Here is a 144,179-nt window from a genome sequence, read left to right as displayed (position 1 = left end):
TTCAATCCATCCTGTTTTCCTGGGTGCCTTTGATCCCATTTTCTTTTTTCCTCCAATTTCAACCATTAATACGATTTATTTTTAGATACAAAATTATTCATTAATATTTTTGTTGTTCCTGTTTGGGAACAACGTTTCGCTCAAGGCTTAGAAAATGGCAAAACTAGATTCATGGCACGCTGGCACCTGCAGGGAGACTAGGGCAGCTTTTGCCTCAGAAAACTGCACAGAAAATGGAGTTTCCACACCTCCATGCCAGGCTCGGGGAGTGGTGGTGGGAGATGACGTTCTCCTGAGTTGAATTAAACACTACTGACCTCGTTCTGATACCTATTATATGTTTGAATATTTTTCTTTATAAAAGTGTTTTTGATTATTTGTATTTTTTAACAAAGGGTTTTTATGTACAAAAAGCTGGCACTCAATAAACTAATCCCAAGGATGTGAAATTTTTCCGCCATGGTGTCTGTCTGCTCTCTGCCACTAATGGTTATAGAAGACCATTAGAAGTGAGCCGAGCAAATGAGAAATAGTCTCTGCATTAGAGCAGGAGCCTGTCACTCTTCTGGCAACCCTGCCGAGAGCTACACATCAAAGCCACCACACTGTGCTAATAGTGTCACTTATCCCACAGCCTTTACACTGTCCCATATGCAGCTGCTATGCAGGGGCTGTGCGCACGAGGGTGAGAGGGGAGTTGACAATGTGCTAGAAGAAACCGTAGGAGATAAACTGAATGTGATTTATCACCTCCAGTCCTTGCAATGGAAAACATTTAGGAAGAGCAAATAATTGAGGCCTTTCAAAAATATGTTTCTATCGGGGGGAAAAAAAACCCTGAATTAATTAGAAACTTAAAAAGGAAGGAATAAAATAATTTTTTCAAGAAGTCTGGAGAAAATCTTCAATATGTTCATATAATTAGAAGAAAGAAATTGCACTTTAAAACAATCTCCTGAAGACTGTTTACTTTGGATTATATGCCTGAAAGAATGTTACATAAAAGCCTTCATGGTTGTTTTCGTATATGGCAGTCACAATCACAGATATCTACATTACTCAAGTTGCTGATATAATATTTCTATTAAGCTGAAAGCAGTCATCCTGTGTCTATACATTATTGCTGTCTTCCTTACCCGGCTAATATTGTTTTTGTTGTATCTGATTTTTGTCATTGTTGTTTGTACATTTAGTAATCACTGAATGGTACCAGATTGACAGGTTGGGAGGGTGAGAAGCACGCAGACAGCTCAAGGAGAGTCAGAGACATTCCCTCCCAGCGCAGCTGCGTAGCTGAAGCTATGCCTCCTGTGTGGGTTACAGAGCTCTGCAGAGGACTGGCCGGTATTTACTCTTTCTGGGCCTTGGCTGAGTACACCAGCTTTCTTCCTAGGTCAGTCTACCTGGTGGTTCTCTCAGGGCCTGAGCTAGCTGTAAATGCTTCTTCTGGAGTCCTTAAAATGATCCAAAGCATTTGGGAGAAATGGGAGGGAGAAATTTAAACGGCTGAGCTGTAGTTTGCCTTTATATTTCAAACATGCACAGAGTTGGTATAAAAGATATTTCCAACAGGGCTCCTGTTGATCTAGGAGAATAAAAACTAGGCATTTTTATGGAGGAGAAAAGTCCGTCATCAGAAGGATTAAATACAAAAGAACATCCTTACTTCTTCAAATTACCCCAAGGCCTTCTTTGCAGATGTTGGGAATTATACCTCTTATTTGGAGATCTGATCTGACAGTGTCAGCTCATTGGGATGGGACTTTTAAGAAATCATAGCAGTGGTGTCCTGAAGTTTTCATAATTGATCTGGAGGAGCCACCGAGTCCATTTTCAGTCCTTGTTTAATATTTTAACTGTAACATAGAGGATGTTTTGATTTACAGTCCGTTTTGGGGCTTTGACAACAAAAATATGAGACAAGTGCTAATCTCTTAACAAAGACCAGAAACTGTTTAAAAAGGAGAAAAAGTAAAAATTGCAAAATTTGATGAGTCTTTCTGGGTAGGCCAGGAACGCTGCGGTCTGCCACTGTGCTTCCACGTAGGACGGTATCATCGGAATGACGTGAATTTTGTCAAATTCAGATAACCTGTTCCTCTCCTCATCGTCTCACCTCAGTTAACAACCCTGCAATCTACTGCATCTGGAAACCTCAGCGTCATACTTAGACCTTCCTTTGCCTTACCCCCTCTTCCTTTGCCAAGTAGCCAAGTTCTCCCAGTTCTCCCTCTTAAGTATTTCTTCATCTTAGGTCCCTGTTCTTGTTGCAACTGTTCATATTTTGGAAGTAACTAGGCTTTTGAGACCTTTCTCTTTCTTCTTCTTGTTCCTGACCCCGTAGCATAAGTGAGACACAGAGAAGAATGTTTGTGATGACAAAGGCCTTATGTTCCACTATTTTCTGGGTGTAACTGCCTCTCAGCTGGTCTCTCCAGTTCTTTTCTGTCCACACTGCCGTAGGTCCTTTCTGAAATCACAAGGTTGATGCCTCAGAGTCTGCTACCATTTATATAAGCGCCAGTGCCTCTGGGAGAACCGCAGTCTTCATGATCAAAGCCTTCCCAATCTTCCCTCCGCAAACCCTGCCACCCTCATCTCTCCTCATCTCCCACATGCCCCCTACGCCTCAGCCACAAGTAACTTCTCACCACTCTCTGAATATGCCACTCTTTCAAACTCTTGTTTTTCCCCATATGCTGTTTCTTTTCCTGGAGTGCCCTTCCCTCCTTTCTCTACGCGGGAAACTCCCACTCACGCTGTAAGACCCAGCTCAAATGCCATCTCTCGTCTGAAAACTTCCTCACTCCTGGAAAGAAGAACTCCCATTCGGGGTTCCATTGCCCTTTGATGAATACCTTGTTTAAGATAATTATAGTTACTACCACCCCCAGGCCTAGGAAAGAGTGAGCCTGATTTAAAGGTCTCCGACCCTCCTTCATTTGTGGGAGATCCATGTGGTCAAAGGGATGTGCTATCCAAAGTCCTAACCTCCCCCTCTGAAGTTATTCTCTGAATATATGGTGCCATAAAGCTCTACTAATAGCCCAAGTCTTAGCCCTCGAACTACTGAAAGTCTTTTCTTTGGGTCTTTGCATCTGAAAACAGCCCATGCTGATGATGTGAGCACCACTAGATCAGAGGTATGGAGGGAGTGTTGTTGGAACTTGGTTTCTGGGTTTGTTTTCAGCCTAGTCAAGTGAACCGTTTATTTGAGCACTATCTTAATGAGACAAATGCTTCAAATGCAAATTGGAGCTTTGTTAGAAATGTTTTTTATCATGCTGTATTTCAGGGACCTACTCTTTGTTTGGAAGGCATTGGAAATCACCACCTATACTTCAAACTCCTACAAGCCAGGCCAGGCTCTTCACCCCTGGGTGCATCCCCTTCAGGTTACAGCTAAGACACCCTAGAGAAATTGTGCACAGGCATATTTTCAGTTAGGACATCTCCTTCATAGAGGAAAGAGAAGCTAGCTTCTAGAATTGTGGCTGATGGGACTGGGTAGGGAAAGCCTTTTCTCTGTTCCTTTACAGTATCTACTAGGTTCTGATGGGGTAAAATCCATTTTAGACAAGGGTTGATTTATTAATCTCTAAATGCTGGCCATTCTGGCTTCACTGCTAAGCTTGTCTTTGCCAAGCAGCAACTTTCTATGGAGAAAAATGAGAGACAGAGAGAAGGATGGAAAGCATATTCTAAGGACAGCCCAGGGTTACCATAGAACACATATTCCATTGGGGTGTCCACATACATGTTCTCTGTTGCTGCTGCTAAGTCACTTCAGTCATGTCCAACTCTGTGCGACCCCTGAGACGGCAGCCCACCAGGCTCCCCCGTCCCTGGGATTCTCCAGGCCAGAACACTGGAGTGGGTTGCCATTTCCTTCTCCAATGCATGAAAGTGAAAAGTGAAAGTGAAGTCGCTCAGTCGTGTCTGACTCTAAGCAACCCCATAGACCGCAGGCCACCAGGCTCCTCCGTCCATGGGATTTTCCAGGCAAGAGTACTGGAGTGGGGTGCCATTGCCTTCTCCAGGCCCCTCAAAATAAAAGACAGAGCTGAGGGCTGGGCAGTGAAAGAAGAGAGGAGAGCTACAGGTCTGCAGCCGGAAGGCAGCTTCTTTGATGACATTAGTTTTCAGCCTGGAATTTTGAGTAATCCAGGGATTCTAAACTTCAACCTGATAGTCTCTGTTGTTAAGAAGGTATATTTGCCAAGGTAGAAAAACAATTTTTTTATTCAACTGTTTGTAGCTTAACTTAATTTTTTTTTGAATATTTAGACATCTGGTATGCAGGCCTCCATTATACCCTTGCGCAGGTCCAATAAGTCTTAGGAATGGGCCTTATTATAACGTAATTATTTTTTTACTTCCTAATTTTCTTAACTAAGCTGTGAGTTCAGGGAGGGTTAGGATTCTCTTTTGCTTTATTTTACCTTTATTTTTTAAATTAATTTTTGCAAGAATATAGTTGATTTACAGTGTTGAATTAGTGTCTGCTGTACAGCAAAGTTAGTCACTTCTGTTGCTGTTCATTGTTCAGTCATTCAGTTGTGTCCAACTCTTTGTGACCCCATGGCCTGTAGTACGCCAGGCTTTCCTGTCCTTCATTATTTCCTGGAGTTTGTTCAGACCCATGTCCATTGAGTCGATGATGCCTTCTAATCATCTCATCCTCTATTGCCCCCTTCTTCTCCTGCCCTATATCTTTCCCAGCATCAGCGTCTTTTCCAATGAGTCTAGTCTTCGCATCCTTGGATGCAAAGTATTGGAGCTTAAACTTCAGCATCAGTTCTTCCAATGAATTTTCAGGGTTGATTTCCTTTAGGATTGACTTGTTTGACCTCCTTGCTGTCCAAGGGAGTCTCAAGAGTCTTCTCCAACACCACAATTCAAAAGCATCAATTCTTTGGTGCTCAGCTTTTTTTATGGTCCAACTCTCACGTGACTACTGGAAAAGCCATAACTTTGACTATACAGACTTTTGTACACTCTTTTTAAAATTCTGTTCCCATATAGGTCATTACGGAGTAGTTCCTGTATTATCAGTAGGTTCTTGTTAGTTACCTGTTTTATGTATAGTTATGTGCATATGTCAATCCCAATTTCGCAGTTCACCTCTCCCCTACCTCACTCTTAGTAACTGTAAATTTGTTTTCTACATCTGTGACTCTTATTTCTGTTTTGTAAATAAGATCTTTTGTATCATTTTTTAGATGTCCACGTATAAGCAATATCATCCAATATTTATCTTTCTCTGACTTAACTTGACTCAGTATGACAATCTCTGGTTCCATCCATGTCACTGCAAATAACATTATTTCATTCTTTTTTATAACTGAATTATATTCTATTGTATATATGTACCACATCTTCTTATCCGTTCCTCTGATGGTTGGCATTTAAGTTGCTTCAATATCCTGGTTATTATTAATAGTGCTCGGTGAACATTGAGGTACTTATATCTTTTTGAATTATGGTTTTCTCTGGATATATGCTTAGGGGTGGGAATTCTGGATCATGTGGTAACTCTGTTTTTAATTTTTTAAAGATTCTCTGTCCTGCTGTCCATAGTGGCTCTACCAACTTACATTTCTACCAACAGTGTAGGAAGGTTCCCTTTGCTCCACAGCTTCTCCACAATTTATTGTTTGTAGATTTTTTTTTTGATAATAGTCATTTTGACTGGTGTGAGATGTTACTTCATTGTAGTTTTGATTTGCATATCTCTAATAATTAGTGATATCAAACACCTTTTCATGTGCCTCCTAGCCATCAGTATGTCTTGTTTGTAGAAATATCTGTTTAGATCTTTTGCCCATTTTTTTTTTTTTTTGATTGGCTTGTTGGTGTTTTTGATATTGAGCTGCATGAGCTCTTTGTATATGTGGGAGATTAATCCCTTGTCAGCTACAACATTTGCAAATAGTTTCTCCCATTCTATGGATTTTATTCTCATTTTGTTTATGGTTTCATTTGCTAAGAAAAAGCTTTTAAGTTTAATTAGGTCTCATTTTTTAAATTTTGTTTTTATTTTTACTTGTCTAGGTGGTGGACCAAAAAAAGATCTTGGTGCTATTTTTGTCATAGACTGTTCTGTCTGTTTTCCTGTAGAAGTTATATAGTATTCAGTTTTATTTTTAGGTCTTTAATCCATTTTGAATTTATTTGCATATACGGTATGAGAGACTATTCTAATTAAATTCTTTTACATGTAGCTGTCCACTTTTCACACCCCCACTTACTGAAGAAACTATTTTTCTCCACTGTGTATTCTTGCCACCTTTGTCATAGATTAGTTGAACAGAGATGCATGGGTTAATGTTTGGATTTTGTAACCAAACTGGAAAATAAGTAAAACTGTAACTGTTTGCAGATAAAATAATACTGTACCTACAAAATTCCTAAAGATGTTACCAGAAAACTATGAGAGCTCATCAGTGAATTTGGTAAAGTTGCAGGATAAAAAATTAATATAAAAAATCTGTTCCATTTCTAAACACTGGCAATGAATATAATACAGAGAAATTAAGGAAATAATCCCATTTACTATTGCATCAAAAAGAACAAAATACTTAGAAATAAACCTACCTAAGGAGTCAAAAGACCTATACTCATAAAACTGTAAGATACTGATGAAAGAAATCAAAGATGACACAGATGGAGGGATATACCATGTTCTTGGGTTGGAAGAATCAATACTGTCAAAATGACTATATTATCCAATTACTATAGATTCAATACAACCTCTGACAAATTACCAATAGCATTTTTCACAGAACTAGAACAAAATATTTTACAATTTTTATGGAAATACATAAGACCCTGAGTAGCTAACACAATCTTGGGAATAAAAAAATGGACCTATAAGAATCAGGCTCTCTGACTCCAGACTATACTTCAAAACTATAGTAACCAAAACAGTAAGGTGCCTATGTGCTCAGTTGTGTCTGACTCTTTGTGACCCAATGGACTGTAGCCCGCCAGGCTTCTCTGTCCATGGGATTTTCCAGGTACGAATACTGGAATGGGTTGCATTTTCCTTCACCAAAACAGTAAGGTACTGACACAAAAACAGAAATATAGTTTTTCTTAATCTTTTTTATTTCAATAGTTCAGCAACTTGCTTTAAATGTATTTGTTGATATAAAAATTATATTCCTAATACTTGGTTTGTGAAGGCAGGAACATGTGTAACATACTTCAAAGAAGAGTATAAAAATTGGTGAAAGCAAAAGAAAAATCAAATTCTGTCTGGCTGAGAAGCAGATTCATTAGCTTTATGTAATCAGTCCCTAACAGTATTAAAAAATGGCAACAAGGCAAGGATGCTTTAGAACTCCTCTCCCTCCCAGAGATATACCAGATATCTAGCTATACACAGGGAAAATCCCTCTGAGAGAAATTCAGAGACTAGCTGAGTGATGGCTACACATTGAACAAATGAGAAAATACCTTCCCTAAAACAGAGGGTATTGCAGGACAGCTGCAATACATTCTTGGCACACACCCCACCCCTATCATAGTGCCATATGATTGAGAGGGAACCCCCAACTCCCAGATTGTCCCTGAGGAGTGAAGCATTTGGACTGCATTATTTAGTGCTTCAGCTTTTAAGACCCCACTCTGTTTAGGCTTCCAAATACCTATTTCTGAAACCTAAGAGGGCTTTCCTCTACAAGAAACATGGGACTATAGTAAGCAGAGAAACAGTTTTTAATAGTTACATAAGCACTCCCCCACAACCACAACTTCCAGTGCTCAGGGCAGAGGGAGCAGGCAATAATGCCCATCTCCCAGTCTTTCCAAGAAGGGGTTTGAAGACATCATTTAAAGCTGGCGTCTGAAGGTCTACCTTCTAATTTGTGTCTAGAGGCTAGCTTTGATGCTCCTCAGAGACCAGGGCAACCAGTGGACACTTCCCCTGCCTTCTCCCTCTGGTTCACTTCAACAGTAAAACCAAACCACCATTACGAGGTTGTCCACACATCTAGAATACCAACTTTTGTGGCTGCCACCAGGGTATAGGTCCCTAAATCACCTGATAGCCAATGTGACTTGCATTCATGAGTCCCACAGGACTAGAGTGAAAAAGAAACAGTTTTTAACTGGGAAGAGGAATTCTCTCTACCTTTGCCCACCCCCTACATCTGTACACCTGGGATCAGCGGAGAGGAGCTGGCAAAAACTCCTATCTCCCAGTTTCTCTCTGGAAGGTGCTTCACAATATACTTGCCCAGCTTCAGTCTGAGAGTTTGGCTTCTAATCAGCCTGCGTATGTGTTAGCTGAGATCCTCCCTTTTGTGACACTGATGGCTCTTGACATACCCTCACCTACCTAACAATTTAAAATAGACTGTTGCAGCTATATGATAGTATAGGTATGCTTCATGGTAACCATGAAGTAGAAGCCTATATATATGCACAAAGGATAAAGAGAAGGAATCTAAGTATACTACTGTGTGAAATCGTTAGATCACAAAGGAAAAGAGCAGGAGAGGAAAAAGGGAACAAAGGCAGTATAAGACAACCAAAAACAGTGAATGAAATGGCACTAGTAAGACTACACTTTTCAATGATTACTTCAAATGTAAAAGGACTAAATTCTCCAACCAAAAGACACCAAGTGGCTGAATGGATTAAAAAACCCACAAGACCCAACTATATGTCTATAAGAAAATCACTTTAGGTTTAAAGATATGCATAGAATGAAAGTGACAGGATGGAAAAAGGTATTCCATACAAATGGAAATGAAAAGAAGGCATGGGTAGCTATTTGTATAACAGACAAAATAGACTTTAAGCTAAAGACTGTAACAAGAGATAGAGAAGGTCATTATATAATGACAAAGTGGTCAATTCATCAAGAAGATATAAACATTGTAAGTATTTATGCACCCAGCTTCAGAGCACTTAAATATTTAAAGCAAATATTAACAGATCTGAAGTGAGAAATAGACTTGAAAGACAAAAGAAAAGATCAGTAAATTAAGAGCTTTTTTTTTTTTTTAAAGATAAGCATAATTGACAAAACTTTAGCTAAGCTAGTCAAGATCCAAAGAGAGAAGAATAAAATCAGAAATGAAAGAGGAAATATTACAACCAATACCACAGAAATTCAAAAGATTATGAGACTACCCTGAATGATTATATATCACCAAAACTAGACAAACTAGAAGAAATGGATAAGTTCCTGGAACCCTAAACCTAACAAGACTGAACCATGAATAAAGAGAAAATCTGAAGAGACCATTTATTAATAATGATATTGAATCAGTAATTGAAAACCTCCCAACAAATTCCAGGACCAGGTGGCTTCATTAGTGAATTCTACCACACATTTAAGGAATCTTTCTTAAACTCTTTCAAAAAATAAAAGAGTAGGAGTTACTTTTGTATTCATTTTATGAGGCCAGCATAACTCTGAGACAAAAACCAGATAAATATACTAAAAGAAAAGAAAACCAAGGCCATTATCCTTGATGAATGTGGATGCAGAGTTTCTGAACATAATATGCAAACTAAATTCAACAATACTTTAGAAAGATCATACACCATGATCAAGTATTCCAGAAATGCAAGGATGATTCAATATATGGAAACAATCAATGTAATATACCATTTTGAAAAAATGAAAAACAAAAATCATATGGTTGTCTCAATAGATGTAGAAAAAATATTTGACAAGATTCAACATTATTTCAATGACCTGGGTGTAGAGGAAATGTACTTCAACATAATAAAGGCCATATATCAGAATCCAACAAGTAACATCATACTCACCAGTGAAAAGCTAAACTTCTTTTAAGATCAGGAACAAGACAAGGATGTCCATCCATTCTTGCCACATTTATTCAGCATAGTACTGGAAGTGCTAGCCAGAGGCAAGAAAAATAAATAAAAGGCATTCAGATCAGAAAGGACTAAATAAAACTGTCTCTGTTTGCCAATAACATGATATTATGTGTAAAAAAATCCCTAAGGGCTCTATCATAAGACTGCTAGAACTAAAAATGAATTCAATAAAGTTTCAGGGTACAAAATCAATACATGGAAATCAGTAAGTTTGTATGTATCAAAAACAAATTGTCAGAGAAATTAAGAAAGTAATCTCATTTGCATTAACATAAAAATAATAAAATAATTAGTAATCAATTTAACCAAGGAAATTGCTTTTGTTGCCTTTGCTTTAGTATTATTTGAAAAAATTCGCTGCCAAGACCAATGTCAAGGAATTCACTTCCCATGTTATTTTACAGAAGTTCTTGGTTATATGTCCTGTGTTACCATCTTCAATCCATTTTGAGTTATTTTTGTATATGGTGTAGGACAAAATTTTTTGTGCTTGACACTAAAGCATAGGCAACAAAAATAAAAATAAATAAGATTTCATCAAATGCAAAAGTTTCTACATAGAAAAGAAAACCAGCAAAATGAAAAAGCAATCTATGGAATGGGAGAAAATATTTGCAAACCACACATCTGCTACAAGGTTGATATCCAATATGTATAAGGAACTCATACAACTCAATAGCAAAACTAACAAATACACAGTCAAAAAGTGGGCAAAGGACCTGAATAGATATATTTCCAAAGAAGACATGCAGATGACCAATAGATACATGAAACATTTCTCCACATCATTACTTATCAGGAAAATGCAAATCAAAACCACAATAAATGCCTCCTCACACCTGTTAGGAGGTCTGTTATAAAAAATGCAAGATATAAAAATGCTGTTGAGAATGTGGAGAGGAGAGAACACTTGTACACTGTTGGGGGAAATATAAACTGGTATAGCCACAGAAAAACGATATGGAGGTTCTTTAAGAAGCTAAAAATGAAACAATAGTATGATCCAGCAATCGTCCTTCTGCATATATATACAAAGGAAATGAAATCACTATCTCAAAGAGATATGTGTACCCAACATGTTCATTGCAGCATTATTCATAATAGCCAAGGCAACCTAAGTGTCCTTCATTGATGGCCAAAGAAGTTGTGATATAAATATATATGTATATCCATATCCATATACACACAGTGGAGTATTATTCAACTATAAAAAATAAGGCCTTAGTCCTCACAAAGTCAGCTTCAGCAAAGAATCTGAAACTGATATTAATAGTAGCTTTATTTATTTGCTTATTCACTCATTTTTATCCTTTTATAACACATTTGTATTTGACTAAGGTTCAAACTACAGAAATTCCATCCCAGAAGAGGAATTTAGACAATTTCCAATGTGAGCTGCAGAAGTTAAAGTAATGAAGACAAGCAAAGAAACTAGTTTAAGACATAGGTGAATCTGTGACATCTTGGTATCCCAAGGCTTAAATGGCTTACTATATTGCCCAAGAGCTTCCCAGGTGGCTTGGTGGTAAAAGAATCCACCTGCAATACAGGAGATGTGGGTTCGATTCCTGGGTTGGGAAGATTCCCCTGGAGTAGGAAATGGCAACCCACTCCAGTATTCTTGCCTGGGAAGTCCCATGGACAAAAGAACCTGAATGTCTACAGTCCTGCAAAGAGTCAGACACACTGAGTGAATGAACATATATGCATGCATATTGCCCAAGGAGAAGGTATGCTATGTATACCAGACCATCCTGTTATCTTTAATGTTACATGGTCATTCACAAGCAAAGAGTCTTAGGAGTATGAAGTTTCAACATATTATATCTTTGAGAAAGAAATGATATTTCAAATTATTTTAAATGTTAGTAGTCACACATAGGGATCAAAGCAATTAAAAGTTGTAATATTTCACCTTCATTGTACAATGTGCAATGCCAGTAATAAGTCTTTAAGGAATTTTGTCAATAAATGTGAGAAAAAATTCTTCTACTTACTAGATACCTAAAAGCTAAAGAAAAGAATGAAAGGCATATTTTATTGGTATGAGATTGAAGAGAGAAGTAAAAAAAATCTTATTCATTTCTTAAATCTGTTTCCTCAAATGTATTTACAAATAAACTTTCCTATCTCTATAATTTTAGAGTCAACATAATTCAAACTTTGATGATTGAGGATATCATGGTATTCAAAATTACCACTGAGAATATGAAATTATCCTGATCAAGGGGAGGAGCTATATTTGCAGCAGGGCTAAGAGGTTGAATGGACTGATTATTGACACAGAAGCATACCTGGAAATTATGTGCAGATATCATTTGGTTTTATCATTATTTGCCCCTTTCTTATAAAAAATAGAATGCTGAGGCATGAAGATGGCTTATAATTATAGGTGCTAATTAATAGTCAAATACTTGAGAAACTGATACGCACATGTATATATCTATGTATGTATATATTTCTTTCATACAGCACCTAGCTTGGTGTTCTATATATAATACACAAGCAAACTGTTGTTTCCTGAAAGATCTGTGTTGTTCCATCAATGTGAACTCAATTCTCGTCACAAAGGTGCTAAAAGCCTCAAATCTTGATGATTCCCAGTGTCCAAAGCAAATTCATTTTAATAATCCCTGCTTTTGACAAGCTTTTTGAAAAACAACTAGCCCGCCTTTAGACCTGGGTTCAAATTTTAGTTCTGCTGCTAAGTCGCTTCAGTCGTGTCCAACTCTGTGTGACCCCATAGACGGCAGCCCACCAGGCTCCCCCATCCCTGGGATTCTCCAGGCAAGAACACTGGAGTGGGCTGCCATTGCCTTCTCCAATGCATGAAAGTAAAAAGTGAAAGTGAAGTCGCTCAGTCGTGTCCGACTCTTAGTGACCCCATGGACTGTAGCCCACCAGGCTCCTCCATCCATGGGATTTTCCGGGCAAGAGTACTGGAGTGGGGTGCCATTGCCTTCTCCGAAGTTTTTTTTTTTTTTTAGAATCTTAGTTCTACTATTTACTCATTTGTGGCCTTGGATATGTTCCTGAAATCCACTGAATCTCAATGCTCTCTCATCTATAAAATGGGGTGAATAGTATCCTGAGGACTAACTTAATAAAATAGCATGTGTGAAATGACTGAAATAGTGTATCTCCTGGAGATGTTTAACTGCTGTTAACTTATTTCTCCCTTTTTTTCTTCCATTGAGAAGGCTGAAAGCATCATGGCCCTTATTCATGATACACCATAGCAAGTTTAAGGCAATAAAGCATTCAAGGAGCATAGGATTTGTGTCAGAGCTAATTGCATTGCATTTATTTTTATTCTCACTCTTTAAATCATGTATTGATCTTGCATTATCAGAGAAAAACCATGTCATTCATAATTTCTTAAAGTTATCATAAAAACTTTTTTTTTCTTTTTTAAGCTATATCAGGGTGAGTGAGTGAGTCTCTCAGTTGTGTCTGACTCTTTGCAACCCCAAGAGTTCTCCAGGCCAGAATACTGGAGTGGGTAGCCGTTCCCTTCTCCAGGGGATCTTCCCAACCCAGGGATTGGACCCAGGTCTCCCACATTGCAGGCAGATTCTTTACCAGCTGAGCCACCAGGGAAGCCCATATTGGGGTACACTTGACAAATCAAATTGTAATATATTTCAGGGATACAACATGATGATGTGGTATACATTTACATTGTATAAGGATTACCACCATCAAATTAATTAATCGCCTCCTATATTTACCTTTTTTAAAAATGAGAACACAAGTTCTACTCTATCAGTGAATCTCAATTATACAATATAGTATTATCAGCTATACTCACTATATGATACATTAGATCCTCAGACCTTACTCATAACTGAAAGTTGTACCAGTTTCTTTTTATTTCCTTGACTCTCCAGCTCTGGCATCTACCATTCTACTCTGGTTTCTACTTTTTTTTTTTTTTTAATTCACATATAAGTGATATCAAGCAGTATTTCTCTCTCTCTCTCTTTTTTTTGGTTAGGCTTATTTCACTTAGCATTATACCCTCCATTTTCATTCATGTAATTGCAAAAAAGCAGGATTTCCTTTTTTTGTTTTAACAGAATTAATCTTGTTGGTGAAATAAAATATCATGAAGTCAGACTCAGAGAGAAGGGAGAAAATTCTAGGGGAAGTGGAGTCACAGAAAGGATAGTTTGTGGATTATTTGAGACTTATCTCACTAATTATTCAATTTTTCAAAAGCTTTGACCTATTTCATGTATAAAAATTTGGCAAATATATACCATTTCTTTAGGGGGGAAGGGGTATTTTCTGGATGGGAAAAGACTCAAGCATCAGCCTCCTGGATTAGGACACTTATCCTTTACTAAATCCAATGTCTCTGTACCTAATTTCTATTGCTCCTTTACCAGAAACATATGGAATCCTTTGACATTTATTTCTGTCTTGGATCTAGAAGGGAATATGTTGAAGGGAAAAAGTACAAAATGGAGTCCTTGTATTGTCGTCATCTCCAAGTTTCTTCTCAAATTCCTTTTGCTCCCTTCCCCCTTGTCTTTTTAAACAGAATTTGTAAAGAGCCTTTCAGTCTCTCTCATGCCTTCTTTTTCTCTCAAAGAAACAAAAGCCCTCAAAGGCTTCTGGGTTTAAGTTCTTTTAACAGATGGCCTTTCTCATCTGATAGATCATCAGCATTGCGTGTGCACTCAGTCGTGTCCAACTCTCTGAGACCCCGTGGACTGTAGCCCACCAGGCTCCTCTGTCCACGGGATCTTTCAGGCAAGAGTACTGGAGTGGGCTGCTATTTTCTCCTCCAAGGGATCTTCCCGACCCAGGGATCAAACCTACATCTCCTGCGTTGGCAGGCAGATTCTTTACCACTGAGCCACCCGGGGATAAATCATTGAACAATGTATCAAATGAATGTGTCTTAGTTTGGTCTGTTATCACAAAATACCATAGACTGAATGGCTTCAACAACAGACATTGGTCATTTATATTTCACAGTTCTGGATCTGAGATGTCCAAGATAAAGGTGAGTAGATCTTGTTTAGATTCTCTTCCTGACATGCAGATAGTCGCCTTCTCATTTTATCCTCACGGGGTGGTGAGAGGAAGCTCTGGTATCTCTTTCTCATAAGAGCATTAATGCCATTATGAAGGCTCAACCCTCATGACCTCTTTTAAACCCAGTTATCTTCCAAAGGTCCCATCACCTACCATCATCATGTTAGAGGTGAGGGCCTCAACATATTAATTTGGCGGGGGGGAGGGGGCGCTGGGGGTGGGTGGGGGCGGGGGGGCGGCTGGGGGTGGGTGGGGCGGGGGCGGCTGGGGTGGGTGGGGGCGGGGGCGGCTGGGGTGGGTGGGGCGGGGGGCGGCTGGGGGTGGGTGGGGGCGGGGGGGCGGGGAACACCATCATTTATCTGTAACAGAACGTAAGTCCTGAATTCTTTTGGTCATGAAGTCAGTTATATCCTGAGAAATGTCTCATTTTACATTACTCTTGCTATTATTATTAGGACATCTTTGTTTTCCAAGTGTTGCACTATATGGACTTCCTCTTTTCTTTTTTCTGCTCTCAGCATCCAGGGGTTATTTTGAGTACTTACAGAATAATACTGCTCTACAAATTTTGTTTTTACTTCATTTTCCTAGCCCTTTTCATTTTTACTTTTCAAAATCTTTTCTTCCCATTTTGCCTTTTCTTTTCTATTTTTACCTGAAAGCTATTTTACATTTGGGACAGTTGTCAGTCTTGACAAGTATTCGGCTTAATACAGTGTTACTAAAGCATATTGAGTCATGGATATGGATTTATTATCCAAGGATATATTTCAAATCTTCTTTGAATTTTTAATATCAAATGTAACATCTCAAATAGATTTTAGAAATCATCGGTTCAATATGAGGACAGTTCAAGATGAGGACACTGAAACAGAGAAATAAAATGATTTTCTAGTCAACATATACCAGTACTGGCTTTGTTTTACTGGTTCCAGGGCAATACTCTGCCTAATCATTCATCATATCTGACTTTTTGCAACCCCATGGTCTGCACCACGTCAGACCTCCCTGTCCATCACCAACTCCCGGAGTTTACTCAGATTCATGTCCATCGAGTCAGTGATGCCATCCAACCATCTCATCCTCTGTCATCCCCTTCTCCTCCCACCTTCAATCGTTCCCATCATCAGGGTCTTTTCAAATGAGTCAGCTCTTCGCATCAGGTGGCCAAAGTATTGGAGTTTCAGCTTCAGCATCAGTCCTTCCAGTGAATATTCAAGACTGATATCCTTCAGAATGGACTGGTTGGATCTCCTTGCAGTCCAAGGTACTCTCCAGAGTCTTCTCCAATACCACAGTTCAAAAGCATCAATTCTTCGGCACTCAGCTTTCTTTATAGTCCAATAGTATTTATAGTCCATCAGTATTTTGTTTCTGTAAAACTTTTTTTTTTTCTTCCAAAGTTGGAAGCTCCCACTTCTGTTAGGAAGCCCTGAATTAAGTCTGAGGTTTAGGTGCAGTTCTGCCTGGGTAGATCAGGTTGGATTGAACTACATTAGTGATGAAAATTAGTACTTGTGTGTGTGCCTTGAACTTAAAGTAAGTCAAGGCTAATGGAAATCATCCAGTGGACCAAAAAGCAATTTAGCATTCCTTTCTGTTTTTGCTTTGGTTTTAAAAAGAATCTGTGTAAGTGAGGAATTCTGAGTTTCATTTCAGAAATGCATGCTTAGGACATCTTGGTACAGCAATGGTTTAGAACCTAATAGATTTTATAGAGTGCTTATGCATACGGCTATCTCTCCAGTGGTAGGAGATGAATGGAAAAGTTGCTTGATTAATACCTTTTTTCCTTTCCTTTATTGCTGACCGGATTTTCTCCCTCACCCCTCACGTTAACCTCACTCTGTATGTATTGGCCTTCTTGCAGGCCTTCCCCTCTCTGGAACACGGTTCCCCTGCAAGGTCGCAGGTCTGTACTCTCACTTTTTTAGGTGTCCAAAAGTCACTTCCTGAAAGAAGTCTTTGCTCTCTAAAGCAGCACACCAACACTAATTTATTCCTTCCAGCTTTATGTTTTATTCCATAGCATTTTCACTACCAAGTTTTAATATATTGGTTTGTTCATTTGTTTTTATCTGTCTTTCCAGTAAATTTATATGTTCCATGAGAATGGGGACTTTGCTTGTTCTCCGCTGGTGTCCAGGGCCCAGAACAGTGCTTTTACTAAGCCAGCCTGCCAGAAGACATTGTTTACACAGATGAATGATTTCATGTGTTTGTATGATCCAGTTCACCTTCATAAAGCACCTGCCACCCGTGAGGACATGTGCCTTTAAGCAGTGTGAGGTTTAAGTTGAGATATCCATTCTTTTTCCAAAACTTCTTTTTCTTTCAAAGAAGTTGAATCTGAAGAATTTTGTAACTTTGGATTCAGTTTTTTACTATCAAATTAAAGCTAAAAATGCTGCCAGGAAGGAGGGAAAGCCAGATTGGAGGGGGAGGAGGCGAGAGGTAGAAGAAGGGGAAGCAGAGAGTAGGGGGAGGAGAGAGCTGAAAGATCCAGGAAACCTGAGGAGAGGCAACAAAAACCAATTAAAGTTAATGAACTACAGCTAAGCTTTTTATTTTAGCTGTCCCCCCCTCCCCTACAGTATACCAGCCTAAACTTGGAACTATTTTTCTTGGAGAGACACTTTTAAAAAGTAGATTATTTCCTCCCTACCCCCATGCTCAGGAAAAAAAAAAAAAAAAAACTAATATGACGCTTTAATCAACCAAGGCATGAGGCTGTGTTGTGTGAAGTCAGTGGATTTGCCCCTTGGCCTTCAGCCTTGGTTCTACCACCCACTGAATCCTGGCAAAATCCCAGGATGTCACGAATCTTGTTCTCCTCTGTCTTCACATAAGCGGAAAGAAAGTCAGCCCTACCGAGTAGTTATCTGGAGACAGGAGGCGGAGGTCCAATTGTAGTATCTAATATTAGAAATAGAGACGCCTCCAATGGTTTTTGGCAGACTGAGCCTCGAAAGAGTGGCTCTGGCTCTCCCACTCGAACATCTTAAATAGTTTATATATCTGTTTGATTAATTTGGCTGGAAACCTGATTGCAGTTAATGTATTAGGTATAAAAGTTTAGAGGAAGATTTTCATCTTGATTATACCCATTCTCTAGAATAACTTATTCCATCAAGCCGGCCGTGTTTAACTGATGAGTGCTAATAATAATGTGTCATGTCTACTGGGTGTTCTTTATTATCCACAGCCCCTCCTCCTCCCACTGAATATGAATGAAGTACACTTCACTAACATTTTCTGTTCATTCAACATTTTGGTCAGATATCACATTAAAATTTATGGTTCCATTCTAAAACACAAAAAGTGGTATAAACTAATCTGTGTGACTTCAGAAGTCATTTAGACTCGGAGCTTCTAACCCTCAGGCTTCTCAAGTATGCTTTCAGATGCTCTGGTTTACACAATAATCTATTCTTCAATCTATTGCCTGCACCTCAGACTTGAAATAACGTTTTTTTCTATTTCTCAGCTTTCGTTTCATCTGCTTATTCCTTTTTGGGTTCCTAAATGGTAATAAGCTTGTCTTCTTTCATAGAAGTTAAGAATCGTAGAAATAAGAGTGGCTTTACTGAGTATCTGGCTAACTCATGCTAACTCAGTCTCCATGTCACCCCAGTTTCCTCTCCTCCATACTCAAAAATCCTGAGGTGCTCACTGCTGCTTGAGGTGGCCCACCCTGTGATGGTAAAATCTAATGATTAGAAAGGTAATTCTTGTGTTGACTGAGCCATATATATTGGAACCTCTATTCATTTTAGGTGATCAATTTTGGTCATTTGCTCAGTTTTGCTTATTTGGTCATTCATTCATTTACTCACTCATTTATTCCTGTACTCAATAATTGGTGGCTCATTTGGTAAAGAATCCACCTGCAATGCAGGAGACCCGATTTTGATCCCTGGGTCAGGAAGATCTCCTGAAGGAGGAAATAGAAACACACTCCAGTATTCTTACCTGGGAAATTGCATGGACAGAGGAGTCTGGTGGGCTACAGTCCTTGGGGTCGCAAGAGTGGGACAAGGCTTAAGAGAGTAAACCACCACCATAGAGGCAGTCTTAGCTCAGGGCCCTGTAGCACCACATTAGTCTATTCTGGTACACACTCTTTTTTTATGGTTGAAAGAGGAAAACAACATTTGTAAATATAAATATCCTCCCTTCTAATTTTGCTGACAATATAATTTTAAATTCTATTTCTGGTCACTGTCTTCTTGAAAAGTCTTGTCAGTATCACTCTTAAGTGTGAATTCAAATTTTAGGGGTGTTTTATACATTTAAAAATCAGTAGAATTGTTATCCCACATTTGAACACGTAATTTCCCTTAATATTGCTTTTTTCTTTATATATATTTAGTGTTGGTTATTATTTGCATATTATCTGAAAGCCTTTTTGTTTTTTGAAATAGAGTTGTAGTACAATTAAGTCAGGAATCTTCCATCTTGTGTTTGGATTTGTATGTGTGTGTATGAGAGAGAGAAAGATTGACTTATCTTTTTATTTTTATATTTTTCCCATGTAAGATTTATCTATTAAAGATTTATTCTTTATATTTTACTACCTATCTAAAGAGTGTTTGCAAACAATGTAAACAAGGTGAACATTCTACTTACCAATAGAATAAATATAGTACAGACAACAAAAAAGAATGATAATGTCTAATGAACATATAAAAATTCAGCCCCAACTTGTAATAAAAATGCAAATTAAAATCTCAATAAAATTTTATCCATCAAATTGCCAAATGTCAGTTGGTTTGTTTTCAAATTTTAATTTAATACTCATGGTAAGGAAAATACACACATTCATTTATTACTTGTTTGGGTATAAATAGTTACAATCTTTGCAGAAGCCAATTGGAAACTATTGAGAAAGAGTTATCATCATATGATCCAGGAAATGTTACATGGGAAATAAATGAGAAATGGGATTAATGATTTATGCACAAAAATGTTCAGTGTTATTTATGACAACAAAATTTGAAATTAGACTTTCAACAATAGGGAAGTAGTTAAATGCCTCATAATAGCACTAATGAAACATTGCACAGTTATTTACTGCTATTTAAAAATATTTAATGGCATAAAAATGCTTTCATTGTAATTTTAAGTGAAAAAATATTCAATTATATGTAGATTATAACTTGCATGAGTTAAAAAGTTACTGTCTTTTATTTATAGTTGATTTTCTGCAGTATCAGGGCTTCCCTGGTAGCTGAGCTGGAGAAGGGATAGCCTACCCACTCCAGTATTCTTATGCTTGCCTGGCGGCTCAGACAGTAAAGGATTTACCTGCACTGCGGGAGACCTGGGTTCAGTCCCTGGGTTGGGAAGATTCCCTGGAGAAAGAGAATGGCTACCCACTCCAGCATTCTGGCCTGGAGAACTTCATGGACTGTAGCGTGCTGGGGTCACAAAGAGTCGGACACAGCTGACTTTCACTTTCCCCAGTGCCTAGGTTAGTGCCAGGCATTGGCAAACATGCTGTTTGCTAAATGAAGTAATAAATGAATATGCAGTGTATTTCCACTTAAAAGTACACATACATATACACACAATTAAGAAGAAGAATCAGTATACTAGCAATATCAGTCTCTGTGTGTTGGCCATTATAATACATTTTACTTTTATGTTTTCACTAATTTCCAAATTATGCATCTTAAAATCTGATGAAATTTACTGAACTAATAGCCTTGTTATGTCAAACAGTAATTCCAACTTGTGGAAATGTTCTTCATTTCTGCTTCTGTAGTTTGATTCTGAAGCCATGCCCAATAAATTTGGCAATATTTGCCTTTCAAGCATGGAGTCCTTTATAGTATGAAGTTATTCTTTCCAGTTTGAACACCATTTGAAACAATGATCTGAGTGATTTTAAACCCACTTCCTACCAACTGTATTAGAAAGTGGGATCAGCCCATATCCTTCTATTCTGTTCATGATGATTTGTTGTTGTAAAATGTTACCAGTGATTTCCTGGTAGCAAAATTCGTCGTGATTTGCCACTGACATGCATGTCTACTGAGTTTCTCAGAAAAAGGAAGTGAAGTTAGTTTGACTTGGTTTGATCTTAGTGATCCTTGCAGTGATTATCTCTTTTCTTTAAATTGTCATGGCCCAATATTTTAAAATCTGTTCAAGAATTCTGTCTATAATGTCAAAGTTAACTTTCTCTTCTAAGATTTGCATTTTTGAAGATGAGTAAAATATCTGTCTCCTGAGTAGCACTTGAATACCTTTTCCTGACTCTAGTCTTGTCAATTTGGCCAAGGATAGATTGAGTCTCATATCTGTAATTGTTGACTAAATTGCTTTTCCCAGATAACTTGACAGATGCCTTTTAATTTGCCATGATGTTTATCTGTTAGATTTAGATGTTTAAATACATTTAAAATGGCAGTGTGCTTTCTTACTATCTTTGCATTCTTCATTTTCTAATTCAATACTTATTTTGAATTTCCAGATAGATCATGCACCCTGATAGAGAGGATTAAGGCCTCTTTGTTCTTATTTTCTATGGAACTTGGTAATACCATTGTCTCCTGAGATTATTCTTTAACCCCCACAGATGAATTTTCTGTACCATCTTCTACATTTCCACCAAATTGAAAGGATATGCTTTCTTGTAACTTTCTATTATAAAATAATTTAAAATTGCAAAAATGTGGAAAAACAAGTAGTACAAATATTTAACCTTTATCTAGCTTCCCTGGGTAGTCAGAGAAATTTTGAGAAGGCTTCCCCGTCCTCTACCCCTCACCCTACCATCCCCCTACCCCCACCCCATCTTAAACTGAGAGTATGTACAGGTGTGCTGCCCCTTTACATCTAAATGCTTTCATGTGTTTTTATGGAAAAAATTTCTTATATAACCAGAGCATAGTTATATACATCAAGAAATTGGCATTGATACTGATGTTCAGGACAGGCTATCACACGATATATATATTATCTATCTATCTATCTATATATAAACATATAAAATATATAAATATATAAATATATATATATATATATATTTGGCTTCCCAGGTGGTGCTAGTGGTAAAGAACCCACTTGCCAATGCAGGAGATGTAAGAAACAGAGAAGCAGTTTCCATCCCTGGGTCAGGAATATCCCCTGGAGGAAGTCATGGCAACCCACTCCAGAATTCTTGCATGGAGAATCCCATGGACAGAAGAGCCTGGTGGGCTGTAGTCCATGGGGTTGTAAAGAGTTGGACATGACTGAAGCAATGGAACCTTGGCATACTGAATATCTTAAACTGAAGCAACTGGGGAAGGAGCAGAAGCAGAAAGATCACTCTGAATGCCTCTGCTTCCTTTGGCCCTTCTTCCCGAAAAGGAGATAAATCTCCTGTGAAAGGTTCCCCATGTATCCTGGCAAGAGAGAAGACAGTTTTATCACCAAAGAGTTAATAAATCTTGTTAAACTAAGTATTATCTTCTTAGTTAATTCTTCATTTGCTACCCTAGCACAAAATCCCTTGCATTATCTATTTGTCAAAAATTTATTATTTGTCTAAAAGCTTCAAAAGCTTCCTGCTCTGGTAATTTCTTCAGGTCTCATTCTTTTGAGAAGGCTCCCATATACATGTAAAAATTCAATAAAATCCATAAGCTTTTCATCTGTTAATCTGTCTTTATCAGTGTATTTTAAGACCCAACCAAGGATTCTATGAGGATTGGGGAAAATTTTTTTCTCTTCCACAGCATAATATAATATTATAATAAAAAGTATATATAAGTAATAGTGAAGAACATGTTCCAAATATTTTCATTTTTTCTAGTAATATTGTTTATAGCAAAATATCATTTTGTCTGGTCCAGGATTGAATGTTGCATTTAACTGCCATTTCTTTAGTCACCCCTTTTCTGGAGTAGTTTACAGTATTCCTTTGTCTTTTATGACCTTGGCATTTTGGAAGTATGCAGACTAGTTATTTTGTAGCATGTGTCTCCATTTTGGTTTGTCTGACAGTTCTTCATGATTAGAGGCAGGTTATGTATTGTAGTAAAAATAGGGCAGAAGTGACGTGTCCTCAGGAGATACATGATGTCCGTTTGTACCATTATCAGTGAATTAGCTTTGATCGTTTGGTTAAGGTGGTGTCTGCCAGGTTTCTCTCATAAAGTTACTCTTTCCCCCTTCATAATTAATAAGTTTCTTGTGGAGATATGCTTTGAGATTTTGTAAATATCCTATCTCATCAAATATTCACCCTCTAGCTTGAGTATCCATTGAAGATTTGTGCCTGAATCAAATATTAGTGATTATTTCCACATAGTGAATTTCTAATTCCATCTACTTTTCTACACTCATTAGCTGGCATTTTTATGTAAAGATGGGTTTTTTCATTTCCTCCTTTTAATTATTTATTTACTGATTTATATTAGACTGGTCGCATAAATTCTTTATTATTTATTTTGATGCATAGTTTGTGCCAGTTTGGCCAATAGGAACTTGTTCAAACTGGTGGGTTTTTTTGGTGTATTATTTTGATATGTCCTTTTATGGAGGGGCACTAATTTCTTTATTTCTAGATTCAAAGATATTCCAAGAACTTTTTATCTTTTTTCATCCCTAACCCTGGTTAGCAGCCAATTTTCCAAGAATCTCTGTTCCTTTTAGTGTAGAATAATGTTTAGAAATCAAAGTATGGTTGCTAGGTGTGGTCTTTCTACTGGAGTATTACCGCTTAGAGGTTGTTTCAGAAGACACATGCACCACATACATTAACACATATATACCTGTGCAAACAAAGCTATGTTTATTTCATTATCTGTTATCTGTCCATCCATCCATATTGATACTTTTAGTTGAAATGCAACAGCAGAGTTCCTTCCTTTAGGTATGTGTTGTAATTCTCCCCTCAGACATTGAGAAATCTGGCTGACTATATCTTGATATTCAGAGAAGGCCTGCTTTTCTACTTAAAAAACCTGATAAGGATTTCAGTTACCAATTAAATCATTGGAAACACGGAAAAATAAATGGTAAATTGTAGACAATTATGGTGAATTCTGAATCTTCATATTTCTTCACTTTCTATGAATATATTGTCTCTCTAACCCCTGGTCATACTCTTCATTCATGGAGTTTTAAACATTCACACACTTGGGTTATCTTGAAGATAATCTTCAGATGGTGATCTTTACCACTGAGGGTCTTTGCCTATTGAATTGCTGGTTTGAGTCATTGCACTATTGTGTTGCAAACTCAGAAGTGATGTACCATGGACAGGCCAGTGGAAGCAGTTCAGCTCAGTCACAAGTCACAAGGGGAGGAATGTCTGTAGAGTATTTAAAAACAACAATAAAACCAAATAAAATCAGTGTGATTTATATTATAACCAAATTAAAGCATTTTTAGTGATAAAATACTCTTCCCTACTGGAATGGATGTTCCTCTCTTGTCCCACTGGTATTTCACTCAAGGTTGGTCAAAATAGTTCAACTGATACTGCATGACATTGTCATTATGTTCTATGTGCTTACAAAATAATGTTTCATATTTAAGCTTCCTAGTAGAGTTTGCTTTTTTCCCGAATTGATCAGATTTAAGGTAGTCAATAAATTGATACGATTACTGTTTCTCAAATGTGAATGATGAATAGATCTTTTTCAAAAGAAAAAGCAGTTCTCATAGCTCATTTGGAGGTACATCCTGGAACCCTAGTTTGAAGAAGAATGACTTAAGAAAAAGTGAAGTGAAAGTGAAAATCACTCAGTCGTGTCCGACTCTTTGGACCCTATGGACTGTACAGGGGGCCAGTTCCCCAGGCCAAGAATACTGGAGTGCATAGCCTTTCCCTTCTCCAGGGGATCTTCCCATCCCAGGGATCTAACTGGGGTCTCCTGCATTGCAGGTGGATTCTTTACCAACTGAGCTATCAGAGAAGCCCTATGACTTAAGAAATACATGTTTAATCCCTGAAAACAGAGTATTTATTCACTTGTAAATTGTCACTTCAAATAAGCTTCTTTATAATTGATGGGGTATTTTTTTAAGTTTGTCATCAAAATGACAAATATTATACAAAAAAATATTTTTGCAGACCTTCTAATTCTCTAGAATACACTCTGAGATCCCAGTTTGAGAAATCCCAGGCTAGACTTGTAAATTGTTCTCCTGTGTCATTCAAAGAAACATCTCACACATATTTTTTTTTTAAGATGCTATTGGATCTGAGAACATCTGCAACAATCAGAAACATGTTTTCCCTAGCATTTTGCTTTAATCCTTCTATAGATATCAGACATTCTCACAAATTCTGTGATACATTAGTTTTACGAACAAACACTATTTATGCTGATGTCTTGAGTAGTGTCAATGTGGACTGAAAACTTTGTTAACATCCTTAAATTCTTCTTTTGAAATTATGAAGAGCCCATAAAAAGATACTGGGTCATGATGTAAATCATGCTACAATAAGTGACTGTGATTATTAAAGTTTCAGAAAATATACACTCAGTTCAGGATAAGAAGCAGGTCCATCTCACTTTAGAAAAGCCCTATGTGAAAAATATCTAGAATCTACTTTCCAGATAGGAAACAAAAAGGAAAGACTGAAGATTTCTTACTTCCTATACTGTAAATTGGAGAATATTTTTAAAAAAATGATTGCCTGGCTTCCTACAAATTTAAGCTTTATTTCTTCTTTATGCTTTTATGAATATAAAATTGTCTGAGACTTTGGCCAACTGATGCGAAGAGCTAACTCATTTGAAAAGACCCTGATGTTGGGAAAGATTGAAGGTGGGAGGAGAAGGGGACGACAGAGGATGAGATGGTTGGATGGCATCGCCGATTCAATGGATGTGAATTTGAATAATCTCTGGGAGTTGGTGATGGACAGGGAGGCCTGGTGTACTGCAGTCCGTGGGGTTGCAAACAGTTGGACACGACTGAGCGACTGAACTGAACTGAGACCATTTGGGACACTTGATTGTTTTCTCTTTCAACAGTAGCAAAAATAAATGAGTATTCTGTTTATCCGTAAAATCATCAACCAGGACTTTGAGAATTTATTTAATTTGATTTTGGTCAGAGATAGAGCTTCATTTGAATATCTATTTTAAATCCTTTCTAAGACAGCATTTTTGAATGTTACTTCATTAAAAAATTTTAGAGCTTAAAACATGTTCGGATGCCAGTGGATAGTGTTAAACAAAGTATCTGTATTAATTCTGATCAACTCTGTCTTAGTAACAGCATACGTGTTTTACTACCTGAGATCTAGGTTCTCACCAAGTTGTATTAAATAGCATTGTGAAGTGAACTTATTCAACCTCTTTCACACTCAATTTAATCTTACAAAATGAAAACATGAGTACCTTCACAGTTACTATCATGATAATATTGAGAGATCAAGTGCGATTAATGCATTTGAAAGTACTTTGTAACTGATGAAGCACTATATAAATGTATTATTTAAATTATCACAAAATATTTTGTTATTGTTCGGCTGCTAAGTTATGTCTGACTCTTTGCAACCCCGTGGACTACGGTACACCAGGCTTCTGTGTCCTTCACTGTCTCCCGGAGTTTTCTCATGTTCTTTGAGTCGGTGATGCAAAATATTTTGTAGCTTTGTTTATATTTGAATTCATTCCATCCTACAAATGATTATCTAGAACAGTGTTTCTAAAACTTGAATGTGCATCAGAATCACCTGGAGGGCTTGTGAAAAGTTTGCTGAGTGTCCTCTTGGAGTTTCTCTGATTTGTTAGAGCTGAGGTGGGGCCTGAGAATTGGCATTTCCAACATGTTCCCAGGAGATGCTGCAATTGCTGGTCCAGAAACCACACTTTAAGAAAACCAATGACCTAAAATTCTAGCTGTGTTTTTCCATGTAGGAAACGTGTGTTTCCCACAGGTATAGCAAATACCTAACAAATAATGCCATTAAAATATTGAAAATAAATAAAAACAAATAAATAAATTTACCACTTTGAATACTTTTATTCTGCTTTCCTCCTCAAGTTTTATCTCCATTTCCAGTAAAAATAATAGCTTCATTGAATCAGACTCAGAAGTGGTAATAGTTTATGATAATTTCAGCAGGTTTAGTGTTGTAATTCTTAGTTCTGATCATGATACCTGTCTCAGTCGAGCAGATTCCATGGCTCAAAGTGCCTCAATAGCTACTGCCATCTGAACACAGTAGTGAGTCTGTAAATATGTACTTTATATCCTTTATGGGTATGTGGATTTTAGTCTTTTCCTAAAAAGTATTTTTTGAATTAAGTTGTTTCAGAATATTTTACCTTTTTGTATTTTGGGGAGGTCATACACATTTTAATAAATCTTTGAAAAAATTATGGTAAATCTGTCTGAAAATAAACTTATACATGAAAATTTTGATCACAAAGGAAAATGACATATACTTGAGACTATGCATGAAGAAGAGATCTATTTAGGTTATGTAAGTTTCACCGACCTTAAAATTAATTTAAATAAACTCTATTTTCCATAAAATGATCCTAATTGTACTGAGAACAAAATGACTTGTATAGTGACTTTTGTTTAAGTTTTCTATTTAAAAACCAGATTCTAAGATCAAGGCTGTAAGGAAGTTGGCTAAACTGAATGATTTCTTTTTTCATTTTTGTATGTATTGTTTTACCAGGGACAGATTCCTTCTTAAATTAGACTAGTTCTTTTCATACAGTGTCTTCAGGAAGTACAGTTGGACCAAATGGCAAGAAATATCAGCCAGAGAGTTTATGCATGTTGAAATGTATGGCTGAAAGAAAAGTACATCTTGGTTATTTTTGTGGCTCTGAAGGAAAATATCCCTTCCGGTTCTCTACCCTTAGCATGAATCATCAAAGAGAGCTGGAAAAAGTAATGGTCGGAAATATTACAAACGTTCAGAGTAAGTGATTGTCTCTTGAAGGTTATATCAAGTTTGTCGGGCACTTCCAGAGTGCATGACCACCTCATGCAAACATTGTGTGAAACACTTGGAACCTAAAAAACATATTTTTTTAAACAAAGACTGGAGGGATTTAGTTTTGACCTTATTTCAGGAATTGTATTTCTTAGACAAGAGGCCTGGGTTGTTGTAATTTGGGCAATAAAGAAATCCAGCTTTGTTTCTGAGAAATCTCAGACTGCAAAGATTAGATTTTGGAAATCCATTTTTGATAAACCATTTTTGAAGCTATCAAAAAGTACAGTAACTGTAGTACTTTAGGGAGTAGTCACTATACAACAGCAATACATTGTAATTTGAGTTGCAAAATTGTGAAATCCATTCTTCAAAGAAGATTATCCCTCCCCGCTAATTTATGAAATAGAAATTTAATTATTATTGGTCCAAGCCCATAATATCTCTAGATTTCTCCTGCTGATAACTACCCCTTATTCCAAGGCACTCAACTCCATTAAGGTCTGTAGGTGAAATTCAAGAAATGTATTGAAACCCAGGAGAATGAGCCATATTTAGAATGCCAAGCAGAATTACACAAAAGGTACAAACCAAAGAATCCCTGCAGAGTTACAGAGGAGGAGAATCTGGCCTGTGGCTCAGGTTAGAAAGCAGAAAATGAAACAGAAAAATAAATATCATCTGCTGTGCGATAATGAAGAGAGAAGTTATGTAATGGCAGCTGAACGCTGTTTTTATTGTTCTCACTTAGACATTAGGTCCAAGATTCTCAATCTGTTCTTGAATATTTTTCAGAATCAGGTAATAAGTAGGACTTGTGACCCCCTGTTAACTAAATGGCAAGATTTAACAGACATCAATCTTTCCTGGCGGATTCTTGTTTGAATAGAAAAATCTGACGTGAAGTTAAGTTTGACTTAATTGCTTTACATGGCTTTGCAAAACATTTGTAGTATCTCCAGGCACTTATCTGATGCTTAAGTATCTTTAGTTTTTCTTTTCCACAAAGAAATGGTTCTCTTCTACATGTGTGATTAGATATTACATCTTATGACATATCATTTGAAATCTCACAGTTTGAGCATATGTCTGCTATTCCCCTTCTTGGAGTCCCTTTCTTTTCCAAGTAATTTCTTTTTTAGTTTGGATTAAATGCACTATTGCCTAGTTGATAAACCAAATGACTTCTAAAGGCATCTTTCTTGATTACTACATAAAGATGGATAAAGGAAAATGATTTATGCATTTGTATTCTGCTTTTAATGACAGATGTCAAAGGCCCATTTTTTTGTTTTGTTTTTGTTTTTGCTTCCCTCTCCCTGTACTAATGATGATGGCCATCAACTTTCTGTACTTAGAATTAACCTTCAGGGAAATTCATTAGGGGATCAGGGCACCCATTTCCGAGGCCCTATTGATTAAATCACAACCTAATTGGTTTAGGACTTAAGTTCAATTACTTGATAGGTAAAATTTGGTTTAACTCCTTCATGGTGTTTTATATTTATCATCGAGTAGCTGCTTAAGAAAAACAAAGTTCAAAAGTTGGTATTTAAATACCTCAACTGTCAGTAGGTCATTTTGCCATGTGGGTCATAAATATTCTAAACATCTATTACATCAAATGTAAATGGGCTTCATTATGTCTATTCTGAACTGACTCTGTAATTTCCATTTCTATCTATACTAAATTGGGTTGATATATACACCTCTGTTCTTCTTCTCATTTAAATTAAATCCCCTAATCACAAAACTTAAAATTAGGCCTGTCCTATTTTTGATTTTAAATGTCAGATTCTTGGGAAGACACTGACCTAATGGGCCAGTTAGTAATCAATCAATCAATACATGTTTGTTCTTAATTTTATTGTGTCAGTTTAGTTCAGAACGTTAGAACTTCTCCACTTCTTTGAGGATCCCGAACCTTTGCAGGGTGTTCTGTATTGATCTGTGCTTTGTTCACCTTCTGTGGCGTTTGAGAGGGGCCACCAAGTAGCAATTCTTTTGCAATCTTTCAGCTGTGGTAAGAACGGAATAGGTGTTCACCAACTACGGTTCTCCTGATAATAATTCTCAGAGGGTGGGGCTCATCTTTCGAGGTTTTCTCAGATCCTGCCAATCATTGTCAGAAGCTTTTAAATAGAAACACTTTTCAACACTTCAGAAGCTCTTGAAAAAGACATACATTTTTCTTTTGTTGTCTCTTTAGGTTTCTCTCTGCTAATGACTACTGCCAAGATGTATAAATGGAATGGTTTAGCTAAGAGAAGAGTCTCTCTGAGGTTTGAAAAGTTTCTTGCCCCATGACAATTTTTCTCTCATTTTGTGATTGAGTAGGGACAGAAAATCCAAGATAGGCAAGCAGGGAATCTCTTTCAGATAATACAGTTGAGCCACCAGAGAGCAGCTGGCTCCTTAAGACTACTTCCCTGACTGTCTTATAGCTGGAGACCCAGAAATTCAAACACTTTGGGAAAGGGGATTTAGACCTGCTGAGATCAAATGTGAATGTCTGGAATTCTTAAGAACAGATCATATCTGGCCTCCATAATTTATGGAAATAAAAGGCAAAATCAGTTCTTGAACAAGTACCTATATTTTAGAATTTGAAAAGGGCTGAGGTTATCATATTAACATCTGTGAAGGATAGGGTAAGGAACGAATCCTAGTTTGGAAGGACTTTCTTGGTTTAATGCTGAAAGTCCCCTCTCCTGGGAATTCCCTCAGTCCAGGGAAAACTAGAACAATTGGTCACCCGAAAAAGAGATATGGGACTAACAGAGACACTTCATTCACTTTGTTTTATTTGGCTTCCCTTGAAGTAAGTGTTCATTGAACATTTCATTGTCATATGTTTAAGAGTGTGGACCTGTATGTTATATTTCCCTTTATTCAATTGATTTTTAAAAAATGGTGTGGTAGATACATCACTGGAGAGGAGAGGAGGTCCATGGATTCTAGCAGCCAATTTCTTGTGTGAAGTGGAACAGTTCCCATTCATAGGAGATTTTTGGAATGTAGGTCAAGGCATTCTTAAACAGTGGCACACTGATGCGTCCACACTCCTCCTTAGACTCAGGTATTTTCTTAAAATCAGTGTTCTATAATTTGACCTGCTAGTGGCCAAGGTAGGTGTGAATTTGTCTTGAAAAGAAAAACCACAGAGAGAATAATCCACCTTGAGAGTTCATTTTGTATCTCTATTGACATGGACGATATGTCGTTCTATTTACAAAGGTTGGCATGTAGGCAGAAACTGAGATGGGAATCTGAATCTCTCTGGAATTTTGCTTAGATAAATTTAATAAGATATTCATGAAGATACATTCTCTTTGGAGCTACCAATTGGGATGAACTGGGTTGATGCAGTATACTGTTATAATGCTAGAAGAACTGAGTGATCAATAGTGGGGAAGTCCTGGAGCACTGATATTCAGAGTCCAAAAAGCCAGGACTCAGAAGTAAAACTTCCTTAAATGGCATCTTACGTAATGCTGTCAGCATAAAAATACTGGAGTGCTATTGTGGTACTAAAAGAAGGAAACTTTCCACATATCTATGGTGAAAGTGAAGAAGAAAGAAATGAAGAGAGTTGAAACAGAAAGATTACTTAGTACAGTAGACTGATGATGCTACTTCCATATACCAATTTATTCCATCTATGTAAGTTATATTTTTACATTAGCTTTTGCCATCACATAACTCAGAGTTTAGTAGCAATTCAGATAATGCTAAGTCATAACAAAAGTGATTTTAACTAGTACCATAACAAGAAATTTTGATTAGTGCCATAAAAGAGGCTCTGTACCAATTGGTGGGATTGAGAACAGTTTTTCTGAAGATATAACTAATGAGATGAAAGTTTACAGGACAAGTAGACTGTCAGTGGGAAGACAGAATATTTTGACCAAAAGAAATGGTATTGGTAAAAGCCCTGGTTTAGAAGAGCACAAGCAATGATGAGAAATCCAATTTTCTGAAATGTAGGATAAAGGACTGAAGCAACTTAGCATGCATGCATACATGCATTGGAGAAGGAAATGGCAACCCACTCCAGTATTCTTGCCTGGAGAATCCCAGGGACAGAGGAGCCTGGTGGGCTGCCATGGGGTTGCACAGAGTCAGACACGACTGACGCGATGTAGCAGCAGCAGGATAAAGGTAGGAGAGAAATGGTTACAAAATTAGACTTACGGTGAGGAAGACTTTTAAGTGACAGGATAAAGATATGGTAGACTGGCATTTGGGGAAATCTGATAGATTTCAAGTAAGAAAATAGCATAATTTATATCTTGGTTTTAAAAAATTTAATCTGATAGCAGTGTGAAGACTGCGTTGAGTAAGAGAAGACCCTATGTAGGAAGATGGGTTCAGCAGCTCTTATGAAGATCAGAAAAAGGTGATGAAGGGTTGAAGGACTGATTGAGACTACAGGCAGTGCGAATGGAGAAACGGGATTTGATCAGAGGGTCGCTGATGTACTTGGCACCATATGGTTTCTAGGATAGAGGGAAAAACAATCATTCTGAATTTCATACATGGGTGAATGCGAGAAAGTTTGCTAGTTCAGATCATCAGAAACATTATTAGGATAAATAGTGGAGGGAGAGGTTTTGAATATGTTGAATTTCAAAGGACAGCAGGATGGCCACGGGTAGCTACCCTGAAAGTGGATAAGTCATCGACTGTGCATTTTCTTTTCTGAACAAAAACCCATTCGAGAAAATAATAAAGTGATTTTTGTGGGTAATATATATGTATACACACATACATACACACATACATATACACACATATATACCTATACAGTTATGAAAATATATTTATAACTCAATTATACTTAAACATTCTTTTGTTATTTCTCTATTGTTGCTGGAGGGGTCTTTAAAATTTTTTTTTATTGCATAAACTAGATAACACATTTTGTGAGTTATGACAATTGGTAGTGCAAGGACAAAGGATTTGGAAAATGTGGAAGTGTAAAGTTCTTAATAATTTGGCATGAAAGTTTATCCTCAACCTAAGACCCCAAATATCATCCCATTAGTAAAAACCAAGGTGTTTGTTAAAATACAGCACAACATTAAAGGCTACTGGTTGAGGAATGGAAGTTCTTTGTTGATTGAATAAAATGTAACATCATGGTCAGAGGTGGAAGGAGCTTATGGACTCAGATTACTATATAAAAGACTGAATGTATATTTTACCCGCGGATGAATATATTACCAAAAGGGAATATGCATGCCGTAGCACTTTTCACAGAGGGGAACAAGTGTGAGGTCCTATTAAAATCTTTACTCCAGGATCTGTTTCTCTTTCCTGTCTTTGCAATGTACTGTGTAATGATTACCAAATGAAACCCTAAAAATATGCTCACCAGCAGTCAGCTTTTTTGTAGCTAACTTTTTTTTTTTTTGGTAGAGCTGTTTTCTATCTCTGTCAGTGTTTGAGATGATGGTGGAACTCTTGGTTGGGGAACTGTGTTAGGAAGGATAGGCTAGTCCATGCTGCAGTAACAAATACACCTATTAGTCTCAGTAGCTTACCACAACAAAGCCTGGTGAAGGGCAGCAGAGGTTCTTGCCCAAAGAACAACTTGGAAATTCACGTTCACTTAATTTTGTGCCTCCACCGTCTCAACGTATGGCTTCCAAAAGAGTCATCAAAGGGAAAAAGAGAGATTTAGAGGAGGCGTTGTGCTCTAAACTGTCTCACCCTGTAAGTAATTCATGTCACTTCTGCTTATAACCCTTTGGAGGCCAGAACTAGTCAAATAGTTTTAATTTAACTGTAAAGGAGACTGGGACATGTAGAGGACCATATGGGTATTTGATAAGTTATTGTTTCGTCACAATCTAATCTTCCAGTCACAGATTATCACCTTGCTCCTTTCACCCCACTCAAAGGACACATTCAACCCCTCCCCAGGGAGATAATCTAAAATGTGTTCAATCACTGCATACAATTCAAAGTCTAAGAACTCTAGGTTCAAGATAGCCTCTGAATTAGGTCTAATGGTATCTTCACTTTTCCTCAAGTCCCATGAACTTAAAGACAAATTTTATCTGTCCTCTCTCCCAGATGCCAACAATGCAATATTAGGAAATGGGAAGGATTGGAAATAATCCAGCAGTCCTGCCTTCAAACCAATTGTGAAATCCTGCTGCACAGATAAGGTGAAGCCCCTACCATGAGGGGGTGGAGGGTTGGGCATGGAATGGATGGAAATTTCCTTAATTAGATCATGATTCTCCTCTATTCCTTTGTTTGTTATTCTCAGGGGTCCCCTGTGAAGTAGATGCTGAGGAATGTGCCCTCTTTAACTTTAGCACCTTATTCTCAGCCCATTTCTTGCTCTTGGAAGACTAGGAGGCAGAGTTGTTTTTAAGTCTTCAGCAGACAAATTTTCAACCAGTAATGTAGTTTCTTTGGCAATGCAGTAGCTTTACAAACTTAATAGGTTTCAAGTCTGTTTCTAGTAAGTTTCATGTTCCAGAAGCCCACCCCAAATTCTTCTTTTTACATACTGTCTTTTAATCTGCTGTATGTCTTTGCTCCTAATACTTTTTTCTCTCTCAATTTTATAGTGGCAACCTGGAGGCTATTAGACTTGAATTAAAAGACCATATCCTTAATTTGATCTTTGCAGTGAATCACTTTATTAAGTCAAAATGTTTGCCTTGTAATGAATTAGAGGCTATACATGTGTCTTGACATAAGTTTCGGGAGAGATAATGGGTTGAAATCATTTGCATCCAGGGTTCACAGTGCCTTCCAATGGAATACTGTCTGGGTCTGGATGCAGGTTTTTTTTTTTTTTTTAGTTTTATGTCTACGGAAAGAGGGCGCTAGGGTTAGTGGTGCTTTGTGAGTGGAGGCAGTGGTATTGTATGTATGCTAAACATATAATACAGAGGGCAGCTTCACACAGCAAAGGATTATCTGACTCAAGATGTCAAGAGTGTCAAGGATGAGAGCCCCACCTCTAACACATATAGACATACTCCAGAACCTCCCACCTTCAGTTACTCAAGAATTGTTCAGTAGTTTTTAGATCAATTGACAGAACTTTTTTTACCTTCTTCAGGGTTGATATTATAGAAGATAAAGCCAGTATCCAGTGTTAGTCTATAATCATGGAAGAAACCAACCCAGCTATATTTATTTTATGTATTTTGATATACATGTATGTTATGTGACTTTAACACAATTCCAAGTCCACAGAAAGCCCCTAACAATATTTCAGAATAAGCTTTTCCTAGTATTTTTCTTTTTTTTTTTTTTTTTTACCATAAAAGGAGCCTTATCCATTATTAGAAGAAATAAGAAGTACAAAAACTTGGCCAATTACAATCTCTCTCGAAAGTGAAAATCTTAATGGTAAAATTCTAGAAATCTAGTTGACCAAATGCAGTGGTGCTTATAAGCAAAAGTTAGTGAACAAAACTTCTATATTTTTCTTGAGAGGGAATATAATACTGTATTCCTGGAAAATGAGTAGCATTTTGAAATACTTTTTTCTGTATTCTTGAAATGATTTAGAGCAACTGATAATCAATCAGCATTTTCTTTAAGAAAAACTTATTGTTGTGGAAGGTTAACTTCATTTTAGCATACTACTTAATGAAAAGGATGGGAAAATGTTATAAGATGAACTGCTTTCTACTGAGTTACTGCTTAAAACTACTAATCATATCTATAAAAACGTGCTGTTTGAGTTAGAGGATTTGTATCATCTCAATCTTCTCATCCATTAGCAATGCTTCCTCCTCTTTCCTCCTCTTTGTTGTTATGTCTATTTCCTCCTGGTGTTCATCTTAGCTGCAGAGAAGGAATGGTTGAAGGAAATGCTGCCATTAGACTAACTTCTCTAATCCTCAAAGCATGCCTGTATGATAATCATAAACTTACCTAGCTCAATAAATATAAGGGGGATTAATTATAATCTGCTACATTTCTGGTACTTCCTATGCCTTATTTCCACTTTGCCTGTTTTTATAATTTTAGATGTGAGGCATGTGGATGATCACTTGTTTTAAATAATATACTCATTCTTACAAAGAAAGAAAAGTAGCCAAAAATTATAGAAATTGTCCATTTTTTGAATAAATGTCACATGTAGAGTGCCAGCTTGTTCACCTCGTCTTTTACCCTAACATCAAACTCTTCTAGCCTGTCTTTTTTGTAGTTATGAGTAATACCCCAAATATTTTATAGCACAGAGATGAGTCACAAAGTAGAAGAACTATAAATACTCCTGTTCTTGAGAAACAATAAAGCTATCTATTTTTTTCACATTCACTCACCTCATATGCTGTTTCATTTAAGGTTAAGCTTTTTAAAAACAACTTTTTCTTACTTTAGACTTTTAATCTCAGGACAAGTTATGTTTTCTAGTAAACTGTTTCATTTTATCTGCTGCTTTGTAAATGTATCTAAATCTAGCTCATCATGCATTGCTAGCTGCACCTAATCATACACACAGGTCTGAATTACTCCACTCCTATTTAAAGAAAAAGAACAAAAAGTAAGAATGGCAGATGTGTTCATAATTAATATCCTACTGGGTTAATCAACAGATCCCTGGGAGTGCTCTGAGACTTTAGTATTTAGAAAATCACTGCCTTGATCTATAGACCTCTCTTTGAACACATATGTACAACTGTTAGGAGTATTTGGAGGATGTGATCCTAGCAAAAAAGGTAGTAAATAGTGTTAAGTCACAACCTTGTCCCTTTGAAGAACCTAATCCTATGCTTGATTTTGACTACTTCAGTGAGGCACTTACATTTACATTATATAGCTAATACTATATGCAAGTGCATTCAAAATTTCTTGTAGGTATTTCAAACAATTTGAAGTACAGCTCTTCTAAAACTAAATACAAACAAGATAGGCTTTTTTTTTTTAAGTGGGTATTTCAGAATTGCTGAATTGTTGAGTACTTCTGAAGGTGAGGACATAAGAGGCATGGTGACTCACTGAAAGACAGGAAGAATGGAGAGTGGATGATTTATAGGAAAAACTCTGTCTTTACAGTGAGACAACCCTAAGTTGAAAGCTCAGTCTCCTATTGTGTAGCTTCCTCAATTACTGAAGAGCCCTGCTCTTTGCTTGCCTCATTTATAAATGTGGAGTAAAAATACCTGTCTTAGACTTTGAGGTGTTAAATAAGATGGAGCAGTGCTTGGGACATTAAAACGTGCTAAATTTAAAAGTTCAGTTTAGTGGAGAATATAGAACTCTTAGCATAAAAACACCGTACTGTATAAAAAGCTACATTTTAGTTATAGCATGGTTTGCATTTCACTTTTGGAGTTAATGTATTCAGGTATGTGCCTGGCACATGGTGGGTACTCAATAAACGTTGAATGAGAAAATGCTGGCTTGAACAGAAATCTTGGAATTTAACTAGGAATTTAGTCAAAGGGGAAAAAAATAGCAGGATGGGAAGAGGTTCGTCAGTTCTCTCTTTAAATCCAGGATTTATGAAGTATTTTCTGTAAGCAGGGGGCTACGCTACATGATTCCTGTAGGTGTATTTTACCTTGATAAGTATGTTTCAACTACTTGTATTTAGTGTTTGCCTAGTCAAGGCATTAACTTCTCCACAACCTGACTTTACCGTTGAGAATGATAATATTAACAAATTTTCCAAGTCAGAGAAGTCCCGGCATTTCAGACCCTGAGGGCAGTCAGGGATGTGTGAAGGTGAGGGCTTGGGTGCTTACCCCCCACCATGGCAGTGGGTGCGGCATGGTGCTTGCCCACGCGAGCCTCCTCATGTCAGAGGGAGTTAAACATTAAACAGCAAATAAAAATGCCGTGACAGCTTGAAGGAGATGGAGGGGGAAAGCCAAATGGGTTATAATTTAGTACTTTAAACTGCATTTTCCTCTATTTTTTTTTTTTTAACAAGGAGTTCCAAATTTTCGTTTTGCAACAGGCCTCGCAAATTATGCGGTTCGAGCTGACGCGTGTGGCTGAATCTTCAGACGCCTAGCGCTCGAGCCTGACCTGCCTGTGCCTTCCTCTCAGCCCGTGTCTTCTCCTCGCACTGCCTTCCAGCCTCACTGACCTTCTGTCTGTTTCCTCATCATGTTGATTTGTGTTTCCTGCCTCAGGAACTTTCCACTTGCTGTTGCTTCCTCCCAGTGTAGCCTTCCTGTCTCTTGTCCTTCATCTTTCAGCTAAAGTACCACTTCTTCAGACAATCGTCTCTCGGCACAGTAACTGACGGAGCCTCTCTTCCACAAGAGTTTTTCTTTTTCTCTTTTTTTTCCTACCGCTCCTCCTTCTTTTATTTCCCATAATAAAACATAACCACTATCTGCGTATTTGTTTTGTTCAATCAAATATAAAGTTCCATGAAAAACATCAGGTTTGTATCATTCAAAGTGATGTACTTATACCAATGGGAAGAAAGTGTCCTGGCACATAGTAGGTGCAGAATAATTCCTTGTTAAATAAGTAACATGCTGCTTATTCATCCTAAAATATTTATAAAAGATCTGCTCTGACAAAGACATTAGGATATGAAGGGGCTATTAAGATGCTCTTCTAGGAACTTTTAATTCAGTCAGGAAGATGTAAACAGATATATAATTGGGAATGATACAAAATAACTTTAGTTAAAATTAATGTTATAAAATAAAATTACTTGAGTAGCCACAGCATAGAGTGGTTTGGACAAGTGTAGGGCTCACAAGACTACAGGAAATCAATGTTTTTTTGTTTTTTTTTTAAGGCTGTATTCACAGTGAAGAGATCAGATATTCAGGGAGAATAAACGTAGAGAATCTTATCTTAGGGGTGTTAATGACAAATTGAAAAGTTTGTGGTAGCAAAATGGTTAAGAAGGACTTTGTTTTAAAAACTGCATTCTGATGGGAGTCAAATTTACTTGATCTCTAAGAAAGCAGATAGCGTTTCAGTCTCCAGGTATATGAAAAAGCTCAGTTTTAAAAGATCACTACTTATCCTAGGGACTTGGGTGAATATGGTCAGTGCTTCCTAACACTTCACGCACCAAGCACAGCCTTGATTTCCCCCTCCCAAACCTCAGTGCTCCATCTCTTGATTCTATTGTTAACTCTTTGTTATGGAAATTATTTTTGCCTTTTCGGAGTCAAGTTATTCAGATTGTCTCTTTTGTCCCGAGCCTTCTTCCTATTAAAATAGCTCTATTCAGTTAGCCACAGAGCTACAACATCCCAAGCTAAGTCGGTTTAGTTGTGTCCAACTCTCTGTGACTCTATGGACTATACCCTCTCTCCCTGGGATCCTCCGGGCAAGACTATTGGAGTGGGTTGCCAGGATATCTTCCCAACCCAGGGATTGAACTGCATCTCTTACGTCTCCTGCATTGGCAGGTAGGTTCTTTACCACTAGCACCCCCGGGAAGTGCCAAAGAATATGTTTCTGCTCCATTACAAACTGGGGACCTTTCGTGTGTGAGGCGAACGTGATAACCACTACACTACAGAAATGCCCACCTTCATAGGTTCACAAATCTTGAGGCTCTGAATCTCCGCCTCCACCAGGTTCAAATTTATTCCAGGAGAGCCACAGGTATGCCTAGAAGGTTGGCGGAGACACGAAGAGGTGGAAAGGCAATAATTTTGAAGTTCCCAGGCTGAATCTCAATATCCATTTTTAGCTCCGATTTAATACAGCAGACAAGTAACAGATTTTTTGGAAAATCCCGCAGTCCAAAATTTTGGAGTCATGTAACTAATAAACTGGTTTATGCCCCTTGATTCTCAGGGGTAAAAAAAAAAAACATACTCTTTGTTTTGATTTTAGGCATTTTCTTAGGTCAGTTTCTCTGGAAGTAGAGTCTCAGCTAAGACAATGGCTTAAACCAGGAAAGAGAGTATATGTTCAGGAGGAATTTCTACATGACTCAGAAAGGAGGATAGGGAAAAGGAAAAAAAAAAAAAAAAGTAAAGACATGATTTCAAGTATCCAGCTTGAGCCTAACCCCACAGGGAAACACTAGAGCATAAACTGCATCAGAGAGTCTATCCCACCTTGAGGAAGCCGGGCTTTTGTATCCACATTAGTTACTCATTGACTCAGTCACCCAATGTGGGTGACTCACATGTTTCTCTCAGTTACCTCCAGTTAGGTGATTCCAGGACCTTGAAGATTATCTGTCTGATGGGGTTAAGATATGAGCTATGAGCAGCAGCACTAACAGCAGCAGGTTAAAGGGATCACTGTATATCTGAGAGGGCAGCCAGTTATCTCTTTAGTGAGCATCCAACCAGTAGAAGTAGATACAGGCACAGGTCAGTAATTGCAGCCAGAAAGCAGAGTCTTTAAAACCTATGATAGTTGTCCATTTCAGAAGGGGCAGATTATGAGAGAGAAATAGATCAGGGATGATGCACATATTAAATTCTATAGAGAGACCAAGAAAAACAAGCAACTGGAATTGATCAGGTATGTACTGGAGAATTTTGACCCATGGATTTATTAGATTTGTATGAACTAATTGCAATGTCTTAAGGAAGAAAGGCGTGGTGAGAAAGGGAGTAATATATACTTAAGAATAGTCCTCAATTATTCATGAATGTGTTTAAACACACATTTAGAGATTAAAAACATATTTGAAACTGCTGTGATCCCATGACATCGTATTGTATATTACTGTGAGCAGGAGATTTAGGCTTGATATTCATCTTATTGCATACGCTATTTATAATTTTCATCTTGTTGTTCAGTCGCTGAGTTGCGTCTCACTCTCTGCGACCCCATGGACTGCAGCATGCCAGGCTTCCCTGTCAATCACCAGCTCCCAGAGCTTGCTCAAACTCATGTCCATGGAGTCAGTGATGCCAACCAGCCACCTTGTCTTCTGTTGTAACCTTCTCCTCTTGCCTTCTATCTTTCATGTTTATCATTAAATTTCAAAATCTCTTTGAATAGAAGAACTGTAAGAGGATGCTCACAGAGAAAGTTCACTCCTGAAAAGAACACAAGGAGTTCGTTTCAGAAAACTTTGGCTCTAAGTGAGCTGTGTGAAATGTTTAATACTAAAACAAACAAACAAACAAACAAAAACCACCACTTGTTGAGTGGAGAATAAGATGTTTCTTTGTAACAGCTATTCAAACCAACCATTTGATAAATAACTGCACTAGAACTTTCTGAAAAAGAAATTTAAATCAGCCCAGAGGGACAAGTTTAAAGAATGGAGCGGAAGAACATATATCATTTGATCATTTGATAATAGCCTTGACCAGTATCTGTAATACTGAGCATACTGAAGCCATTGTGTTTTTGAAAGAGGATTCACTTTGGATTCAGAGGCAGTTCATTTTAAATGGTAGCTTGGTTGCCTGTCTGTTTTCATGACCATGGGTAAGTCGCAGAGTGCACTTTCCTCATCTGTTCAATGATCCCTGACAAATTTTTATAAGAATAAAGTACTTATACACAGTACTTGACATATAGCCAGAAACGGTTAGAATACTCTTTCTCATTCCCCAGTACTTGAGGTCTCATTTATTTGCTCCACAAGGTTCATGCCATCTTGGCTCTAAATTGATTATTCCATCTCTCTGACAGGTGTGCCACCACCTCCCCTTAGGAGTCAGTGGCTCTCGAGTGGAGGGTGAGCATGGATAGGTTCCTTGGCACTTCAGGATGATGTATGAACAAGTAAGCAAATTAGGGGGCAAGTGGATCAAGGGTACCCAAAGGTTAAGGATATAGTAAAAAGGCACTGTGATTCCCAGTGAAAACATCCATCAAATATCCATGGATTCATATGGAGAAGGCAATGGCACCCCACTCCAGTACTCTTGCCTGGAAAATCCCATGGATGGAGGAGCCTGGTAGGCTGCAGTCCATGGGGTTGCTAGGAGTCGGACACGATTGAGCGACTTCACTTTCACTTTTCACTTTCATGCATTGGAGAAGGAAATGGCAACCCACTCCAGTGTTCTTGCCTGGAGAATCCCAGGGACTGGGGAGCGTGGTGGGCTGCCATCTATGGGGTCGCACAGAGTCGGACACGACTGAAGCAATTTAGCAGCAGTAGCAGCAGCAGCAACTTCCCTTAAACACATAATAGAGCCATAATGTTAAAAGTAAAAAAAAAAAAATTCACGTTAGACAGAGTTTTCTTTTTCCCTTGAGATCTAAAATATATGATATACTCTCTAATTACACCTTGCCATTAACACACAGTCTTCAACAATTTGTTTCTAGTATTTTATACAAGGCCCTTAGTCTTATATTTTTTTCCTTCATAGTTGGAACACAGTTGACTGGGCTTAAATCTGATAAGAAGCTGATTGGGGTTAAAGATGTGCTGTAATGGGAATGCTTAATGATTTCATCTTTGTTTCAACTGTATTAAGCTCATGAGACCTACGCTTTTTATTACTATTATCAGCATTTTCAATGTTCATTTTCCACTCATTTTGGCAAAATAATAAGGGCAAAGAGCAAAAAATATTCAAATAATTACATAGAGGCTGCTCTTTCCAGACAAAGATGGCATGACTGCCCAAACAGAACTCTTGGCTGTCAGGCAGTGCCACCAACACATTAGTGCAAAATGCTCGTTGATCTGCTGATGTATGAAAGTCTGGATTTGGCATACAAAAGGCACTTGGGAGTGTCGATGTATAATGCATGAAAGTGTTGGCTGTTCAGAAGCTGAAAATATGAAAGTCAGGGACAGCCTGTATGTATATGAACAAAGAAAAGGAAATAGATATAATAAACCGTGGCTGACTTTGTCCTGTAGGTGTTGAGGAAGACTTCTGGGTGGAGGTGGCTTTAAGCGCAGGTCAGTCCTTAGCAGTGAGTGGACTTGGATCAGGGGTTGGCCCACAATCTATATAAATGTGCTCCCATCTTGGAACTGTCAAGGAATATGGTGTGTGCAGGAAAGATGAGTGCAGAACATAACATGTGGGAAGAGACATGAGGAAGTTAGTTTGGAAACAGAGTTTGAAGAGCCTTACATGCTAAAATCAAGGAGTTTGCATTTTATTGTGTAGGTCAGTGGGTCTTTTTATGGTTTTGAGTTGAAAGTTATGTGATTTCAATTTAAAAAAAAAAAATCCAAATTTCATACTTTTCTTAAGAAAGAAGAACACAGAGCTTCCATTCTTATGAGGCAATACTTGGCTAGACCAGTTTAGCTGTTGCCTTTTTTTGCATAGAGCTTCTGCTCTCGATGTTTTTTCTTATGCTTGATAGGAGTCTCTCATCTAATGCCTTGCCTGGCCCTGATAGGCATTTAAATTTATGGGCCCGGAATATAATGAGGTCCATCAGATGCTTTCAAAGCTAAGAAAGATCAGAGAAATCCATTTTCAAATTTTGTCATAAGATGGATATTGTTTGAAGTTCTGCACAGTAGAAAGACGTGTCTGGGAGCCACGAGGAAGGGAAGTAGGGTAGGCTTGCTAGATAGATTGTGCAAGAGAGGGAAACTAGTGGATTATTTAGAAATTCCTAGTAAGAGGTGGAGAAGATCTGAGTATCTTCTGTGTTTTGTGAATTCCAGGCTGCTACTCAGACACCAAGTCGTGTCTGACTCTTCTGACACTGTGGACTGCACGAAGTACACAAGGCTTCCTTGTCCTTCAGCATTTGCTCAAACTTGTATCCATTGACTCAGTGATGCCATCCAACCATCTCATCTTCTGTTGCTTCCTTCTCCTCCCACCCTCAATCTTTTCCAGCATCAGGGGCTTTTTGAATGAGTCAGCTCTTTGCATCAGCTTCAGTCCTTCCAATGAACATTCAGGGTTGATTTCCTTTAGGACTGACTGTTTTGATCCCCTTGCATTCCAAGGGACTCTCAAGAGTCTTCTCCAACACCACAGTTCAAAAGTGCTCAGCCTTCTTTATGGTCCAACTCTCGCATTTGTACATGACCACTGGGAAAAACCATAGCTTTGACCATATGGACCTTTGTTGGCAAAGTGATATTTCTGCTTTTTCATATGCTTTCTAGGTATACATATTGCCATGCATATGATAGGTACTCAGTACATGTTTGTTTTATTTGCGATTAGACATTTAATCATTGGGTGGAATTTTTAATGCACTCTTTTGGTCCTAGTTTATCTCTTACTAAGTACTAGCAAGGAAGTAGAATTCAGTGACAGCTCCAAGTAGAGATTGACACTAGAAAGTTTCTTTATTTCGTTGACCTTTTATTTTGTAGGGGTAAAGCTGATTAACAATGTTGTGACAGTTTCAGGTGGACAGCAAAAGGACTCAGCGAACTGATACATATGCATGTATCCATTCTCCCCCAAACTCCCCTCCCATCCAGACTGCCACATAATACTAAGCAGAGTTCCTAGTGCTGTACAATAGGTCCTTGGTTATCCATTTTAAATATAGCAACACTGGGGAGTTTCTTTTAGTTTTTATGTTTGACATAATACATATCAATGCATTTATTGAACATTTACTGATTTCTAATTCTATCTGCTTTTGTACAAAGTAAATTGTATTGAATATATGATCATTAATAAAACCATTCACTTTGTATTAATACTTTTAATTCTTTTATAAAAATTGAATAGATTTCAAGAAATATTTATAAAATATAAGTAATGTAAAAAAACCATTATTCAAAGAATGCTTATAAGTGGATCATAAAATCATAAAATGGAATATTAACATTCCTTTGAAATCTCTTGTGTTACCTATTCTGAGTCTCTTCCATTCATATGTAACTCAGAGAAAATCACAATAAATTTGATGTTATGTTTATCATTTCCCTATTTTTCTTTATATTCTTAACCATATGTTTCTAATATTAGCTCATATATTGCTTACTTTTGCATGTTGTCTCTAACTTTCCATAAATGGAATAATACTGTATGTGTTAACTGACTTGCTTTTTTTTCACTTGATATACCTTCAGTGGTTTAGACATTGATTCAAGTAAATGTAATTCACTGACTTTCCATTGCTCTCCAGTATTTCATTGGATGATCACATCCTGGTTTATTTATCTATTATATTTAAATAAGCATTTGCTATTATAAATAGTGCTCTTATGAAGATCATGGCATCTGGTCCCATCACTTCATGGCAAATAGATGGGGAAACAGTGGAAACAGTGTCAGACTTTATTTTCTGGGGCTCCAAAATCACTGCAGATGGTGATTGCAGCCATGAAATTAAAAGACACTTACTCCTTGGAAGGAAAGTTATGACCAACATAGATAGCATATTAAAAAGCAGAGACATTACTTTGTCCACAAAGGTCCGTTTAGTCAAGGCTATGGTTTTTCCAGTGGTCATGTATGGATGTGAGAGTTGGACTATAAAGAAAGCTGAGCACCGAAGAATTGATGCTTTTGAACTGTGATGTTGGAGAAGACTCTTGAGAGTCCCTTGGACAGCAAGGAGATCCAGCCAGTCCATCCTAAAGGAGATCAGTCCTGAGTGTTCACTGGAAGGACTGATGTTGAGGCTGAAACTCCCAATACTTTGGCCACCTGATGCAAAGAACTGACTCATTTGAAAAGACCCAGATTTTGGGAAAGATTGAAGGCAGGAGGAGAAGGGGATGACAGAGGATGAGATGGTTGGATGGCATCACTGACTCAATGGACATGAGTTTGGGTAAACTCTGGGAGTTGGTGATGGACAGGGAGGCCTGGTGTGTCGTGGTCCGTGAGGTTGCAAAGAATCGGACACGACTGAGCGACTGAACTGAACTGAGTGTTCTCCTGGTGCATGTAATAAGTGTTTCCTTAGCACTTAAACCTAGAAATGGAATTTCTGGGTCAAAAAAATATGTGTATTCAAATTTTCAGATAGTTTCAAACTGTCTCCCAAAAGTAGTTTACCAGTTTACAAAATGATCAGTGTTGTATACATGTGTAAATATTTACTTGCTTCACCTGTTTGCCAATGCTTGGTATCATCAGACTTAAATATTTGCCAACCCGGAGAGTATGGAATACTGTTTTATTGTAGTTCTAGTTTATAATTCCCTGAGAAATAATGCAGTGTATTATGTTTACATTTGCTTATTCCTTATTTGGATATTGTGTTTTGGGAAGCATTTGTTCACCTCTTTGCTCATTTTATCTTCTTATTTATTACTAGAAGTCCTTTGGACACCCTGGATCCTGGTCCTTTATTATATATATTGAAAATATTTTCTCTTCTCTGTATGGTGTTTCAGTTTTCAGTCTTATCCTGCATAGGCTGTGCTTTTATGTGAAGGGTTGAAAAATTATTTTATTACTGATTTTTATAGAATAGTCTCCTGTATTATCTTACAAAAGTTTTATAGTTTTGGTTTTCATGTTTAGCTCTTGTAATACAACTGAAGTAATTTTTGTGAAGGATATGAGTTAAAAATCTAATTTTATTTATTTTTTTCTGTATGGATAACAAATTGCCTTGGCACTGTTTAAGTTCCATATTTTTACCATGGATCAGAAATGTCATCTTTGCCATAAATCAAGTTTCCTTGAAAGCGTGAGTCTTTTTCTGGGATATTTTGACTGGACTATATTCCAGTCTCTGTGGTAATATCACAATATCTTAATTTCATTAACTTAAAGATAATTATTTAAGGCCATTTACAGAAACATGGATGGACCCAGAGAGCATCATAGTGAGTAAAAATAATTACTGATATTTGGTAAGGGATCCATTCTATTTTCAATAATTTAAAAATAATTATTGATATTTGGTGAGAGCTACATTCCAATTTGTTATTCAAGAGATTCTGAGCAATTCATAGCCCTTTGCTTTTCCATTTTTTAATCAGCTTGTCAAGTGCCACTTTAAAATTTTACTGTATATTTAAATTTTATTGATAAATTTGGGAAGATCTGACATCTTGATATCAAACTCTCTAATCTATAAACATTATTAATTTATCTTCTTTAATTTTTACTGAATTTTATAATTTTTTTTCTGTAAAGTTTTTACAGAATTTTGTTAGATTTACTTGTTAGACTTTATATAGTGATATAATCTATAAAACATTAAAAATTTGTGCACTCTAAATTTCTGGTTGGGATACAGAAAACATAATTGATTTTGTATGTTATGTTGTATCTTAAAAGCTTGCTAAAATTGCCCTCTAATCAATTCTAGTATGATTATGATTTTCATAGACTTTGTAGTGAAATATTTGTTCTTAATGAAAACTTTGTTTTTTCATTGTCAATGCATACACTTTGATTTCTTTTTCTTGCTTTACCATGGAAATTAGTATAATCATGGCTAGAAATGTTAATAACAGACACCATTGGTTTACTTGTGACATTATAGAAGAAGTTTTCATTGTTTCACAGGTAAGAATGATGTTTATTATAGATTTTTCTGAACTATCTTTATGTATTCAAGAAAGTTTCTATTTTTTGTGTGCTGAGAAGTTTTTTTTTTTAACCATGTGTAATTTTTAAATTATTAAGCAGCTTTCCTAAGCCAATAGACATATCATTTTCCCTTTATTAATGTAATGAATTACAATAATTTGTTTTCAGATATAAAGGCAACAATAAATTCCTAGGATAACCTAACTCAGTTATGATTTTTTGCAATTGCTGGATTGAATTTGCATGTATATATATTTAGATTTATGCATTCATTATTATGAAAATCCATTTCTCATATTGTCCTTGTCTGGATTTGTATCCAAGATATTCTTCTCTCATAAAATAAGTTGGGAATTGTTCTAGTTTTTTATGGTACCCTAGAATAGATTTTTATGATTTTAATTATTTGGCCCTTAACTCCTTCATAGAACTCACTAATAAAACTGTCCAGATATGGAGTTTTCAGTATAGAAAAAGTTTATCTACTAATTTAATTTATTCACTCTTAAGGATAAGAACTCTTAAGGCATTCCATTTCAATTTTGGGCAGTTTTGTTGCTATATTTTTCTAGAAATGTTTCCACTTAAATTTTATTTTAAAATTGAATCATATAAAAACATTTATAATCTTTGTATAGTTGTTAGTATGTAGCTCTGTTCATTTTTCATTCCTATTTTTGGTGCCTTACCTACTTTTTTATTATTTGTGTCCAGTGATTGCCAATTTTATTATTGCTTTGAAAAGTAAGAAATTTGCTTTGTTGATTTATTTCAGATGCATTTTCTTTCAGTAATTTCAATTTTTTCTTTTTATAATAGTGTTTCTTGTTTGGCTTACTCCTATTTATTATCTTATTTGAACACCTGATTTTTTTCTTGAAAATTTTTTTTGGAGTATAGTTGATTAACAATATGTTAGTTTCTGCTGCACAGCAAAGTGAATCAAACACCCACTCTTTTTTAGATCCTGTTCCTATATAGGTCATTACAAAGTACTGAGTACAGTTTGCTGTGCTATATAGTAGGTTCTTATTAGTTATCTATTTTTTATCTAGCGGTGTGCATATGCCAATCTTTTAGTTTATCCCTCCTTCCCTTTCCCCCTTGCTAACCATGAGTTGCTTTTCTTTTTTTTACTACATAAATGGCTCTATTTCTGGTTTATAAATAGGTTGATTTGTACCCTTTTTTAGACTCCACATATAAGCAATATCATATGATATTTTTCTTTCTCTGTCTGACTTAACTTTGTTCAGTATGACAATCTCTAGGTCCCCTCTGTGTTGCTACAGATGGTATTATTTCATTTTTTAAGGCTGAGAAATATTCCATTGTATGTATGAACCACATTTTTTTATACGTTCCTCCATCAGTGGACATTTAGGTTGCTTGCATGTCCTGGTTATTGTAAATAGTGCTGCAATGAACATTGGGGTACATGTATCTTTTCAAATTATGGTTTTCTTCAGGTACATGCCCACGAGTGGGATTTATGAATCATATGGTAGCTCTATTTTTAGTTTTGTAAAGAACCTCCATACTGTTCTCCATAGTGGCTGTTACCAATTTACATTCCCACCAATAGTATAGGAGGATTACCTTTTCTCCACACCCTCTCTAACTTCTATTGTCTGTGGTGGCCATTCTGACGGGTTTGAAGTGACATCTCATTGTGGTTTTGATTCACATTTCTCTAATACTTAGTGATGTTGAATATCTTTTCATGTGTTTGTTGGCCATCTGTATGTCTTCTATGGAGAAATGTTTAGATCCTCCACCCATTTTTTTGTGTGGTTTGTTTGTTGTTTTGATATTGAGCTGCATGAGCTGTTTGTATATTTTGGAGATTAGTCTCTTTTCAGTAGCTTCATTGCAAGTATTTTTTCCCATTCTGTGGGTTGTCTTTTCATTTTGTTTATGGTTTCCTTTGCTGTGCACAAGTTTTTAAATTTAATTAGGTCCCATTTGTTTATTTTATTTTTATATTAATTACTCTAGAATTGGATCAAAACTATTGTGCTGTGATTTATGTCAGAGAGTGTTCTACCTATGTTTTCCTCTAGAAATTTGTTGTTAGGGAGTGTTCTAATTTCATTTATTTATGTGTGGCTGTCCAGTTTTTTCAACCACTAGAGGATGAGGTTGTCTTTTGTCCATTATATTCTTGCCTCCTTTGTCATAGATTAGGTGGCTATAGGTGTCTGCATTTATCGCTGGACTTTTTATCCTGTTCCGTTGATCTATATTTCTGTTTTTGTGCCAGTAATATAATGTTTTTATTACTGTAGCTTTGTAGTATAATTTGATGTCAAGGAGCCTGATTTCTCTAGCTCTGGTTTTCTTTCTCAAGATTGCCTTGGCTATTGGGTTTGTTTATGTGTTTGTGTGTTTTCATACAAATTGTAACATTTTTGTTCTAATTCTGTAGAAAATGCTATTGGTAATTTGATAGGGACTTCATTGAATCTGTAGATTACTTTGGGTAGTATAGTCATTTTGACCATATTGATTATTCCATTCCAAGAACATGATATTATCTCTCCATCTGTTTGTGTCATCTTTGATATCTTTCATCCGTATTTTGTGGTTTTCTGAGTACAGCTCTTTTGCCTCCTTAGGTAAGTTTATTCTTAGGTATATTATTCTTTTTGATGCTATGGTAAATGAGGTTGTTCCCTTAATTTCTCTTTCTGATCTTTTGTTGTTAGTATATAGGAATGCAAGAGTTTCTTTGTGTTAATTTTATATTCTGCAACTTTATCAAATTTATTGATGAACTCTAGTAGTTCTCTGATAATATCTATAGGATTTTCCATGTATAATATTATTTCATCTTTTTTCTTGATGAATCTGACTGAAGGTTTATCAGTTTTATCTTCTCAAATAACCAACTTTTGGTTTCATTGATTTTTTGCTATTGCTTTATTCATCTCTGTTTCTTTTATTTTTGCTCTGATCTTCATCATTTCTCTCTTTTACTATAGGTTTTGTTGGTTTTTCTTTCTCTAGTTGCTTTAGGTATAAGGTTAGGTTGTTTGGGACTTTTATTGTTTCCTGAGGTAAGTCTGTGTTTATATGAACTTCCCTCTTAGAACTCCTTTTGCTGCATCTGTCATGTTTTCATTGTCATTTATTTCTAGGTATTTTTTGACTTTCTCTTTAAGTTCTTCAGTAGTTCAGTGTTTAACCTGAAAGTGTTTGTGTTTTTTACAGTTTTTTTTTTTTTTTTTCCTGTATCTAATCTCATAGCATTGTGGTCAGAAAAGATGATTGATATGATTTCAAATTTCTTAAATTTACTGAGGCTTTCCTAATGGCTCAGCATGTAATCTATAGAAAAAAATATTCTGCTGCTTCTTTATTTAAATGAACATATAGAATTTTTTTTCAAATGCTGTTTTATTTATTTATTTTTTTAGGGTTTGCATTTTTTTAACTTTATTATTTTTTAAATTTTTAAATTTTTTTTATTTTATTTTTAAACTTTACAGTATTGTATTAGTTTTGCCAAATATCGAAATGAATCCACCACAGGTATACATGTGTTCCCCATCCTGAACCCTCCTCCCTCCTCCCTCCCCATACCATCCCTCTGGGTCGTCCCAGTGCACCCGCCCCAAGCATCCAGTATCGTGCATCGAACCTGGACTGGCAACTCGTTTCATACATGATATTATACATGTTTCAATGCCATTCTCCCAAAACTTCCCACCCTCTCCCTCTCCAACAGCTGTTTTAATTGTGCTCCTCAATAATGATAAAAATATTCTACTATCATTTGGATTTAAGCACATTAGTTTTATTATGCTTCCTTTTTTGATTTATTATTTGGAAGTATGCTTTTTAGAATTCTAAACCTGTGGTTATTCTAGTCATTTTTTGTTAATGATTTCTTATTTAATTACATTGTGATCAGCAACATGGTCTGTGTCTTTCCAATCGCTATAAGATTTTTTAGTGAATACTGTAGACATTCAAACATGAGTATTTAATATATAATCATCTAATATTTAGCAATATGTTTCCCATTCTTCCAACAATATGAGAACCTTAGTAATGTTTAACTTCAATATCTCCGATTCCAAAGTATATGATCTTGGCATTGAGTTTTTTGGGTTTATATTTTCTAACTCCACAATAATTATTTGCCACTGTAGCTATAAAAGCATTTCCCAGATTGTAACATTGAAATCACAGTATTCATTTTTCAAAATTATTTTTCCCATAACCCTGAACATAAAATTCCATTGAATATTGGCCTTGATTAAGTCAACTATCAGCCTATCCTTCACTCTTTGGAAAACAATTTGACTTTTTAATTCATATGAGAACTTTGTCTTGGTGTTCTAAAGTTTCACTATGGTGAGTCTGGATAATGATTTCTCTTTTCAGTTTTCTAACTTGGGAATTTGGGGGCTTCTTGAATATGTGGATTGATATCTTTCATTTGTATCAGATAATTCTCAAAATTCCTTTTCAAATATTGCTGTATATTATTAGTTTTTCTCATCCTCTTTTTCTATATGTGTTTCTATAAAGTCAAATCTTAAGTTTGAGTTTTTCAGAACATAGGTTTTGTGTGAATTAAGACTGTTAATCTGTATGAAAACTTGCCTTTATTTATATTTTTAACTTTGCATTTATTTTGAAAATTGGACATTTGAGGGGGGCTCACAGATTTTTAGGATTTTTCTTCTATACTGCTCATCAATCTACTGATGTATCCCTGATCAATTTTTTATATCTATGTCTGAACAATTATTAAATCTCTTTGCTAAATCTTTAATTTATTTTATTTTTTTTTCATAGTTCTCTTTGAAACCTGATTGGTTGTTTTAATAACGATCTAATGATTTTTCCACTCATTTTTAAATATTTATTTTATTTTAAAATAGATGTGTTTGTTTAATATTTTGTATTGATAAATCCATTTCTGCTAATTTTATCCTTGTTTCCCCTTTTGATGTTTCTTGTGCGGGGACAGGTTATGCAATTTTAAACTATGATCTTATGCTCCTTAGAATCCCATCTATAGTCTAGGATGAAGGCAGGTACACAAAAGAGTTGCCTTTGTGTGGCATCTGTGTATATTACCTAGTTTGGGACCAATGTAAATTCAACTTTGGCTTAAATTATTTAGAGTACTTTCATGTGTGAATTTATGCTACAAACTCATGTGAAAGATAGTTTTTGCTTGTGAAATCTCAGGAGAATATCTTTGACCTCACTTTTGCTATGAAGGCTGGACCTCTGAGGTCACAGCTGTTTATGAATTTTTTTCTTAGACTTCTTACCCTGAGGAGGCTTTGGTTTTTGGCTCCTGTCCCTTGAGTCCTTGAAGGCCATGTAAAGGAAATGCTGTTTACTTAGTAAATCCCTCAGGATGAAACCTAGCTTCAGCAATCCTCTTAATAAAATTTTCCACCTTCATTTAGATTTTAGTCTGAATATTCCTTATTTCTTGTCAATTAATCAAAATATTAAAAAAAATATTTACACATTTAGAAGTTTTTCAGTGGGAAGGTAGATGTGCCATTGTGCCAGAAATGTAAGTCTCTTTACTTTTTGACTGTAAAGTATTGATGTACAACTTAAAGGAGATCTAGAAAGTTACCATTGGTTTTAGTAATTTTTCTCCATAAGGGTGATCTCAACATACGTAAGCCAGAGAGGAGAGTCACTCCTGACAGTGCAGAGTCATACAGGACAGTGGCCAAAAAGAAGTACTCCTGTGGAAAAAAGTTAGTCTCAGTGAAGGCCGGGTGGAGTTTCATTGTGCAAAATGGAAAGAGCAAAGTCAGTGTATGTATCTCAGATAGGGTGGCTGTATCAAATAAGGATATGTACTTAAATTTGAATTTCAGATATATAGTGGATATTTTTAGCATATATGCCAAATATATTTTGTCTGGTCATCTCTCACCCAAAATATCTAAGGGGTTATTGGATAAATGGAGTACATTATTTATGAGCACATTATTGTGACTAATCAAAAGCCTTAGAGAAGTTCTTTGCAAACTTTGGTGTGAAATACACATTACCAGGAAGATTTTTTCAAAATGAAGATTGGTGATTGAATCGGTGTGGAGTAGGGCATGAGAGTCTGCATTTCTAACATGAATAGTTCTGCTCTGAGTGTAAACATGGAAACTCCCCTTCACATAAGACAAATTTCAAACAATAATCTCTCATCAACAAGTAATTTCCTACTGCTCTCTCCTGTAAATGTCAGGGTAGAAATAAATGTTTCTAAGCTTTAGAACTTTATTGTCAAGCTTGGTTATAAATGACATTGATAAAGTTTGGCTCTGAATTTAGTAGGCTCAACTCTTGTAGCTAGCCCTTTTTTTAAAGCATATTCTCATGATGCCACCTCACCATTAAAATGCTTAGATAGTGGAACCTGTTGGTATTTTGTATTCCAATTTATATAGATGTACATCAGTTCAGTTCAGTCGCTCAGTCATGTCCGACTCTTTGCAACCCCATGAATCGCAGCACGCCAGGCCTCCCTGTCCATCACCAACTCCCGGAGTTCACTCAGACTCACATCCATCGAGTCAGTGATGCCATCCTCCCATCTCATCCTCTGTTGTCTCCTTCTCCTCCTGCCCCCAATCCCTCCCAGCATCAGAGTCTTTTCCAATGAGTCAACTCTTCGCATGAGGTGGCCAAAGTACTGGAGTTTCAGCTTTAGTATCATTCCTTCCAAAGAAATCCCAGGGCTGATCTCCTTCAGAATGGACTGGTTGGATCTCCTTGCAGTCCAAGGGGCTCTCAAGAGTCTTCTCCAACACCACAGTTCAAAAGCATCAATTCCTCGGTGCTCACCCTTCTTCATAGTCCAACTCTCACATCCATACATGTTATTTCAGACAAATAAATTTCAGTTTGCCATATGTGATATACCCAGAAAGAAGGCAATAGAAATCCCAAGGGGAGAAATTATTTTGGATAAATTTCCAAATAGGTCACAACTTAATTTCTTTATGTCCCCTTGTTTTTCAGGCCAAACTGGACTGGTATTAACAGACATAGTAGCTTCTATTATACCAGTTGCATTAATTAAGGGTTTTATATCTGCTGAATTTTCACATGAACTGCAATAACTCTAACTGAGGAAACAGTAGAATATCAGAGAGAGAAGGACAGAGACATGCTAGAATAATTTCCATGTATGCTTACTTCCCCTTCTGCCCTAACCTCTGGCCAATTCCATACTGCACTTATAAAAACAGATGGGAATGCCTGGCATAAGTGGAGTAACTTTCTGGGTTAGATTTTCCAACATTTTCTTAGAGGCTATCAAGTTTTTCTTCTTCTTTGAAAAAGCTGTTTTCAGTTTTCCCATGCTATGAGCACATCTTGCAAATTGATGAGGAGTTCAGAATGTTCAAAATGGTGCAGTACAACATGACTAATGAGTGTGAGCTCTGTATCACCTTATTATCCTGGCTCTTTTTTTTTTATTGGAATGTGAATTTTTACATAAGTATTATGTACTTAATTCCTGTGGGAGTTAAGGATTGTTTATTTTTTGTCATTATTCTGAAATTTTCTTTCATTTGTTTTTTCTTAACTTGCCATGAAAATAAATACAACTCATGATATATTTAAAAAGCAGCAATTAAAAAAACATATTCTTTTCTCCTAGTTCATCATATGTCTGTTTTTGCATGTTAATGGTTATATATCATTAATGGTTTCGTGGTGTAACTCTGTAATTAATATTTATATATTAGATATAGTATTTGTTCTTATGGAAAAAAGAATTATATAGTATAAAATTGAATGTTTTAAAGCATTCAAGTAAACCAAAAATATTTCCTCAAAAATGTGTTGAAAGGATGTAACAATCCAGCATGTGATTTTAATTAATGTCCAAGTAACTAAAAATGTATTTAGTTCATAAAGAAAACATATTGACATCTAATTATGGATCATAGAATTTGGTGCAGTGAAACCGTAGTGCATCTGTTCAGTGAAAACATAATCATGGAGAATACTAAATGGCACAATATATAATGAAAAATTGAAATAATGTACAAATAAGACCATTAAAAAATCATAGTGTGAAATCAGATAGATTTGGAATTTAGCAAAAGAGGTCTGGTAGTTCTAGATTTATTGATAACAGAGATTGTCAAATTCATGCTAAACTTGCTATACTAATTTCAGTGGTCATGCAGCAGAATATTCTCTTCTTTGATGGAATTTAAAATTTTAAAGTGGAAGGGGAAAGTTAGTGCCATTACCTCATTTTCGTATTTACAGACTTATATGTAGATCGAGCTAAGGCTTATCTTTTCAGTAAATCATTTTTCTTTAGTCCATGGTAGGCAAAAGTAACAAATGCCAAGAATATTCTCTTGGTTCATTGTAGACACTGGACCTCCTGATCTTTTCCCCTCCAGTGTATTCTATACCTTACAGAAAAGGTTCTCAGATTTGAGCTTGTATCTGAATACCCTGGAGAATTTGCTAAATTTGGGGCTGTATTCCTAGTGATTCAGTTGTCCCGGGATAAGGCCACATAATTTGAATTTCTAGGGATTCTCAGGTGATGCTGATGCTGTGGATCCAGAAAACATATTTTGAAAACTACTACCTTGGAGTCTTGCTTATCATCTTGAAGACAATGTTGCCCAATATTCCCATTTCACAACCCTTTATTGGCTTCTCGTGGTCTTCCAAATCAAGCTCAAACCTAACAAGATATGTAGGAATGTCTACCATGTTGCCCCACAATCTGTCTTTTCTGCGCATGTCCACGTTGCCTCCCTCTGGGTACTTAATGCTTTAGCACAACAGTGTGACTCACCACTAGAGAACATGGCCCAATACTTCTCTACCTTCATATTTTTTTGTTATGCTATTCCAGTCCACCCAGAAGGCCCTTCCTTTTTATCTTCCTAGTTCAGTCATTTGAGTCTCAACACAAATGCTCCCTCCACCATAAAGCATCTTTGATTCTCATTTATGTAGGCCATGCATAATGTCACGCTTCACTGAACTATTTCCACATTTCATTTTTCTTATATTGTTGTTGTTCAGTTGCTCAATTGTGTCTGACTCTTTGCAACCCCATGGACTGCAGTACACCAGGTTTCCCCGTCCTTCACCATCTCCTGAAGCTTGCTCAAATTCATGTCCATTGAGTCGGTGATGCCACCCAACCATCTCATCCTCTGTCATCCCCTTCTCCTTCTGCCTTCAATCATTCCCAACATCAGGGTCTTTTCTAATGAGTCAGCTCTTCGCAACAGGTAGCCAAAGTATTGGAGCTTCAGCATCAGTCCTTCCAATGAATATTCAGGGTTGATTTCCTTTAGGATTGACTGGCTTGTTCTCCTTGCTGTCCAAGGGACTCTCAAGAGTCTTCTCCAATACCACAGTTAAAAAACATCAGTTTGTCAGTGCTCAGCCTTCTTTATGATCTAACTCTCACATCCATACATGACTATTGGAAAACCCATAGCTTTGACTAGATGGACCTTCATCGGCAAAGTAATGTCTCTGTTTTTTAATATGCTGTCTAGGTTTGTTATAGCTTTTCTTCCAAAGAGCAAGCATCTTTTAATTTCATGGCTGTAATCACCATCTGCAGTGATTTTGGAGCCCAAGAAAATAAAGTCTGTCACTGTTTCCATTGTTTCCCTATCTATTTGCCATGAAGGGATCGGACCGGATGTTATTGCTTTTTGAATCAAGTTTTAAGCCAGCTTTTTCACTCTTCTCTTTCACTTTCATCAAGAGTCTCTTTTTTTTAGTTCCTCTTCGCTTTCTGCCATAAGGGTGGTGTCATCTGCATAGCTGAGGTTATTGATATTTCTCCCAGAAATCTTGATTCCAGCTTGTGCTTCATCCAGCCCAGCATTTCACATGTTGTACTCTTTCTTATATTAAGTTCTGCTTTCCCTGCTTTCTATGACTTTTGCTTGAATACATATAACATTCTTTTACTAACTTGTTAATATTAAGAGCTCAGTCTTCTAGCTTCTTAGATAATAAAATTTCTTATATTATAAAAGTGTCAGTGCTTGGGCACAAGTGGACAAATATATCTGCAAAATCTTGTGGTTAGAAAACTGACTAAATAATGGCAATCACTAACTTATGTTAGTGGCAGAGTGGTCCCTGGTGTTCTTCCAGGGATAACAGGTAAAGATGATTTATCAAATCCTTTTAGTGTGTGTGGGGGGGTGGGTACAGGGAAGTAGCTGGTGACAGCTCCGAGTTCGGTTGTACATAAGATGCTTGTGAAGGCCTGAAACACTAAGTGAAGATTTGTTCTGAGACCAGGACTTCTTTAAAAACTATAATAACCATCTGGAGTTAGTGTCAGTTATTTTAATCAAGAAATCAAGTCACTTTCCTTTTAACATGTATAAGGCTCAATTACTCTAAGTGATTTGTAATCTTAGATAATTTACCACAACCTTTTAAAGAAGAAAGCAGAACAAAACAAAAACAAAACAAAACAAAAACCCTCTTTGACTTCTAGTGTTGGCTCTAAGTTCAATATAGAATTTCTTAAGTATTGTACTAAAAGAAAACAAAGTGTATATTTTATGCAACTATAAGGTTAAACATAATAAATTAAGCCAAAGCAAAACTATAAAAAATAAAATTCAAGCTAAAAACTTTAAAAAGCAAAGAATTTTTATTGAGACCATATTTCTCATGCTGTATTTAAAAGTAACAAATGTAATTGTTTACTGTTACTTGTTGTCAATGTAATTTTTATGCTTTTGAGTATGAGAGACCATAATTTGATTAATCATTGTAATCATTATTTCTCCTTTTTAAATGAATTTTTAATTTTAACTACTATATTTTAATGAGCCAATCAATTTAAGAATCTATACAAAATGTAAAATACAATAACAAAAATGATCAATGAAGAACTCTCCAGAGAATATTTGTCATATGCACAGATGATATCCTGTTGTAAGATGTCCTGCAGTCATACCTGCCTGCATCACCTCCTGGGCAGGTTTTTTCTGATCAGTATGTTTCCACAACTGCAGAATTTTTGATGACAACTAGGGTATAAGCTTGATTCAGAGAACATGCTGGACATCTTTGACCTTCAGGTACTCAGAATGTGATCAAATGTAACCTAAGTATCTGGTCATAAAACAGTCATATGGTGGGGTATAATGTGCTAATATCAGTATTTTAAAATCCTTTTAGAAAAGAAAGCATACTATCAACAAAAAGAACAAACAACAAAATTTCTGGAGCTTTGAAACCAAAATAAGTAGACGCTTGCTCTTGGGGTCTTTGAGAACTTGGAACCATTCTTTGGAACTTTGGTTTGGATGGAGAATATTGTGTGCATGTAGAAAATAGCAGAAGAAAAATTTTGCATCATAGACCCAAACTTCAGTGGGTTGAAGGTTCATTAGATACTCAAAAAGTGAAAGTGAAAGTTGCTCAGTCATGTCTGACTCTTTGCTATACTCAAATGAAAGTAAATTTGAAGAAAGGAGAAATGCTGTATAGAGAGAGTTGGAAAAGTACAAGATAAACTATGGGAACTTGTCTTACTTTGTGCCCTCTCCTGACCCTCTTCTTATAGACCACTCAGGCAACTTATGTCATATGGAAGGTGACTTCTGATGTAAGTAATTGAATACAAAACCTTAATGTGCTCAGGTTTTTGTGGGTCTCTATTCTGCTGCCCCAAGTAGTGATCAGATCAGATCAGATCAGTCGCTCAGTCGTGTCCGACTCTTTGCGACCCCATAAATCGCAGCACACCAGGCCTCCCTGTCCATCACCAACTCCTGGAGTTCACTGAGACTCACGTCCATCGGGTCAGTGATGCCATCCAGCCATTGCATCCTCTGTTGTCCCCTTCTCCTCTTGCCCCCAATCCCTCCCAGCATCAGAGTCTTTTCCAATGAGTCAACTCTTCACATGAGGTGGTCAAAGTACTGGAGTTTCAGCTTTAGCATCATTCCTTCCAAAGAAATCCCAGGGCTGATCTCCTTCAGAATGGACTGGTTGGATCTCCTTGCAGTGCAAAGGACTCTCAAGAGTCTTCTCCAACACCACAGTTCAAAAGCATCAATTCTTCGGCACTCAGCCAGTCCTGCGATTATGTCTACCATTATGCATTCTGGATTTCATCCTGGATTTCTAATTGTTTAAGATCTTTTGAATATCTTTGTTCACTGTATCAAATGATATTACATTAACAAAGGAATAGAGTCCACTTTCCTAACTTCAGAAATAATTCCTTGCTGATACAAAACTGAATTAGGTTCTAAAGGAGTTCCATGTTAAGAAAATTCAAAGCTGTTTTCCTCCAGAAACGTTTTCCATTGTATAACTCCTCACATATCTGTGTAGGCATCCTGCCTCATATCTAATGTAAACCCTCTGCACTGCATTTTATTCTTTTCCCCTTTGTCTGGCTTTAGCATCAGAACAGATGGCCATCTTTTGTCAGTAATTGAAGACTGTTTCTAAGAAACATTGAATCTGCATCAGAACTCCTTGTTAGGCAAAGCTCCTACTCAGGACAGAAGCTGGGACAATCTTTAAAGTCATTAAATGTGCCTTGAAGTTCCAGTTCCCCATTGTCCTCACTTTCAGTCATTTAATACCTTCATTTTTTTCTTTTCTCATTTCTATTTTAAGATATTTGACTATTTAAATTTGCTCACACTGAGGTATATATGACTGCTAAAGTATAAAATGTAACCCATTGAGGGATGGTGTCTTAATTTTAACAAAGAACATTTTTTTAGATTGAGGTTTTAATCACAGGGTCATAGTATCTATAAATTGGATCAAGTAGAGTGGGCGGGGGGGCGGGGGAGGATCACTGTTGACATCACTGGGATCGTTTTGTGAAGGCGATCAGTCAAAATGCTCCACATGCCAGCAACAGCCCTCTTCACTCATGATTCATTTAACAAATATTCACTGAACTTCTCATGTCTAGGGCACTGTGAATCCAGCAATGAATTAGACATTGTTGTATAGACCTTATGTTCTTTGAAAGGGAGAAAAACAATAAGTGAACCAATAAAAAGAAGAAAATGGCAAATGTGAGAAATGTGGGCAGAGAATTAGAATAAGGCAAGGTGAATAGAGAGTCACTGGCTGGCTGCTTTAGATGAAGCAGCCAGAAAAGGCATTTCTCAGGTGAGGTCACATATAAATTGAGATCCAAATGCAATAAAAGAACAGCCATAAACTGAAAGAGAGAATAGTATTCCTGGGTAATACTATTACCCAGGTAATAGCAAGCAGAAAAACTCTACAGATAGGGATAAACTTAGCATGTTAATGTCTGGTTCTCACTGGAAAGAGGAGTCTAGAGGCTGTGGTTGGGGAGCTGCTGCTGCTAAGTTGCTTCAGTTGTGTCCGACTCTGTGCGACCCCATAGACGGCAGCCCACCAGGCCCCGCCATCCCTGGGATTCTCCAGGCAAGAACACTGGAGTGGGCTGCCATTTCCTTCTCCAATGCATGAAAGTGAAAAAGTGAAAGTGAAGTCGCTCAATCATGTCCGACTCTTAGCGACCCCATGGACTGCAGCCTACCAGGTTCCTCCGTCCATGGGATTTTCCAGGCAAGAGTACTGGAGTGGGGTGCCATTACCTTCTCCTGTCGTTGGGGATAGGAGGTACCATTTGATGCAGGGCTTTGGTATGCCAGTATAGAAACTTCAGATTTTTTTTCTGTGCATAGAAGGAAGATTTTGGAGCTGAATCTGATTTATATCTTTAAAATATTACTAATTGTCATGTGTGTGATAGCAGGAATGGAAGCAAGAAGACCAGGATACTGAGTATTCTGGTAAGAGAAAATGATAACTCAGGATAGGATGGTGAAGGTGGAAACATAGAAAGAAGATTTCTTTAAGAGGGAGATTGAGAGCACTTGCTGATGGGTTAAATGTGGAGTGTGAGTATAAGAGAGTCATCAAGAGCAATGCCTAGGCTTCAGGCTTGACTAATTCAGGGGTGATGCGTTCTTTACTATTATGAAGATGACTTAGGGAGAAATAGGTCAAGAAGAGTTCATAGTGTAATATGCTATATTTAAGGTCCCAGATTTTGAGGTTAGGCATAGCTGAATCTAAATCCTCTGGGCTTAGGTACTTTCCAACTCTTTGAACTTGAGCATAAATGGCCATCAATATAAGCATAGGAATATGAACATGAAAGTGAAAGTCACTCAGTCATGTCCAACTCTTTGTGACCCCATGGACTGTAGAGTCCATGGAATTCTCCAGGCCAGAATACTGGAGTGGGTAGCCTTTCCCTTCTCCAGGGAATCTTCCTAACCCAGGGATTGAACCCAGGTCTCCCACATTGTAGGCAGATTCTTTACCAGCTGAGCCACAAGGGAACCCCTTGAGAGTCCCTTGGAAAGAAAGGAGATCCAACCAGTCCATCCTGAGGGAAATCAGTCCTGAATATTCATTGGAAGGACTGGTGTTAAAGCTGAAACTCCAATCCTTGGCCACCTGATGTGAAGAACTGACTTATTTGAAAAGACCCTGATGCTGGGAAAATTGAAGGCAGGAGGAGAAGGGGACGACAGAGGATGAGATGGTTGGATAGCATCACCGACTTGATGGACATGAGTTTGAGTAAACTCCGGGAGTTGGTGATGGACAGGGAGGCCTGACGTGCTGCAGTCCATGGGGTTGCAAAGAGTCAGACATGACTGAGCGACTGAACTGATGAACATGAAAACAGGCAATTCAGAGAACAACTTAGGTACATTAGCATTATCGTTACATTTGAGATTAGAATTTAATATGTTTTTTATTGTCAACATTTTAATATTTTTGATTAATATTTTATGTTATGACTCCGAGAGATCATTCAAAATTGCATAGTTTAAGGATTAGAAACAATAGAGTTATTTTCTGACCTATTTCTTTATCAAAAAGGTTATATTCCTTTAACTATACCACAATATTGTTTTATCCATAGACTATGTTGCTTCCTAATGGTTAATTTGTTATATTATTTTCCAGGACAAAATTGGTCATTTTCACATCTTTCATTTATCCTATATGATTTCTTTTTAAATACTAGGAACCAGCAATTATCCACTTTATATATATACTTTTAATGTTTTAGTTCAAAATGTCAAGTTATATTCTGGCCTTTAACAAACACTTCTGTATTTGGTATCTTTATCAAACATAATTCATGAGTATCTCTTGTATTTTTCTAGGTTTCTGATGAAAATGGAAACCTGAATTCTGAACTTATTGTGATGGTCAATTTTTCAAAGGGAGTGTAGTCAGAGGGATTAGAAAGAGTAATTTTTTCCAGTTGTGAGGAGCTTAATGATATTTTTAGACCATGTCTTATGATAAGTGGCATAGCTTATCATTGAGAGGGACAGAACTTGGAAAAGCAATATGGTCATTTTAAGTCATCAACTGTACAGAACCTTTGTGTGCAAGAAATTTATTTATGTTTTGAACACCTAGAATTCACAGATGCTCTTGACTGGTCAGTATTCTGTGATCCCACATTAGTTACCTTGGACTTCTTAGACAGATAAAGAAGAGAGGATTATTTTTACTGATTAGGTGGATGCAAAGCCTTGGGGACAAATGGATGGTGATCTAGTACTTTATATGTCAACTTTTTTTAAAGTTTAGAAATGAAAACACTGATGAATGAAGAATCAAGAAAGAAAGATAAATTGCAGGCACCTCTTTCTCCCAGATAGTAACGTGGTTAAACATGGCCCATTAGTTTCCATCCTGAAGGTAGTATTGATGATGTAATACTCCTGTGAAAGTAGACGTCAAATTTAACACATTTTACTCATTCACTATGATCAATTTATCAATATGAATGAGAATATCAGAGAACCTATCACAGAAATATGCATGCTTTGGAACCTAGTCATATGCCTTGATGTTGATGTAGAAAATGAGTTTGGTGGGCTAGCTCAAGAGATTCTGAATGAAGGTGCAAAATAAAGATTCCAAAATAAGCAAGAGATACTTTCAGTTGAAAGCATTATAGAGTCCAAAATTCCAAGTAAAGAAATAATTCTATATTTGCTTCAGAGAGACACTATTTATCTCTGTTGCCCAACATACTTTGAAACAACTATTTGGTTTTAATGGATATATATCTTGCCACTCTGCCATCAGTAATTTGAACAGCTTGAAATACTGTATGTCATCTTACACTGCTTTCTCTTTGAAGAAAACACAATCACTGGATTGTTTTTCATTGATTTAAAAACATTGACTTGCTGAAGTATGAGCCTGTGTGCAGTCATAATTCTTGTCTTTTCTTCCTCGGCAAAGCCTATGATAATTCTTTGAGTTTCAAGCAGGTGTCACGCATCAGATCCAAGTGCTTAATAAATGCACCAGAAGTATATTTTTCTTAAGGCCTTGTGTTTATCCCATTTCCATTTATCTTGTGAAATGTCTTCAAATGCTTTTATAAAATCCTGGGAAAGAGCAGGTTAGCATTTCCACTTGGCAAGCAGAGCTAGTATGTGTAAGGCTCTCCTGTCTATTTTGACCTTAACCAATGTTGGTAATTCCTAGCCTGTGTGCCAATGGACTGTGAGGAGTGATGGAGTTATGGGATGGGGCCCACCAATCCATATATACCCCGTTTTTTTTGTATGTGAATAAATATCTCTAACATGAAAATATACTGTTTTTTCCCCCAAACACAAGTAAATGATGCTGTGATTGATAAAATACAAATGTATATAAAAGTGATCCTTCGGCCACTGTGACTTTTCATCATTTTATATTTTCTCAGTTAATGGAGGATTCTGGGTTACTTGTACGTTTTATATAGTAACTGAGAGTGTCAGTGCATTAAATTTTATGAAATTATTATCCACAGTTACATCACTGATACCAAATTGAAATGATTTTTTGTCAAATCCATGTTGTGAGCTGGTCATCAGCAATTTTACATTCATTTTGATCAACAGCATACTACTAATAATAACATAATTACCAACAGCTATAACGGCTATTGCATTGAGTGCAGATAGTTGTTTAGTTTTTATACCAATTGTGTAAAGTAATTGTTAAGTAGATAAGGTGAGCTATTAATCCTAACTTGGCCATCCAACTCTAAGCACCTTTCTCTTTTGACTCTGTCACATTGCAGAGCACTAGATGTGAAAGGGCTTTCCAGGTGGCTCAGTGGTAAAGAATCTGCCTTCCAGGCTCTAGATGCAGGTTCAATCCCTGGGTTGGAAAGATCCCCTGGAGAAGGAAATGGCAACCCACAACCCACTCCAGTATTCTGTCCTGGGAAATCCCATGGACAAGGGAGCCTGGTGGGTTATAGTCCATGGGTAGCAAGAGCTGGGCATGACTTAGTGGCTGAACAACATGATGTGACTATTGCATATCAAAATTGCATTTGATTCTAGAAGGCATAGATTCATGGAAGGAGTATGACTGGATCTGCCTTAAATTATGTTGAATCTAATCAATTATTAATATGTTTTGAGAACATTTAATCTAGCTTACTCCTTGGAAGGAAAGTTATGACCAACCTAGACAGCATATTAAAAAGCAGAGACATTACTTTGTCAACAAAGGTCCGTCTAGTCAAGGCTATGGTTTTTCCAGTATTCATGTATGGATGTGAGAGATAGACTATAAAGAAAGCTGAGCACCGAAGGATTAATGCTTTTGAACTATGGTGCTGGAGAAGACTCGAGAATCTCTTGGACTGAAAAAGACCAAAGCAGTCAATCCTAAAGAAAATCAGTCTGGAATATTCATTGGAAGGACTGATACTTAAGCTGAAATTCCAATACTTTGACCACCTGATGTGAAGAACTGACTCCCTGGAAAAGACCCTAATGTTGGGAAAGATTGAAGGCAGGAGGAGAAGGGGACAACAGAGGATGAGATGGTTGAGTGGCATCACTGACTCAATGGACATGAGTTTCAGTAAACTCCGGGAACTGGTGATGGACAGGGAGGCCTAGCATGCTGTGGTTCATGGGGTCGTAGAGTCAGACATGACTGAGTGACTGAACTGAACCAAACTGAATCTAGAAAGATTTGTGAAATCCATGAAATCATATGAAGGCTCTGCAAACCAGGGAATCTGAGCAACTACTTCCCCCCTACTACTAAAACAGCATCCACCTACTAGACGTCCAAATTTGACCTACTATTTCAAATATCAAGAGGGACTAAGAAAAGAAAGGAAAGAAAAACAAGCAATGATATGGAAATTTAAAAGTGTAGGAAAGAAAAGGAGGGAAGAGCTGCATGCATTTCATGGACTTTAAAAATTGAGAAATCTGGGAGTTTATCAGGAGAGCGTCTGAGAGTTTTCAGCTCATTAATTTCTCTGGTGAACTAGGTGCGGCCTTACCTACCCCTTCTCTTCTGCATCCTTCATCTCATTATTCTCTGTTCCACTGTGGAAAATCCTACTGTTTGTTTACAATCCAGAGTTTTAAAGAGGCTGAACTAAAATTGGCTGCTTCTGGGACATCCCTGCCAATGGAAGGGGTCCAAATTGGCTCTGCCATGAAGAGGCAGCTATGCCCACATAAGGATATTTTGGCTTAGTGCTTCTGTCATCTTGTTGCCAGGCAGACAATCATCCAGGAGTGAGAAAATACAGCCCGGGCAAATGGCTAGATAGTTTATAGCTAGAGTGGTCAGCTGGTTAGAGCGCTAGTCTGGAGGAAAAGCTATCTGGATGCCATGTTTGACTCCTCATGGGAAGCACTTAATAATGTTAGGTAAGCCACATCGCCTTTTAGTCCCCAGTCGGATGGACAAGGACTGCAGTACAGATACCTCCTACCTGTCTAGAGATATTTTTAGAAGGTTCAGTTTATTTCTTCCAGTCCTGACTGTATAGGAGATAACAACTTTCTTTTCTGTTTTGTGAATAGGGTTATAACTTTCTCTATAGCTTTTCTAATGTTACAGACAAGTTTAGGAGAAAGAACAGTTCTCACAGCCTTGGAAGAAAGACTTCCCTTTAAATGCTTTTCATTGACTAATATATTACCTGAGGATGGGAAGACAGGGTGTGTGTACAAAAATCACATGAAGAAAGCATATGTGTAAAACATAGATGTATATACAGTATTTATGTAAAGATGTCTTTATCTAGACATTCCAGCACAGCTCCTAGTTAAGCCACAACTTTTATAACAGGAAAGCAAATCAGATTTGACTACATTGGCTGTTTAACTGAAGGAGCCACACAGATGGGAAAGAAGCACAGACAAATTGCTTTTGGCTCTGCTTTCCTTTATAACAACATCAGATATTTTTAGTTTCTTTCTCTTTATGCGTTGTGCATGTTTCTGCCTCATATAGAAAGTCACTGCACATTGTCTTCATCAGTTTTGCCGCCCTCTATGAACAAGCCCATTTAGCTTTTCATGTAACTTTTAAATTCTGAAGATACTGTAGGAAAATTTATTTTTTTCAGATATAGATGATGAGCAGATAGAAATAACGCCATAGAAACCATTCTTATTAGTCAAGTACAGAATCTTATACTTTTGGTCTCATGGTCGATGCATATTTCTGATTAGCACAAAGTACATTTCCAAGCTGGGCACACCTATACACACCTTAGTTCCAATAATTTTTCTCTATGAGAGTCCCCATGTAATGTGATGAACTGTGAGAATCATTAAAAATTAGTGTTCAGATAATGTCCTCATGAACCGTTCATAAGTTGCCTATTTTGTTCTCACTCTCCTGAAGTTTCTTATTTGTAAACAACAGTGATTGTCATAGCCGGGTCCCTTGTGATATTATAGTGTGAAGTTGGAAAGAGATGAGTATGGCTACAGGTGTCATCAAGTGTTCCAGCAAGCTGTCTCATCAAGTATTCCAGCAAGCTGTCTCATCATTGTTATCCTCCATAAGCAGTCTATGACCAAGGACTTACAAACGTATGACTCAAACAATATGACAACTTCTTAGAAAGTTACTGATAGAGTGCCATTTGACCAAGTGATTTCACTCCTAGATATATACCCAAACTTGTGTTCATTTAAAGACTTTTGACCAATGTTTATAGAGACATTATTCATAAAACAATCCCAAATTGGAAGCAATCCAAATATCTATCAATTGGTAAATGAATAAAGAAAATGTGGTATATTCGTGCAGTGGACTACAATTCAGAAATAAAAAGTGAAAAACTACTGCTGATGCATGAAAAAACAGAGTTTATACTAAATGAAAGAACAGTGCATAATTAAATTGACATGAAGTTTCTAGAGAAAGGAAATCTGTGAAGAAAAATTCAGATCTCCAAGTGCTAGGGGCTGGAGATAATAGTGGAGACTGACTGCCAAAGGCATCAGGTAGCTTTTTGGCACTCCAAAAAGTTTTAAACTAGTTAGGTGATCGTTGCACAGTTATTTTCATGTATTTATTAAAACTTACTGAATCAGTATTGCCATAGGTAGTTTTATGGTATGCAAAGTAACCTTATTAAGGTCATGATCCTAAGTGCTTATTAGTTTCTATACCTCTGTATCCACCTCATCACAATTTTGTATGCTGTGTGTTTCAGGAAAATTGGAATGTGTGTGTGTGTGTGAGTTTGTGAGACAGGCACTCTCCGCCCCAATATATTCCAGCTATGATGGACTTTTGTTTCTAGAATATGCCAAATTCTGTTCTACTCCAGGAAATTCTTAGGTACATGCTATAACTTCCTGTCCCTGGAATGTTCTTTTCCAACACACTTCTCAAAGCTGCCTCCTTTTCTTTCAGGTTGTTGCTTAATGTTAGATCCTCAGAGCGGGCTTCCCTAGTTTTCTAAAGGAGCTTCCTGACCCCAGTAGTATTTCTGGCTATTTGTGAATTTTTTCATAGCATTGACTTAACATTAGTTCGTCTCCTTTCTGTAGGTATGCATGTATATTTATATGTGTATATTTAATTTCTTCCCTAATAAAATATAAGGCATAAAGGGGAAGTATATCCATATAATCACTTCACTGTGGGTATTTAACATTTTGTGAATAGTTAATAAATGAATGAATAAGAGTATTTCCCATATATTAAACTGTGAAAGGTTAGCAAACTCCTGAATAATTTGGGTGGGTCTGCATTCCAAATTTTTTTTAAAGGATTTTCGTAGTCATAAAGGGACTTGCTTCATTTAGCAAATACTGGTATTCCTGGAAATACTCTGGAAATAACCTGTTATTCTGAGGACTTTTGACTGGGGGTGTAAGTTTTTACTGGCATAGGATTCTGGTATCTATGAGGGACTCCCTAACTTTCCCATGTCTGTCTTTAAAAAATTCACAGGATCCTGAGAGGCATAGAGGCCCCAGAACTATTCAGTGCCTTGGAATTGCCAGTTGCTAAATATTGTTGTTTTGACACCTCATCAAACTCTTTCAGAAGCTTAGTTTAGCAATTCAAGTAGACCTCCCAGGGTACAAACCATAATACAAAACTAATGTACAGTTAACTGTGGCCTAAATAGTGAGGATTCCTAAAAACCTAATATTCCTCCTAGGAAGTAGCTTCTACTTAGAAAAAAAAAAAAACTCATTACATGACCTGACCAAATAATATAATAGTTTTAATAGGTATAGTTAATACATTATTAAACATATGGTTTCTTCAGTAATTACTAATTTTAACCTTTCTCATTACTATATTAAATAGTTCACTCCTTAATTTGTTCTGTCATAAGTTTTTATTTATTCCAGACAGAATGGTGATAGAGTTAGGACTTTTGCACTTCTACCATTAGCTTAATATTATTGATACAAAGCTACTGGATGTTATAATAGTTTATTATTGCATTATTTGTAGTGAGTTAGTTTTCTTGTGATGATCATCTCAATTTAGCCATTCCAGATGTGAAATAGTTTCAAAGGATATTTTAAACACTTATCAAGATTGTTGTTATTTGTAGTTTTATATCATTTTAATAACATTTTGATAATTGCTGGTCCTTTCCTGCCACCTGCTCTCTACAGCAAACTTCACTGAGAGAGTAACGTGCAGGTAAACTGGACAGCTGGCTTGAGAAGAGGTGAAGGACCCCCAGGAAATAGTTTTTGGACTGAAATGAAATGGGTAACTACTTGTTACAATAAGATGTCTGTGTCTCTTCATAAAGTGAGGCAGGCTTTGTGAGGATTGTAAGAATATAAATATAGTAATCATTCACTTTCAGAGACTTTTGACAGACTGGAGTAACCTCCAGTACAAAATTTAAGAAAGTGTCAAAACTCAGTAAGCAAATTGAATCTTATTTTTGTGCCATATTTTTAAAAATTGCACAGGCAAACTGACCTTTAGGCCAGTACCTCTTTTTGTATATAAAACATTATTGGACTGGTTCTGAGGATAGTGGGGAAAGGATCATGCAAGTGGAGGGTTGTGTCTTGTCTTTATTTAAAATTGTGATAAAATTTTTTTTTGTAATGGATATTTTGCTTTAAATCTGATTATTAAAAAAGTATGATTCACAGTTTCTTAGTTTCTCTGAGACCTTTCTAAGATATGGTAACTATCAGATCAGATCAGTCGCTCAGTCGTGTCCAACTCTTTGCGATCCCATGAATCGCAGCACGACAGGCCTCCCTGTCCATCACCAACTCCGGGAGTTCACTCAGACTCACATCCATCGAGTCAGTGATGCCATCCAGCCATCTCATCCTCTGTCGTCCCCTTCTCCTCTTGCCCTCAATCTCTCCCAGCATCAGAGTCTTTTCCAATGAGTCAACTCTTCGCATGAGGTGGCCAAAGTACGGCAGTTTCAGCTTTAGCATCAGTCCTTCCAAAGAAATCCCAGGGCTGATCTCCTTCAGAATGGACTGGTTGGATCTCCTTGCAGTCCAAGGGACTCTCAAGAGTCTTCTCCAACACCACAGTTCAAAAGCATCAATTCTTGGCACTCAGCCTTCACAGTCCAACTCTCACATCCATACATGACCACAGGAAAAACCATAGCCTTGACTAGACAGACCTTTGTTGGCAAAATAATGTCTCTGCTTTTGAATATGCTGTCTAGGTTGGTCATAACTTTCCTTCCAAGGAGTAAGCGTCTTTTAATTTCATGGCTGCAGTCACCATCTGCAGTAATTTTGGAGCCCCCCAAAATAAAATCTGACACTATTTCCACTGTTTCCCCATCTATTTCCCATGAAGTGATGGGACCAGATGCCATGATCTTCGTTTTCAGACTGTTGAGCTTTAAGCCAACTTTTTTTTTTTCTCTCCTCTTTCACTTTCATCAAGAGGCTTTTGAGTTCCTCTTCACTTTCTGCCATAAGGGTGGTGTCATCTGCATATCTGAGGTGATTGATATTTCTCCCAGCAATCTTGATTCCAGCTTGTGCTTCTTCCAGGAAGCAACAGTTAGAACTGGATTGAAACAACAGAATGGTTCCAAATAGGAAAAGGAGTACGTCAAGGCTGTAAATGATTAGGATATTGTTAAATTGACTTTTCTTTTTTAACTCTGATCATGCTAATATTGAGAACGATTTTTTCTCAGGGTAATCATGTCTAAGTGTTAGTTGCTCAGTTCAGTTCAATTCAGTTGCTCAGTCCTGTCCGACTTTTTCTGACCCCATGGACTGCAGCACATCTGTGTTCCCTGCTGCTGTTGCTGCTGCTAAGTCGCTTCAGTCATGTCCGACTCTGTGCGACCCCAGAGACGGCAGCCCACCGGGCTCCCCAGTCCCTGGGATTCTCCAGGCAGGAACACTGGAGTGGGCTGACCAGGCTTCCCTGCCCATCACCAATTCTTGGAGCTTACTCAAACCCATGTCCATCAAATCCGTGATGCCATCCAACCATCTCATCCTCTGTTGTCCCCTTCTCCTCCTGCCTTCAATCTTTCCCAGCATCAGGGTCTTTTCCAATGAGTCAGTTCTTCGCATCAGGTGACCAAAGTATTGGAGTTTCAGCTTCAGCATCAGTCCTTCCAATGCATATTCAAGGTTGATTTCTTTAGGATGGACTGGTTGTATCTCCTTGCAGTCCAAGGGACTCTCAAGAGTCTTCTCCAACACCACAGTTCAAAAACATCAATTCTTCGGTGCTCAGCTTTATTTATAGTTCAACTCTCACATCCATTCAAGACTCTGGAAAAACCATAGCTTTCACTAGACAGACCTTTGTTGGCTAAGTAATGTCTCTGCTTTTTAATGTGCTGTCTAGGTTGGTCATAACTTTTCTTCCAAGGAGTAAACATCTTTTTATTTCATGGCTGTAGTCACCATCTGCAGTGATTTTGGAGCCCCCCCAAAATAAAGTCCCTCACTGTTTGCATTGTTTCCCCATCTATTTCCTTTAAGTGATGGGACCAGATGCCATGATCTTTGTTTTCTGAATGTTGAGTTTTAAGCCAACTTTTTCACTCTCCTCTTTCACTTTCATCAAGAGACTCTTTAGTTCTTCTTCACTTTCTGCCATAAGGGTAGTATTATCTGCATATCTGAGGTTATTGATATTTCTCCTGGCAATCTTGATTCCAACTTGTGCTTCATCCAGCCCAGCATTTTGCATATATGTATTCTGCATATAAGTTAAATTAGCACAGGGATAGTATACAGCCTTGATGTACTCTTTTCCTAAGTTGGAACCAGTCTGTTGTTCCATGTCCAGTTCTAACTCTTGCTTCTTGACTTGCATACAACTCAGTCTTGTTCTACTCTGCAATCCCATGGACTGTTGCCCATCAGGCTCCTCTGTCTGTGGGATTCTCCAGGCAAGAACACTGATTGGGTTGCCAGACTCTTATAAGGATGTAGTGTAACATAAAGGTGGATGATTATGCTAACTGCTTTCCTATAGAGTGTGGCAGAGTCGAGAAGCTAGTTTATAATCTAAGAATAAGACTTTTTAGTGTTAAGAAACTGGTGGTCATTTAGTCATTAAGTAGTGTCCGACTCTTGCGACCCCATGTACTGTAGCCCTCCAGGCTCCTCTGTCCATGGGAGTCTCCAGGCAAGAAACCTGGAGTGGGTTGTCATTTCCTTCTCCAGAGGATTTTAAGACACTGGATGGTTTAAACATGCTCTGCCCTGTATCAAGTGGGAGCTGTTTTTTTTTTTCCCTTCACACCTTATGTACTACTATGCTTCCAAGTAACATATTTTCTTCCTTGCTTCTTATTCTCTCATTCCTTCTTAATTCCTCCTATCTTTGAAGCTCCGGCCATGAAATTATCCACACTTCCCTGCTTTTTTTGCAGTAATTTATAGAAACCTCTGATTCCTGAATATTTTAACCTTGCTTTTCATCCTTATCAACACTACTCTGTGTCATAATTCTTAGTGTTTTCAGTGTCCACAGAGGTGATACTCAGCCTTTCAGCCTCTTTACCTCTTCTTCATAGATCTATTTCTCTACCTTACATCAGACATTGATTTCTAAGGTCATGGCAATTAGTACATTCCTATCATAATATCAGTTTTAGGTGTTATATTTTCTGACCACCTCCTTCCTATCTTCCCAGCTGAAAACAAAACTTCCCAACTGATCCAGTCACATTTTCACTGTCCTCCCTTACCCCATTTCATATTCTCACCTCCCTCCTTATTCAACTTAGATTCCATGGTTTGTATTTATAAACATTACTTTGCAGATGCCCTTGTTTTCCTTCTCTTTCTCTCTATCACTAACACAGGAGTCAGGATTTAGGCCCAGTCAGACTAAATCTAGTATTTGAGCCCTTAATCACTGCAGTATACATATACTATCTCATTTGAGTCTTACAACACACCTGTGAAAATAAATGAGAAAACAGAAGCTTGGAGAATCTAAGTCTTTCAGGATCACACAGCTTATAAGTGGCATGTGTGTATCTGCTCAGTCATGTCTGACTCTTTGCCACCCCATGGACTGTAGCCCACCAAGCTCCTCTGTCCACAGAATTTTCTAGACAATACTGCAGTGTGTTGCCATTTCCTCTTCCAGGGGATCTTCCCAGCCAAGAAATCAAACTCACATCTCTTATTTCTCCTACACTAGCAGGATTCTTTACCACGAGCACCACTTGGGAAGCCCCTGCAAGTGGCAGAGTGGTTTTAAACTTTGCCTGCTTTGTATCTATACCTAAGGAGCTGAACTTGTCTGGGGAAGTTTATGCTTACTCATTTCACTTTAAATTTCATGACCATTTCAGAATAGAAATATTAAGAAATAGACCTCAAAAAATAGAGTCACTTGATCTTTGACAAAGGAGCAAGGACAATATTAATATATTTGAGAAGAAATAGTCTTTTCAACAAATGATGCTGAAACAACTGGATATCTATGTGCAGAAAAAAATGAATGTAGATGCAGACCTTACATCCTTTACAAAACTCAAAATAGATCACAGACTTAAATGTAAAACACAAAACTATAGCTTCCTAGAAGATACCATAGAAAATCCAGATGATCTTGAGTTTGATGACTTTTTAAATGCAACATCAAAGGCACAGTCTACAAAAGAAAGGCTTATTCTCTGACCTTATTAAAATATAAAATTTCTGCTCTAAGAAAAACAGTAATATACCATCTCCTAAGACTGAACCAAGAAGAAATAGAAAATATGAACAGACCATTTACCAGTAATGAAAATGAATCAGTCATTTAAAAACTCTCAGCAAACAAAACTCCAGGACCAGACGGCCTCACAGGGGAATTCTACCAAACACTCAGAGATAAGTTAACACTAATACTTCTGAAACTATCCCAAAAAATTTCAGAGGAAAGAACACTTCAGAATTCATTATATGATATCATCTGTTCCCTGATACCAAAATCAGACAAATATATCACAAAATAGAAACCTGCTGGCCAATAGCACTGATGAACATAGATGCAAAAATCCTCAACAAAATACTAGCAAACTAACTCGAACAATACATTAGACAATTATACATGATGATCGAAAAGGATTTATCCCTGAAGATGCAACAAGTTTTCACAATCCACAAATCAATGTCATACACCAATTAATGAATTGAAGAATAAAAGCCACAGGGTTATTTCAATAGATGTAGGAACATTGATAAATTGATTTATCAATTTAACATCCATTTATGGATGTTGACATCCAAAAATTTAAGATCCATTTATGATAAATACTCTCCAAAAAGTGAGCATAGAGGGAACATACCTTAACATAATAAAAGCCATATATGACAACTCCTTAGAGCTTCCCAGGCGGTGCAGTAGTAAACAATCTGCCTGCCGATGCAGGAGACACAAGATGTGGGTTCAGTCCCTGGGCCTAGAAGATCCCTTGGTATAGGAAATACAACTCCAGTATTCTTGCCTAGAAAATTCCATGAGCAGAAGAGTCTGGTGGGCTACAGTCCATGGGATTGCAAAGAGTCAGACATGACTGAGTGAGCACGCAGACAGATGACAACCCCAAAGCTAGCATCATACTCAACAATGACACGCTGAAAGCATTTTCTCTAAACTCAGCAACAAGACAAGGATGCCCACACTTGCCACTTTTATTCAACATAGTTTTGGAAATCCTAGTCATGGTAATCAGGAAAGGAAAAGAAAGAGAATCCAAATTGAAAAGGAAGTAGTAAAACTCTCAGTGTTTGCAGGTGGCATGATACTGTACATAGGATTCCTAAAGATGCCACCAGAAAACTACTAGACCTCATCAATGAATTTAGTAAAGTTGTAGGATACAAAATTAATACACAGAAATCTGTCGCATTTCTTTCTATACACTAACAATGGAAGATTCGAAAGAGAAATTAAGGAAACTATCCCCTTACAACTGAATCAAAGAGAATATAATACTTAGGAATAAACCTGTATAGGAGGCAACAGACTTGTACTCTGAAAGCTTTAAGTTGCTGATGAAAGAAATAGAAGATGATACAAACAAATGGAAAGATATACCATATTCTTGGATTAGAAGACTCAGTATTGTTAAAATAGCTGTACTACCGGAAGCAATCAATGCAATTGCTACCCAAAGATTCAATGCACTCTCTATCAAATTACCAATGATATTTTTCACAGAACTGGAACAAAAGATTTTAAAATTTGTGTGGAAACAACAAAACACCCTGAATAGCCAAAGCAATCCTGAGAAAAAAATAATCGAGCTGGAGGAATCAGGCTTCCCGACTTCAGACTAGCATGCAAAGCCACAGTCATGAAAACAATACAGTACTGGCACAAAAACAGATGTATAGATCGATGGAACAGAAGAGAAAGCCGAGAAATTCACCCACACAGTCTGGTCCATTAATTTGCAACAAAAAGGCAAGTATATACAATGGAGAAAAGATAGACCCTTTAACAAATGCTCCTGGGAAAATGGAACAACTGCATGTAGAAGAATGAAATTAGAAAATTCTCTAGCAGCATATGCAAATATAAACTCAAAATGGATTGAAGACCTAAATATAAAACAGGATACTATAAAACTCCTAGAGGAAACCAGGCACAATACTTTTTGACATAAATCACAGCAATGTCTTTTTGGATCTGTATCCTAGAGTAATGGACATAAAAACAAAAATAAACAAATAGGACCTAATTAAACTTGAAGATTTGCACAGCAAAGTAGCCATAAACAAAATGAAAAGGCAACCTATGGAATGGGGAGCACATATTGGCAACTGATGTGACCAATAAGGTATCAATTTTCAAAATATACAAACAACTTATAAAGCTCAATAACAGAAAATGAACAACCCAATCAAAAAATCAGATCAGATCAGATCAGTCACTCAGTCATGTCCAACTCTTTGCGACCCCATGATTTGCAGCACACCAGGCCTCCCTGTCCATCACCAACTGCGGGAGTTCACTCAGACTCACGTCCATCGAGTCAGTGATGCCATCCAGCCATCTCATCCTCTGTCGTCCCCTTTTCCTCCTGCCCCCAATCCCTCCCAGCATCAGAGTCTTTTCCAATGAGTCAATTCTTCGCATGAGGTGGCCAAAGTACTGGAGTTTCAACTTCAGCATCATTCCTTCCAAAGGAATCCCAGGGTTGATCTCCTTCAGAATGGACTGGTTGGATCTCCTTGCAGTCCAAGGGACTCTCAAGAGTCTTCTCCAACACCACAGTTCAAAAACATCAATTCTTCGGCGCTCAGCCTTCTTCACAGTCCAACTCTCACATCCATACATGACCACAGGAAAAACCATAGCCTTGACTAGACGAACCTTTGTTGGCAAAGTAATGTCTCTGCTTTTGACTATGCTATCTAGGTTGGTCATAACTCTCCTTCCAAGGAGTAAGTGTCTTTTAATTTCATGGCTGCAGTCACCATCTGCAGTGATTTTGGAGCCCCCCAAAATAAAGTCTGACACTGTTTCCACTGTTTCCCCATCTATTTCCCATGAAGTGGTGGGACCGGATTCCATGATCTTTGTTTTCTGAATGTTGAGCTTTAAGCCAACTTTTTCACTCTCCACTTTCACTTTCATCAAGAGGCTTTTGAGTTCCTCTTCACTTTCTGCCCTAAGGGTGGTGTCATCTGCATATCTAAGGTTATTGATATTTCCTCTGGCAATCTTGATTCCAGTTTGTGTTTCTTCCAGTCCAGCTTTTCTCATGATGTGCTCTGCATATAAGTTAAATAAACAGGGTGACAAAATAGAGCCTTGACGAACTCCTTTTCCTATTTGGAACCAGTCTGTTGTTCCATGTCCAGTTCTAACTGTTGCTTCCTGACCTGCATACAAATTTCTCAAGAGGCAGATCAGGTGGTCTGGTATTCCCATCTTTCAGAATTTTCCACAGTTTATTGTGATCCACACAGTCAAAGGCTTTGGCATAGTCAATAAAGCAGAAATAGATGTTTTTCTGGAACTCTCTTGCTTTTTCCATGATCCAGCGGATGTTGGCAATTTGATCTCTGGTTCCTCTGTCTTTTCTAAAACCAGCTTGAACATCAGGAAGTTCACGGTTCACATATTGCTGAAGCCTGGCTTGGAGAATTTTGAGCATTACGTGTGAGATGAGTGCAATTGTGAGGTAGTTTGAGCATTCTTTGGCATTGCCTTTCTTTGGGACTGGAATGAAAACTGACCTTTGCCAGTCCTATGGCCACTGCTGAGTTTTCCAAATTTGCTGGCATATTAAGTGCAGCACTTTCACAGCATCATCTTTCAGGATTTGGAATAGCTCAATTGGAATTCCATCATCTCCACTAGCTTTGTTCGTAGTGATGCTTTCTAAGGCCCACTTGACTTCACATTCCAAGACGTCTGGCTCTAGGTGAGTGATCACACCATCGTGATTATCTGGGTTGTGAATATCTTTTTTGTACAGTTCTTCTGTGTATTCTTGCCATCTCTTCTTATCTTCTACTTCTGTTAGGTCCATACCATTTCTGTCCTTTATAGAGCTCATCTTTGCATGAAATGTTCCCTTGGTATCTCTGATTTTCTTGAAGAGATCCCTAGTCTTTTCCATTCTGTTGTTTTCCTCTTATTTCTTTGCATTGATCGCTGAAGAAGGCTTTCTTATCTGTTCTTGCTATTCTTTGAAACTCTGCATTCAGATGTTTATATCTTTCCTTTTCTGCTTTGCTTTTCACTTCTCTTCTTTTTACAGCTATTTGTAAGGCCTCCCCAGACAGCCATTTTGCTTTTTTCATTTCTTTTCTATGGGAATGGTCTTGATCCCTATCTCCTGTACAATGTCACGAACCTCATTCCATAGTTCATCAGGCACTCTATCTATCAGATCTAGGCCCTTAAATCTATTTCTCACTTCCACTGTATAATCATAAGGGATTTAATTTAGGTCATACCTGAATGGTCTAGTGGTTTTCCCTTCTTTCTTCAATTTAAGTGTGAATTTGGCAATAAGGAGTTCGTGGTCTGAGCCACAGTCAGCTCCTGGTCTTGTTTTTGCGGACTGTATAGAGCTTCTCCATCTTTGGCTGCAAAGAATATAATCAATCTGATTTTGGTGTTGACCATCTGGTGATGTCCATGTATAGAGTCTTCTCTTGTGTTGTTGGAAAAGGGTGTTTGTTATGACCAGTGCATTTTCTTGGCAAAACCCTATTAGTCTTTGCCCTGCTTCATTCTATATTCCAAGGCCAAATTTGCCTGTTACTCCAAGTGTTTCTTGACTTCCTACTTTAGCATTCCAGTCCCCTATAATGAAAAGGACATCTTTTTTGGGTGTTAGTTCTAAAAGGTCTTGTAGGTCTTCATAGAACCGTTCAGGGCAGTCCTAAATAAACATTTCTCCAAAAAGATATACAGATGGCCAACAGGCATATGAAAAATATGCTCGGCATCACTAATTATTCAGTTCAGTCGCTCAGTCATTTCTGACTCTTTGCAACCCCATGAACCAGAGCACGCCAGGCCTCCCTGTCCATCACCAACTCGCGGAGTTTAGTCAAACTCATGTCCATTGAGTCAGTGATGCCATCCAGTCATCTCATCCTCTGTTGTCCCCTTCTCCTCCTGCCTTCAATCTTTCCCAGCATCAGGGTCTTTTCAAATGAGTTAGCTCTTTGCATCAGGTGGCCAAAGTACTGGAGTTTCAGCTTCAACATCAGTCCTTCCAATGAACACCCAGGACTGATCTCCTTTATGGTGGACTGGTTGGATCTCCTTGCAGTCCAAGGGACTCTCGAGAGTCTTCTCCAACACCACAGTTCAAAAGCATCAATTCTTCGGTGCTCAGCTTTCTTCACAGTCCAACTCTCACTTCCATACATGACTACTGGAAAAACTATAGCCTTGACTAGAGGGACCTTTGTTGACAAAGAAATGTCTCTGCTTTTTAATATGTTGTCTAGGTTGGTCATAACTTTCCTTCCAAAGAGCAAGCATCTTTTAAGTTCATGGCTGCAATCACCATCTGCAGTGACTTTGGAGCCCAAAAAATAAAGTCAGCCAGTGTTTCCACTGTTTCCCCATCTATTTGCCATGAAGTGATGGGACCACATGCCATGAGCTTAGTTTTCTGAATTTTGAGCTTTAAGCCAGCTTTTTCACTCTTTTCTTTCACTTTATCAAAAGGCTCTTTAGTTCTTCTTCACTTTCTACCATAAGGGTGGTGTCATCTGCATATCTGAGGTTATTGATATTTCTCCCAGCAATCTTGATTCCAGCTTGTGCTTCTTCCGGAGAAATGTGAATCAAAGTTATCAATCAGTTATCACCTTACACTAGTAAGAATGGTCATTATCAAAAACATCTATACGTAATAAATGTTGGAGAAGGTGTGGAGAAAAAAGAATCCTCTTACACTGTTTGTGGGAATGTAAATTGTGGAGAAAATATGGACATTTTTTGAAAAACTAAAAGTAGAGTCATCATATGATCCTGTGTTCTCACTCCTGGGCATTACCTGGAGAAAACTATAATTCTGAAAGATACATGCACCGCAGTGTCCATACCAGGACTATTTACAATAGCTAAGACATGGATGCAACCTAAGTCTTCATCAATAGATGAATGGATAAAGAGGATATGGTATATATACACAATGGAATATTACTCAGCCATAAAAAAGAATGAATTAATGCCATTTGCATTATTCCATTATTGATGGAACTAGAGATGATCATACTAAGTGAAGTAAGCCAGACAAAGACAAATGTCATATGATATTGCTTATATGTGGAATGTAAAAAGTGATACAAATGAACTTTTTAGCAAACCAGAAATAGTCTCACAGACATAGAAAACCAACTTATGGTTACCAAGGAGGGAAGGAGGAGGAGGGATTAATTAAGAGTTTGGGACTGAAATTTACACACTGCTATGTATAAAATAGATAGCCAACAAGGACCCAGTGTATGTCACAGGGACCTATATTCAGTATCTTGTAATAATCTGTATTATATTATTCTTATTAAAGATTCATGTCTGACTCTTTGTGACCCCATGGACTATACAGTCCATGGCATTCTCCAGGCCAGAATACTGGAGTGGGTCACCCTTCCCTTCTCCAGGGGATCTTCCCAACCTAGGAAGTGGACCCAGGTCTCCCACACTTCAGGTGAATTCTTTACCAGGTGAATCACAAGGGAAGCCCAATAATCTATTATGAAAAATACTATATATGCATAAATGAATCACTTTGCAGTACACCTGAGGCTAGTGACAGCACTGTAAATCAAATGTATTTCAATAAAAACTTTTACAAAAAAGTTATGAGTACCCACTATATCTAGATCCTCTCCTTCCACCTGTAGTAGCCACACATTCTGGAAACTAACTCAGAAGGACAATGCAGATAGTGGAGTGCAGTTTGTTACACCAGAGGGCCCAAGGCAGAGTCTCCTCTTAGCCAAGGACCCCTTGGCTACGTTTTTGTGAAAACCTTATATACCCTAAGTGTATGTGCCCAAACCCACCTCTCCAAATTCCCTGAAACTAGTCTGAATAAAGGAAAAGAAAGATACAATCAAAATTAACCCGTGATTCATTTGCCTTAAGCCTAGGTAGTTAAGAGTGGACAATTATCAATAGGCCTGTGGTCATACACCAATAAGCATAATAGAATGTATGATGCTATTAGGTTGCACAGATAATTAGGGTATTCTTCTGGGCGATGGAGAGCCCTGCGGCTCATCCTTCTGGGGCCTGGTTTTGCAGTTGATATGTTGTTTCCATAGATACCGGGCATATAGCTCCAAGTCCACAGTGCAGCCAGAGATGGAGTCCTGCTTTCAGGATGGAGCCTGTTCTGTTTCCTCCTTCACACCCTCTTTTGTTCCAATATCAGTAGGATTCTAATCCCATGTCTCCACCACATGTAACTCTTACTAAGTTTACCAATGTTTGCCATTTTGCTGAATTCTCATCTTATTTGGTTAGCTTTCTGAGATTGTGGGTTTTGTTTTGTAGCTGTGAGATTATAGTTCTTAGATCTTCTGTCTGATGATCCATCTGATCCATCTGATCCTCTGATGGATGAGGATAGGAGGCTCTGCTGAAGAATTGATGTTTTTGAATTGTGGTGCTGGAGAAGACTCTTGGACATCCTTTGGACTGCAAGGAGATCAAACCTGTCAATTCTAAATGAAAACAACCCTCCACTGGAGGGACTGATAGTGAAGCTGAAACTTTAATAATTTGGCCACATGATGTGAAGAGCCAACTCATTGGAAAAGATTGCTGGGAAAGATTGAGGGCAAGAGAAGAGGAGGGTGGCAGAGGATGAGATGGTTAGGAAACATCACTGACTAAATGGACATGGGTTTGAGCAAACTCTGGGAGATAGTGAAGGGCAGGGAAGCCTGGCATGCTGCAGTCCATGGGGTTGCAGAGTTGGACATGGCTTAGCAACTGAACAACGACATCTCATTTGACAGATTTTTAAAAACAGGTCACTGAGACCTTCCTTTACATGACTTCAAGAATAGTGCTCTCTTGATGTTAGTCCTACCTCTCTGGCCACTCCTGAATATCAGGGTGCTTGATAGCTCCTACATATCAAGCTATACATTTTTGCTTTTTTATCTATATTCCTTCCCTTTGGAATATGATCTAGTCTCAGTGCTTGAAGAATTCCATCCTTCTTATTAGTTTAGCCAAAAACTTTGTATTCATCTTTGATCACTTTTTGAAACCAAGCTAAATGGAGTTTCTGTTGACTATACATACAGTAAAAATCTAGAAATTGATCACCCTTCACAACTACCATCCTTAAAGCCAACATAATCTCTTGCCTGAGTTACTGCTATAACCTCCTTCTACCTGGTCTCCATTTTTGCCTTTGTACCCCTACAATTATTTTCAACATGTTAGCCATATTAATCCCCTGTGTAAAATCTTCCAGGGGTTTTCCGTGAGATTCTGAGTAAAACTCCAAGTCTTTTGAAGCCGCTTATGAACTAGTTCATTCTAGCAGAAGTTTAATCACTGTCTGTAACTGCCTTACCAATCATTCATTAAGTAGTCTCACTGTGACCCCTCCTCAGATTAAGAAATTCCTACTACTTTCTTTTTTAAAAACACAGGTTCTACTTTCCAATCCTAATCAACCATTTTTATTAAATCGACATTTCTGAGCATCTATTATGGATGGATAAAGATGAATAAAACATTTCCTGCCCTTGAGGAGTTTTTACATTTGGGGAAAAGACAAAAAATGCAATGAATAATTACGGAGAAAGAACTATTGTTGAGTATGTGCACAGAACACTGAGGGGAGGAGCAATCCATTAAAATTGCATAATGTAGAACAGAGACAATCTCAGAGAAATAACATTTGTTCTGGCTAATGGGTGGGGAGCCCTGTTCTTTGAAATGTTTCCAAGTTTTCCATACTCCTTTAGTCATAATAATGGATGTTGCCAAAGGCAATATGCTGGCATTTATATACAGAGATGATTATCTTTGGTCTCTTTTCCAGTAATGGCCCCAGATCTCTTCCAGCTCCAGATCTTTTTTGTTGCCTCTTATGATTGAGTGGCACAAGTTTGCACTGTGGTCAGTGAAATAGAATGAAAATAAAGTCTGTAGTCCCAGGTTTCTCATTTTGAACCAGAGATTCTCAGATGATACATGCAAAAATTCTCCCCTCACCCCTTTAAGGCCCACTCGCATTGGTGATAGTAAGGTTCTGTGCGTATCCTGGCCTGATAGTGGTTATTGCACAGATTCTGCATCCACCCAAAAAAGCATATTGCAGTACAAATGAGTGAGAGTTCAGAACAGGTATATCTGCTCTAAGTTATTAAAAAGTAGCCACTCCTAAACCATAACACCTTATTATTACTAATAAATTACTAGTAGCACACATCTGAAGTGATCAAGATAAATTATCAGGCTACAATAGCATGGTTTTAAACCATTGTTATATTCGATGGATCCTCTGAACTTGCAGAAGATGTTAAGCTCTTTTATGATTCCAGAATTCGTGTTGATCTTTTAAAAAGTAGCACAGTATATTAACCAAGACCATAACATTTACACTCAAAGGATTTCAGTGTCTGGGTCTATGTTCCAAGATGTATCAGTTACATAATATTAAACAACCCACTTAAGAATACTGAGCCTCAGTTTAATTATGTGTACCATGGGATTGTGTAAACAGCAAAATACCAATGGTATTGAGTGATTATTATTACAATAGCAGTATCAATGCACAATGCTTGTCTTTTTCTATTTTTGCCCTTATCTCTTTCATTTTCTTTCCTGAATAGAGGTAGCTCTATGGTAGCATCTACAGATTGCTTTTTCTGGTTCAATGTGAGCTTGTCTGGTGCATTGGGAATTTTACAATTGGATAGTTAGGATACAGTATATGATCAGGGAACTGCTGAATTACAAGAGGATTTTGCAGTGTTGAGTTCCTCATTATTTCTAGGGGATTTTCTGTTTTTTTAAATCTATGGGTGTCGTAAATTAAAAAGGCTGATTATGATTTCTAAAGAGAAATGGGAAATGATGGGAGAAAAAGGCAGCAGGGGAAATAAAACATCTTTAAACAGTACAAGAAAAATGTTCCCTAGAGAAGAACTTTGAGCTGATTGCATAAGTTTGTGCTTAGATGGCTCCATACTGCTCATATGGAAAAGAGGGACCAGCTATACCCTTGTTTCAGAGGGATCATTAGGAGGTGGTACAATGGCTGAGGCTCTTATACACTGCTCCCCCAGTTCCAGGGAGAGCTGCTTCAAGAACAGCCAGAATAAGAACAAGTTTTTCAGAGTCTGGAGCTTCAGGTTGAGACTGGGGGCTGTACAGGACTATTCTGTTCATTAATTCCATAAATATTTATTTAGTGCCTACTATGTGGTGGAAATGTTTTATTGTTTAGTCACTAAGTCATGTCTGACTTTTTTATGACCCAATGGACTGTGGCCCACAAGCTCCTCTGTCCATGGGATTCTCCAGGCAAGAATACTGGAGCAGGTTGCCATTTCTTCCTCCAGGGGATCTTCCTGATCCAGGCATTGAACCTGGGTCTCCTGTATTGACAAGCAAATCCTCTACCAGTGAGTCACCAGAGAAGCCCACGTGATAGGAACAGCAGTAAACAAACACATAACTATCCTGTCCTTAGGGAACTTACATATGGAGAAGTATAAGCATTTGTGTGAATAAAAAGTCTTGATGAGTTCACTAGATTTTTACTCTTTCTTTTCCCCTTACTGAATTGTTTGAATTATCAATATAATAACCTGAGCATTCTCATTGTTTTTCTATTTATACAGCTTGCCATATTGAAGGCACTTTGGTGCAATGGAAAAAGGACCAAACTGGGAATCAGACCATGTAGACACCATCTCATCAACCACCAATCAGGTATCTTACTTCAGCTATCACGCACTCAAGAGTGCAGAGACAGGTGGATTTTGATCATTTATATGGGCTTCTCTTGTGGTTCAGCTGGTAAAGAATCCACTTGTAATGCAGAAGACCTGGGCTCGATCCCTGGGTTGGGAAGATCCCCTGGAGAAGGGAAAGGCTACCCACTCCAGTTTTTCGGCCTGGAGAATTTCATGGACTCTAAGTCCATAGGGTTGCAAAGAGTCGGACACCACGGAGTGACTTTCATACTTCACATCCCTTCCCTTGTTCTCAATCTGCATGATTCATGCTCTATCAAGCAAAGGGAAGGAAATTCTCTTCTCCAGAATTAACTTCAACATAGAATCATGCCACCTTTTGTAGCTTGCTCTCATTTCTCTGCAACATGAATGGTGGGCACCCAGACTTTGTTCCATCAGACCTTTGATCTGAGATCAGGATGTGCTACTCTGAGAATAATCTGTACGGAAATTAAAACAAAAGACTATTCAGTGTTTCTCTGTGGTGGGCTGCTCCATCATGCTTGGAAACAGGTGTCTTGGCTAATGAAACTCCAAGCATTTTCTGTGTCTTACAGTAGTAATAATAATGAACTGGGCTCAAATACTTAAAATAGATATTAGATGTCCCAATATCTATTTCTCCTTTTTCTTTAGTAATGGAGACTCCAAACAATAGCTGGGCACATGTCTATTCAAAATTGAGGCTGTCTTGCAGTTGTTAGTGGCTATATGACCAAGATCTGGTGAAGCAGATGTGATGTGACAACTTTTAAGTAGTACTTTTAAAGAAAGAGCATGCCCTTGTTTTCCACATCACTCCCCAACATTCCCACGCTGGAAAGAGACAACAGTGGGCAGTGGTGAGCCCTCTTCAACCGTAGACGGACAATGTTCTAATGAGTGATAAGGAAACATTAAGGAAGGGTTTGGGTCTCCAACTTCATGGAGATGTCACACTAGCTTGGAACTACCTTTACAGATCTTAATTTCTTTGTTAAATCAGTGAACTTTTATGGTCTTTTTGTTAATACAAAAATAAATGGTTCAAGTAATAAATGGACATAAAAATGTTAATTGTCAATAACTTCCTTTGACCTATTCTGAAATGGTAACTAAACCAATTCAGCAACATTCTATGTAAAAAGTATTTATATGTATGTACATATACCTTTAGATTAATATATCTCTGTTTACCAAGAGAATGAGTAGTGTTTTAGAAATGACCAATGAGAGTGTGTTTTTAAAAAGTACTCATTCCTTTTCTTTGTTAATTTCTTTGGAGTAAACATTTTTAAAAGGATGAAAAAGAGAAACATAAGATTGAGTATTCACACAAGTTATAGGTTACAAATTGTGATATTGTGAGTCTGTCATTAATAGTAACTTTATTATAATCCATGATCACAGAAAGTCAAAGTGAAATAGAAGAAGGCTGAAAAATGCATAGAGAAGATGAAAACCATTGTGTTGTGGGTATTCCAATATTGAATTTCCTGATTTTTAGACATTTATTTTTTCAGCAATAATAATGCATCCATGCTTGCATTTGCTTGCCAAATTTATTAAAAGGTTGTTTGTGAACAAACAAGAATAATCCAGCCCCTCAAAATTAACTACATAATATCTTGATGAAGATTTTAAAACAGTTTGGCTAGCATTTTTTCTGCTTAGGAGTGATGTCGCTGTGAAACGTGAGGATAACACTTCATGTGTTACTATTTGTTGTGAAGTGATTTAATAAATGTTTAAACAAGTCATTACCATGTTGACAGCATTTCTTACCACGGAGCTGTAATTTTGGTATTGATTGTCATGCCAGGCTTCCCACCTCCATCCTCTGCCCTAAAAATGTGAGGACATGGAAGCATGACCCTCAGCGAGTGCTAACAGACTGTATTAGTTATGGATGTCTGTTCTTGAGTCTTCTTCTCTTCTGTGTCAAAGAAGGAAACTACTTTCTTTGCTATACTGAGGTGGTAGAGTGGCATGCATGGAAGTGATAAATAGTATTTAGTACATACTCATCTGCTAGGAAAGCATCAGGCTGGTATTTCTGGAGAAAAGCAGTTTTGCTCTTATACTAGTGTCTTCAAAAGAAGCAGCATCCAGGAAGTTCTTCTCAACTTGTCTAAGAGGTTTCAGTGAGACTCAATTAGAATTAAATTATATCTGTGACATTCATTTCTTGAGTAATCATTATTGGGCACCTATGACATGGCAAATAAATAAGGAGCTAAACAGGTGTTATTTCTGTCTTCTTAAAGCGTAAAGTCAAAAGATGAGTCTGCACCCTTGTTTTCAGCTTCTCATGGCGTGTGTTTTTGCTGACTGGTCCTCAGACTGCTCTGCCAAGACCTTTTCCCCATGAGTTTCCTCAAGCAGAAAAGAGAGCATGACCTGACTATGGTGTAATGCCCACAGTTATACAGTCTTGGAGATGGAAAGTCTCTTAGTTCATCTGATGCTTACTTTTTTTTGAAGAAAGGTTCTTAAGTAGAGGGACCTTTAATTCCTGCTCCATTCAGTTCATTTCAGTTCAGTTCAGTCGCTCAGTCGTGTCTGACTCTTTGCGACCCCATGAATCGCAGCACGCCAGGCCTCCCTGTCCATCGTCAACTCCCGGAGTTCACTCAAACTCACATCCATTGAGTTGGTGATGCCATCCAGCCATCTCATCCTCTGTCGTCCCCTGCTCCTCCTGCCCCCAATCCCTCCCAGCATCAGAGTCTTTTCCAATGAGTCAACTCTTCGCATGAGGTGGCCAAAGTCCTGACATTTCAGCTTTAGCATCAGTCCTTCCAAAGAACACCCAGGACTGATCTCCTTTAGAATGGACTGGTTGGATCTCCTTGCAGTCCAAGGGACTCTCAAGAGTTTTCTCCAACACCACAGTTCAAAAGCATCAATTCTTCCGTGCTCAGCTTTCTTCACAGTCCAACTCTCACATCCATACATGACTACTGGAAAAACCACCCTGCTCCGTTAAAGGCCCTTTAATACCTTTTCTAAAAGGTATCTTGCCAGATCTTATAAAATTTCTTACAATATAAATTTAATATTTTCCATCTTATATATATGACAATAAAAGGAAATGAGGTCAGTATGGCACTCTCTGCTCTTAATGGACCCTTGTTCAATTCTAGCGATTACCTATTTCTTCCTCAGTTCTAGCAACTGAAGAAAATATTTCAAAAACTTGTTTGGTGACAAGACTTTCCGGCATAGATTTTTTTCATTATCTGTCCTTTTTCCCTGTCATGAAGCAGTGCAGTTGCTTATCTCAATTTTTCTGTCATCTTTCCCATTCTCCCTGTAACTTTGAAACTACTCTTTAAGGATTCTTTCCTAAGGTACCTATGTTGTCTTTCCCGTTGGAATGTTTCTGTAGTATCATGGCCTTTTTCTCCATTCTCTTAGACCAGCGAGTTAGCATATAGACTTTTCTGATGTAGTCCAAGAAAACATCTTTACTTTAAAATAATTGTTCTCAACTAGATGTGATTTTGTTCCCCCAAGGTTCATTTGACAATGTCTGACAATACTTTGGGTTTTCATAACTGAAGGAGGAGGTGTGACTGACTAGAGGTCAGAGACACTTGCTAAACATCTTAGAGTTCACAGGATTTCACCTCACAACAAAGAATTATTTGTCCCAAAATGTCAATAGTGTTGAGCTTGAGATAATTTGATTTAAACCAGTTCAAACAGTTATTTATTTTTATTAAGATGTTTTCTTAAAGCTATTCTTTCCCATGTCCCATTTACACCCAGTTAGAGAAACTGCTGGTGATTGTTCTATTTTAGTATGCTTTCTTTCCTCGCTGATCTGTTTTTTCATAAACATTGGAACATTTACCTCAGGTGGCAAATAGATGGGGAAACAGTGGAAACAGTGGCTGACTTTATTTTTTGGGCTCCAAAATCACTGCAGATGGTGATTGCAGCCATGAAATTAAAAGACACTCCTTGGAAGGAAAGTTATGACCAACCTAGACAGAATATTAAAAAGCAGAGACATTACTTTGCCAACAAAGGTCCCTCTGGTCAAGGCTATGGTTTTTCCAGTGGTCATGTATGGATGTGAGAGTTGGACTATAAAAAAGGCTGAGCGCCGAAGAATTGATGCTTTTGAACTGTGGTGTTGGAGAAGACTCTTGAGAGTCCCTTGGACTGCAAGGAGATCCAACCAGTTCATCCTAAAGGAGATCAGCCCTGGGAGTTCACTGGAAGGGCTGATGTTGAAGCTGAAACTCCAATACTTTGGCCACCTGATGCGAAGAGCTGACTCATTAGAAAAGACCCTGATGCTGGGAAAGATTGAGGGCAGGAGGAGAAGGGGACGACAGAGGATAAGATGGTTGGATGGCATCACCGACTCAATGGACATGGGTTTTGGTGGACTCTGGGAGTTGGTGTTGGACAGGGAGGCCTGGCATGCTATAGTTCATGGGGTCACAAAGAGTTGGACACAACTGAGCAACTGAACTAAACTGAAGTGAAGCATTCTAGGTAATATAAAGATAAATCTTCCCCTCTGGCTTCATAGTTAGAAAGTATTTGTGAACTGAAATAATTATAGTTAAAGGTAAAACTGAGTAATCATGGCAGAGCAGACAAAAAGTACCAGAGTAAATTGGAAGAATTGGCTATTTCTGGCTAGAGATATGTTGAGGAAATAATGGAGTTAATGGCATTGAAACCGAGTTTTAAAGGATAATCCTGACTTGAACATGCTAAAGTAAGGGGACAGTTAGAAAGGGAGAAAGCACATGGAACCAAGGCAGGCTCAAGGGACTGTCCATGGTGGCCAAGCTCAACTTGAGGCAGAGTGCATGGGAGATATGCTTGGGAAGTTTTTCATTCCCTTGTATGTGTGTGTATGTTAGTTGCTCAGTAGTGCAGATGGTGACTGCAGCCATGAAATTAAAAGACGCTTACTCTTTGGAAGGAAAGTTATGACCAACCTAGATAGCATATTCAAAAGCAGAGACATTACTTTGCCAAAAGGTCCATCTAGTCAAGGCTATGGTTTTTCCTGTGGTCATGTATGGATGTGAGAGTTGGACTGTGAAGAAGGCTGAGCGCCGAAGAATTGATGCTTTTGAACTGCGGTGTTGGAGAAGACTCTTGAGAGTCCCTTGGACTGCAAGAGATCCAACCTGTCCATTCTGAAGGAGATCAGCCCTGGGATTTCTTTGGAAGGACTGATGCTAAAGCTGAAACTGCCGTACTTTGGCCACCTCATGCGAAGAGTTGACTCATTGGAAAAGACTCTGATGCTGGGAGGGATTGGGGGCAGGAGGAAAAGGGGATGACAGAGGATAAGATGGCTGGATGGCATCACCGACTCGATGGACATGAGTTTGGGTAAACTTCGGGAGTTGATGATGGACAGGGAGGCATGGCGCGCTGCCATTCATGGGGTCGCAAAGAGTGGGACGTGACTGAGCAACTGAACTGAACTGAACTGAGTGTCTAACTCTTTGCAACCCCATGGACTGTGGCCCACCAGGCTCCTTTGTCCTTGGAATTCTCTAGGCAAGAATACTGGAGTTGGTAGCCATTCCCTTCACCAGGGATCTTCCTGACCCAGGGATTGAACCCAAGTCTCCTGAATTGCAGGCAGATTCTTTACCAACTGAGCCACCAGGGAAGCTCATGTTAGGGTCACATTGTTGTTTGTTTTGAAAATGAACACATTGGGATCATTATAACGGTTTTTTACTTTCCTGAGCAGAAATTATATCAATTTTTTTGTTGTATATAGACCAAATAAGAACTTTTAATTGCAATCTGAGACTGTTCGATGTTGTCCTCAATTTCCATGAGTATTTTCACATAAGCTGATGTTCTTCATAATCAGTAGGCAGAATTTTTTTCTTCAGTTTTGAGTCTGAAAATTCACCTTGAATATGCACATTCTCACAGCTCCAGGGGTCACAATAACCTGAAAATGCATAATTTAGAAGAGATTTCAGTGATTCATTCCTACAGTTTGGAGTGAAAATAAATTCTAGCCTAAGACTATAAAATTTGATACAGGGCATCTTTGGAAATATCCATAGAAATGTAGCAGTACGTGGAGGGGCAGTGTACAGCTTTCTTCCTGTGGCCCATGAGGTCATCAGATTTCCCCAGCCTGCGGCAGGAGAGGCTTGATTTAAACTGCTGATTCTTAGCCCCTTTTCTATACTGAATATATTGCATTAGAATGGGGAAGGATGCAAGAGGAATTTTCTTTTTGAATTTTTTTTCTTCATGCAAGTGCTTTAGGTAATGCTTGTGACACTAAAGCTGGAAGAGTGAGACTAGTCAGGCTGTGATTAAACATGTGGATGTGATAGTCAAAATGTATAAGCAATAAACAGGAGTCCAGAAATGTTATAGCATTGTATGGATAAGTGAGGTCTGGAAGAGTAGACTGAATGACGCATAGAAAAATGGTGAAGATGGGAGAAACTAGAGAGAATAAAAGTGAAAATATTTGTCAGTGATTATTAGCATTACTGACAGAGAAGGCAATGGCACCCCACTCCACGACTCTTGCCTGGAAAATCCCATGGATGGAGGAGCCTGGAAGGCTGCAGTCCATGGGGTCTCTGAGGGTCGGACATGACTGAGCGACTTCACTTTCACTTTTCACTTTCATGCATTGGAGAAGGAAATGGAAACCCACTCCAGTGTTCTTGCCTGGAGAATCCCAGGGATGGCGGAGGCTGGTGGGCTGCTGTCTATGGGGTCACACAGAGTCGGACACGACTGAAGAGACTTAGCAGCAGTAGCAGCAGCAGCATTACTGAGGGAGAATCTCTATAGTATTTTTTAAAAAATATAAAAAATGTAAAATATAGAGACATGCATGTTTAATTACCAAGCCGTTTGGGGGCATCAACCTGCATACTGTTATTTTCGGATTCTCAGAACAAAGATAATTGAGGACGTAAATGACGCTCCTTTCCCTTTTGTTGTGCTAGTAAAAATAATAAGAAATCATGAGTTATCATAGAGATTTCACCTACCTTTTTCTTATAGCGATACAGAACTTTAAAGTGATGGTGGCTTAAATGAATTTTCCCCTAATTTTCTATTCTTATTCTTTCTGCATACATTTCATAAATGCTTAACTGTTTTATAGAGTGTGAACTTTCCCCCATTGACTCGGGCATTGTATCCATGGTTTGTTCTGTAGTCTTTTAAAGTATGTGTGTACAAAGTGTCAGTTGTAAAGGGGTTATATCTACACAGTTCCTGTCACACATAGATGAGTTCTTAATGAATATTTTTGATGGCAAAGATGGCTGTCTGTATACCTGATTTAAAGGGTCAAATTCATCTGCAATCTGGTAATGTATGGCCTTTACCATAACAATATTACTAATTTAGTTCAGTTCAGTTCAGTCACTCAGTCGTGTCCCACTCTTTGCGACCCCATGAATCGCAGCACGCCAGGCCTCCCTGTCCATCATCAACTCCTGGAGTTCACCCAGACTCAACGTCCATCGAGTCAGTGATGCCATCCAGCCATCTCATCCTCTGTCGTCCCCTGCTCCTCCTGCCCCCAATCCCTCCCAGCATCAGAGTCTTTTCCAATGAGTCAGCTCTTCGCATGACGTGGCCAAAGTACTGGCGTTTCAGCTTTAGCATCATTCCTTCCAAAGAAATCCCAGGGCTGATCTCCTTCAGAATGGACTGGTTGGATCTCCTTGCAGTCCAAGGGACTCTCAAGAGTCTTCTCCAACACCACAGTTCAAAAGCATCAATTCTTTGGCGCTCAGCTTTCTTCACAGTCCAACTCTCACATCCATGCATGACCACAGGAAAAACCATAGCCTTGACTAGATGGACCTTTGTTGGCAAAGTAATGTCTCTGCTTTTGAATATGCTATCTAGGTTGGTCATAACTCTCCTTCCAAGGAGTAAGTGTCTTTTAATTTCATGGCTGCAGTCACCATCTGCAGTGATTTTGTTGCCCCCAAAAATAAAGTCTGACTTAGCCTAGTTTTTTATCTCTGTAAAATCAGGCTGCAGATGCTATCCCTCCCTGTGTTGAGATGATTCTATGGAGTAATTATGTAAAGCACTTAGCCTGGGAGGTAGGTGCCCGATACCTATCATCTCTCCTTTCTTCTATTACCCATGAAATAGAATTGACTAAAACAATTCCAGGCCTCCTCTACTTTGTGCATTAAGAGTGGAGATTACTTTGACTTAATGTGGAAGATTGAAACACATTTCACTGTTTTCAGCATTTCTCCCTGCGGACTCCCTCCCTGGAGGAGGCCTGCACAGACCTGCAATGCTCACTAAGGCATTGCCATGTGACTGGCATTAGCTAATGCAATGTGAATGGAAGTGACGAGTCACTTCTTGGCAGAGGTTTCAGAGCCATTGCAGGACTCAATATTATCTCTGCGGTAAGGACAGGCAATACTTCAGACAGAAGCTGTGCCATCACCCTGAGGGCAGGAAGACTGCTCTCTGAAGCCAGTGCTGAAATAAAGCAGAACTACAGGAACGCAAGTCATGTATGAGAAACACATAATTATTTTTTAAAACCACAGAGATTTTGTGGTCATTTCATGTCACATAAATAATCACCACACGGAGTTTTGTGAGAAATAAGTAGCAAGGAATACTGGACCAGAACCTATTTGAAGTTTCACTTTTTGTCTTAAGACTTTCTCAGCTGTTGACATAGGTTACTGGAATCCCTTTCGCTTTTCAGTCCTTGTATGGGCTCCTCACTTGGCTTCCAGTCATAAGCAGCTCTAAGATATAAATTGTTTGAGGGAAGGTGTGCTCCTTTGTAATTTCCCCTAGAGGGAATGCACCACATAGGCTCTGCAAACTTGATTGTACAAGGTGGAGTAGATGTATTCTACCTTTGAAGTAAAGCAAGTTTTGGTGAGTCAGTATGTCACTGGCAAATGGATACTGTTGGATGTCAATATTAACAGGTCATGAGAAAGTTGCACCTAATTTTAAGGCCTAAAAATTGGAGGGAAAGGCTGTTGTTCCTAGAGCCCAGGAGTAGTTAGAATAGAATCAGTTAATTCAGATTCTATTAACAATGCCAGGTCTAGATGCTCTTTTAAAGGAAAAATTGTTTTTATAATTATTAACCTTTTCTGAACTGTTCCCTTAGTGAGTCATAGTATTTGACCTAAGCCAAATGGACTATGGCAGTAGAACCCTTCTGAGAATTTAGAGAAAATCCAAATGGAGTGCAAACCAACATTCTTAAAAACAAAATGCTCCCGTTCTGTTTTAACTAGAAAGAAGGTCATCGAGAAATATATATTAGATTGTTCAGCTGAACTGCTTTTGTTGTTTCAAGGAGGAGTGCCTTAAAAATATTCAAAATTTCACAGATTTAGCACAAGGGATCCCAGCTCTTTTTATTTCTTTTCCTAAAGCAAGGGTTTCCTCTGGGCACCAATATGTCTTACTATTTCTCCATACATTAAATGTGGGTAAATTTAAGGGTAATTCCATATGTTTATGTTAAGTTTTTGTGAGGAAGTACCTGCCCAATGGATATAGCTTATGCTCATTTCACAGAGAGTTATAAATACTATAACTCTATACATTCTTAATGATTTCTCTCACCATTTATTCATCCAGAAATATAGATTAGATTCTGACTCTGCATCAGGTGCCATGAACATTGCATGTCACCATAATGAAAGGAAAGATTATTTTGGGGCATATATCCTGTTTTCATCATTTATGACAAAGTCTCTTCAAAGTCTTTTCAACTTGGAATGCTTATTTTAAAGTGGTAATGTAGCCAAATAAAAACCCAAAAATAAACATATACTTTGCATTATGCAGACCAGAAAATTTTGATTGCACAAAGTCATTATCTAAATTATTAAAGTCAGCTTTACTAGGTTATGGATATTGAAACCCCAAACAAATAGAATGCTAAAGTAGCAGTAATATGAACAAGAGAAACTAGAATACATTTTTATGTATGCTCTAAGATGGAGATTCTCAAATGGAAGAGATATGGGCTGTTTGGTCTGCATTGATCTCTCCCTTGGATTTGTTGAAAGCGACATTTTAAAATATTGTTAATTCTTTCCCATAACAACCCAATTTTTAAAAGAAGGGCCAGCTTCCCTGGTGGCTAAGTGGTTAAGACTGCCTGCCAATGCAGGAAACAAGGGCTCTTTCTATCTGTGTCTGAGCTGGGAAGATCCCCTGAAGTTGGAAATGGCAACCCACTCAAATATTCTTGCCTGGAAAATCCCATGGACAGAGGAGCTGTCAGGCTACCAACCATGGGGGTCACAAAAAAGTTGGACATGACTTAGTGACTAAACAACCACAATTCTACTTCAGTTCAGTTCAGTTCATTTCAGTCGCTCAGTCATGTCCGACTCTTTGTGACCCCATGAATTACAGCACACCAGGCCTCCCTGTCCATCACCAACTCCCGGAGTTCACTCAGACTCATGTTCATTGAGTCAGTGATGCCATCCAGCCATCTCATCCTCTGTCGTCCCCTTCTCCTCCTGCCCTCAATCCCTCCCAGCATCAGAATCTTTGCCAATGAGTCAACTCTTTGCATGAGGTGGCCAAAGTACTGGCGTTTCAGCTTTAGCATCATTCCTTCCAAAGAAATCCCAGGGCGATCTCCTTCAGAATGGACTGGTTGGATCTCCTTGCAGTCCAAGGGACTCTCAAGAGTCTTCTCCAATACCACAGTTCAAAAGCATCAATTCTCCGGCGCTCAGCGTTCTTCACAGTCCAACTCGCACATCCATACACGACCACAGGAAAAACCATAGCCATGACTAGATGGACCTTTGTTGGCAAAGTAATGTCTCTGCTTTTGAATATGCTATCTAGGTTGGTCATAACTCTCCTTCCAAGGAGTAAGTCTTTTAATTTCATGGCTGCAGTCACCATCTGCAGTGATTTTAGAGCCCCAAAAAACAAAGTCTGACACTGTTTCCACTGTTTCCCCATGTGGATCATGCCAACAATTGCTATAGGCTGCATGAAAGTGAAAGTCGTTCAGGATGTCTGACCCTTTGCAACCTCATGGACTGTAGCACATGAGGCTCCTCTGACCATGGAATTCTCCAGGCCAGAATATTGGAGTGGGTAGCCATTCCCTTCTCCATGGATCTCCTAACCCAGGGATTGAAACCAGGTCTCCCAAATTGCCGGTGGATTCTTAGGTTATATTTAGACTTTGCAAGAAAAAAGGGGTCCTATTATTGAATATTTACCATGGTTGGTGAGAGAGAATTGTTGTGCTGTATTGAAGGAGTATTATCAGTATCATTTATTTATTTATCTTAGAACATTTTATAGTTATAAAATCCTTAAATAGAATTAGAATTTTTTTTTTATTGTCTCATATTCTCCAGGAAAGATTACAGGGTGAACTCTTCCTTGATTCATTAATGCAGTCTTATTTAATATTGCAAAAATCTCATTTAGTTTCCAAGATGTCAGTGTATTCCTCTCTCAGGGGATTTCAGGTGGTAGTTTACTAGGGAGACATATGCTTGTGTGCGAAGTCGCTACAGTTGTATCCAACTCTTTGCGACCCCGTGGACTGTAGCCCACCAGGCTCCTCTGTCCATGGGATTCTCTAGGCAAGAACATTGGAGTGGATTGCCATAGAGGCATATGAGACTATATCAAGATCCAAGGATAACATTGGAAGAAATCCTGAGGAAAAGGAATACTTATTCCTCGATAACAGTGCTCACTACTTATTATGGATGAGAGCTGTGATAGTGATGGGAACTAAGGAAGATTTAAAATAAAGATTTTCAATAGTATATAAAGTTGAAAGAATTAGATTATACAAATTTATGTGAAACCTTATTCCTGAGTAAGGTATCGAGATATTCCTACCAGCAATACCAGGATGTTTCATGAGGTCAATAGGGCTAATAAAATTCATAAGCAGACTTGTATCATATTACTCTGGTGATCCCATGAATCAGTTCTTGTAGAAGGATCCCAAGTATTGATGATTCTGTTAATATTCTCACTTCATGTTGTTTTGCTACTTTATAAATTCCCTACTTTTTTGAAAGAGGAGAGTGAAAAAGTTGGCTTAAAGCTCAACATTCAGAAAACTAAGATCATGGTATCTGGTCCCATCACTTCATGGCAAATAGATGGGGAAATGGTGGAAACAGTGGCTACTTTATCTTCTTGGGCTCCAAAATCACTGCAGATGGTGATTGCAGCCATGAAATTAAAAGACGCTTGCCCCTTGGAAGGAAAGTTATGACCAACCTAGATAGCATATTCAAAAGCAGAGACATTACTTTGCCAGCAAAGGTTCGTCTAGTCAAGGCTATGGTTTTTCCTGTGGTCATGTATGGATGTGAGAGTTGGACTGTGAAGAAGGCTGAGTGCTGAAGAATTGATGCTTTTGAACTGTGGTATTGGAGAAGACTCTTGAGAGTCCCTTGGACTGCAAGGAGATCCAACCAGTCCATTCTGAAGGAGATCAGCCCTGGGATTTCTTTGGAAGGAATGATGCTAAAGCTGAAACTCCAGTACTTTGGCCACCTCATGTGAAGAGTTGACTCATTGGAAAAGACTCTGATGCTGGGAGGGATTGAGGGCAGGAGGAGAAGGGGACGACAGAGGATGAGATGGCTGGATGGCATCACTGACTCAATGGACGTGAGTCTGGGTGAACTCTGGGAGTTGGTGATGGACGGGAAGGCCTGGCGTGCTGCGATTCATGGGGTCACAAAGAGTTGGACACGACTGAGCAACTGAACTGAACTGAACTGAATTTTTGTCTGTTTTACTGTTGATGAGCATTTCAGTTGTTTTCACTTTTGGCTGTTGTTAATAATGCTGCTTAAAACATTCTTAAACTTGTCTTTCAGTGTACCAGATAAGCTTTCAGAATTAGAATATACATTGGCTTCCCTGGTGGCTCAGAGGTTAAAGTGTCTGTCTCCAATGTGGGAGACCTGGGTTCGATCCCTGTGTCGGGAAGGCCCCTTGAAGAAGGAAATGGCAACCCACTCCAGTATTCTTGCCTGGAGAATCCCATGGACAGAGGAGCCTGGTGGGCTACCGTCCATCATGTTGCAAAGAGTCGGACACGACTGAGCGACTTCACTCACTCACAGGAGAGGAATTAGTGTGTCATAGAGTATGCGTGTGTTTAGTTTAATAAAAACTACTAAATAGTTATCCAGAAGGGTTGAACCGACTCACACTTCCAAGAGGAATATATAGGAGTTCCAGTTGCCCCACATCCTTACCAACAATGGCAATTGTCAATCCTTTTAACTTTGGCTTTCTGGTGGCATGTAATGGCATTCCATTGTGGTTTAAATTTGCATTTCCTCCATGATTGATGATAATGAGCACCCTTTACTTTTTGGATATCCTCTTTTGTGAAGTGTATACTTCCAGTTTATAAATTGAGCTGTTTGTATTAATTTATACAATATTATTTATTTTATATTCAAGTCCTTTCTCATTTATACATATTATCAATGTATTTTAATTATCAATGTATTTTCATCTGCTCTGTGGCTTGTGTTTTCATTCTCAATAGTTTATCTGGATTTTAAAAGTTAATTATAATAACTTACAATATTCCATTAGTTTGGGGCATACAACTCAATGACTCCACACTTTTATAGATTACACACCATAGAACATTATAAATATTGACTGTATCCCTGTGCTGTACAGTACATTTCTGTAGCTTATTTATTTTAAAATTGGTAGTTCATACCTCTTAGTCCCCTCCACCTATTTTACAACCTTGTTGTCATTCAGTTGCTAAGTCATGTCCGACTCTTTGCAAGCCCATGAACTGTAATCCACTAGGCTCCTCTATGCATGGGATTTCCCAGGCAAGAATACTGGAGTAGGTTGCCATTTCCTTCTCTAGGGGATTTTCCCAACGTAGGGCTCTAACCCACTTTTCTTACATCTCCTGCACTGGTAGGTGAATTCTTTATCACTAGTACCACCTGGGAAGCCCATTTTATCCCTACCAGGTCCCTTCCCACATCTAGTAACCACTAGTTTTTTCTCTATATGGTTGAGTCAATTTCTGTTTTGTTTTATTTGTTTGTTTTGCTTTTCAGATTCAACATATAGGTGAAAACTTACAGTATTTATCTTTCTCTTATTTTACTAAGCATAATGCCCTCCAGGTCCATACATGTTATTGAAAACAGCTAGAATTTATTCTTTCTGTGGTTGAATGGTATTCCATTGTAAATATATACCACATCTTTTTAATTCATTTATCTGTTAATGTGTGCTTCTTGTCCTTTCATATCTTGGCTTTGAAAACAATGTTCCTGTGAATGCTGGGTGCACATATCTTTTTGAATTAGTGCTTTTGTTTTCTTCAGATAAATAGCAAGGAGTGGAATTGACAGAAATATGTTTGTTCAATTTTTAATATCTTGAGGAATTTCCATACTGTTTTCCATTGTGTTATATCAATATATGTTCCCACCAACATTGTACTAGTACTCTCTTTTCCCTGTATCCTTGCTAACACTTGTTGTATCTTGACTTTTTGATGATAGCCATTCTGAGATGTGTGACTTGATTGTTTGTTCTGGTTTTGACTTACATATTCCTGACGGTTAGTAATGTTGAGCATGTTTTCATATGTGTGTTGGCCATCTATAAGTGTTCTTTGGAAAAATGACTATTCAATTCCTCAGCCCAGTTTTTAATATATTTGGTTATGTGAGTTCTTATGTTTTGGATTGTGCGCTCTTATCAGACATATTGTTTGCAAATGTATTCTTGATGAGTCTGGCTAAAGGTTTATCAATTTTGTTTATCTCTTCAATAAACCACTTTTTAATTTCACTGATGTGTTACTTTTCTTGTGTCTCTATTTCATTTACTTCTGTTTTTCTCTTTATTATTTCCTTTCTTCTACTAACTTTGGGCTTTGCTCTTCTTTTTCTAATTCTTTTAGAAGGAAAGTTTGGTTGTTTATTTGAATGCTTTCTTGTTTCTTGAGGTAGGCCTGTCTTGCTATAAATTTTCCTCTTAGAATTGCTTTTGTTCTGTCTCATAGATTTTGGGAATTTGTGCGTATAATTTCATAATCTCAAGATATTTTTAATTTCCTTTTTGAGTCTTTGTTCTTTTTAAGTAGAATGTTGTCTGTTTACCTCGTGCTTTTTTTTTTTCCAGTTTTCTACAGAACTTGATTTCTAATTTCATACAGTTTTTGTCTGAAAAGATGATTGATATAATTTCAGATTTCTTAAATTTATTGAGATTTGTTTTGTGGCCTACCATGTAATCTGTCCTTGAGAATGGTTCAGGTGAACTTGAAAAGAATGTGTATTCTGCTGTTTTGGGATAGACTGTTACATAGATATCAAATAATTTCCTTCGAGGCCAGTATTTTTGTATGGACTTTCTGTGTGGGTTATCTATCCACTGATGTAACTGGGATATTAAAATCCCCTACTATTATTGTATTACTGGTAATATCTCCCTTTATGTCTTTTAATATTTGCTTTATATATCTAGATGCTCCTCTGTTAGTTGTATATATGAGTATTTTGAATGTTTTATTTTCTTCTTGGATTGACTCCTTTATCATAATATATGCCTTCTTTGACTTTTGCTGTAGATTTTGTTTTAAAGTTCATTTTGTTTGATACTAGTATTACTACTTTAGCTTTCTTTTTGTTGCCATTTTGTATGGAGTCTCTTTTTTTATTTCTTTACTTCAGTCTGTGTGTGTTTATTTAGCTTTGAAGTGAGTCTCTTGTATGCAGCATATAGATGGGTCTCGATTTTTTTATCCATTCAGCCACTGTATGTCTTTTGACTAGAGCATTTAACCTATTTGCATTTAAAGTAATTATTTATAGATATATATTTTTACCATTTCATTATTTGTTTTCTGGTTCTCTTTGTAGTTCTTCTCTCTTCTTTTAGTCTTTTCCTTGTGGCTTGATTATTTTCTTTAGCGTTGTTTTTGGGTTCCTTTATCTTTGTTTCCTGAGCATCTAATCTAGGTTTATGGTTTGTGCTCACTATGACATTTATATAAATCTCTCTATCTATCTATTTTAAACTAACAGTCATTTATGTTCAAATGCATTCTAATAGCTTTAGCTTTTTCTCTACTGCTGCATATTTTATATTTCTGATGTCATAATTTACATTTTTGTGTGTACCTCCTAAATCTTTTATTATAGTTATAGAAGGTTTAATGAGTTTTATCTTTTAATCTTTGTACTACCTTTTTAAAGTTGTTGTTTCATTGCCTTTTCTATATATTTGCCTTTACCAGTGATTTTTTTTTTCTTTCATACATTTTCTTATTTTTTTTGTTATATGACCTTTTCTTTTCACTTAAAGAAGATCCTTTAACATATATATATATATATATATATATTTTTTTTTTTTTTTGTAAGCACAGTGTAATGGTGATGAACTCTTTGATTTTGCTTGTCTGGGAAATTATTTATGTCTCCATCAATTTTGAATGATGACCTTGCCAGGTAGAGTATTCTTGGTTGTAGTTTTTTCCTTTTCATTACTTAAAATATATCAAGCCATACCCTTCTGGTCTGCAAAATTTTTGCTGAAAAATCAGCTGATGGCTTTATGGGAGTTCCCTTGAAAGAGATGGGAATACCAGACCACCTGATCTGCCTCTTGAGAAACCTATATGCAGGTCAGGAAGCAACAGTTAGAACTGGACATGGAACAACAGACTGGTTCAAAATAGGAAAAGGAGTACGTCAAGGCTGTATATTGTCACCCTGCTTATTTAACTTATATGCAGAGTATATCATGAGAAACGCTGGGCTGGAAGAAGCACAAGCTGGAATCAAGATTGCTGGGAGAAATATCAATAACCTCAGATATGCAGATGATACCACCCTTATGGCAGAAAGTGAAGAACTAAAGAGCCTCTTGATGAAAGCGAAAGAGGAGAGTTAAAAAGTTGGCTTAAATCTCAACATTCAGAAAACTAAGATCATGGTATCTGGTCCCATCACTTCATGGCAAATAGATGGGGAAATGGTGGAAACAGTGGCTGACTTGTATCTTTTTGGGCTCCAAAATCACTGCAGATGGTGATTGCAGCCATGAAATTAAAAGACGCTTGCCCCTTGGAAGGAAAGTTATGACCAACCTAGACAGCATATTAAAAAGCAGAGACATCACTTTGCCAACAAAGGTCCATCTAGTCTAGGCTATGGTTTTTCCAGTAGGCATGTATGGATGTGAGAGTTGGACTGTGAAGAAAGCTGAGCGCCAAAGAATTGATGCTTTTGAACTGTGGTGTTGGAGAAGACTCTTGAGAGTCCCTTGGAGTGCAAGGGGATCCAACCAGTCCATCCTAAAGGAGGTCAGTCCTGGGTGTTCTTTGGAAGGAATGATGCTAAAGCTGAAACTCCAGTACTTTGGCCACCTCATGCGAAGAGTTGACTCATTGGAAAAGACTTTGATGCTGGGAGGGATTGGGGGCAGGAGGAGAAGGGGACGACAGAGGATGAGATAGCTGGATGGCATCACTGACTCGATGGATGTGAGTGAGTGAACTCTGGGAGTTGGTGATGGACAGGAAAGCCTGGTGTGCTGCAATTCATGGGGTCGCAAAGAGTCAGACACGACTGAGCGACTGAACTGAACTTGTTTGTAACTCTCTATTTTTATTTTTTCTGCTTTTTAAAATTCTCTCTTTATCTTCACCTTTTGCCATTTTGATTGTGATATAGCTTACTGTAACTTTGTTTGCATTCATCTCTGTGCTTTCTGGACTTGGTTATGTGTTTACATCTTTGGGTTAAGAAATAAGAAAGCTGTGGTACATATACACAATGGAGTACTACTCAGCCATTAAAAAGAATACATTTGAATCAGTTCTAATGAGGTGATGAAACTGGAGCCTATTATACAGAGTGAAGTAAGCCAGAAAGAAAAACACCAATAGAGTATACTAAATCATATATATGGAATTTAGAAAGATGGTAACGATAATCCTGTATGCGAGACAGCAAAAGAGGCACAGATGTATAGAACAGTCTTTTGGAGTCTGTGGGAGAGGGAGAGGGAGAGGGTGGGATGATTTGGGGGGATGTAATGGAAACATGTATAATATCATGTAAGAAATGAATTGCCAGTCCAGGTTCGATACAGGATCCTTGGGGCTGGTGCACTGGGATGACCCGGAAGGATAGAATGGGGAGGGAGGTGGGAGGGGGGTTCAGGATGGGGAACAAGTGTATGCCCATGGTGGATTCATGTTGATGTGTGGCAGAACCAATACAATATTTTAAAGTAATTAGCCTCCAATTAAAATAAATAAATTTAAATTAAAAAAAAAAGAAAGCTTTTGGAGATCATTTTATCAGATAAGCTTTCTGCTTCATTCTCTTTTCTCCTCCTAGATGTGGCCACCATAATGTGCATGTTAGTTCATGTGATGTTGTCCTAGAGATTCCTTAAACTATTCTCATTAAAACAAGCTTTTTTCCTATACCTGTTTTGATTGGGTGATTTCCACTATTCTCCTTTCCAGGTTGCTTATGCATTTTGTATCACCTAGCCTGCTGTTGATTCCTTCCTCAGTTCAGTTGCTCAGTCATGTCTGACTCTGTGCAACCCCATGGGCTGCAGCACACCAGGCCTCCCTGTCCATCATCAACTTCCAGAGCCTACTCAAACTCATGTCCATTGAGTTAGTGATGCCATCCAATCATCTCATCGTCTGTCATCCCCTTCTCCTCCCACCTTTAATCTTTCTCAACATAAGGGTCTTTTCAAATGAGTCAGCTCTTCGCATCAGGTGGCCAAAGTATTGGAGTTTCAGCTTCAGCATCAGTCCTGCCAATGAATATTCAGGACAGATTTTCTTTAAGATGGACCGGTTGGATCTCCTTGCAGTCCAAGGGACTCTCAAGAGTCTTCTCCAACACCACAGTTCAAAAGCATCAATTCTTCTGTGCTCAGCTTTCTTTATTGTCCAACTCTCACATCTGTACATGACTACTGGGAAAATCATAGCTTTGGCTAGATGGACCTTTGTTGGCAAAGTAATGTCTCTGCTTTTTAATATGCTGTCTAGGTTGGTCATAACTTTTCTTCCAAGGAGTAAGTGTCTTTTAATTTCATAGCTTTCATGATTCCTTCTTAGTGTCTTTTTATTTCAGTTATTGTAGTCTTCAGCTCTGATTGGTTCTTTTTTATTGGAATATGATTGCTTTGTAATGTTGCATTGTTTTCTGCTGTACAATAAGTGAATCAGTTATGTGCTTACATGTATCCTGTCCCTTTTGAACCTCCCTTCCAGCTCTCCCCCATCCCACCCCAGAGCACCAAACTCAGCTTTCTGTGCTGTATTTTACACATGGTAGTGTATATATGTCAGTCCCAATCTCCCAATTCATCCCTCCTTCCTCTCCCCACTATGTCCAAATGTCTGTTCTCTATGTCTGTGTCTCAATTTCTGCCTTGGAAATAAGCTTATTTATACCATTTTCCTAGATTCCACATATATTCTGTACTATACAATATATATTTTTTTCTTTCTGAACTTACTTCAGTCTGTTTGACAGACTGTAGGTCCATCCATGTTTCTACATAGTTATTATCATGTTCCTTTATTCTTTTCCTGAGTTTGGTGAGTATTTTTACGACCATTGCTTTCAACTCTTTATCAGATATATTATCTGTTTCATTAGGGTTTTTTTTTTCCATGAATTTTAATCTTGATCTTTTGTTTGAAGCATATTCTTCTGTCTTATTATTTTGTTTGACTTTCTCTGTTTGTCTTTATGACATTAGGTATAATAAGCCACTTACCCAGCCTTAAAATTACATTATTATGTGGGAGTTGTAAGCCACAATGGTTTGCAAAGCCAGCCAAGGGGGCTTGTCTTCCTGATGCTGGATCTCAGGACTGGGGTTCCCAATGTGGTGCTTAAACAGCTCTTTTTCTTTAGAAAGGATTCCCAAGCTCATGATGTCCGCTCCCCCCTCCCCCCATGATGTCCACTTCTGGGTCACCTTCAGGGCATATGAGTCCCGACTAGATTGCTTCTCTTCCCCAGCTACCCATCTCAGGGTGTTTTTTTTTTTCTTTTTCTTTATATTTTTCATTGTACAAGAGTCATTCTGTATTCTTCAGGTTTTTCTCAGAATTGTTCTACAAGTACTTATAACTTTGGTGTGTTCATGGGAGAAGGTGAGCTTAGAATTTTCCTACTCCACCATCTTGATCCTGTCTTCTACAAATCTTTATTTTAATATAGTTCACTTCTCTATATCTCCTTTTTACAATTAAGGCCTTTTGGGTCCCTTTAAAGAAATCTTTGCCTATTCAAAGCAATGAAAATATTCTCTTATTTTCTAGATTCCTTATTCTGTCTTGCTTTTCTCATTTAGGGCCATGATATGGAAGTGATTTTGTTAATAGAATAAGATAGAGATGAAGAATTACTTTTTCCTTATATAGATATACAATTGAATCAGCATTATTTATTGATATTATTGTTCTTTCCCCACTGCTCTGTAGTGCCATCTTTCTCTTGAATTATGTGCTATATTTGTGAGTTACTTATAGACCCTTTAATCTGTCTCAGTGGTTTAAATGTCTGTCCCTATGTCAATACCACACTGTCTTAATTACTTAAAAATTATGGTTTAATAAGTTAATTTTAGGGTTTTTAGTGAAAGTTTATAAAGTCAGAGCTTTACAAAATGCTACTTTCTTCAATAAATTTTCACTGTGATATCACTTTCATATCTGTATAACAGGTTTCTGAGTTATAATTTATTTCATAAAGCACTTTTTAAAATCAAAGTATAAGTGTATAATATATACACTAAAAGTGTACAGTATAGTTATTAATTTTTAAAGTTATACTTCATTAATCATCATTATAAAATAATTGCTATATTCTCTGTTATTCCCATGTGGTATCCTTGTAGTTTATTTTAAGCATAACAGTTTGTAATTCTTAATTGCCCCCATCTCTCCTCTCCCCACTAGTAACCGCTAGTTTGTTATATATCCCTGTGGGTCTACTTCTTTGTTGTTATATTCACTGTTTTGTTGTATTTTTTAGATCCCACTTATAAATGATACCATGCAGTAAAAAAAGATATGAGAAATGTTTATTTTTAACATTTACTACCTTAAGTTAATATAACTCTACCTAAATACAATTACTATTGCTATTACTGCTACTATTACTAATGTCAGAATGAAATTGTTCTTTATGTACATTTTGATAGAAAAATAATGCAAGGAATTTAGCCAAGTCACTAAATATGTCAATATATTTTTCATTCAAATAAGAGCTAAAAATATCTACTGCACTCTAGTCCATCCAAATATTTTTCATTTGTACTTAATATGTATTCTATGAAAGTACTGAAAATGCATTAATAGGATGCAGGATTTATTTGTCAGTTTAATAGGTATATTATAACAGCATCTCAAGTTTGTGACCAAAATCTCAACTAGCTATTTTTGTTTGCTGAAAATGTTGTAGAGAAAAAAAAATCATTATGTTTCTATTAGCTGTTTGAAAAAGTTCAGCCTCCTTGCGCATGTTTCTCTGTATAACACTTGGTGGAATTGTAATGCTTTTACTGTCGCCTCTAAATATCATTACACCTTAGAGAATTTGCAGCATTATATAACACTGTGATTAAACAGAATCACACCCCTTTCATAGCAGACTCTGAGATTTGCTGATGTAGAAAATGCAGAATCCTAAGATCTCCAGCTGTCTTACCTAAAGTTTACAGGAAGGAAGAAAGATGAACCAACTCCTGGAAAAAAAAATTTAAGAAAAACCCTTCTTGCAGTACAAATCAGAGAGAATGGACATAAATAAATCATACTCCCCTACTTTCACTTAAAGTCCTTTTTAACCAACAATACTTTCTTTATTCTTGGCTTGTTGCCATGAAGGGATTCATAACTTGAATGCAAATTGATTATTAAAAAGATAGAAACTTACATTGGAAATGAGCAAGGTAATTAAAAAAGAAAAAGAATATTTCTAATCCCCGAGATTTTCAGAAGAGTGAGCTAAACCAGATTTGTAGATCATATGGTTGTGGATCATGTGGTGCTTACTTGGGAAAAAAAATACATAGCAGAAAAGCTATTCTTTGTTTCAGGGATAAAAATGTTATGTTTTTCATAGCTGACATTTCTGTCACACTTGAGTTACTGAAGCAAACACCCATTTCTTCATTAATAATGAAAGGAGTTAGCTTCAGAGCTCAACTATTTAAGCAATACAACAGACATCACTTACACAGGTCAATTACAATTTCTAATAATTAAAAACAAGGAGGAAAATATTCAGTCTCACATGACACTGTCTAATTTGGTAATTTTCACACATTTCAAAACCGAGACTTGAGGTTGAGTGCAAAGAGTACACAGCCCTGGCTGACACATCCAGAGTTCCTGTGAATACAGCTGGAGAAGTCACTAACCTTTATCCTGGCACTGACACCCTGCTTCTGGAGAGCAAACTTGCCTTCTACCTACATCTCAGAAAACTCACCTGTCATTATTAGATCTTTGTTGTTTAATGCCTGGTCTTATTTCACATTGGAGAATCAAAGAGTATTTGATGAATAATTATTTGCCTGTTTTTTTTAAATTTTATTTTTTTAAATTTATTTTTTAAAAACTTATTTTTTTAAATTCCTTTTTCAAGTTTCTACTTTTACTTCCTAAGCTGGATATTTACTTACACAGTCCTTTGCTAATTATGTAGGTCATCAGCTGCTCTAACAAGGCAAACTGACAGGTCTGCTCCTACTTTAGGCAAACTCTTCAAAAATATCCCTCAAGTACACAGAAGTACTGCAACTCAATTTTTCCATCTTAAAGAGTAGGGCACTATAGGAAAATGTCATCAACTAATATTTTTATTTAGAGTTGACCTTCATTATTTATTTTTATTTATTCCTGTGTGTGCATGTATGTATTCTGTTGCTCATAAAGAAGTCAATTTGTTCAGCTATCTCTGGTATCCAGCACTATGGAGGTAGGATAAGGTGTCATTATGTCTGGATGTGCCTAAGTTTTACATTTTCAGTTGGCTGGATTACCAAAACTGAGTTGAGAATGCACCCTGGGGTTTTTCTTATTCATTTGCAAGTTTTGTTCTTGTTATGTATTTTATATCCTCCAGCCTGACCCTGCTATTTTGAAAAGGTCAGTTTGACTTTTTGTGCATTAGATTTCTTTGATAATGTTGCTGTTTTGTACCTTTGGTCACTAGCGATCTATGGTTGCTGTTAATTATCTCAGAACTATGAGTTCACCAATGGAAAACAATTTTGAAATGTGTGTGTGTCCCATACTTATGTGAAACCTCCCACAAATTCATTTAACTTTAACTTTTTTTCTATAATGGGAAAGGTTGTGATTTCCTTGTATTCATGATTTAAGAAAACATATGACAGCAAACTAAGATTTAAATAGGACTTCAAAGGAAGAGAAAGACAATTCCCAGGAAGATGGAAAAGAGCAAATGTTTGGTAAACAAATGTTTGCTGGGCCATAAGGAACAATGGGACACAGAGGATTATAGCAAGTAGACATTGCTTAGGTTTGTTGTTCAGTTGCTAAGTCATGTCTGACTCTTTGTGACCCTATGGACTACAGCATACCAGATCTCCCTGGCCTCACTATCTCCCAGAGCTTGCCCAATTAATGCCCATTGAATAGGTGATGCCATCCAACCATCTGAAAAAGGGAAAGGGGCAGCAGAGGATGAGATGGTTGCTTAGGTTCTTCCCTGCCTATTACACTTAGTCCTATTATATTGTTATCTGTGCCCTTAGCTCCCTTCCTGAAACAGGTCCTCTATGTAAATTCTTTTAGGCAATTAGAATAAGGGTCAAAGTTTCTTCCTGAGTCTTTCTTGGCCTTGACGGTTTTCAACTCAACATGATTTTCATGCCAAAGTGACCCATCTTGAAGACGCCAGCCCTGAACCTCATCACCAACTTCCTGTTTCAAGAGCTTGAGACTTAGGCACACTTTTCAGCGAGAGGCGTGCAAGATTCAAATGCAGGCCCAAATGAGGCCAAAGCCCAGGCTCTTTTCCATTGTGCTAGATGCCTCCACATGATTCAGCAGGAAGTAAGAAATTCTCAGAATTGATTTGGGACTCTAGGCCATGGTTCTCAGTCTTGGCCTCATATTAGAATCATCTGTGTTGTGGGCTTCACATGAGATCAGTTAAATTCAAATTTTTAAGGGGAGGGCCTGGGTATATTTTAAAAGGTTGACAGATAAATACAACAATGTGCAGACAAGGTGAAAACCATGGCTCTAATCATACACAAGTCCCCTTTCATTTTCCTCCTCCTTCACCATCAGCTGGTGAGTTCTGTCTGTAGACTCAGGCCTGTTCCTGCTCATATGCCACATAAAATAAAGAGAAGAGCCTCAGTGCTTAGTGAGGTGACACAGGTACATTTACAGATAAGTTATCAGGTCAGTTCAGTTCAGTTCATTTACTCAGTTGTGTCCGACTATTTGAAACCTCATGGACTGCAGCACTCCAGGCCTCCCTGTTCATCACCAACTCCTGGAGTTTACTCAAAGTCATGTCCATTGAGTTGGTGATGCCACCCAACTATCTCATCCTCTGTCGTCCCCTTCTCCTCCTGCCTTCAATCTTTCCTAGCATCAGGGTCTTTTCAAATGAGTCAGTTCTTTGCATCAGGTGGCCAAAGTATTGGAGTTTCAGCTTCAACATCAGTCCTTCCAATGAACACTCAGGACTGATTTCCTTTAAGATGGACTGGTTGGATCTCCTTGCACTCAAGGGACTCTCAAAAGTCTTCTCCAACACTACAGTTCAAAAGAATTAATTCTTCAGCATTCAGCTTTCTTTATAGTCCAACTCTCACATCCATACATGACCACTGGAAAAAACATAGCCTTGACTAGACAGACCTTTGTTGGCAAAGTAATGTCTCTAATATGCTATCTAGGTTGGTCATAACTTTTCTTCCAAGGAGCAAGCGTCTTTTAATTTCATGGCTGCAGTCACCATCTGCAATGATTTTAGAGCCCCCAAATATAGTCAGGCACTGTTTCCACCATTTCCCCATCTATTTGCCATGAAGTGATAGGACCAGATACCATGATCTTAGTTTTCTGAATGTTGAGCTTTAAGCCAACTTTTTCACTCTCCTCTTTCACTTTCATCAAGAGGCTCTTTAGTTCTTCTTTACTTTCTGCCATAAGGAGGGTGTCATCTGCATATCTGAGGTTATTGATATTTCTCCCAGCAATCTTGATTCCAACTTGTGCTTCTTCCAGACCAGCGTTTCTCATGATGTACTCTGCTTATATGTTAAATAAGCAGGGTGACAATATACAGCCTTGACATACTCCTTCTCCTATTTGGAACCAGTCTGTTGTTCCATGTCCAGTTCTAACTGTTGCTTCCTGATCTGCATACAGATTTCTCAAGAGGCAGGTCAGGTGGTCTGGTATTTCCATCTCTTTCAGAATTTTCCACGGTTTATTGTGATCCACACAGTCAAAGGCTTTGGCATAGTCAATAAAGCAGAAATAGATGCTTTTCTGGAACTCTCTTGCTTTTTTGATGATCCAGCGGATGTTGGCAATTTGATCTCTGGTTCCTCTGCCTTTTCTAAATCCAGCTTGAACATCTGGAAGTTCACAGTTCATGTATTGTTGAAGCCTGGCTTGGAGAATCTTGAGCATTATTTTACTAATGTGTGAGATGAGTGCAGTTGTGTAGTAGTTTGAGCATTCTTTGGCATTGCCTTTCTTTGGGACTGGAATGAAAACTGACCTTTTCCAGTCCTGTGAAGGACTGGTGAAAGAATTCCTTCACCTTCACTAGCTTTGTTCATAGTGATGCTTTCTAAGACCCACTTGACTTCACATTCCAGGATGTCTGGCTCTAGGTGAATGATCATACCATCATGATTATCTCAGTCGTTAAGCTCTTTTTTGTACAGTTCTTCTGTGTATTCTTGCCACCTCTTCTTAATATCTTCTTCTTCTGTTAGGTCCATACCATTTCTGTCCTTTCTTGAGCCCATCTTTGCATGAAATGTTCCCTTGGTATCTCTAATTTTCTTGAAGAGATCTCTAGTCTTTCCCATTCTATTGTTTTCCTCTATTTCTTTGCACTGATCACTGAGGAAGGCTTTATCTCTCCTTGCTGTTCTTTGGAACTCAGCATTCAAATGGGTATATCTTTCCTTTTCTCTTTTTTTTTTTTTTTTTCATGAGTGATAGGAAATCTGGCTCTTACTTGCTTAAACAGAATAGTGTTTATTGGCTCTTTAGCTTTCTCGTATTAAACGTAGCTTTAATCAGGGTTCATATCACGTCACTTGGTCCTGTCTCTGGGCTTTACGTCTTGTACAGTGTCCTTGTCCAGTAAAAGAAATGTTCCGTGTAGCCAAAATCCAACTCCTAGAATTGAAACTCTTGGGCTTTGATTGGCCTCACTTGAGTTCTCTCTCCACCCTGCAGCATCCACTGGAGACAAGCAGTTCTCTGCCTGGGGTTGGATTATCTTAGGCCAGAAGCTCTATTTCTGCAACCTAAAGGAAGAATCAACTTTAACCTCAGCAGGGAGCTAAGGCTAGGGAGGCGTAATGGTTCTAAAAAAAAATAGAATACAGTTGCCTTAAAAAGGAACAGAATCACATCTAGCTGATCATCAGTGTGCACAGCATAGTCACATGAAGACATTAAAAAATATATCCAGCTCCCCCTGCCCCACCAAGGGGTTCTGATTGAACCCTAGGTGTGTATCCAGCCTTGAATCGTACCATCTCCTTTTTATATTTTCTTGCCATTAACCAAATCCTTTCTAGGATTGACACCAAATAATAAAATTCAGCTTACTTGGCTGGGAACTTAAATCACTGCTTAGATTCTTTCTGATGAAAAGCAAAGGAAAAAAAAATGTTGTTCTTAATGATCTTTTGATGATCATTAGTGACAAAAAGAGCTATCACATCAAGACATTCAGGTCGGTTCATCTTCCATGTTTAGAAATTGATTTCTCGTTATAAATCTGTTTCAATCCTGTTAGCTTCTTTTTGAACCTCAAATTCCTCTCTGTAAAATAGCAAAGTGAGACTGTATAATTCTAAAATCTCCTCCACTATAAAATTCTATAAATTCATCCTAACTTCATTCCATTTGGTCTGTTTTATTTTTTTTTTTGAATAATTAAACCATATACTTAATGAGATTTCAGTGTCAAGGAGGGTGATTATATATCCTTGTTTTCCCAGAACTGTCTAGATTTTCATCTTTGTCTCCATGAAGCTGTTAATTGTGCCATGGTTATTAGAAGTTTTCTAGTTTGGATGATAAATTATATGGTCACTTTAGAGACATTGTTTTATGAAAAGCCATAGTATCTTTCTTATACCATTAATAATTAATATTGGGCAAGTTAGTTATCATGTGCCAGACCCTGTGGTGAGTGCTTTAAATATTTTAATTTACTTAGTCCTCATAAAAACCCTACTAGTGAAACACTGCTATCAACTCTGTTTAATAGATGAGGAGGATGAACTTCAGAAACATTAAGAAACTTGCCAAGGATCACAGAGCAAATAAGTGATAAAACTCTATATTCTTCTGCCTCTCATTTAATATTTTTTAACTGAATTAATTAAAACAGCAAAAATAACACATGGAATTGATAGGTCAACACACTTATCAAAGTTTTGGAACTCAAATAATACCAACTATAACCAGAACTGAAAATTGGAAGATACCAATTATGAAAATCTTTGTAGGCAAAAGTCCTACAAGAAACAGTGCAAGAAAATTTGTTCCTTGCAAATTTCCACATATAATTTGTTTCCTGGGAAAACCATTTGTAATATTGTCTGAAAAAGTGAAAGTGTTAGTCGCTCAGTTGTGTCCAACTCCTTGCTGCTGCTCCTAAGTTGCTTCAGTCATGTCCGACTCTGTGCAACCCCATAGACGGCAGAGTCCGCCCCAAATCATACAGTCTTTGTGACAAAATTAGATTATATATGTATATATAGTGGTGGTCCCTAACTTTTTGGTACCAGGGACCAGTTTTGTGGAAGACGATTTTTCCACAGTCCAGGGGCCAGGTAGGGAACAGGTTGCGGGGGTGATAATTTCAGTTTCACCTGCCGCCCACTTCCTGCTGTGTGGCCAGGTTCATTCCTAACAGGGCATGGACCTGTACTGAACTGTGTCCCAGGGGTTAGGGACTCCTGATATACAGGATAAAATCATTTAATTTTTCACAAAACTATATTAGTATATATATGAATTATTATAATAATTTCGGTACAAGTTGTGGCACATATACATAATATTGATACTTGTTTTCTCTTAGTTTTCCTTAAGTTAAAGTGTTAAAAATTATTAGAACTGTGCAGGGGCTTCCATGGTAGCTCAGTTGGTAAAGAATCCACCTGTAATGCAGGAGATCCCAGTTCAATTCCTGGGTCAGGAAGATTCCCTGGAGAAGTGATAGGCTACCCACTCCAATATTCTTGGGCTTCCCTTGTGGTTCAGCTGGTAAAGAATCTGCCTGCAATATGGGAGACCTGTGTTCTATCCCTGGGTTGGGAAGATCCCCTGGAGAAGGGAAAGGCTACCCACTCCAGTATTCTGGCCTGGAAAATTCCATGAACCATACAGTCGATGGGGTCACATGTCTGAATTGTGTACAGATAAGTGTCTTAGAAACTTTCTAAACTATTTTTTTAAGAGCATTGTCTGATTCTAATTATTGCTGGGGGACCCCAAATACAGATTTGCCACTTTGATTTTCTGATAGAAGGTCTCAGTTTAGTTCATTCGCTCAGTCATGTCCGACTCTTTGCGACCCCATGAATCGCAGCACGCCTGGCCTCCCTGTCCATCACCACCTCCTGGAGTTCACCCAAGCTCATGTGCATTGAGTTGGTGATGCCATCCAGCCATCTCATCCTCTGCTGCCCCTTCTCCTCCTGCCCACAATCCCTCCCAGCATCAGAGTCTTTTCCAATGAGTCAACTCTTCACATGAGGTGGCCAAAGTATTGGAGTTTCAGCCTCAGCATCAGTCCTTCCAGTGAACACCTGGGACTGATCTCCTTTAGGATGGACAAGTTGGATCTCCTTGCAGTCCAAGGGACTCTCAAGAGTCTTCTCCAACACCACAGTTCAAAAGCATCAATTCTTCAGCACTCAGCTTTCTTCACAGTCCAACTCTCACATCCATACATGACCACTGGAAAAACCATAGCCTTGACTAGACGGACCTTTGTTGGCAATGTAATATCTCTGCTTTTTAATATGTTGTCTAGGTTGGTCATAACTTTCTGGTGGAAGGTCTAGCAGTTGTTATTTTTGATGAATATCACAGATGCATCTTAAGATCAAGATCTTAAGAACATTAATGTCTGGGAAGCACAGTTTTAGACTATGAACAATTTTTTGTAGTGAATAGAATACAAAGTCTGAAAGAAAGTTTGTCTTTAAGGATATTGGATTAAAAATTTAAATTGCACAATAAAAATCCATTGAAAGTGTTATAAAATAAATTTTTGCACTGGCAAATATCTACCTTTGTACTCTGTGAGTAGATTTATATTTAGGGGGACTGAGTTTACTAAAAAAGTAAACTTGCAAATCAAGTACACAGTGAAATTATTGAATTCCCCAGAATGCATTAGTTCCTTTGATAACTTGAATTTATTGGCATTAATCCTCATGGTGAGAAGTAGTGCCAATATATTTGCTTTGCTCTAATTTCTTATTTGAAAATGACTAGAACTATATTTATTTACCTACTTGTTCAGTTTTTTGAATATTAAATATGAAAATATACATTCACTTTAATTAAACTTGTTAGAAAACAACTTGGAGCATCTTTGTATATTTTAACAACACAAATTATTTTGTTATTGATGTGATTCTCTCAAACTGTAAATTCTGTCACTTTTGCCACAAAGTCACAAGTCTGTCACATTTCTCTGTGATTGACAGAGAGCCCTTGATTTAGGCCAGCTGTTGGAGTGCTGTGCACTTACTGCTGAAGCTTTCTGGAGGCCTTGGCTATCACGTTTTCATAGAATGTGAATTCCTTTTTGTGTGCGTACATATTGTACAGAGAACAGAAGAGCTCACAGCAGCCCCTAAACGGCATCTGTTCTTTATAGTGAGATGAAGAAGCTGCAGAAGGTTTGTGGAAACTTGCTGAAGCTTGTTGTCACTTAGCAGGAAGTGTTTAGAAGTTTGCAAAGAACAGAATTACAATTTGTCAAATGTTGCAAACTTTGCAGTGAGCACACAATGCTTGATTTCACCGTTGCTCTAAATAGGATTGTATTTTATGTCCTTTCAGAATGACCAATTTTTTTCTTTTTTGATAAAATACTAAACATTTCAGCACAGGAATTCAGCAGTCACTAGGTGTGACACAGTTGGGGGACGGGAGAGGCGGGGAGAGAGGGACAGTCAGGGGAGTGACTGACTCAGGGCGAGGTTGTAGAAGTTGCAGTCTCGGCACCTGCCTTGCTGCTGACTGGAATGAAGAAAGTGTGTGTGTGTGTGTGTGAAGTTACAAACTTTACTTTCAGGCCTGCAAATAATTCTTGAAACAGCCAATGAAGTGCTGAAGTCAGTGCTTTATCATGGGAATCTGAAGGATCTTTTCTGATTATTCTTAGAGTCTTAATTTCAAATCTCGGTTGAAAATTAATGCTGATTTAAACTGGGACTGCTCTGTTGTGTACCCAGGGCAAACTGGCCAGGAGGAGAGCAAGATTTCTATAGATCTCTGGCATACTTGTTCTAGAGCTAGTATAAATGACCATTTGGTGAGTTGTTTTAGAGGAACTTTATGCGCATCCCAAGAACTGATGAAGAAACTCATTAATTCCTCAGGAACATTGCCTCCCTTAATGAAAGGAAAACAGCCAATTGGCTCCTTAAAAGTAATCAGATGAAATGCAGATACTTCTAGGCTTTCATTTGCAATCACCATTTATAGAAGCCTCACTTTTTCCGTTAAATCTAACCAAAAACTCTTACAAGGCAATTTAATTGTAATATGAATCCTCTTTTCCTATGAAGATTTCACTCTGAGATCTCATATCCTGTTAAAAAGCCGAATTGTTCAAAAAGTTTTATTCTGTATATATTTTAAAATAAGGTTTATCTGTGTTCTTTGGAAGAATGAATGAGCCATGTAATATCTATCCTGTTCAAAAGAGAAACTCAAAAGCTAAGTTGGATCCAGTAGACCATATAGTAAGACAAAAGTAAAGATTTTGTTAAAATATAACAAAATTTCTCTACAGAAGTTTTATACAATTTCCCTGAATCCCCACAGGGACAGTTACCTCCCCAATCTCCCATTCATGGTGACTTTTAAACTTTCTTTTCTTTCTTCACTCTTGTATTTGCCCCGCTCAGTCCTGCTTTCCTTGAATCTGTTTTACACTGAGCTCCAGATATGGTTTATACCATGTTTCCTGGGTAGCTCAAATGGTAAAGAATGATCCCTGGGTCGGGTAGATCCCCTGGAGAAGGGCATGGCAAGCCACTCCAGGATTCTTGCCTGGAGGATCCCATGGACAGAGGAGCCTGGTAGGCGACAGTCCATGGGTTCGCAAAGAATCGGACACGACTGAACGAGTAACACACACACCAGACATAAGATCCTCCCTTTTGAGTGAACCTTGAGCAAGTAGTGCTCAGTTTTGTATCCTTCTCTTTTCTTTGGAAAATCCTAACTCACCCTCCTAAACACATACAGGCAGACACATGCAATTCTGGTAAATCGTATTGTTTAACTCAAGATGTCTGTTTTCTCAACTTTATATTGAATCTATGCTTTGTTCCTGCAGATTTGCCCCTCTCTTTCCATTTTCACAGTTTCTTCCTGTTTCAGGATCTCAATCCTTCCAGCTGAGATTCCTAATTATCCTTCACACATTTATTTACTCTTCACATTCTCCACAGCTACCCTCTCATGGATTTCTTCTATCATCACATGCTTGATGGATTCGTTATTTTCAAGACACTACTTTAATCAAGTTACTCTGTCACTTGAACACTTGGATCGGTTTTAAGATGAACCACAGGTGTAGCACCAGGGTCAGCTTCATGGGTATGTGACCTGTGCAGTCACATATAACCTGCCATGAAAAGGATCCTCTAATTACACACCCTGCTGTCACTGTCTTGAAATTCTTAGTGATTTTGAGCAAGGTGCCCCACATTTTCATTTTGTACTGGGCTCCACATATTATTTAGCCAGTCCTTCTTGGAGGCCTTCCTAAATGCACCTCAACTTAAGGAGGCTTCTGGCTACTCTCACTTTTTCGCATTCTCATTCGCACACTGAAGTTTTGCTCATCCTGTTCTTTCTGACAGACACATAATAGGTGCATGATAAATGTTTGTTACATGAATGAAATATCATTTTAGAAATTTGCTATTTTTTTTAAAGTCAAGTGCTAGAATTTTCTCTTTTAGAGTCTTCTCTGAAAAACATTTCAAAATCTGTTTCATTGACATGCTTTGTACATATTTTTATCAGTTGTCCTACCCACATGTATTAGTTTATACTGGAGATAATTATAAACAGAGTTGGAAGAGTGTTTTGGACTACATGTTACATGTCAAAGTTCTGCTCAGGCACTAAAGCTGAATCTCTTTGTCGTTTAATAAGGAACATCCAGTGGTAACATTCTGGTTATTATCTTAGAAAGTTTATTGCCTTTCCCTCATTGTTAGGAAGGCAAGACAATTTGAAATTCATCGGGCCATATCAGAATAAACTGTGAATCTAAGGTTTGGTTAGAAAAACTTTATTCATCAGTACTCATAGGTGGATTGTTACCAGATGACAGAATTTCACTAGAAGAAAAATATATTACTATTATAAAGGGAGTTGAAAGTAATGGCAAGGTGAGTTACACTCCTCTGGTCATTTCCCCTACTTCTTGGCCATGGAATATGGGCATTTACAAGGTCCTGTCATGAAATGGCTGAGAACTGCAGAGGGACGTGTAATGAAAGCCTGAAGGAAGATGTTTTTGAAGCATATATTGAAGTAGATATTACTTTCACCCAACTCACCTTCTCCAGAAATATAATAATATTTCCAATTACTGCCAACTACATTGGTCTTTACTTTTTATTGCAAATTTGGAAAGCTCAACAGTGGCCACAGGACTGGAAAATGTCAGTTTTCATTCCAATCCCAAAGAAAAGCCATGCTAAAGAATGTTCAAACTACTGCACAACTGCACTCATCTCACACACTAGCAAAGTAAGGCTTAAAATTCTCCAAACTAGGCTTCAACAGTAAGTAAACTGTGAACTTCTAGATGTTTAAGCTGGTTTAAAGAAGGCAGAGGAATCAGAGATCAAATTGCCAACATCCGATGGATCATTGAAAAACCAAGAGAGTTCCAGAAAAACATCTACTTCTGCTTTATTGACTATATCAAAGCCTTTGACTATGTGGATAACTACAAACTGCAGAAAATTATTTAAAAGATGGTATGGTTTTTCCTGTGGTCATGTATGGATGTGAGAGTTGGACTGTGAAGAAGGCTGAGCACCGAAGAATTGATGCTTTTGAGCTGTGGTGTTGGAGAAGACTCTTGAGAGTCCCTTGGACTGCAAGAAGATCCAACCAGTCCATTCTAAAGGAGATCAGTCCTGGGTGTTCTTTGAAAGGACTGATGCTAAAGCTGAAACTCCAGTACTCATGCCTCATGTGAAGAGTTGACTCATTGGAAAAGACTGATGCTGGGAAAAATTGAGGGCAGGAGGAGAAGAGAACGACAGAGGATGAGATGGCTGGATGGCATCACTGACTCGATGGACGTGAGTCTGAGTGAACTCCAGGAGTTGGTGATGGACAGGGAGGCCTGGCGTGCTGCGATTCATGGGGTTGCAAAGAGTCGGACACGACTGAGTGACTGATCTGATCTGATCTGATCTGAATACCAGAACACCTTACCTGCCCCCTGAGAAATCTGTATGCAGGTCAAAAAGCAACAGTTAGAACTGGACATGGAGCAACAGACTGCTTCCAAATAGGAAAAGGAGTACATCAAGGCTGTATATTGTCACCTTGCTTATTTAACTTATAAGCAGAGTACATCATGCGAAATTGCTGGGCTGGATGAAACACGAGCTGGAATCAAGATTGCCAGGAAAATAACAATCACCTCAGATATGCAGATGATACCACCCTTATGGCAGAAAGTGAAGAAGCACTAAAGAGTCTCTTGATGAAAGTGAAAGAGGAGAGTGAAAAAGTTGGCTTAAAACTCAACATTTAGAAAATGAAGATCATGGCATCTGGTCCCATCACTTCATGGGAAATAGATGGGGAAACAATGGAAACAGCAAGAAACTTTATTTTATTGGGCTTCAAAATCACTGCAGATGGTGACTGTAGCCATGAAATTAAAGCACGTTTGCTCCTTGGAAGAAAAATTATGAGCAACCTAGACAGCATATTCAAAAGCAGAGACATTACTTTGCCAACAAAGGTCTGTCTAGTCAAAGCTATAGTTTTTCCAGTAGTTGTGTATGGATATGAGAGTTGGACTAGAAAGAAAGCTGAGCACCAAAGAATTGATGTTTTTGAACTGTGGTGTTGGAGAATACTCTTGAGAGTCCCTTGGAGTGCAAGGAGATCCAACCAGTCCATCCTAAAGAAATCAGTACTGAAGGACTGATGTTGAAGCTGAAATTGCAATACTTTGGCCCACCTGATGCGAAGAGCTGACTCATTTGAAAAGACCCTGATAGCGGGAAAGATTGAAGGCGGGAGGAGAAGGGGACGACAGTGGGTGAGATGGTTGGATGGCATCACCGACACTATGGACATGAGTTTGAGTAAGCTCTGGGTGTTGGCGATGGACAGGGAAGCCTGGCGTGCTGCAGTCCATGGGGTTGCAAAGAGTCGGACACAACTGAGTGACTAAACTGAACTAACTTTTTATTATATTTCCTTTCTTATAGTATAATATATATATTTGAAACAAATTATGCGGTATAGCATATATATATATATATTGATGAGTGCACAAATGATAAATGATTGAAGTTTCACAAATTGAATATATCTTTGTAGCCCAGAGCCTGCCTGACTAGTACCTTATAGGCCCCCCTCATATTTCTTTATACTCACAATACCCTCTGAGCTAATTGTGTTCTGATTGCTAACTTTATAAATTAATTTTGCCTGGCTTTGAACTATGGATATATGGAGTCATGCAAAACACACACACACACACATGATTATGTGTGTATGTGTACAATATATTATTATATATGTATATATATTCATTCCTGTTTGGAGGGTCTATTACCAATAGAACTACTGTGAATATTCTTATATCAATATATATCTTTTGTATCTTTGGTTAACAAATGTACACATCTTGAGGTAGAGTTGCTCAATAATGGAGAACATTTTTATATTGCTTATAAATATGTTCTATTTTCAGAAAACATTATTAATCAGTGCTCACACCACTTTGACACCCATCAACACTGTATGAGAATGGTTTTTACCTTTTCACAAGTTATCACAAGATCTCAGAGAACTGCAAGTACTGAAGTGAAATTCTGACACCAAAAATAGCTATCTCTTGCCTCTACTTTGCCCCTTAATAGTTTCATTTTTGTTTGTCTTGACTTTCCAAATAAATTTTGAAATATTGAAGGGAATCAAAACAACTTGATCTTCTCTCAATATTCTATAATTCTAGACATTTAAGTTTGAACTGATTCTAATGTTGTAAATTTATTAAAATATTTGAGATAACCTATCGAAACTTTAAAAAAATTGTGCAAGCAAAGCAACTTTTCCTCGAGGTAAACTGAAAACTTTAAAAACATTTCACATTTGCTAATGCATAAATACTGTTTTGTATTTTATTACAGTATTCCTTGTTCTTGAATGATTGTTGAAACCTTGCTCTTCTAAATTTTCATCTTTCAACTGAATGGCAAGGATACATTTCCTTAAAAACAATAATTGTCAATTATCCTGACAACTATAGGTATTGCTGTCTTGGGCTATTAAACAGTCCATATGTAGGAAATTTCTTTGGAGTTCTCAGGTCACCTACGTGCTGTTAAAATAGCTCCATAATTCATTTTAAAGCTGTTATATTAGGTTCCACATTATTGTCAAAAATGTTTCTGACCTTTGGACTGAACTATGTTAGAAGTCTTTGAAAAACACGTTGAAAGGAAAATGAGAAATTGTGCCTGGGGTTGCGTCATATCTACATAAACATTTTTTTAAGTTCTACTCTGACACAGGCAATCTTGATTGAAGCCAAGGCAAACTATTGCAAAGTTGTGGGAAACCTTCGCTTGGCCATGAATGAAACAAGCACATGGCATTTATATCAGGAGAGCAAAGAGCTTAAAAGGTTTTGAGACCCAAGACTGGGCAAGACTACAAGCTGAGAAGTTCTGTAATTCATGGTTCATTTCCTCTCAAGCATATGCATATTGACATTCTTTAAAACTTCAGAGAACTTACTCATGCCTTTCCATGCAAGTAACACAAGGTGCAGACAAGGAGTCTTATGATTTGTACAAGCACAGCATTTTGAAAATCCCAAGATATCTTGTGTGCTTTTTTATCTTCACAGTAGGAGAACAACTGGAAGTTCTAAATCAGGAGTGTAAATGCATTGCACTGTTAGAAATATTTGAGAAATAGTAAAGGAAATATGGATTAATTACTTGGGATTCTGTTATCACATCCCACTCAAGTTACTGTTATCCATAGCATCGCATTAGGGTGTAGATACCTGCTGTTTTAGAAAATTGACAGAGATACAAACCACCTTAAAATGTTAGATGGAATAGTACAGTAAAAATGAAGCCCTATTTTTATTGTTATTCTGAATCAAATGTATAGAAGCATAGCAGATCATCCAGGAGTACTGTAAACCTATTTTATAGTTCTGGAAGCAGAGATCCAAATAGATTGGTTTAATCTTTATTTATTTATTCAACAAACAAGTATTAAGTATTTGCTCTCAGAATTCAGTAAGGGCAAGACTACCCCCTCCAGTATTCTGGCCTAGAGAATTCCATGGACTGCATAGTCCATGGGGTCGCAAAGAGTCAGACATGACTGAGCGACTTTCACATCACAATTCAATACTATAATAGCATTTAATATAATGATATCTGCATATAATAATAAACGTATTGCATAGTAGTCCTGCCAAAGAGGAGAAATTGGTGGCTCTAGTGGTAAAGAACTAGACTGCCAAGGCAGGAGACTTAAGAGGCTCAGGTTTAATCCCTGGGTTGGGAAGATCCCCTGGAGAATGGCATGGTGACCCACTCCAGTATTCTTGCCTGGAAAATTCACGGACAGAGAAGCCTGGTGGGCTATACAGGAACCTGGTGGGCTACATGTCCATAGGGTTGCAAAGAGATGGACATGACTGAAGTGACTTAGCACACATGGAAAGTGAAAAGACCTCTCCTGCCAATGCAGGAGACATGAGACGTGAGTTCCACCCCTGGGTCAGGAAGATCCCCTGGAGGAGGACATAGCAACTCATTCCGGTATTCTTTTTTTTTTTTTTTTTTCACTCCAGTATTCTGGAGAATCCCATGGACAAAGGAGCCTCGTGGGCTACAGTCCATAATGTCGCAAAGAGTCAGACACGACTGAAGCGATTTGACACCTGTGCCAAAGAAATTAAGTATCTGGATTAGTCTCAGGGTTAAATGCTTTACTGTCCCTTTTAGAGCCATAGCTCATGACTCCAAATTTCTTTTTATATTCTTTTTCTACTCTGCCATATAGCTTATACTTGTAGGTTAAAACATGTAAGTTGTATTCTATTGAGTTGGCCAAAAAGTTTATTCAAGTTTTTCCATAAGATGTTATGCAGAAACCCTAATGAACTTTTTGGCCGATCCAATATATTACTTGAAGTGATGCTCTTTATTAGAATAAAACATGTCCTTAGAGGGGTACTAGCTTAGTCTTACTGTGCATTACTGAATTGGATTACTCTTCATTATAAACACCTGTTGAAGAATACTCATAAAATTTTGTGTTTTCAGCATCACTTAGTAAATAATGGTGTACTAGTGTTAATATCATATGTACTATAATTAATTCATTGCAGGCTAAAGGAGAATATGTCTACTCTTTTGTTGTTGCATTGTATAAATATAGGTTTTTTGAAATTGTGTGTGGCTTATATAACTCTGAAATATATTTCAGTATGTCTTTTTCATATGAAAGAGATAAAGCTGTTAATTTCATTTTAACTTACAAAATCATGTAAATCAGTTTACATTTTATTTTAAAACACTATGGACTCTTTTATTATTTTTATTTATGGATTCTACTTTTTAAATGATCAAACAGAATTGCTTCAGCATGTTTTTTTCTATTGAAATAGTGCTCATAAAAGTGAAAAATCATCTTTCTGTTTAGTATAGCCCTCATTCCCAGATAAGTGGGTCTTGGCCCTATATTTTAGAAGTCTCCACTGATTGTAAACACAAACACAGATGAAGTTCATTAAGGAACACAGGCATGTCAGCTTCTTCGAATTGGTGATATAGTACTGGCACAGATACACAGATGCCCCTAAACATGTACTCTCAAAATGAGCATAGTTCAAGCCCCAAGGAAATGCTTTTCCACATTTGTTGCCTTTGTTTTGAAAATAGAAATTAACTGTGCCCAAATGATATGAAGGGTTGTGAGTGGTATCACCACCCACGAGGCAGAATGTGAAAGAATTTGAGTGGGACATCTTAAAGTAAGAAATAAATTTTACATAACAAAGTGTTATTTTCCAGTTGGGTCAAGCATTCATCTTCTTGCTTCTCTTTGTATTTCAATTTATGATTCTAGAGGGACCATGAATTTGCAGATGTAACAACTTTTCAATATTGAGTAACTATGGAAAAGATCAAAAGATCTCTGCAAGGAGATAAAACCAATCCTAAAGGAAATCAGTCCTGAATATTCATTGGAAGGACTGATACTGAAGCTGAAGCACCTGGTGTGAAGAACTGACTCACTGGAAATGACCCTGATGCTGGGAAAGATTGAAGGCAGGAGGAGAAGGGGACCACAGAGGATGAGATGGTTGGATGGCGTCACTGACTTGATGGACATGAGTTTGAGCAAGCTCCAGGAGTTGGTGATGAACAAGGAGGCCTGACATGCTGCAGTCCATGGGGTCACAAAGAGTTGGACACAACTGAACAACTGAACTTAATTGATGGAAAAGATAAGAGAATAGATACGCTGTATTAAGAGGTTTTAGGTTAATTTATGCTTGTTGTTGTTCAGTTGCCAAGTCATGCCTGACTCTTTCTGACTCTGTGGGCTGCAGCACACCAGGCCTCCCTGTCCCTTACCATCTCCCAGAGTCTGCCCAAGTTCATGTCCATTGAATCAGTGATGCTATCCAACCATCTCATCCTCTGTTGCACTCTTCTCCTTCTGCTTTCAGTCTTTCCCAGCATCAGGGTCTTTTTCCAATGAGTTGGCTCTTCGCATAAAGTTGGCTAAAGTATTAGAATTTCAGCATCAGTCCTTTCAGTGAGTAGTCAGGGTTGATTTTCTTTAGGATTGATTGGTTAGGTCTCATTGCTGTCCAAGGGACTCTCAAGACTCTTCTCCAGCACCACAGTTCCAAAGCATCGATTCTTTGGCATTTTGCTTTCTTTATAGCTGAAATCTCATATCTGTACATGATTGCTGGAAAGACCATAGCCTTGACTATTAGGACCTTTGTCATCAAAGTGATGTCTTTTTTTAAATACACTGTATAGCTGTCTTATAGCTTTCTAAGAAGTAATCATCTTCTGATTTCATGCAGTCACCGTCTGCAGTGATTTTAGAGCCTAATAAGAGGAAATCTCTCCCTGCTTCCACCTTTTCCCCTTCTATGCTGTGTGGGTCTTATTTATCCTCTTGCCTTGAAATCCACAAATGTTACAGGGTATGTCTGCTTCTATTTAGAATTTAGCTTGCCAAAAAGGACAAGGTCTAAACTATGCCAGATAACTGGAAGAAAACAAGAAATTTAAGTTACAAACATTAATTCTGGCATTTAAGACAATTGGTGGTATTAACCTGGATATTTTTTCAGCGTCGTTTCTGGAACTGACTGACCCCGAGACAAGAATTTGTTGCATGGAATGTATTAAGGCAGAACAACCAGGAACCAGTAAGGAAGGAAAAGGCACAGAAGGAGAAGAGTTAAAGTGGGACACAGTGTCAGGCAGGAGGAGCCTCACTGTTATTCCATGGTGGTGCTCTGGAGTTCAAAGCACACATTGCCGTTGGTGCTGCTGTCAGCAACGGAGCTGGGTTCTTATACTGTGGCACCAGTCAGTCTTTGAGTAGGGCGACAGAGGAGTGGGAACATAAATACCCAGAAACTTCTCTGTCTTTGCTGGGAAAGCAGCCCCAGTAACTTGAGGTCAGTTCTCCAAAGGTAATTGTAGAATTTGGGTGGATAACTGCCAGTGTCTGCTACCCCCGGTACTTTCTCTTATGCCCTTGTGAGAAAGTTTGAGTCCGCTTTCTCTCACTGGGGCCTATCAAGTGTTCTGAGAAGGCTACTGTGAATAAACTGTTTCAATCAAGAGTTGCATAATCTAATGCATCTAGGAACCATTTTGTCATGTGTCTGTCAGTATCCAGGGAATGCATTTTGAGAAACACTTTTCTGGGATTTGTGTGATTTATTTATTTTTTCCTAAAACTATATGCTCTCTTTTAACTCTCTCAATTTATGTTAGCCCCTTTATACGGAATATAATTTTTCATTAGAAAAAATGCTGTAGGATGCTTTTCTGTCTCTTGTGATACACATCACCAACAACAAAGGTTTGTGTTTTTTTGTTTTGTTTTGTTGGTGGCTATGTATACATCGCCTCTTTCCCCACATTACCTACAAAGATAAGACAGTATTTAGATTTCAAATACAATGTTTAGCACTACTACACAGAACAAACAGAGACGGGTAACTAATATGTATATATTCAATTGACCTAATTAAACATCACTTAAGGTTTTATACTGATTTCCCCCCCAAATTTTTATTTGGATATCTGGGCTAGGAAATTTTGAAGTTAATTTCAACACTGAATATTTCCCAAGCCAAGAAGAAATAAAAATCAAACACAGTTCAGCTTCTTTTGAGGCCAATATGTGCTAAACCAAAGTGGTGATCTAATTCTGAAGAAGTTATCAGCAGTGAACACAGGAAAATGATGCCAAGGAGTTAAGTATATAGACAGATTTCTTACCGATTTTGAGGACTATCTATAATACAGGTTGACATAAGTGATTAAAGCACCTATTAGCCTTAAGATATTACTGTTTAAAAGATTTGAAGTGTTTTTATTTATTCTAAATAGGAAAAATAATGATCAGAGTTCAAAAAGGCAAAGATTTTGCATGCTTAATCCAGTGATAATGATTAGAGCATACCTAAATAAAATTTTCAGGGAGAAAATTGAACCAAATCACTAAGGAGTAGTATTCGACCTTCTATTTTTATTATGAGTTTATTGATATGAACTTCGTTAGAACCTGATGCTTTTTACTAAAGACGAAATGTCACATAATCTGTGGGGATTTGCCTGAGAAATGGGATGAGAAGTCAGTAATGGCCTAAGGAGCTGGAGTATCCCAAGGCCCATTGGGGAGTTCTGACCTCATGCAGTGGTTAGGACCAGCCATCCCTCTGCTCAGCCATGGCAGGGGTTGACTTTTTGCATCTCTTCCTCCAAGGACCTCACTCACTCCATGCCTTCACTATCACTTAGGTTCATGACCCCCAAATCTAAATCTCCAGTTCTAAATTCACTCACAGGTACAAAACTACATGTAGTTAAACTTGTCATTAGTTTTTTTTTTTTTTTTTTCCTCTGGTCTCTCAAATTCAAGATATCCCAAACCAAACACATTAACTTCTCTGAATTGTGTTTTTACATTAACTGTTTGGGTTAATTTCCTTACTACCTATAGTTGTCCATGTTACAAACCTCAAACCCCATCCAATCCATTGTGTATTAGTTGATTTTACTTTCTAATCATCTTCTCTGTTTATACAACTCCCCTAGTCCAGGTTCCTAACTATTCTAGAATATTGTAAAAACCCTTCTGACTTGTCATTCAAACCCAGTGTTTCTCCTCTCAGATTTATCTTTTTTCAGTATTATCAAGGTTGTTTCCCCAAAACAAAGATGAGTTAGATTATGTAACCTTTGTTTAGAACAAATCAACCCATAAGTACACAGCAATTGCCTTTGGTATCTCCTTCCTGCTGATAGAATGAAATCATTATCTCTTCACAACTGTTTAACTTTTCTCACTTTTCCATCCACCTCATATCTCTTATGCCGTACTAGAAATCTCTTGCTTTTTCCGAATATTTCCAAGTATTCCATACATTTTCACACCTTCATGTTCTTACTACTACTTAGAGACAACTTCCACAGGCACTAGAAGAAACATGAATTTAGCAAGGGGTATCATTCGCTCAATAATAAAATAATGCCCAACAATTATTGAGCTTTCCTGATATGCCAGATACTGTGGTAGCCCTGCCTGTGGATTATCTCTGAATTCTCAAAACCTTCTGAGGCTCATTGCTTTTTCAAGGAGGGAAGGGAAGCTCCAAAAGCTTATGTTACTTGTACAATGTCTTACTGGTAATGAATAGCAGCGCTGCTTCAACAAAGGTTAGTAGAGATGGTTAAGTAAGGATGTGTCAAGTATCATAAGCAAGCCACCTCGTAAGCACAATATTGCAATCAGCGGAATCGTCTTCCTTTCTCTCCTTTCTTCTCATAAGAGACATTAATGACGCCAGCATCTATGACAGGATGGGTGCTAGCTCCAATCTAACATTCATCAAATATGGAACAGTTAGGTTGGAACTTGGAGGAGGGAAGGGACCGTGAAGAAAGGCATTCAGTGTGGTGCTCAGGACAAGGTGCAGGTGTAGGAGTTTTGCAGACAAGTCTTGAAGCCTCACTTCATTCCTTATTCTGTGTGTGATTTTGGGCAAGTCATTTTACCAGAGCCCCAGACAGCCTAAGTTCTAAAATAGGCCTGAAATACCTACTTTGGAAAGCCTACTTGAATATTCAATGGGGATAAAAAACAAAACAAAACAAAACAAAAGCTCAATGGGTAATTTCAGTCAGGGGTGGGCACACGGTGGCTCTTCAGAATGAGATTTTGTTCTCCATTGCAGAGACTGGGATACCTAGTCTCGGACAGAGAGGGGGCGTCCCAGGGAAGCCACTTACTTTTTAAGATGTTGGTAAAATCTTGTTTTTTTAATGAAAACTTCCCTGATCATTTCCTCATCTCTAATCTGAAAACATTTTGCTTAAACTTTTAAATAGTGCTTGATTTATATTAAAGTGAGTTGTGTGTACATTTTGATCTTATTCATCTTTGCATCGTTAAAGCTCAGTAAATGCTTAAGAAATTTTCATCAAACTATAATAAATTATTCAACTTAAATCAGGAAGAATCTAAGAAGAATATACTTTCAGAATTGTGTGAGTTTTAGAAATAGGTGAGTGAATGGTAACATTTATATTTAGAGTAAGGGATAATATCTGGTGATATTTTAGATTTACCCAAAGCCATCCTTTATTTCTGTGTTCTTATTGATGTAAAGTGAAGCTCACACTTTAGATTTGCCTTAATTGATTTCAACAAGCATTCATTTAGTGTTTCATTTAGAATTTGTGATTCTTTCATCCATAAAACAGAACAAGTCTTATCCTCTGTGTTCTCCAAGACATTTGTCAGACTCTTGTCAGAGATATGATTTCTGAAGGGAAAAAAAAGTTCCTTTGTGTGCTTTGTTAGAATAACCCTCATCTGAAATGTCTTGTATTTTTAGGCATATGTTTGCATACAGCTGAGGAAGAAAAAGCCCAAGGAACTACCCAAACATATAAGAACAATAATCACAACTATAAAATAATATCTCCTTCCATATACACTGCTCTTTTTTGAATCACAAAAATACCAGAAGAAAAATAATTCATGTTTTCCCTAATATCTCAGATACATCACATCCTTCTACATCACTCTCAATTGTCAAGAACCAGATCTTTAGATGAGATAGCCGAGTCAAGCCTTTTGCCATGTTTAGATGACAATACTTTTTGTATTTTGACCACAATGTAAAATCTCCCTAGAGTATGACAGTTGACATTCTTTAGCACAGGGAAGCCATTAACATCTGTCATGTGATTGCTTGGAGGATAATGAGAAACTTTGGACTTGTGGGCTGGAAAGAAATGACTTTATTCTTAGTAAAATAAATCTAAATAATACAAAAGCGGTGGGAGTGTTGCTAAATATTTCTGGAGACCCTTGAGGCGCTTCGGGAAAAACATGAATCATGTTAGTAATGATTTTGCTTCTCTGTCTCCTAACTCTGACAATTTAAAAATATCATACAGGCGCGACCTGTGTTTTAAACTCTACCTCTGCCTCCAGGAGGCTGTCCTCGGGGCTTTGCCTGCAGGGAGGTCACCAGGAGTCGATGCCAATCAGGCAGGGTGCCTCACAGGCAGCAGGTCACCTCCAGGACTCTCACGGCACAGGCAGATTTTAGAACAGCAGAAACACTAGCAGTGTGTTGAAACAAAACAAAATACTGTTGTTTATCATACTCCTTAAAAGGAGCCCAAGGTTTTTCTCGAAGTCCTTCACCCTCTGCTCCTGTCCAACAAATGCACTCAACTGAGCTAGTAGGCTCTGTCTATTCGGGGATCATCATAGGGATCTCTGATGAGTTGAGTTTAAAGGGAGGGTTAAGTTTTCACCCTGAAGTTTTCTACCTTCTGTCAGATGTTTTAATGTAATCTTAACATCCATTCTGTTTAATAATCTTTTGTCCAATAGACATAAATAAAACATAAATATGTGCAATAAGTTAGCTTTCTAATGGAAAGAATCCTTGCCAAGATTCTGCAGTGAGCTGGTCAATGGAGATAATGTGGTGCATTAGAACAGTAGCTGACAGTTCATTGTTCTCTCAATAGGTATAGATGTAGCATTGATGGGAGCCTTTGAATAGGATGGAACAAAGCAGTGAGTAGCCAACAGTCTTTTGTAGATGTGATTTTAGTAAGAATTTCATATCAGGTCAAGTAAATTTTTTTTGTTAATACTAGAAAATTTGTACTCAGATTTCAAAAAATAGCATGCATTTCTTTGCATATGAACTTTTGGCTAAACATTGTTGATTCTGTATATAAATAACATAAAAATAATTGGAAGCCCTATTTCTAACCTGTGCACTAAGTTAATTTTTTTCTTGAGTGAAGGAAAAAGGTTTGCTTTGTGTTTCCCCTAAGACAGTGAAATCACTCGAGTTTACTGAAAAGGCCTTGACATTGAAGCTGCGAGTTATGTTCTGGTCTTGCCTTTCTATTTGACTTTGGGCAATTTACTCACTGTCTCAAGTTTACAATTTCATCTTTTGTGTTTGAAGATTTGAGATCCCATGATCACAGAAGTTCCTTTCAACTCTAGAGTTTTATGAAAAAACATAAATATATGACCACGTCTTTCACTATCCTAAGTTGGTCATGCAAGGCATCAAGCCTGTTTACATACCACTGCAGCTTACATTTATTAGTGATGATGTTCTTATGGTACTTAATTTTAATCAAGTTTTCAAAGTTGTCTTAATTAAGGTTTACCTGTGTTCTCTCGTTGGAATTCAGTAAACAGCTTGTATTGTCCCTTTCTCCTAAATTATTATTCACTTTTCTTTTTTGCCTACACCTCATTTCAAGGTTAAAACCTGATTATCAACAGCACAAATGTCTCTGAATAGTTCCTAAAGTAGTGAGGGACAGTCTCTACAGCTCCTTGAAGTTCTTTCTTTTGTCCATTTTCTTTCGGCTTGACTATGTCCTCATTTTTCCCCCTTTTCCTCTCCATATCGCCAAGACCAATCTTTTTTTCTAATTACTAGACACCTTGGAGAAGGAAATGGCAAGCCACTCCAGTGTTCTTGCCTGGAGAATCCCAGGGACGGGGGAGCCTGGTGGGCTGCCGTCTCTGGGGTCGCACAGAGTCGGACACGACTGAAGTGACTTAGCAGCAGCAGCAGCAGACACTTTGAGAGTACTGCTTCACAGAACACGCACCTTTGTAACTGCATGTGCTATCGCCTGCCCTGAAGTTAATGTGTGGCAAGTGCTTGAAAGAATGTTCAGCTTGGTACTGTCACTGAGCGGGCAGCCCATAAATGGAGATTACTTTCCCCTAAGAGTAGATATTCCCTGCTGTATTGTTGTAAGTCTCAATTTCACTGATCAAGGCTTTTTCCTCGATTTACCATAAAATTGTTTAGTTAGGACTCAAGAGTATAGTGGGTAGTTGTAGCAGAGACAGTTGATATCTGTATTCCTTATCTGTCTCATTGTTTTGGCCACTTATCCTGTCTCGGGCATTGTTGAGATGACCAGTTCTGCTTTGGCCCTGACAGTTGGAATGCAGGTATCACTTGACTCTATTTCTTCTTATGATCACACTGAGGATTTCTCCTCCTGCCCTGGGGCTTCCTTGTTGATACTGAGGCATAAGATCCCAAAGGATCTGCTTAGCATTTACACAAGCACAAGTCCAGAAGTTCAGATGGGAGGAGAGGAGGAATAGAGGCCTAGGGACAGGAAATGAACACTCTGCAGAACAAATCTTTTTGACAAATGCAAAATGACACTAGGAGATACAGTCTTCCCCTTTCCTTGACCTAGAGAAACTTCCCACTTCTAAGGAACAAGAAGGATCTTCCAATGTTCAGCAATCATTTGCACTTTATAACAACTCCATAAAATGCCCACTTATTAGCTCATCTATTCTCTGCCTCATTCTCCTCTCACTCTTGAGTTTGCATTCTCTTATGAAGTAGAAGGATGTGAGCTTTTGTTTCAGACTTTGTTTTCTGCAAGACTAAGACATTGGTCAATTTAGACAATATTTATAAACATAGAGAACCATTCGTGGTCTGATGAACTGTTACGGAGAGGATGTATGAGAGTGGAAGATTATGGAGGTCACTTGCATTAACTAGTTATCTATACCTCATGTAGATCCTGCCTGACTTTCTTAAATGTCGTGCTCTATGGCAGGGTAGAAATGCACTGAGATAGAAAAAGCAGCACTTATCAGTTCATGAGCATTCTCTCTTTTCTGTTTTGCAGATGAAAGCCTTTCCCAAATGAGAGGGGCAAAAATATTATTGAAACCAACTCCATTTCCCAGATTTCTTTTTTTAAGATATGCTCATTTTAAAATGCTTTTTATAGTATTTCAACAGAGGTAGGTAGTCAGAAGAGATTTTAGAAGTACAATATTGACTGTAAATTAATGTTGCAAGAGAATGTATATCTTTTATCCCTGTATACTACAGTTTTAACCTCACATCTGCCATCCTCGTGGAAACAAACAGGTTTTTAGAAAAACAAGAAAGTAGATATTCGCATACTCCACAAATACTTGAGAGTCTGCTCTGTGTGAGGTACTGGAAATTCAGCAGTAAATAAAATAAGCCAGATTCCTGCTTTCATGGAGCTTATGTTCCACAGGAGTGAAATAGGCAACAATAAAAAGTACACACAAATGTTAACAAGATAAATTTTAAAGGTGATAGTGCAGTGAAGATAAGAAGCCATGATGTAGAGTGAAAATGTTGAAGAGACCTGCCTTAGATTATTGTTAAGAGGAGAGGCTTCTTTATGGAGGTGATAAGAGCACTGAAATTTTCATAAAAGCTGGCTAGGCAATACGTAGGATAGAGATTTCCAAACCAAAAGAAAATCAAGTGAAAGATCTAAAATGGGTTATAAATTAGTATAGAAAAGGAAAAGAAAAAGCTTGTTTGGCTTGAGGGTGATGCCCAGAGCTATAGCGGGAAATGAGATAACAGAGATTAGAAATTACCAGCATTTCATTTTAGGCCACATTTATGTATTTGAGCTTATTCTAAGTGCAGTCAAAATCCATTAAAGATTTTGATATCACATAAAAGAACATATAATCCATTTCACTGGACTCTTGCAATAGTTGGATACTGATATTCAGTTCAGTTCAGTCGCTCAGTCGTTCTGACTCTTTTAGACCCTGTGAATCTCAGCACACCAGCCCTCTCTGTCCATCATCAACTCCCAGAGTTCACTCAAACTCATGTCCATCGAGTTGGTGATGCCATCCAGCTATCTCATCCTCTGTCGTCCCCTTCTCCTCCCGCCCCCAATCCCTCCCAGCATCAGGGTCTTTTCCAATGAGTCAACTCTTCACATGAGGTGGCCAAAGTACTGGAGTTTCAGCTTAAACATCAGTCCTTCCAATGAACACCCAGGACTGATCTGCTTTATGATGGACTGCTTGGATCTCCTTGCAGTCCAAGGGACTCACAAGCATCTTCTCCAATGCCACAATTCAAAAGCATCAATTCTTCTGTGCTCAGCTTTCTTCACAGTCCAACTCTTACATCCATACATGACCACTGGAAAAGCATAGACTTGATTAGATGGACCTTTGTTGGCAAAGTAATGTCTCTGCTTTTTAATATGCTATCTAGGTTGACCATAACTTTCCTTCCAAGGAGTAAGCTTCTTTTAATTTCATGGCTGCAATCACCATCTGCAGTGATTTTGGAGCTCCCTCCCCCCAAAAAAGTCTGACAGTGTTTCCACTGTTTCCCCATCTATTTCCCATGAAGTGATGGGACCAGATGCCATGATCTTCATTTTCTGAATGTTGAGCTTTAAGCCAGCTTTTCACTCTCCACTTTCATCAAGAGGCTTTTTAGTTACTTTTCACTTTCTGCCATAAGGGTGGTGTCATCTGCATATCTGAGGTTATTGATATTTCTCCTGGCAATCTTGATTCCAGCTTGTGCTTCTTCCAGCCCAGTGTTTCTCATGATGTACTCTGCATATAAGTTAAATAAGCAGAGTGACAATATACATGCTTGATGTACTCCTTTTCCTATTTGGAACTGTTCTGTTGTTCCATGTCCAGTTCTAACTGTTGCTTCCTGACCTGCATATGGGTTTCTCAAGAGGCAGGTCAAGTGGTCTGGTATTCCCATCTTTCAGAATTTTCCACAGTTTACTGTGACCCACACAGTCAAAGGCTTTGGCATAGTCAATAAAGGAGAAATAAATGTTTTTACGAAACTCTCTTGATTTTTCGATGATTCAGCAGATGCTGGCAATTTGATCTCTGGTTCCTCTGCCTTTTCTAAAACCAGCTTGAACATCAGGAAGTTCATAGTTCACATATTGATAAAGCCTGGCTTGGAGAATTTTGAGCATTACTTTACTAGCATGTGAGATGAGTGCAATTGTGCGGTAGTTTGAGCATTCTTTGGCATTGCCTTTCTTTGGGATTGGAATGAAAACTGACCTTTTCCAGTCCTGTGGCCACTGCTGAGTTTTCCAAATTTGCTGGCATATTGAGTGCAGCACTTTCACTGCATCATCTTTCAGGATTTGAAATAGCTCAACTGGAATTCCATCACCTCCACTAGCTTTGTACGTAGTGATGCTTTCTAAGGCCCACTTGACTTCACATTCCAGGATGTCTGGCTCTAAGTGAGTGATCACACCATCGTGATTATCTGGGTCGTGAAACTTTTTTGTACAGTTCTTCTGTGTATTCTTGCCACCTCTTCTTAATATCTTCTGCTTCTGTTAGGTCCATACCATTTCTGTCCTTTATCGAGCCCATCTTTGCATGAAATGTTCCCCTGGTATCTCTAATTTTCTTGAAGAGATCTCTAGTCTTTCCCATTCTGTTGTTTTCCTCTATTTCTTTGCATTGATCGCTGAGGAAGGCTTACTTATCTTTCCTTGCTATTCTTTGGAACTCTGCATTAAAATGGGAATATCTTTCGTTTTCTTCTTTGCTTTTCGCTTTTTTTCTTTTCACAGCTATTTGTAAGGCCTCCTCAGACAGCCATTTTGCTCTTTTGCATTTCTTTTCCATGGGGATGGTCTTGATCCTTGTCTCCTGTACAATGTCACGAACCTCCGTCCATAGTTCATCAGGCACTCTTATCTATCAGGCAGGGGGACTGAGGAACGAGGCAGCGGATCAGAGGCCTGGTGAGAGCATGGCTGCCCTGGCAACCGTGGGGACGATCACCCGCTGCGTCCATGGACTGGCCTCCATCACCGCCGGCCTGCCCGGGCCGCCATGTTGGGAGGAAAGAATGCTGATAGACATATGCTGCTGCTAAGTCGCTTCAGTCGTGTCCAACTCTGTGCGACCCCATAGACGGCAGCCCAGCAGGCTCCCCCGTCCCTGGGATTCTCCAGGCAAGAACACTGGAGTGGGCTGCCATTTCCTTCTCCAGTGCATGAAAGTGAAAAGTGAAAGTGAAGTCGCTCAGTCGTGTCCGACTCTTAGCGACGCCATGGACTGCAGCCTACCAGGCTCCTCCATCCATGGGATTTTCCAGGCAAGAGTACTGGAGTGGGGTGCCATTGCCTTCTCCGATAGACATATAGTGATATCTTATTATTGTTTTAATTTTCTTATCTCTGATGACATATACTATGGAGCATCTTTTCATATGTATATTTGTAATTTTACATTTTCTTTAGTGAGGTGACTACTAAGGTCTTTAAACCATTTTAAAATTGGATTGTTTGTATTCTTGTTGTTGAGTTTTAAGTGTTTTTTTATATTTTGGATAACAGTCCTTCATCAGATGTGTCTTTTGTAAATATTTTCTCCTAGCTTGTGGCTGGGAGACAGACAGTCTTTCAGAAAGTAAAAGTTTTACTTTTTAATGCAGTCTCGATGATCAATTCTTCCTTTCAGGAATTGTGCCTTTGATGCTGTATCTGAAAAGTCACAATCAAACACAAGATCATCTGAATTTTCTCCTTGTCTTCTAGAAGTTTGATAGTTTGGGGTTTTACAGTTAGGTTTATGATAAGGAAGTTCAGTTGTTGTAACAGATATTTTTCCATTGTATTGCTGTTGCTGTTTTGTCAAAATCAGTTGACTTTATTTACAGGGATCGGTTTCTGGGCTTAATATTCTGTTCCAAAATTGATCTATTTGTTTGATATTTCACCAATACCACATTGTCTTTATTATTATAGTGTTATGGTAAGGGTAGAAGTCAGATACTATCTGTCCTCTAATTGTTTTTCTCCTTCTAAAATGGATTGGCTATTCTGGGTATTTTGCCTCTCCATATAAACTTTAGAGTAAGATTGCTCATGTCTTTAGAATAACTTGCTGGGATTTTATTTGGGATTGCACTGACTCTATAAAAAAAATTTGGAAAAATTGACATCTTAACAGTATTTAGTCTTCCTATACATGAATGTGGAATATATATCCATTTATTTAGTTATTCTTTTATTTCATTTATCAGTGTTTGGTAGTTTTCTTCATGTATCATATATATCTTATACTTATTAGATTTATACCAAAGTATTCATTTTTGGGGGTACTCATATAAATGATACTATGTTTTAAATTTCCAGTTCTACTTTTAGATTGCTGATATGTAGAAAAACAATTGACTTTTATATATTAACCTTGAATCTTGCAATCTTGCATTTTCTTATTAGTTTCAGGAGTATTTTCAATTCTTTCTGATTATCTCCACAGTCATTTGATCTGTGAACAAAGATAGTTTTATATGTCTTCCTCCCCATTCTGTATATCTTTATTTCCTTTTCTTGTCTTATTGCATCAGCTAGAGTAATGAGGGAGGACATCCTTACCTTGAACCTGATCTTAGTGATTTCTTAACCAACACTAATGTTATGTTACATCTGGGTTTCTTAAATTTCAATTTCTGAAATTTTTTTCATTGCTTAAGCAAGTTGAATCAGAGCTTCCTATTGCTTGCAGCTAGATGGTAAGCTGAGAAAGTCTATGCTTCATCCCTCCCCTATGGGGGGAAAAATGCCTTACAAACTAGAAATGGAGTGCAAGCAAGGTGAAAATGTAATTCCATATTGCACTACATTAACAGTAACTTATGGGGCAGTAAACCCAAGAAATGTTTTAGATATTTCTGTTAAATTATATCTATTGCCTCCATCTAAATGCAGTTTACCTTCCCTGACATCCAGTGAACCCTGTGGAAACTTTGCCTATGCTGTTTATGTTCTTACTTATAGTTGTATAGGAGTTTGTCTTATGTGTCCAGCTTATAATCTTCAAAGTCCATATTTTTACTGCTTGTACAAGTATGTACTTTTATACCAGTAGGAACAGAGAAAGCCTTTTTCAAATAAATGAATAAATTGTATACAGGGTTTTAGGATGTCAGAAGAAGGTGAGGTCATTGAAGAGAGGCTTACCCTACTTCATAAATACAGTTGAAGTGAAGTGAAGTTGCTCAGTCTTGTCTGACTCTTTGCGACCCCACGGGCTGTAGCCTACCAGGCTTCTCCGTCCATGGGATTTTCCAGGCAAGAGTAATGGAGTGGGTTGCCATTTCCTTCTCCAATAAATACAGTTACAATAACTAGAAAAGGCTTCAAAGGGAAATTTGAGCTGTAGCTCAAAAGATTTAGTGAAGTTTAAATAAGTAAATAGACTAAAATTTGAAACAGAGACATTAAGTTATGTGGAAAGTGATATTTTGTATTATAGAAATGTTAATCTAGAGGGAAGATGAATAGACAAAAGGAATATTTAGAAAAAAAATGAAGAATTGTGTAGCTGTAATGACAGGTAGAGATAAAACCTGATAAGTAGTTTGGAGTCAAATTGGGAGGATCATGAATGCTAAAGAGTTTACCATTGCCCTTTAAAAATTAAAAGAGAAACTAAATTTGAAACAGAGACATTGTTATATAAAAGTGACATTTTATAGAAATATTAATTGAAAATTCCTCCTTCCTTGTCCCTTGTCACATGAATATAAGCATTTCAACTTTCATTTATGACTGTCTATCCTTCTAGTTCAATGCTCCAAGCCATATGATGACTAAGGAAAACAATTTTGACCTTGGTATTTTCTGAATGTATGGTATTGCTGATGAGTATACATGGTTATAGGATTCAATACAACAGAATTCAAAAACTATATTCTTTATGACCATGCTTTTCCTCTTTGCCTGTGTCTTTCTTTCTGCAGCCCCCTCCTCACTCCAGGTTACTTCTTCGCTGTCCTTACTAGATGAGAGGGAGGGTGTTTTCTTCTGCAGTTTGAGTAGAGTTAGCATCTGTGGCTGTAGAGAGAAGAAGAAGAGATTGAATGTTAATGGAGTGCTAAAGGAAGAGAGTGGGGTTCCCAAGTGGTGCTAGTAGTTAAGAATCCATCTCAATGCAGGAGATGTAAGAGATGTGGGTTCAATCCCTGGGTCAGGAAGATTCCCTGGAGGAGGGCATGGCACCCCACTCCCATATTCTTGCCTGGAGAATCCCTTGGACAGAGGAGCCTGGTGAGCCATGGTCCATAGGGTCACAAAGAGTCGGACATGACTGAAGCAACGTCGCACTAAAGGAAAAGAGAAAACTAAAATGAGCAGCAGTATTACAGAAAATGTGAGCCATGAGCATTTTGAATAACTGCTACCAAGTTTAATATGGAATTTTGGAAAAAGTCAGGACAGTAGAGAAAGTATCTCAAATATTGACTTTTCCACAGTGTAGGTCTTCAATGATATTAAATTATGTTCCAGTGATGGTTGGTAGGCTAAGCAGTGTAGTCTGGTCACAAGCCCAAGAATACCTAGGCATAGTCCCAAGAGAAGTTTGTAATCAAATGCAGCTTGCAGAGAGAGTTTCAAATCTTACATGATTTTCATAATGAATGTTTTGGATTTCCACAGTATGTTTTCCTATGCTCATTTTCATTTAGATGGAGGGGGGAGATTTCAAGAATCTATGCCTTATATTTTTTTATTTCAATTCCTTAAGGTACCCAGAATTTCCTTGCCAGAAGGATCCATGTAAAAATTAGAATCCATCTTGAAATTCAACTAAAGACTGCATCCCTAAATTGTTTCAAAAAATTGAAAGCTGAGCATATTGTAATCCTCAGAGCTGTCCCTAGACAGACAATATTGCAGAAGTTTTTGCCCATGTGTCTTTGTTTTGCAAATGAATATGCAACATTACATTAGAGCAACAAAAAAAATTAATCTTGGATTTGAAGAACCTAACAAATGCTGAATTGAAAAACAAGTTGGTTAACCTTAGATAAAAAGAAAAGAAGTGTCAAGTAAATTTATTTATTAATGTCTCAAATTTTATAATGATTTTCCCATTGAAGGTCAAGGGAAAGGGGGAAGGACTGGAAATTGCATGTAGTATTAAATGCTGTTTCAAATGAATATTTATTGTTGTTGCTGTAAATACCATATAAAAAAGTAAATTATTCAAATATTACTTAGAAATGTATTCTTATAAAAGGCACCAGGCACATAGCCAATATGATTGTAAAACAAAGAGGCAACAACAACAAAAAATAAATTAGTACCATTTTCAGAAACCACTGTTTAGAATACCTCTCATGACTCAGATTGTTAGAATTCTGGTATAAAAACTTGTGGAATTAGTCTTTGCATTCTCATGCAGATATTGCAATGAAAATAACTTCTTGTTTGATGTGGTATAATGGATAATCTGTAGAAAAGTTTGTCTATTTTAGTCTCTCTCAAAGTTGCATTTTTAACAGCTTCTAGTGTGCTTCCTGATAAATTGAAATACATTGGGCATCCTGATTTAAATGATAAAAAGTCATAACTTTGTTTTCTACAAAGCTGAATACTAACAGTGTCTGCAAAGAGACTTGAAAAATCAAGATAAACATTTATTCACTTCAAAATTTAGTTTGGAATATTCTAACTAAACATTTTCTCTATGAGGGACTTTATTCCAGGTAGTTTGATAAAGAGATCTTTCAATAAATAGGTTATATCTAATTGAAGACAGCTGAGAAATCTGTATGCAGGTCAAGAAGCGACAGTTATAACTGTACATGGAAGAAGAAAATGGTTCCAAATAGGGAAAGGGGTACATCAAGGATGTATATTGCCACCTTGCTTATTTAACTTATATGCAGAGTGCTGCTGCTGCTGCTAAGTCACTTCAGTTGTGTCCAACTCTGTGTGACCCCATAGACGGCAGCCCACCAGGCTCCCCCGTCCCTGGGATTCTCCAGGCAAGAACACTGGAGGGGGTTGCCATTTCCTTCTCCAATTCATGAAAGTGAAAAGTGAAAGTAAAGTCGCTCAGTCAAGTCCGACCCTCAGCGACCCCATCGACCGCAGCCTTCCAGGCTCCTCCGTCCACGGGATTCTTCAGGCAGGAGTACTGGAGTGGGGTGCCATTGCCTTCTCCGATATGCAGAGTATATCATGTGAAATGCTGGGCTGGATGAAGCACAAGCTGGAATCAAGATTGCTCAGAGAAATATCAATAACTTCAGATATGCTGATGACACCACCCCTATGACAGAAAGCAAAGAAGAACTAAAGAGCCTATTAATGAAAGTGAAAGAATTGGCTTAAAACTTAACATTCAGAAAACTAAGATCATGGCATCTGGTCCCATCACTTAATGGCAAATAGATGGGGAAACAATGGAAATAGTGAGAGACTTTATATTCTTGGGCTCCAAATGGTGACCTCAGCCATGAAATTAAAATACGCTTGCTCCTTGGAAGAAAAGCTATGACCAACCTAGACAGCATATTTAAAAGCAGAGACATTACTTTGCCATCAAAGGTCCATCTAGTCAAGGCTATGGTTTTTCCTGTAGTCATGTACGGATGTGAGAGTTGGACCATAGAGAAAGCTGAGCACCAAAGTATTGATGCTTTTGAACTGTAGTGTTGGAGAAGACTCTTGAGAGTCCCTTGGAGTGCAAGGAGATCCAACCAGTCCATCCTAAAGGAAATCAGTCCTGAATATTCATTGGAAAGACTGATGTTAAAGCTGAAACTCCAATACTTTGGCCATCTGATGCAAAGAACTGATTCTTTGGAAAAGATCCTGATGCTTGGAAAGATTGAAGGTGGGAGTAGAAGGGGACAACAGAGGATGAGATGGTTGGATGGCATTACTGACTCAGTGGACATGAGTTTGAGTAGGCTCAGGGAATTCATGATGGACATGGAGGCCTGGCATCCTACAGTCCATGGGTCACAAAGAATCGGACCTGACTGAGTGACTGAACTGAATTGATCAGTTGATAGCTTCACTTTCAGAGTCTTGGCAAAGAAAACCATCACATTCTACTCAGTGGTATCAGAGAGCTGATGGCAGAAATGGTTGGATTAAGAATTGATCTCCATCCTCTGCACATTCTGTAAATGAGTTCAGTTGGTTGTAAAGTATGTTTCTGGCCTTTCCCTTTTCTTACCCTGCTCCTCCCCTCCAATCTTATTTCTCTCATTGCCGTGTCCCTTTTAGTATGACTACCTCTGGTAATGATATTTGGGACTATGAGGTATGCTATTGAAATTTTTTCTCGTTTAATAGGGGCTTTATTCTATAATTTATTCAACTTTCCAGTGTGATTTCACTGTACACCTTAACCCATTAGAGTGAGAAATTGGCACACAGACAGGTTCAGTGTTTCAGTCCCAGAATTAGTGACCAATTATAAACACATAATTTTGTTCTCTCACTTTTTAATATGGCCCTTTTCCCATGGTACTTCAGTCAAATGACATAAAATGTTTTGTTGGGAGACATCTTTTCAGCAGAGGGTCTCAGATTCAGCTCTACCTGCTGTCCAGCATGGCCACTCTTTTCATATCATTCCCAAGACTCTTTGAGGCAAAACAGCATCAGTTGTGACCTTGATAACAGAGCCTGCTCTGAGTTTGAGGCTGATCCTCCCAGGCCTGAGAAAGCTTCCTTGTCACAAGCCTTGACTTTGCTGGGATCCTTTGTCTTTTTAGCAATGGACAGGGAGGCCTGGCATGCTGCCGTTCATGGGGTCACAAAGAGTCGGACATGACAGAGTGACTGAACTGAACTGAACTGAACTTCTGAGTCATTGGGCTCTGAGTTGAAGTTGGTTGAGAAATTTAAAGAGAAGATAACTGTCAGGTCATATGTTTTAAGAAATAATACTTATATATGTGATGGCTACACAGATATGATTAAGAATTGCTTAGCTCAGAATCATGTATACCGTATTACTTGTTATAGCATTTAATGTGAATATGTTTAGTAAAACTTTTTGTACTTATTTAAAATAGAGGTATTAAATGGCTTTAGAATATTTCCTTTCTATCAATTTCGTTGAACGTCTTGGAAATAAATTCAGATTCAACTGAATGAATCCAAGATGTTTTATTTAATTCCTATGGTAAGTACTACTTTGTGATTCACTTAAAATTATATTAATTATTAATTTTTAGGAGTTTTGACTTTGTTATACTTGAGAAGTTACTCTTTATGTGAAGGACATTTGAAAATAAAAATAACTATCGACGGTGCTTACATGGCTAGTTCTTAGCTCTGCTTATTTTTCTTTCTCAGTTCACTAATAAGCTAGAGACTTGTGGTGAATTGCCTTTAGGGACAGAATTGGTGATATCTATCTATCCCCTTAACAATCTGCAAATGATTTCTATTAATAGATTCTAAAAATTAGTCAATTGTGCAAGGCGTTCTCATCTTTCTAACTTACTTAAATTCCTACGGAACATTTGGAGACATTTGGAGAGAAGAACAAATCTCTTTTGGTCTGTAAGCACTCTATTGACCAACATTTTCTACTTTCTTTATCTTTCAAAGTATTTGGCAGCTAGTACTCTGATTTCTTTTTAAGTCCTTTCTCCTTTGGAATAGGAAGTTTTCCAGAAATATTGCAATAAATGATAATTCCCTTTATTTAGGCTTACTTTCATTGACTTCTCCTTAATTTTTCAACTACAACTCTCAAATTTATCAGAATGTCAAATACTGATATATATATCTCAAATATATATATATATGCTTGTTATCTTTTTCTTTTCTTATTCATCTTTAAAACTGAGTTTAAATATCAGAAGCCTTATACTTCCCCCCAAGAAGTGAAATTAGGAACTGAGAAATAGGAATGATCTAATTATCTAAACAACATTAGCAGACAAACAAGGATTACCATGTTAGCATCTGACATGAAGTACAGAAATCATAACAAAACAATTAGAAAAGGAGAGAGGGGAAGCATATGAGGAAGAAAACTTAAAAATAAGAAAAAGAAGAAAATGAAGAACAAGATACTACACAAGATTGACACGCAGGGAAAAAAGCTTAAATTAAAAATCTGATGATAAAAATTAATTAAGAAAGAAATGAAAAGTGAAATTGAGTGAATCTTCCAGAAAGTAAAGCAAAATGTCAACAAGATTGAAAACAAGAGAGAAAAGGTAAGGAATTTGGAGGATCAGTCCAATAGCTGAGAATAGGGATTCTATAGAAAAATAGAAAAAACAAGGAAGTAAAAAATTGTTCCTGGAATAAACCATAAAAATTTATTCAGATTGCATGAATCCTTGAGTTTTATATAAAAGTAGAAATCAGACTCATAGCAAAGCATACCATTACAAAATTTCATAACTGTGAGTGCAGAGGAAAAATAAAAGGGTAGTCCAGAAAAAGGAAAAAAAGTGTTTGGAATACCCATGTACTTCTCAAGGTAACACTGAAAACTAAAGGCAATAGAGAACTGTCTTCTATAAAATTCTTAAAAAAAATAATTTCTCATTAGAAGTGTATACTTAGCCAAGGTATCAATGATGGGAAAATCAAGGATATTTTAAGCCATTCAGCAATTAAAGGAGCGAACAAGAGTACTGAAGACATGAGATCTGTAGAACTGACAGCTCAATACAGAGGGAGGGGAGGCCTTCAGAATAAGAGCCTTGCACTGAGTACTCATACTAGGAAATCAGCTAGGAAAGGAGAAGGTGAGAAGGCTCCAGGAAAGCTTGTTCTAAAAAAAATAGATAAAACATACAGAATACCTGATACATCTGAACCTCTAGAGAGGAGATTTAGTAATTAATAGAGTTTGGGGTTGAATTAGTAATGAATATAGGAGAACCAAGAAAATGAATAAAGCAAGAAATAGGTGATAACTCTAGTGAAAACTACAGAAATAGAAAACTAATCATAAACAGTAAGTCTGTTACGTGACTCAACTCTAAATTTTAATCTAAACAGTTACAGTGTAACTATTTGAGATGATGTAGCATGTGATAGGATGATTTTGAGTGTGGGAGTTGAGGGGATTGGAAGAGAGAGCTCTCAATGCTCATCTTGTGTGGTATAAGTAGATAAATGATACTAAAACTCACACTAAAACTTAGCCTCCAAAGCCATGTTCCTTAGAGGCATAGAGTTATGTCAAAATAATGAACTAAAAAGTTAAATAAAGGCATATTAGAGACACGGTGATAGATAGCAACATAATCAACTAAAAGGGATAAAAATTGTTGCCATGAGGATGGTAATATGTGGAAGTAATGGGCTGGGGATCTGCTATGTTTTGTAATGAAACTTGCAGAACTATTTAACTCTTTTAAACTCTTTGGAATCACGAATTTTATTAAAATTTTAAAAATGAAAAATATATACTAAATATAATAAACAAGCAGAAATTAACTATGAACCACAGACCCTGGAAGATGTTTTTAAAGCTCACAAAGCAAAGAAAGAAAGAAGAAAGAAAGTCAGATACATACAGAGATCTCAATCAGTTAAAAATTTTTG

This window comes from Bos mutus, chromosome 7, assembly GCF_027580195.1.
Source record: "Bos mutus isolate GX-2022 chromosome 7, NWIPB_WYAK_1.1, whole genome shotgun sequence".
NCBI classification, from domain to species: Eukaryota; Metazoa; Chordata; class Mammalia; order Artiodactyla; family Bovidae; genus Bos; species Bos mutus.
The sequence above is the reverse complement of the archived record's forward strand: the minus strand, read 5'-3'. Positions refer to the sequence as shown.